Here is a 144,179-nt window from a genome sequence, read left to right on the forward strand (position 1 = left end):
AATATAATGCTAGTAAAATTAGTGATGTTTTGTTTTGTATATATATGAATATCATAGACAAAAGGAAAAGAAGGAAATAACCTTATTTTGAAATTATATAATGCATATTGCAATAGATATTCATGAAGACATCTCTTCGACTTTAAGGTTCAAAATTCACACGTAAGTATAGTTACTTTTTCAGTTTGTATATATTTTGTCAGGATCGTACAATTTACTATTAGAAGGGATTCGTGATTATTATGGACATTGTCAAATTATTGTTTTTTAAAGTGACGGAAACAACGGGTAGAGAAGGGCATGCTTATCCTTTTCACGAACACCTGGTGTTATCACTGATTTTCAGCGATCATTACATACAATTTCACCACTATTTACCTTGTACGCTCAATGAATTATTATGAATCGGAATTTAGTTCTCGCTTGCTCTAAAGATCTGAGGACGTCCGATTGCGGGTCACGTCATAAGGACGTTTCTTGCTACCAGTCAGAGCGATGCTTAACAGATCCTGAAAGTGACAGTCGGAATGTGTTTTCCAATCGTGCAACCTGGAAACGGTAAACACGGGGTATTCCGAAAAACAGTTACGGACTCTCCGAATGATTCCGTCGAAATCATCGCCTATCTCTTGCTTCAATGGGAAATTTGAAATTGAAGAGACTTTCCGAGGGAAGAATTGCCACACAATCTTGGCCGCCTGATAGACATTCCAGTATTTCGTTTTTTTAGTTTTCAAATTTTGAATTGATATTTTCCCAAGGTGGTCTGGAAAGGAAGTTGCCATAAAGCTGCCTTCTTAATGGCTGAGGGGCGGTCGGGTAGCCTAGTGGTTTAAAGCGTTCGCTCGTCACGCCGAAGACCCGGGTTCGATTCCCGACATGGGTACAATGTGTGAAGCTCATTTCTGGTGTCCCCCGCCGTGATATTGCTGGAATATTGGTAAAAGCGGCGTAAAACCATACTCACTCACTCTTAATGGCTGATGTCGACTTGTTGTTTGTCATTTTATTGGTCGGTCAAAGTTCGCGAAAGGTCGTCCTGGCGTGCCCTGTTTTTGGATGTACTCAGATTTTTGTTCGGCAGTAGCGAGAACTAAAATCTGATTTAAGTGAACTTGGGCAGATAATCGAGATTGATTATTTTCTAGTGTTGATGTCTTATATTTACATAATGCTGTCAATATACACACTTTAGGTCTTCAGCAACCGAATCTTGCTGTAAAGTGTGGCTATGCTTTTCGTAATGGAAATCTACACAGAAGGAGATCTAGAGTCACCTCTCTCTGTATCGAGCCAGTCTCTACATTCCTAAACTTCTTCTGAAACAAGTATTTGCTGATGGTGACCCGTGAAGATCCGGGGTAGAATAGGTCTTCAGCAACCCATTCTTGCCGTGAAAGGCGACTATGCTTGTCGTAAAAGGCGACTAACGGATCGGGTGGTCAGGCTCGCTGACTTGGGTGATGCATGTCATCGTATCCAAGTTGCGTGGATCGATGCTCATGATGTCAAACACTGGATTGTCTGGTCCAGACTTGATTATTTACAGACCGCCGTCATACAGCTGGAATATTGCTGAGTGCGGCGTTAAACAAACAAACAAAGCCCTCAGAACAAAGCACAGGTGTGGGCCAGATGTGCACCTAAATCAGCATAGTATGCCGCCAGTGCGATATACATGTAATTACTAAATGCTAAAACGACACATTTGGTATAATTCGAAAATACGTTCTCTATACGTCTTTCTTCCAATCGATGTCTTTCAAATGAAATCGGATTGATAATCCTTTCGAATAACGTCCTTACTAATATGCAGATATGACAAAACTACTGCGGCAATAGTAAGCAGAATTCATTCACGCTATCACTCATTACTTTTAAGCCATCACGATGTACAAATGCGACTGTTTGTAAATGATTGCATTTGATGTTAACTAATGTCACGGTGCCCGACAATTCGTGTAAAAACGTGGACACTTAAGTACGTATTTTGAGAAGTTTTCGGTGAAGATTATGTCCTGTATAATTAATAAAGAATCTCTGGAGATCCGGATTAGGATTCAGCAACAAACCATGCTTGACGTCAGGGGACATTAACGGGATCGGGAGGACAGACTCACTGATTTGATTGATGCATGTCATCGTATCCCAATTGCGTACATGATTCAATTACTGAATTGTGTGGTCAAGAATCGAGTATTACACACCGCCGTCATGTCGCTGGAATAGTGCTGAGCGCGGTGTTAATCAATCAATCATTCATTACATCAATAATAATTGATAATGAGTACATATACTTTACATTTTTAGCAATAATTCAGCAATATTCAGACGTGGGACACCAAAAATTGGTCTCACACATTCTTTCCATGTGGGGAATCGAACCAGTCTACGACGTGACGAGCACACGCTTTAACCACTAGGCTACCCCACCGCCCAAAGGACCCCATGAAGATTCAGTGGTCATTTTCGTAGAAGCCGACCATAATAAAATGCCTCATCTGGTTGATACTGTGCCAAGGTACCCCTCGTTGTATCGTTGCTCATACTATCAACCACTGGTTTGCTTGCTACAGACTCATAAAATCAAACAACTCCATCACTCACTCAGAATGATTGAGGGCGAATTCAGTGGAGGGGCAGATCATATAAAAACAAAGCCAAGTGCTCAGATAATCCCTTGTTCTCCACAAAGAATTCACAATTTAGTTTGAATTCAGAATTTATTTATTGGAAATCTACATTGAAAAAGTGCCCTTCTCACTGTATCGAGCTAGTCCCTACATTCCTAAACATCTTCTGACACAAGTGTTTGCTGATGGTAAAGTGATTGTATTCCAAGTCTATCCAATGGCATCGACCGTTTGGTCTTAACCGTCGTGTGTTTAAGTGACTGAATAAGTTACATGTTGAGTTAAACAGATGAAGTGTTGACAATGGCGATACATACAGTTGACAGACATTCTTGACACCATATCTTACTGACGCAATGTTCAGAAGCTGTATGGTAGTCAACATGTAAGTCACGTGACAAACAAGTGACCCTGAATGTTGTTAGAAATAGTAAAGAAATAGCTGTTCATAATGTTTCTAATTGTGAAAAAACAACATCGTTCTAGAAAGCAATTGGTTTGAAACATTACTTTATTGCAACATTGTGGTAAATATGACAACAATTTAAATTAAGAGAATGCATACTTTTTGCGTTATCTAGTGGTTTTATTGAACTCCGAAACTGGATACCTATTGTAATTCATGAGTTATGAAGTTGCCAGAAGCCCTGCTCATGTCTGTTGTCCGAGACTGGTGTATTCTTGAAATTAGCGACGACGACAACAGCAGCAAGCGCTTGCAACATCTACCCGAGCAGCTGCTGCACGTTTCCGTCGCCTGGATGGAGCTGTAATAATCAAATTATGTCTATGAAGTATAACTTATGGTGCTATATGTATGAGATAATATAGATAATTAAGTGGCATTCTGATTGTCCCAGCTCAAATGAACAGAAATTTAGAAAGGCGTGAGAATACAACAAAAGTAAAATAGACAAAACCACTGCTACCACTATCAGTGTCACTCTATAAACAATCCACACCAATACTTACCTCATTCGATTAACAAGTACTTTTCACTGACTTAGGCCACAGATAGTTCACATTTTAGATACTGTTTTGTAGAGGAATCGCCAGTAAATATTAATGACATATAAGGAAACAGGTGTACAACAGAGTGCCAAAACCAGCTCCCGTGTAATACCAATATAAAGAAATGAATGAATAATTCTGGTATTTGACGAGCAAATGTTTAATAAAAACGGTATGACATGGGAGCGAGTTCAGTCAAATATATATTACTTGCAACTTATAACCTTTTCAACCGTAATTTGATCGAACTATTGGAATTCCCGTCATTAACTAGGTGAAGCGTATGAATACAACAAGTCTGGCGTTGTGTGTGAAAGGAAGACATTATTGGTTGGTTGGTTGGTTTGTTGTGGTTTGTTGTATAACGCCGCACTCAGCAATATCCCAGCTTTTTGACGGCGGTCTGTAAATAGTCGAGTCTGGACAAGGCAATCCAGTGATTGACAACATGAGCATCGATCCACGCTATTGGGATACGATGACATGCATCAGCAAAGTCAGCGAGCCTGACCACCCGATCCAGTTAGTCGCCTCTTACGACAAGCATAGTCACCTTTTACGGTAATTTTGGGTTACTAATTGATTTTAACAGAATAATACAGTGAGGAATAAGTATGGTTTTACGTCGCTTTTAGCCATATTTCAACAATATCACGGAGGTATGGGTGGGTACACTGAATATGGGCTTCACACATTGAACCCATGAGGGGAATCTTGATCTTCGCCGAGCTGAGCGAATACCGACGTTGTGACGTAATCTTTGAAACGTTTTGTGCAAGCTGCACCAGCGAGATAATGTCCTAATGTCATGTCATGTCATCGAGTTTTGAGTGATCTATCACTATAGAATAAGTGATCTGATTTTGCAATTGAGGGTTTTCCATATTTTTCGTGGAACTAGTTCCGAGAATACTTCCGTGTAAGCACGCGCTTTGGTATTAAACACCAGCTTATTGTTATTAAACAGTAGTACCCTAAACGGGCGAATAATAAACGGAAATATCACTTGGACAAATGTCTTACATGAACTATGTATTTACAATTTAGAGTTTCACACAACCAATGATGTAAGGCAATACATACCTGTGAAGTCAACGGTGCCAGTGTGCACGAGACCGACGAAGTAGACGTCGTGGAAGCGGCAGAAGCAGTCGATCTCATCTCCAAGGAGGTCCTCCACAGCCCACGGCTCAATGGGGCAAACCTTCTTCACGTCGATCCATTCTTCAGCGAGCTGGCCTACGGTTGCATTGTGCTTTGGGAGTAAATGAGAGAAAATATCTTATTTCTAAACGCTTAAGTTCAGGACTAAGACAGCTGTGGAGACAAGAATCAGACAAAATGTGAAATATACTCTCCAACGAAAGTAGGGGATCACGACAAATAAATGTTATCGTCACCAGGTGTTGATGAAAAGTCGAGCGTATGTTCCCCTACCGGTGGCACCCGTCACAACCACACACAAGGGGTCCACCTGAACAAACAGGATCATCAGATACAAGTCAAAATAGGGAATTGCATCCAGTCAATAATACAATAAATTTGGAAATGTTGGGAGCGTGAATGTTTTCCAAAAAGAATAATCAAGCCCCTGATGATCCAGAATGGTTATTCTCTGGCGTTAACGTTTTGTATAAACAAAATAAACTTGCATATGCGTGGCACGGCGTTAAACCGTTCGGCTGTCACGGCTAAGACTTGAGTTCAAGTCCCCATTTTTTATGTCCCTCGCCGTGATATTGGGAACATTTTCTGAAACCGGCATAAAACCATTATCGCTCACTCATTCTTATGAATATAATAGAAAATCCTTCCTTGATTGTATTTCGAATTTTAGTTTATGATTGAGAGAAGGATTTGGTGGTACATTTGCTTGACCCAGCAAAATAGCTCTCTTTGTATTCCTTTTAGAGAAGCTCTGGAATCCGGACGCCAGACGTCAGTACATATCCTTAGTAAGTATTCTACCCTTTAAACAACATTTCCCTAATCTTTGTTAGAAATTGAAGCAAAACTTCACGTACCTGTTCGATACCTCCTATTTTCACTTTCAACTCTTCAAAGGTTTCTTTGATATGTCTGACATAGCATTCTTTGTCCGCCGAATTTCTCATGGCAACAAGTTGCTGAAATGAGAAAAAAGAAAATGAAGCTAGCATAAATGGGTGATTTTGTTCCGCTGTAGACATCGCTGCAAGCTCTATCAAGGTGGCACCTAAATAACCGGGACTGGACCAGGAAGATCGGTGACTGAAAGCGACAATCAGCACCATTTGGACATGCAGTCTGATAGGTAACAGTGTCTGTCTTACAAATCTATTTCAGTTGACCTTTCTTTATGCGTATGTTACTGGGTGCCACTTTTACCCAAGACTGACAAGGGGGCAATGGTGTTTAAAGAAAAAGGTTAGTTTGAATGTAAGCTTATTGAAATGGACGTTAAGGTTAACACAAATTTCGTCAGAAAATATTTCAACGTTTATTGTACCACTTAGAGTAGAATAAATAACACATACCCTGGAAAACACGTGGAGGTTGGTGGTTTCTCGGAAAGAGGCAGGCGCATTGTCTGGTTTGTGGGACTGCAGTTCAATGATGCCATCTCCGATTGCCACGTCCAGCAGCATTGTCGTATCCCCGTAGGTAGCGCTGATATTTCTCCACTACAGGTATAGGAATTGATTGTTGTTTAGCGCCGCAATCAGCAAAATTCCAAACACAATTAGAAAGAATTAGAGCATACAAGATAGACTGATTATTAACACGAAGAAATTTGAATTCAATGCATTAAGTATCATTCTCATATGTTTCACTTTTAAATACCAAAATGGAGATCAGATATCTATATTGTAAGAATTAACTTTAGTCTGTCTGAAGATTCTTGACAGGGTAACTGGTCAATTGCATTTAGTTCCTGTGTTTGCATTGCCATCAATAAGGAGATGTTGACCTATAAGTAATCGAGTCTGGACCAGACAATCCAGTGATTGATATTATGATCAGCGATTCACGACTTCGGAGTGCACTGACACGTTGAAACAAGTCACCGAGTCTGACCACCCGTTCCATTTAGTTTCCTTCAATGCCCATATAGGTTGTTGGGAACCAATTCTAACATCTGTGGTCTTGTGGATAGAGCGTCTGCCCAGAGAGCAGATGCGCGTCGAAATATAAGTGCAATAATCCTGAGTGCAACATTAAACCTCATATTATCTCACCTCACATCTAACCTGGAATCCCCAAGGAGGAACCACTATTAATTTATTTTACTTCTCGGACCATGTACAATGTCGGCACCCAACACAGTATGACATAAATTCATTGCACTCCCTTTCACTCATTCACTCGCTCACTCACCTCAGACGCTGCTGCAGAAGACAAAATGAGAGCAAAACTCATCAGGAGCATCGCCATTGTGGATATTTAAGACTGAAACAGGAAGTTGATGCAACATTAATACAAAATATTAAAAGGGGATCATGGTGTTGAGATGTATGAAGGAATGAGAGGAGCTAAGCTATACGATAGAAGTGTAAAGAATAAAATGGTAAACTGACCTTTGCTATTGTAGAAGCACCAATTCACCGTCTGTAACAAGTCGTTCTACTCATCGGCATTTATATCTAATCTGTTAGACACGTGAGTTGTACAGACTCGTCAATTATCCAATCACATGTAATGAGTAGAGGACCACGTGAGTTGAAGATTACGGTCACACAGCCAATCACAATCATTCAGAAGAGGAACCACTGAATCTTGAAACAGGTTGTTGTTTGGCCGTCACCTGAGCAGTGACCATAGTTAGCTCCTCACAATGTTCTCATTATACCTTCTACTCTTTTCTGTAAATAACATGACTTAATTGCATGCTCGTAATATCCTTCTTCGCCACAAGATAAAGTGCATTATTGTACAATGCATTTATTGAGAACACGTTGACGTCATTTGAAATATTGCAATGATTCGTGGGTGTACATGGATTTGTTCCTCGGGAGATGATATGAATGCTACATCACGGGGGCTGTTAATTTAAAATTCTATATTCCAGGTATATGACGGCGGTTAATTGAGATCAAATTTCATGTACCTATAATATATATATATAAACATGCAATACTTACAATGTTGGAATATCTCCTGACTCAGACAGGCTCAAAACCGCAAGACAAATGAAGATGCATGTTTTCGGATGCCAAAGTAGACAAATTATTTTCCTGTAATAGCGACGTAACTGTTGATGAGTCGGAACTCCCTTTGAGTAAATAGAATGCTATATCAGAAAACGTATGCAGATGTGTCGCAGTGTATGATAATACAACAGTCCTTCTGTTTGTGAAAAAGAAAATACCGCAATCTATTGAATACTGTTTTCTCGAGATCCAGTCTTTGGGCCACTGTGTCAGGACGTCCTCGCAGCGATGTATATATGCAGCAGTGTCCAGTACGGTAACATTAGTCGGAATACATATCATTTCAGGTGTATGCCTACATTTCTCAGACTACTTTATAATATAGTTGTCACACGAAATTCAGGGCCTTTTTTCTCATTCTCGGTCAATGATATTTTCAAACTATCCTTTTATCCTTTTATGATGCAAGCCTCCGTTCACAATCATGGTCGGCTGCACACATTCTCGGCAAAGGAAACCTATTCTGCACACTTTTAACCCTTAGACATTACATAGTTCTTGATAGACAATTGAGTATATTAAGCTGGTCTTCATGTCGTATACTACCACGAACGGACAATGAAACCATTTAGATTAAACCGATCAAGTTTATGTTTTAACACAGGGAGCGATACAGCCAGCTGACAATGGGCAGGAAGGGACATTTTCCTTGCACTGTTCACTGTACATTTTGATGTACTGCAGTGGTGATACATCAGGACTGTTTCTTGTGTATGCCATTTCACTAACATTTGACCTAAAGTGTTTTGATATTGAATAAGACACAGAGACACAAACACGCACTACACATATTAACATTTGACCTAAAGTGTTTCGATATTGAATCAGACACAGACACACAAACACACACTACACACATTAACATTTGACCTGAAGTGTTTCGACATTGCATTCTGAATCTTAAAAATGACGAATATCATCTCGATGAGCAATCAAACTATGTTACGAGACACGTGCGCGTGCGAGGATAGTGTTTCACAGTAGTCCTTGACTTGCCTTGAAGGATCGCCAACGTTTGTTGCCACAGTGTGAGGTAATTGTGACTAAATGTGTAAGTGTGCGACTTTTCGAACACATTTGTGAAAGGAATTTGTTTACCACAACATTTTATGAACTTTCCAAGTCACTCTTAGCATGTGATATGTTTATCCATGTCCGCCATATAACAGGGATCTTGCTGAGCAGAGCGTTAAACAACAAACAAACAAACTTATACATGCATGTTTGTTTGTTTGTTTGTTATTTTAAAATACATTACTTCCATGCAGTGTCATATGCCTTTTCTTGATCGAAAAAGATAGACACAATGTTCACAATTGCATTCTTAACGAATCACTCTAATCGATCTAAATTGTCAATGGTACTGCGATTTTTTTTAGAAAACCACATTGAATATTTGTTATTAAATTATTGGATTCTAAGTTCCATGTCAGTCTATTACTGACCATGCGTTCCATGGTTTTGCAAACGCAGTTAGTCAATGAAATGAGTCCATAATTTGAGGGATCGGTATGATCCCGTATCAGTTTTGGTATAGGAACAACTATGACATCACGCCATGATGAAGGAAACTTACCAGATGTCCAATTATCATCAAATAGTAACAAGAGAGTTTCTGTACAAGGTTCCGGTAAATGTTTCAGGAGTTGATAATGCGCGTTATCAGCTCCTGTAGCAGTATGTATCATGAGCTTGCCCAAGGGTTGGATGGTTGGTTTGTTGTTTTACGACGCACACAGTAATATTCCAGCTATATGACGGAGGTCTGTAAATAACCGAGACTGGAACAGACTACCCAGTGATTGATATCATGAGCATCGATCCACGCAATTTTTATCGATGACAATGCTTCAACCAAGTCAGCGAGCTTGACCACCCGATCCTGTTAGTCGCCTTTTACGACAAGCATAGTCGCCTTTTACGGCCAGAATGGGTTGCTGAAGACCTATACCACCCTGGATTTTCACGGGTAGCTTGCCCAAGGGCAGTATGGAGCTAATGAATGGAAAATATTTCATTGTAGTCTTCGCATTATCTCATTTTAAATTAATGTTTTTCTTTTCCTGCTGCTGTTGGTATTTTTTAAATTCAGGAACATAGTTAGTCGAGGAAGAATGTGTTGCTGCCAGTTAATATGCGATACTTGTTTCTGCCATATATGTTGTTTGTTTGTATGTTGTTTTACGCCGCACTCAGCAATATTCTAGCTATATGACAGCGGTCTGTAAATAATCGAGTAAGGACCAGACAATCCAGTGATTGATATCATGAACATCAATCCACGCAATTGGGATCGATGACATGCAACCCCCCAACAGCAGTTTCATGTAAACTGTCAGATTTTGGGCGATTAATTAACATAATATCATAGTATGCTAATGTGGATGTTTTGTAAACGTCCGACAAAGGACTTGTCCACACAATCTAGGATTATGTTTGTGTCGTTCGTCTTGAGAATTCATGAAGCTGAACTGTCATGAATATGACCCGACAATAGTCCCCGTTCACAGAACTGGAATCTTATTTTGGAATATGGACTTGTCTCATCATTGCCTACCGTCTCCCTCATTAAAATAGATCTACCAGAAATAGTCACACCAAAAGATAATCATGTATCATGACTGCATAGTACGTCGAAGTCAACGATTTTTCTGTATGGTATATGATTGGTCAGACATGGATACCTCATGATACGTTATGATAAGGCAATGGGATACAACCCATACTCATAAGAAGTCTCAGACAAAAGGAGTGTCATCTGCATGATTCCTACCACATCAGGAGCATGTGGCATGAACCGTTTTTGAAATAACATTAAGTATTAATGTGTCATGAATCACTATCAAACAGTGATGACAGAGGGTGCTCTCGAAAAGGCGAGCTCACCCCTCCCACTGGCCACAAATACATGCAGAAATGAAAGAACTTGTGTCAACTAGGTGTATTCATTCATAATACTTAAAGGCGTGATGCAAATATCCCTGATTTATGTTGGTGTTTGTGTTGAAGATAATATTTGAGAACCTGAACATTAAGAACAAAAATGGCCGATCTCAAAACAAAGTCCCGCCATACAATTTCAATTTTCCAATAGTCTGATGCATTACTCACATTCAAATATGCTGAGAAATGGGCCCAAATGACAATTCACTAAAGGATGCTATAATTGGGTGAAAATATGTTTTCAAGAATTGTCCGAAACAATTAATTTTTTTCGATAAAATCCCAGGTCTACCATCCGAAACGCTATAAATGCATGTATTTCGATCGTCTTTTCTATAAAATCTTTATGTTTTTCAAGAATTTTCAGGAACAATTGTTTTTTGATAAATCATAACATTTCAATTAAACAATATAAACAACCTCTGTTTGTAAATTGTAAATGACTTACTTATTTTAATTTTATTTTTACCACTTGCACTGCTGAGTGCATGCGTGTGTGTGCGATCGTGCGTGCATGTGTGCGCGTGTATGTGTGCGTGCATGTGCGTGTGTGTGTGTGTGTGTGTGTGTGTGTGCGCGTGTGTGTATGTGCATGTGTGTGCGTGTTTGTGTGTTCGCATCGTTTTCAGAACAGTGTTGAATGTAACGTTTTCCGACATAATGTCCTTTTTACTCGGTGGGGGGGGGGGGGGGGGGGGGGGGGGGGGGGGGTCATTTTTCGACTCAAGAGCTGCACGAAGACTGGTGTCCATTGCAAGAATATGACGATTCCCTTTGTATGTTAAACAAAATGTTTTGGCTAAGGCTATTAAGTTTTTTGTCAAAAGTAAACATGTACTCGCCAAGGACATGTTTGAATAGACATAGAGAATAGAAAAGAAATGGTCACAACACAATGGATATATTTAGAAAAGGGTATGTCAATCTGATCTCATGTTAACGAGCGTCTCTTCAAGTTTAAACATGACAAAGAAAACACCTCAACATCTTACAATGCACCTTTAGATTAGCGTGGGGCATCGTAAACTATGATCGTAAACAAAACTATCCAACAGGTCATTACTGACAAATACACCAAGGCAATCAATACAAGATCATGGGATGAATACGTTTTGAAAATTACAAATCTAAGACTGCCACTTGTATGAAAGAAACGACAACCTAACCTAAACAATACCTGATTTTGAGTACCTACAACGTTGTAGTTACAATATGTATTTTGGGACAGATAGTGTATGTCTAAAATATTTATTATGACACAAAGCGTGTGAAAAGCTATGCAATATATTCATGAAACAATAAAACCAATTGTGTGCAATTGCTGCCAACATAATGAAACAATAAAACCAATTGTGTGCAATTGTCGCCAACATAATGAAACAATAAAAACCAATTGTGTGCAATCGTCGTCAACATAATGAAACAATAAAACCAGTTGTGTGCAATTGTCGCCAATATAATGAAACAATAAAACCAATTGTGTGGAATTGCCGCCAATATAATGAAACATTAACACCAGTTGTGTGCAATTGTCGCCAACATAATGAAACAATAAAACCAATTGTGTGCAATTGTCGTCAACATAGTGAAACAATATTAAACCAGTTGTGTGCAGTTGTCGCCAACATAATGAAACAATAAAACCAACAGTGTGCAATTGTCGCCAACATAACGAAACAGTAAAACCAATTGTGTGCAAATGTAGCCAACATAATGAAACAATGAAACCAATTGTGTGCAATTGTCGCCAACATAATGAAACAATAAAACCAATTGTGTGCAATTGTTGCCAACATAATAAAACAATAAAACCAGTTGTGTGCAATTGTTGCCAATATAATGAAACATTACAACCAGTTGTGTGCAATTGTTGCCAACATAATGAAACAATAAAACCAATTGTGTGCAATTGTCGCCAACATAATGAAACAATAAAACCAGTTGTGTGCAATTGTCGCCAATATAATGAAACAATAAAACCAATTGTGTGCAATTGTCGCCAATATAATGAAACAATAACACCAGTTGTGTGCAATTGTCGCCAATATAATGAAACAATAAAACCAATTGTGTGCAATTGTCGTCAACATAATGAAACAATAAAACCAGTTGTGTGCAATTGTCGCCAACATAATGAAACAATAAAACCAGTTGTGTGCAATTGTAGCCAAAATAATGAAACAATAAAACCAGTTGTGTGCAATTGTTGCCAACATAATGAAACAATACAACCAGTTATGTGCAATTGTTGCCAACATAATGAAACAATAAAACCAATTGTGTGCAATATTCGCCAACATAATGAAACAATAAAACCAATTGTGTGCAATTGTCGCCAACATAATGAAACAATAAAACCAATTGTGTGCAATTGTCGTCAACATAATGAAACAATAAAACCAGTTGTGTGCAATTGTCGCCAACATAATGAAACAATAAAACCAACAGTGTGCAATTGTCGCCAATATAATGAAACAATAAGACCAGTTATGTGCAATTGCCGCCAACATCATGAAACAAAAAAAACAATTGTGTGCAATTGTCGCCAACATGACATTCAACTGCAAGTCATCAGATGTTTGAAAATGTATTTTCTAAGAAATGTTTCAAGCTGAAACTAGTTATATTTAGTTAGTATGAAATAATGTATGTCAAGCTTTCGGTACTTCTGAAATACAATCTGCGTGTGTTTGTAAATGGTAGTCCAGGGTGCAGCCATTTCAGTCTTAAAAATGTGGCCTTGAGGTAACAAATTACAGTTGATGCTTTTTTGTATCTGTTTGGCCAATTCGAACAGTTCAGACTTTTTGAGCATAGAGACTTGTTAAGCTGAAGGTTGGTTTACAAATTCCTCTACGCTAAGCTCCATAGTGATTGCTGGCTTCACACAATCTTAGACAATATAATGTTTATCCAATAATTTTGAAAAATAATTTGTGATATATTTTCGATCACGGACGAGATCCAATTTCTGTTACGTGTCGATTCCCAAATTGAAACAATATGTTAATCCAGAAATCTGTACGCAAAAGAAATTTGTGTGAAACCAACAAACAACCAACAAGTGGTATACAATCAACAAAAGTATAATTACAAAATTCATGCTTGCAGTGGTCAGTGTCAAATACAAAGATACAGTGGTGATAGCAAAAGTATATTCACCCAGCGGCGACTGTGGTCAAGCTTCCGAGATGGGATGGGCAGGGAATCAGGGATGAAGAGCGATCCTCACATGAAGGGATGAAAAAGCGTGAGAGAGAGAGAGAGACCAAATGTGTGACAGATGCGTATGGTCCAACTCGCTTCCAGAACACAGAATATTCCATACTAGTCCGTGGTATACCGGCCGTTTACACTTCACACTCGTATCTAAATATAATAACTACCTGACGACTGCTTAGATTAAATAGTACTACATTCTTTACGACTAATTCCTGCCAAAATACAATGCAAGGAGTGTCTGCCGAATCTCGACAGAAACAACCGAAACACACTGTGTTCATTTTAAAAATACAAGTAATAAAATGCACTGTCACATAACACTCTTGACAATGGACAAATTATAATTAACGCATAATATGATTGATGGATGAAAGCAATACATGTTCTTCATTTGATTTTGTTTGTTTGTTGTTTAACGCCGCCCTCAGCGGTTTGATTTATATAATTGATTTAAATAATGAATCACTCAAGCATTCAATGCATATTGAATTAACACCCCACTACACTAGAGGCAGCTGTGACTCGTGAAGATTGCGGTTAGCATAGGTCTTCAGTAACCCAAACTTACGAATAACGGGATCGGGTGGTCAGGCTCGCTGACTTGGTTGATACATGTCATCGTATCGCAGTTGCACAGAACGATGCTCATGATGTCAATCACTGGGTTGTCTGGTCAAGACTCGATTAATTACAGACCGCCGTCATATAGCTGGAATATGGCTGAAAGCGGCGTTAAACAACAAACAAAAACTGCATATTATGACAACACATGATGTTATCATTGCAACATGAATTTGCTTTCCAACAGATGTTGTATACATCACGGCTCGTTTAATATGGCATCAAACTATATATACTTATGATACATAAGCATGCATCACTTACTGATTCCGGATTCAGACAGGTAAAAAACCGCAAGGCATATGTACATGCAACTTTTTATCAATGGTTTCTCAAGTCACTAACACAGCATTGAGAAATTGCGTAAGGATGCACCTGGATGAATTCATTACTCTTAGTGAACTGATATATTTCTGAGACGTAGACTACCCACGTATCTTTCACGTGACACTCACATAACATCAGCGACATGGAAGTCACAAAGGAGTTGTTTACTTGGCGATGGGCAAGTGACTCATCTAACATGCACATGCATCTGCTATTTACATGTTTTATCGTACAGGCAAAGTTGTGTGTCTACTGCCACAAAGGAGCTGGCTTCAGTACAAAGACAACCTGTTCTAAGACTTCAAATTGTATCAATGAATTGATTATGTTCTAAATAGAAGCAACGAAACACTATCCATATTTCTAAGAAATAGACAAAGGTCGATTGTATGATTGCTACTATATCATGAGCTTGTGCCTGTGAGTCACCATTACCTTGGAATGACATCAGGTGTTCGTTGTCGCAAACAAATCCGTCTTATTATGAATAACTGTTTGCTAACCTACAATGTTGTTGTCAGTCAGTAATTGTAAAGAGAGATTCGAACCCACAATCACAGGTTTCTAGAATGCCCAAGGGACGCAACTCTGCACATAGTCAGCACATGACAACATGAATCCATGTAAGACCACTAGATCATAAAAAGATAAATAAAAATAAAAAATATGAAATTATTGATATCTGGCTCTCTCCATTTTACAGGACTTCATTATTCTATATTGTGCATTGACATAACAATGACTTATGGTCGTGTGTTCGAATCCTGTTCGCCCAGAGTATGCTTCTAGGTTTGTCAGCGCCAAACTAGGATACTGTTAAATTTGGATTTAAACCCCACTCACTCACTCTTTTTCGTCGCTCTCCAATACACGTATTTTCACTTTTCACAACCATTAGTGGTGGTTTCGTGCATCATGTGCTGTTCAAGCATGATGGGAACTTACATTGAGATTATATACTGCATTCAGACCGCCTCCGTGGTTTAGTGGTAGAGCGTCTGCCAGGAGAGAGGAAGTTCTGGAGTTCGATCCACGGCCGCGTCATACCAAAAGACGTTAAAAGTTGGTACTCGTTGTTACCCTGTCTGGCGCTCGGCCTGAAGAGGCTAAGACAAGGATTGGTCAGCCCGGAGCCAGTATACTGTGTCTGAGTGGGGTATACATTTTAAACTGTAGCATGGTTTCTCAGTGGGCTAGTAAAATAGGCAATAGTCCTGACTAGTACAAGCAGCCACACATATGCACAAACTCACACGCACACAAACACACACACATACACACACGTCATGCACTTCGATATACAGCGAAGTGTCATAGCATCATATTGGATGTGATATGCAGTTACGTTTTGATCGTTTTAAAACTGTTTTTTATTTGCGTAATAAAGTATGTTTATCAATTCTGATTTTCACCAGAAATATGAAACGGATATAGTTATGTAAAAAAAAAAATCAAAACCCTTTCTATAATCATAAGAAATATCTGCTAAAAGCAGTCGATTGTACGCGACAAACTATTTTACAAACACGTGCAGAGGAACCACAATGATGCTAAAATGTTCGCTCAGAGGTTAACTGAACGTCTTCCTTGTGAATAGCCGTCATATAGCTGGAATAGCTGGCGTTAAACAAGAAAGAAACAAACGAACAAATCCGAGTGAATGACTTGTGAAGTAGGGGATACTATTGGCAATGCAAAGCATTGTTTCCTTGATGACTGCCTCAGTGATGTAAGTGATAGAAAAAAGTTGATTGCCTTAATTTATGGGCATTTATCAATCCGTGGTAGAAACGCCTGTCATGACAAATAGATAGTGTTATGCTTTGTGACGTAATAGATTATCCCTACCTGCTTTAAAACGTGAAGGTATATAATCAATGTGCTTATGCTGTCACCAATAGTCAATGCAGATAAATACAGGTTTTCCTGTTGTGAGGGACTCAAGTTGAAACTAGATACATTGATGTATGTAAAGCGTTCGGCATACATCTGATTTTGGTTCATTTTTCTCTAGCAAACAGTTTTAATGTATTTTGTATCTCCAGACAATGAACACACTAAAGGCATTAACATATATATAGCCATATTCGTGTGATGAAAGAAATACTTTCTGTCTCTTAATTATCACGCTCCTTTTAGCTGTGTCACAACCTGATCATTTTGAAGAAAAACACTATTTGAAATTATTTACGTACAGCTATTCTTCCTTGTAATTTGTGTTTGTGCTTTGGTATAGGCACAGTGAAACTTCACCTTATATTTCAGAGGTCGTACCTGAAACTCAAGTAACATGAAAACATGGACACACAAAGGAGATGTTCACTTGACGACGGGTACATAACAAGGTAAAGAAGCACTTAAGTGTATGTATTATCATAATTATTTTGACCCGAGAAGATCCGGGGTAGAGCTCTGGTATTTTCCAAACGCAAAGTTTCAATAGGGACAATTTTTCTCAGAGCCTACAGACAACCTGTTAAGACAAGACTGAGTTTGAGAACTGATGGCATATATAATATTTTCAAGAGTGGCCTTTCGTGTGTATTATTTAACATTTAATAACATTTTCTGATCACATAAAGCGACCCTAGTGCCAATCTCTTCATAAGGCATTTTAGCTTGTTGTTAATACCATATATATATGAACAAACCAAATTATAATGTGTCACATGGCGGGTGATAGTGATAACGTTGTTTTCTTGTTTTCACTACGTATAGTCACACACAATGCATGGTAATACAATTGACATGGTCATTGTGGTGAAAAACACCATAATGTATTTACAAGTTTACTTTCAACGAATCACGCTAATGTTGGGCCTCGTCACAGGGCAGTATAAGCATGTGTTTGTCCTTGTTCACGTGTAGCTATGCAGCAAGGAAAGTTGCCAGCAACCTATACTGGCCGTCAGAGTAGACTTAATGGATCGAGTAACTTGTTTGATTGAGGTCAAGGTACCCCGATGATGTGGAGAGTTCACGAATTGAATCTCTCTGGTCGAGACTCGATTACTATTATGTCGCTGTCATATAGCAGGAATAGTGCTGAATGCGGCGTTACAAAATAACCACACACGCATTCGCTTCAGTTCCATAACTGATTGGAAGCCAATTTCCGTATAAGGGTTCATTCGCAAGACGATGACCAAGTGATTTTTCGCGAAATCAGCGATGCAGGTGTCTTGCTTAATCTTGATTTAGCGGGGGTTCATCTCCATAGCAAAGAGTAAATATTGTTGGGTTCATCAAATTTAGGTGCGTTATTACAGAGCCTTACATAAGCGTGTAGATTGATGTACATCATAGTTTATTTCATTCCTTTTTTTATTTCAATATCCAAACACACTCAAACTGGCAATGTATATATTTAGCTGGTCCATCACGGAAGATACTTTCTTAGTGAATTTATATATCGCTACCTTGTCTTTCTGTGTAATGGCAGTGTATGGGTACCTCGATCAACTGTTTGGTGAATTATTAAAATCGACAAAACCTTTTCCATATTCATTAGACCGCCACCGTGGATCGAGCATCTAGCCGTGGACTGGAAGGTAAGTGGTTCGCTATCCGTCCACGTCATACGTTTAAGATGGCACTTGTTGTTACCCTGCCTGGCTTGTGGCTAAAGCAAGGACTGTGTCTCTGTGGGATATTCATTGTAAATCCCATTTCATCTCACCTCAGCGTATTCAATTGAACGATTCCAACTTTTTCATGAGCATGTGTTTACTGCTCACTATCATAACTATTTGATAGTGAGCACTAAAAACACGGTAGCATATGATATATGTCAAAATAGGGTCTGGCATTGGGCATACATGTAATATTTGCTACCGATTCGTCAAATTTGGAAATGTCCTCCACTTGTCAGCCATAAAATCTTTGAAAGGTTTTCATTACATAAATGTTGTTGTCTGAGCAAGAGTCATATGACACTCTCTAACATCTTCGCAAAAAGAGCATGCCCGATTGTTACTCAAAAGTACTGATTATGAAATGTAGACAACAAAGGCTGGAACTGCTGGAAAGACAAAGAGGGAAAGTTGACTTGTATGGAGAACAAGTCGTCCTTTATGCAATACAGTCTTGTTCACATTGGACGTATCATTTCAAATGTACAAAGGCGTCCCTGTCAGATAGAAATCGTAATTCAATCATGAAACGCTACGTTCTGAAAGGCATATAGTATGCCATTTTGATGTGCATTCAAGTCTCTTCGTGTCCCACGCTCTGCACTGACACCAGTATTATTTGTGTTGGCAAAAGAAAGCATATCGAATTTCTTATGAATTTTCACTCTTTGAAATATATCATATTTACGACTAAAACACATGCTGATACCCTTCAAAAGATTCATAACAGCGGATACAGCTGATACCTTGCCTATTATATTTCGCATGGTTGTTTTTCCGGTTTGGGTTATATATGAATTGACCCGAAACATTCTGATGCGGCGTTCATGACACTCTAATGCATCAATCCTAGACAAAAGGATTTTTCGACTTACTTGTTATTTTGAGTTTGGAAATCTATTGGAAATATACATAGACGTAGAGCCACTTCTCACTGTATCGAGCTAGTCCCTACATTCCTAAACTTTCTTCTGACACAAGTATTCGCTGAGGGTACAGTGATTGTATTCCAACACTATCCAGTGACATCGGTCATTTGGTCTTAACCATCGTATGTTTGATTGGTTGGTTGTGTTCTTGTTTAACGCCGCACTGAGCAATATTCCAGCTATGTGCCTTCGGTCTGTAAATAAACGAGTCTGGAGCAGACAATCCAGGGATTGACATCATGAGCATCGATATAAATAGGGTCATTGTACAACATTAAATTGTCATTTAAGATCTGCAGATTCTTACTTGTTAGTACTAGACACTATTATAACTACTGTTTACTTACTTACAATTAACCCGTGAACATCCGGGTAGAATAGGTCTTCAGCAGCCCATGCTTGCTGTTAAAGCCCATGCTATGCTTGTCGTAAGATGGTGACTAAAGTGATCGGGTGGTCAGGCTCGATGACTTGGTTGATGCATGTCCTTCTATCCCAAACGCGTTGATCGATGCTCTTGATGTCAATCACTGATATTTTATGGCTTCCATTTGTCCTTTGCTAATCACTTATCAGGGCCAATTATCCATTTCCACCTTTGTTATCTCGTTACTTTTGTTGTTCTTACAGGTACATATACATGTATATGTCCTCTGCCTCATATTCACCTTTATTTACCTGATGAAGAAGTAAGTATATACTCCAAAACGTTGTTCCTAATAATAAGAAGTTGACATCCATAAATCCTCTTCTATATTTTTTTCCAAACTATAAAAAAAATTCGTTCAATGGTCAGGGTAACTTCTTCTGTTAATTTACACAAAGTGTGATGAACATTAATTTTCATTAGCAATGTTTGCAGATAAATAGCTGAACTTGTGCTCTGTCGGTGTCTTGTGATCTCCAGATTCACTTCAATAAGCTATTTAAGCTGTGGATAGGTTTATCATATACAAGTCAAACAGGTGCATATAACTACGAAATTCTCGAAAACTATGCTTAAAAGCTTACAGAAATGTGTGCAAAATTATTAGTTTGACTGTGGAAATCTGAAAGATCTCGTTCCCGTGTCAGCAGGCATCTCATTATCAGCTTTTTCAAAGAAATTGGTCTGTGTAATACATTTATAAAATATGTATGGGGATACTTAAATGCTTGTTTTTAAATTTGGTGTGATGCTATTATCAAGTGACATTATTGAAGGCTCTGTCCAGGAGGTTAAAGTACCATAAATCTATAGTACCCCTGTGTGACACGTAATCCTAATTAATGTTACTATCATCAACTAGTGTTTTTAAGCCAACTCATTGCTGAGTATTCTTAATATTGGCTAGAATTGTGCACAACCACCAGTAGCTTAAGTGATGACGTAAATCCCGCTGGGGTATCATGCAGGAAGCAGAGGTACTGTAAGTCCCCATGATCCCAAGCGAGGTGGCCTAGCTTTGGTTACTGGTGGCCCATAGCCCGTGTTTTAAAACTGTATACATGATATTGTTGTGCTCAAATATGATTCATAAATTGTTGTTAAATATAACTTTGCATAAATAACTAAATTGTGAATATATTAATCTCGTCGCTATATGGCTGAAATAATGCCGATGCCACGTTAAATTTTAACTTACTCACTCATGTAACCGAAATGTATTTTTAATTGGTTGTATTTTGTTCTTGTCTCTACATGGTTGAAACATTGTGACTTTAATGTTTAACCCGCTATGAGATATCGTTACAATGAAATTGCATCACATTGCTTTCCATCGTTCAGTTACCCGTGAAGCCAGAACCAAATGACACCACAAATCGCTCTGCCCCTGAAACTTGTAAGCTGTAGTTTGTATACTCAAGACGCTGGTTGTTACTGTTTACAAACTAACAAAGTTAGCAAAATGATTTTGTATGATAAAAGGAATCGCACCCTTATGTCTGTTGATATACGTGGTATCAGAAGACACACAAGTGAGATTCTCACTGCATGGAAGACGTTCCATCTAAGGAACATTACGTAATGTGGGGGTCAGTATAAAAAATGCATGCATGATTGTTTGTCTGTCGGTTAACACCGCACTCAGCAATGATAAAGTTGTACCATGGCGTTTTTAAACTAATCGAGTCTGGACCAGCCAATTCAGTCATTAACATCATGTGCATCCATCATTGCAATAAGGATAGGCCTGTCCACCATATCCCGTTACTCGCCTCTTACAAAAAAACATTAAATATAACACACCCTATGTATTTCGATAATGAATAACACTCCATCCAGACTTGAAATGACAAATTAAATTCACCTGTAGATTTTACCAGGTGAAATATTACAATCACAGCAAAAAAAATGCAGTTTCCGGTATCCGGATACCTGCCGGATACCAACGGACACTTACCCAAAACGCGTCCGGGTATCCGGTGGCAGATACCTTGCCGGATACCAGATCCGTGGTATCCGGCATGGACACCTCACCTGAAAGTATGCCACCTGGAATCCGGGTATCCGGCACCGGATACCTCACCGGATACCTCAATCTGGGTGTCCAAGGATCCGCACCGGATACCAAGAATCCGGCACCGGATACCTCATTCTGAGTTTCCAAAAACATGTCACAATTTGGGGGTGTATTTTGTTCAATTAAGTGTGAAACACCTAAATATATATTGGAAACTAACCATGAAAATTGAACATTGCTGAAGGTATCCGGCAGGTATCCGGCAGGTATCCGGATGCAAATTTTCGAGATGTCTTATTTCTGGTAAATAATGTTAGCCTGGGCATATCAGATAGCTGTAGTAATATTCTGTGTCATTTTAGTTGTAAATATCCCCTTAAAGTTGAGATCTATGGACATGTACTTTTGGAGAAGACAAATTTTTTCAATTTCATCTATAATTCTTTTTAGATGTTAAGCTGTTTAATGAACAAACATCAGTTCTAATACATGTATGATGATATCCTTTAATTTCATGTTCAGACTTCCAGATTATTCTGAGTGAAAGTATAAACTCATCGACTGTGTGCTCACTTGGGCCTTTGGTCCTAGTGAGATGATAATATGATTATTTGTAAAGGTACAAGTACTTGTTATGAGCATACCAGCTTCATTTAAGTTTGAAACACAATATGCCTCACTCTGAGGGTGACATATACCAGATTTCATCACACTACAGAGAGCTGTTCCTCAGTTACTGTGAACATTTTTACTGAAAGACATTGAAAGCTAATTTGACCTTCAATATCAGTTGTGACTATTTCAAAAACAATTGTAAAGTGCTTCATTCAGTGTAATATTGACAAACATATGACAATGATATACAACTATGTGTATAAGAGTTATTAAGACTTCTGCGGGAAAAGGCACATTAGAGAACAAGAGTCATCAGAAAGATGGCATATCCCCCCGGCAGCTGTCTGTAAAGTAACCACTAGTGCATTTCTGTATGTAATGGGTCAACAGTTGAATGTTCTTTAAGAAGCATACATTGTTTACCCACAAAAGATCCACCATGTTCGCATCCATATGAATGCCAAGTTTCGATCAAATACATTGAATGTTTTTCGAATTCTGCCCCAGAAATGAACCTCATCCCCAATTGAGTATAGGTCCAACTTGATTCCATTAAAAAAAAAAAAAAAAAAAAAATTAGAAAAATCCCAAAATTTGAAAGGCACCACTTCAGTATGTGCATGATAGCTTTGCCAAGTTTCGATCAAATACACTGAATGGTTTTCGAATTCTGCCCCGGAAACGAACCCCATCCCCAATTGAGTCTATGTCCAACTTCATTCCATAAAAATTAAAAAAAATAAAAATTAGAAAAATCCCAAAATATCAAAAGGCACCACTTCAGTATGTGCCTGATAAGAGTTGCCAAGTTTCGATCAAATACACTGAATGGTTTGGGAATCCTGCCCCGGAAAAGGAAATGATTACGGACGGACAGACGGACAGACAGGCTGATCACTATATCCCCTGTATTATATGCCCGGGGATAAAAAGTAAGTGTATGACCTGTTGCCAACTTCTATCCCTGCCCTAAGGAAGAGTTTGGCCATTAACAATTTTTTTGTCTGGCTGTGACATTGACCTTTGACATAGCAGATCAATGTGTTATTCCAAAGATGTCCAAGCAATGCATGGTTTTATACGATAACTGTGGCTATCAAACTGAGGCAAAATATTGGAAAATCCCCATTTACACAGCTGGCTAAAGAAACAAACAACAAACAAATTATCAATTTCTTTTATTTATATGCATATATCACACATTGAACAGTGTTCATATAATGTATGCACTTTCCTCCTATTCTTCAATACTCATAACAGAGCGGGATAACTGTTCGCTTGAAAGCATCAGCAGACCATGCTCACCAGTTCAGAGTTACTTGCCCCCAAACATCCTTTTCCTTCTATATTGCCATGGAAAAACAGGAACCAGGATGAGGGGAGGCCAGATGGGCTCTATCCCTGTTGCATTGTGTTAGTAGAATTGTGAACATTTTATTTGGTGTTTGGGTCCACATTTATAGACAAGCAGTCGCAAACATCATTCCTTTCAAGTGATTACCACATGGCCAAAGACAATAATTTCTTCAACGTCCTTGAAGGATCCCACTCCGACTTGGCATTGGTTGGTCTTCTCACATTTGCCTGACCACCCTTTGCGAGTGTGTCCCAGTGTCAATTGGCATATAACTTCTCGGTAGGCTCCCATTGAAATAACAGGACTCTCCTCATCGCTGTCTGCCAATCACTTCGGATATCTGGAAGGGTCCTTCCAGACTGTCAACCTGTCATCCGGGTATCTCAAGCTGGACTTCAGTTTCTGCAAAATTATGTATAAAGATTGTAGCAAAAGAAAAGAATTGTTGCAACATGTACTTACAGATAAAAGGCAGCAAATTCACTTAATTTATCATCTTTGAGTTTTGTTATATACCAAACATTTGAGATATATATTGTTCCATGCTGATGAGTTGAAACAATCATTAACTGACATCTCTTAAAAATGTTCCTAGCAACCTCTGCTTGCCATACAAGCCAAAGTAATAGATGAGGTAGCAAATGGGCTCATTGAAAGCTCGTAATCGTACCCAATAACATGGGATGTTGTCCATAACAGTCATCATCGGTGTGTCTGGATCGAGCTCATAACATTAATCTCTGGTTTGTCTAGTTGAGATTTGAGATTTGATTAATTTATAATCCTTGTCATTTAGCCGAACTATTGCTGGATGTGGTGTTAAATGAGTGAATTGGGTTTAACGCCTCTTTGAACAGTATTCCAGTTATATCACGGCATGTAAGCTTGATGTGGGAAGAAAGCCCGAAGTGATGCAGGTCTTACATGTTTACCACTTTGATGAAACCCACAAGCAAGTGTATGATGCTACCCTCGATTCAAACCCACGACCATCGGTTTCTGTCAAGCCCAAGAGATGCAACTATGCACAGCAAGTTGTAGTGCCTTTGATAATTAGGCCATCCATGCCAACAGGTGATAAAGAACAAGCAAACTGAAGAAATATTTGCAGAATAGCTACATGAACATGATGAACCAAACAGAATAATTTCAAATATTTACCACTCACTGCTACTCTTCTCTTGTTCCTCATTGCTTCCCTTTTTCCATTGATGCTGTGCAGATGACTGACTCATTCATTCATCCAGACATTCTGCAAACATAAGTAGCATTCACATTAGAGAAATGTCCAAACTGTACATGCTGTACATTGAATTCAATTGAAAAGGCCCCAGTTGAGTTTCCAACTTAGAACTGTCCTTATTAAAATATTTCATCCCAAACATTCAGAGATAAAACATAACCCCATATTTAACAACTGTCAAACAATTATTTGACAACAAAGCCAGGGTCATTCAACATACACTTTACATAAGGAATCACTTGTTGCAAAAAAGATCCTCGCCAAGGTCAGAGTCATTCCATGAAATATTGAATCATTAAGTTATGAAGCTTATACAAAACAAGGACATAACAGTGTAATTATAACAATATCCTAAGCGTAAAAAAAATAAAGTCTTTGGTGGCCATTATTGTAAATTATAATCTGTATTAGCATCCCACGAAAGTTAAGAGTTAATAATCGTTCCTAGATCTTGGTACTTTTCTTCATTATCTATAAAAAAGCGGATCTAATTTGGATCATCTTGTTTTGACCACAAATCGATTACGCCTCTTATGCTAACAAACAGTTGACCATAATACTAAAAAAAGGACCCTTGGCGTTTACGGTAAAGTATGTAGAGCAGGAAAATATCTACATCAATCCGTTCCATAAGATCTCTGCACAGAAATCATAAGGCCTCGAAGCCCTGCTACGTACCTGGCAATGCCAATCGCCTTTCCAAATACTGTTGACTTCCGCGTTGTGGATGGCTGAGAGGAACTTCGGCCGGCATTTCCGTGGTGGAGGTGAATGAGAACAATGTATCGATACACGAGGTAAGCTTATCGTAATCAAGAATCACAGTGTATATCGATACACGAGGTTTGTTTACATCCATGTTCTAAAATGGCGCCCTGGACCGTAGGGGAATATGGGTAAAATGGCTTGTTCCGGGTTAACACTAAGCTGGGCCCCGTCTCTAATATCACATTATTGTTTGGCGCAAGTTGACGACGCGCATAGGGAGCCGGGAACCAGGTTAACACGACATAAGCTGGTTCCCGGCTCTCTATGCGCGTCGTCAACTTGCGCCAAGTTATATTAGAGACGAGGCCCAGCTTATACACTGAACACGATCGGTCATTTCGTCAAAACTGGCCAAATATTGAGATTGCAGCTGAGGTCATGCTGGCAGCTGAAGTGACACATTAAGGTAAGGAATATGTGAATATTACAATGATCACGTATTAAAGTAATTTACCACATGTAAGCCTGTCACATGTGACACATTAACTTTTATAGCCAACATGTAAGTAAATGTATAATTATATTTTTATATGACAAGTAGCCTGTCTATCATATGTTAGTATTTGCTTATGTATATAATGTAGAAATATGTTTACTTTAACTGGATAATTTGTATGCTAATGTGACTCACTGTCTTATTTCATATACTCCCTGTACTCTGTGAGAATGATTAATAGCCTCAACATATTTTTCCTGATGTGAAGAATCAAGAACAGCTTTAATTACAGGGAAGTTTTGCATCAGAGATCATCGTGAAGTGGAAGAAAAGACATTTTAAGGGTATGAACATTTTCACTTGAACTAGTTGAACAATAACCATGATGACAACTTTATCATGGGGGAATTTTTGGTGGTGGGGTAGCCTAGCGGTTGAAGCGTTCACTCTTCGTGCTGAAGACCCAGGTTTGATTCCTGCCACATAGCTGCGATATTGCTGAGTGTGGCGTTAAACATCAAACAAAGCTAACAGCCGCATACTTACTCACGTGGGGATTCCAGGTTGAAGTTAGTCCCCATCAACATGATCAACCTATCTAGTTGTGAGAGATAACTTAATGGATCTGGTGATCAGGCTCCCTGACTTGGTTGATCCATGTCATTGTATCCCAATTGTGTGGATCGATGCTCATGATGTCAATCACTGGATAGACTGGTCCAGACTTGATTATATACAGACCGCCGTCATATAGCTGGAATATGGCTGAGTACAGAGTTAAACAACAAACACCAACATGATTCTACAACCTGCTCTTGTGGATACCATTTTGAAGATCCTACACATAACTTCTTTTCGGGTCTTAACTATTGCAATATGTTCTACTACATGTGTTTTAAACATATATTTTTTTTATAGTGAACTGGATTTGCAAACAAGCCGATGGCTTATCTAAATGATGCTGAAATACAAAATAAGTATTAATAAAATACTAATTCTATACTATTGCAAACTATCAGTTGAGCAATAATGTAATCATCTGATTATAAGTAGATAATGAAGGAGAAGTCCATATTGATTAAATCTACCAGATTCTGAGATAAATGCACGTATTGATTGATTTATTTCAATGTTTTCCTGTACATAATTTTCAACAATTCCATATAAAGCTTTCTTATATCATATCCATGCTGTATAATAATACCTATTATTTCTAATAATAGCATAATTTGGACACACAAATAAGTAATGAATGGTATTTTTATAACAGGTCCCACACATGCGGGATAGGTCATTTGACATGAATCAGTTTTATGTGAATTTAAATCACTACAAGCTGATCTGAGTCATGAAAGGATATGCCTTCGATTCTGTGAAAATGGAAATGCTAAAACATCTCCCAATATTAACCATGCTATTACAGAATCTGTTCACTTGTTTTTGTATGTAAAATATTTTTGAACGATTACATCCATCTAATGATTGTTTGTATGTGTGATATGCCAGTAGAGGTATATGTGTACAAGCATGTGCATACACATAAAAAAAATTATGTTTGTTTGGCTAGGTACCAGTATATGAATAGGTTGTTTAGTGCGACTTGTATATTAGCATCATCATAGTTTCAACAGACAGTTTATGTATATCAAATGTTAAATGACTTTGTAGGGAGAATTGCATATCAAAACTGTCATTATTTTATTACTTATGAGTAGAACTTTTTAAGTATCTGGCATGATACATTTCCTTGGTCCACAGACACATGTTACCAGTAAACTGACTTGATAAGTAGCATAACAGTCAGTGTGGTTGGAAACTAATTAAGCCGTCACTACTCAATTAAGTAATTAACAGACAATTGCAAGTGATAATACCCACCTTACACTAATTGCCCTGTTAATCCCTAATCCACCATGAGTTGACATTGAGCTCATCTTGCTAATGAGCTGTTGTGAGCGTAACGAGATGATAAACATCAAAGGTGGGGCAGGCTTTGATCAAGTGTTCTGTAGAAGAGATTATGTCACTTGTTTAATGTTTATTTAGGATTAGCTACACCCCTTGATGCAACCAAGACCATACTTGAGATTATCAGACAGTTTGTCTGGATACAGCCTGATGTCTCAACTGTACTTATTGGATTCTGCCTTGTAGCAAACTATGTGTGTGACAAGGACTTTGACCACTCTGTGCAGATGCATAACAATGCATAATGAACTTGGGGTATGATTCAATTATGTCACACAAGTCAAAGATAGGTTCCACTGTATTTAGAAACAGACGATAGATGCAATACTGTGTAACTTTATAACAATCAAATGATTTACAATTACCCTTGAAAAGTTCCAAAACCAAATAGAACTACTTAAATTATGATTACACTTGACCAATATATTTGGCAGTTTTTGCCGTTATTGTTAATCTGAATTAAAGATAGGATAAATGATAAAAATATGATAATGCATATCACACACAAGTGTGTATTATACGCAAATAAATAAGTCTTGAATACATTGATTAATTGGAAAGGGTCCTAATTGGGATTGTTCACTAGCCAATATATTAGCAAATATTCCCATGGGCGCTTATTAGAGCGAGGCGCTTATTACGTCAAATACTTTAGTTCTGTTTTTATGTATAAGAACCTATTTTATGCAATTTGCATTGCCTTGTTTACCTTTCCTTATGTTTTGATGTAATGCAAACATTTGAGAAAAATTCAGGTGAGCCTGCCTTATGGCACTACAGGAATTGTTTTCAGAAGATCAATTACAATTTTGTATTTTCTGTACAATTTACTGTTTGCTATGGCTTTTTTACATTGGTTAACATGGTTTGGTTAACAGTTGCTTGATAAATTGTCATTACCTTACTCATTGAGAAACCAAATTTTTACCCTTTGTCAATATATGTGTGTTTCTTATATTTTTAATAACAAGCTTTTAAAGATGTTATAAATTGTTTCAGGCACCTGGATTTCACAATGACACCAGATCAGACAAGTCATACAAAGGACTCTCCGGATGATGAATAATCCTCCCCAGAACAACTAACAGGTTCACCTCAGAAAGTGATGATTCTGCATGAATAATGCCACATCAGTGTGATTCTGTAGGTTGTTTTATTACGACATTAATCAAGTCTAAAGGAATCAATACCACAGCAGTGAGACTGTTTATGTGGTGTACACTGACGCTGACTATACAAATCTGAATGACTTTTGTGGTTTACTGCACAAACATAATTGACTTTAGATATTCTTCTACCTTGAAATTCTTCTGAGATTTGACTAATTTGTTTATTTAGAAAATGGCATTGAAGCATCTGTTTCTGTTTTTGAATGTTCTTGCAAACACCTCTGGTTACTGAACCAATGAAATGTCATAAAATCAATAAATATGATTTTTTATCTAAACAATTTTTTTGTTTTGCTTCTTTAAAGAAATATGATATTGATCATTCATAACATAGGTGCTAACATATATCAAATATACTAATGCCCTGAATGTTTTCCTACAATTAATACAGCTCACTGAACGAAGTTTTTAGTTCCATGTCAGTAGAAAAGTTACATTGATATTTTTATGTACCAGTACTTTATTAGGTGTTTTCTGTGGATGCCATTAGTCTTATGCACCCATTTGGGTTAATGATATTCTGTTTCGAACTTCAATGAAACTCGTCTGTCAAGATGTAACAAGTATTGATACAGTTCCAAAATAAACTTTTAATCTCACCAGGAACAAAGGCCCAAGTGAGTACATAGCCAATGACTTTCATTTTTTTGTCAGAGTGAGTATGGTGTTATGCCACTTTATGAGCAAAATTCAAACAATATCATGATGGGTGACACCAAGCAATGTACCGATGTGGTGAATCGAATGCTTCAACCACTAGGCTAAAACAAACTGGGAATATGAAGATGATATGTAAGGATACCATCATACCAGGACTGAATGCTTTTCATTTAATACGCTGAACATCTAAATTGAAATATATATGAACTTGAAAAATGTTTTCACCAAAAGTACATGCCCATAGATCTCAACTTCAAGGGGATATTTACAACTAAAATAGCACAGAATATTACTACAGCTATCTGCTATGCCCAGGCTAACATTATTTACTAGGAGAAAGACATCTCGAAAAATTGCATCCGGATACCTGCCGGATACCTGCCGGATACCTTCAGCAATGTTCAATTTTCATGGTTAGTTTCCAATATATTTTTAGGTGTTTCACACTTAATTGAACAAAATGCACCCCCCAAATTGTGACATGTTTTTGGAAACTCAGAATGAGGTATCCGGTGCCGGATCCCTGGACACCCAGATTGAGGTATCCGGTGAGGTATCCGGTGCCGGATACCCGGATTCCAGGTGACATACTTTCCGGTGAGGTGTCCATGCCGGATACCACAGATCTGGTATCCGGCAAGGTATCTGCCACCGGATACCCGGACGCGTTTTGGGTAAGTGTCCGGTGGTATCCGGCAGGTATCCGGATACCGGAAACTGCATTTTTTTTGCTGTGAATGTATATATTTCACTAATAATAATGGCCAGTACTGACATGGGTTGCATGTGTTGTAATGTCTCTCGGATGTACATGTATACGTTCTGAAAACGAAGTATTTACCTGTACGTCCCCATTAGAGTGTCACGAACGCCGCACTAAAGTGATCCACTACACTATATCATGGCAGCAACCAAAATTTGGCTTCACACATTGTTCCCTTGACGACTATACTTGTGGTAAGAGGCGATTATTTACGGACCGCCGTCATATGGCTGGACTATTGCTGAAAGCGGCGTTAAACAACAAACAAAAACTGCATATTATGATAACACATGATGTTATCATTGTAACATGAATTTGCTTTCGTACAGATGTTGTATACGCTACGACTCGTTTAATATGACATCAAGCCATGTATACCTATGATAAAGAAGCATGCATCACTTGCTGATTCCGGATTCAGACACGTAAAAAACCGCTAGGCATATGTACATGCACTTTGTATCAATAGTTTCTCAAGTCACTAACACAGCATAGAGAAAATGCGTAAGGATGCAGTGAACTGATATATTTATGAGACGTAGACTATCCACGTATCTTTCACATGACACTCATATAACATCAGCAACATGGAAGTCACAAAGGAGTTGTTTACTTGACGATGGGCAAGTGACACATCTAACATGCACATGCATCTGCTATTTACATGTTTTATAGTACAGGCAAAGTTGTGTGTCTACTGCCACAAAGGAGCTGGCTTCAGTACAAAGACAACCTGTTGCATAACGTCCATTTTGTAAGACTTCAAATTGTTTCAACGAATTGATTATGATCTAAATAGAAGCGACGAAACACTATCCATATTCCTAAGAAATAGACAAGGGTCGATTGTATGATTGCTACTATATCATGAGCATGTGCCCGTGAGCCTCCGTGGTTTAGTGGTAGAGCGTCTGCCAGGAGAGAGGAAGTTGGGTGTTCGATCCACGGCCGCGTCATACCAAAAGACGTTAAAAGATGGTACTTGTTGTTACCCTGTCTGGCGGTCGGCATTGAGGGGCTAAAACAAGGACTGGTCTGCTCGGAGTCAGTATACTTTGTCTGAGTTGGGTATTCATGTTAAACTGTAGCATGGTTTCTCAGGGGGCTAGCACAGTAAAATAGGCAATAGTCCTGACAAGTACAAGCAGCAACACATATGCACAAACACCCACACCCACACAAACACACACACATACACACACGTCCGTGCACTTCGCTATACATGTACAATAATCTTGAACGCAATATTAAAACCCATTTCATCTCACCATCCCATTACTTGCTTGCCATCTCTTAAGTTTGGTAACGGTGTAAGAATGTACACTGAAACATCACTGAGTGCAATCAAACTATTGGCAATGCAAAGCATTGCTTCTTTGATGACTGTCTCGATGATGTAAGTGATAGTGAGCTCACGTTACCCCGATGGTGTGGAGAGTTCACGATTTGAATCTCTCTGGTCCAGACTCGATTACTATCATGTCGCTATCACATTGCAGGAATAGTGCTGAATGCGGCGTTGCATAACAACCACACACGCATTCGCTTCAGTTCCATAACTGATCCGAAGCCAATTTCCGTATACGGGCTCATTCGCAAGACGATGACCAAGTGAATTTTCACTTATTCCCTACCGGAATGTCGTGCGAATTTTTCGCGAAATCAGATATGTAGATGTCTCGCTTAATCTCGACAAAAAGGGACAGTTGACTTTTGGAAAGAACCAATCGTCCCTCATGCCATACAGTCTTGTGGAAAGTTTGTTAGGCATGTGATAAAAATGAAGGGCGTTTCACATTGGACCATTTCAAATGTAATTGAAAAGACGTCACTGTCAGATAGAAACAGCTGTACACATGCTGATACCATTCAAAAGATTCATATCAGAGGCTACAACTGATACCTTAACTATCATTCGCACGTTTTCTTTCGTTTGACCAGAAACCTTTTGAATATAACGAATACTGGCTGTCCTTTGTCGAAGTGTGCATGATATTGCGTAAAAGCATACTGACATAACAAGCTAACTTTCCATATGCAGTAGTTGTAATATTATTGGTAGTGTTGTGTTTGTTGATTGTTGTTTAACGCCGCATTCAGCAGTTTTCCAGGTATATGACGGCGGTCTGTAAATAATCGGGTATGGACTAGACAACCCAGTGATTGACCTTATGACCATCGATCCATGCAATTGGTAGTGATATCAGTTGTAGCACTGGTAGTCCTAGTTCTAGACATTAGCTAGTAGCATTTGTGTTGTAAAAGTATTGGTAGTAGTAGTTGTGGTTGTGGTTGTTGATTATTAGTTTCCAGAGAAGATGTTTCGTTGTTGTAGTCGTAGTATGTTGTCGTAGTCGTTGTAGTAAAAGTAAAATAAAAGTAGCAGTACCAGTTGTGATTTAGGCACATTAGGAATCCAGAAACGGTCGATATGTCAATTTGTCACTTATTAAAATAACACAGCTCACAAGATAGCCCCCAGTTTAAACCCGTTTAACCAACATTAGTTAAGTGGATTTAATCTTCAAAGGATACTGCACTGGGACTTCATGCGAATATCTTTGGTCAACAGGTCGTCTACCAGCGAATACCCCTTTTAAAGATAAATATACTGAACAACAAAAGTTCCTGTGACACTGAATAAGATTTAATGCAAAGTTATGTTTTTTACCAAATCTGAACACGTTGTTGAAAACGAAGGCGCCGATCCATCTCATCTCACATGTGCTCAACAGGTAAGAGATCAGGGGAGCGAGTCGGCCAGGGGATGACATTCACGTTGTCTTGTTGAAGAGCATCCTGAACAAGTCGAACATTATCAGGCCGGGCGTTGTGACGTTGAAAGGTAATTCCTGGGCCATGACGACACAAAAGCGGTAGAACAACAGGGCCGATGATCTCGTCGCGGTAGCGCTGTCCATTGAGATTGTCCTCTACCACTATCAAACGGTTCCTCTGTCTTGCTTTAATCCCACCCAAACACCATAACGCTGCCGCCCCCGAACCGATCATTTTCCATGACACAATGATTGACGTAACGTTCACCTCGACGTCGGTACACTCGAATCCGTCCATCGCTGTGGCTGAGGTGAAAACGAGACTCGACAGTGAATAGAACTTGCCCCCACTGCATGGCCGTCCAGCGTAGACGCTGTCTGCACCACTGTAGACGTCTTTGGCGGTGGTTTTCTGTCAAAATGGGACGTCTGGCGGGTCTCCTGCCGACAATCCCAGCATATCCGAGGCGGCGACGTACGGTTTGTGAAGATATTCGTCGAAGGCCAGGGATGCTTCTTGCAGTCACTGTTGCTGGCTGTAATCGATTTCGTAGTGTGCTGTTCGAATCCAGTTGTCTTGTCGATTATTTTTTACGCGTGGCCTGCCACTGCGAGGATGGTCTCTGACTGCATTCGTCTGTTGCCAACGTTGTCATAAACACCAAATGTTGTTTCTGTGGACGTTAAATTGTTTTGCAACATCACGTTGACTCGATCCTGCTTCAGGCATACCAATGGCTCGCAGACTCTCATTTTCGGACAGGCATGGCATCTCGTAATGTTGAATAGTTGCGTAATTTTGTTGTTTTTCTGGGTGGTTGTTTTCAGCACGATGTTAAACAATGCATATGGAATCCCGTTAATGCACATGTTTTAATACCCATTTTTGGGTAGTGAAATGCAAGGGGCTCGCATAAAAGTCAATTTTTGCATGGAATGCATGCTTTTCTGTAGCAGTTGCGTTGTTGTGACTCGAATCCATACATATACCACAATATTGAAAACCAAACTTTACTTGTTTGAAAAATACACTAAAATATTGGTGTCACAGGAACTTTTGTTGTTGAGTATAGGTATCACTTCGCCGCCCGAAAACACGAAATTGAACCATCAACAATGTACAGTCAAATGAGAAAGGGAGATGCTAATAATGCTCGAACATAATCCTTTCTTTACTCATACTCCCGCTGCATGAAATAGTGGATCACCTATGGAAAAAGATATTGGTAGGTGCAACTATATCTTTATATACCAGATGTTATGAATTATGCTCATTATGTGAAGTATTTCAATGTATTCCTAACGGTACTGAAACATAACGGAATGTGATCAGTTTTTTACAGGTTTACAAGAAATGGAAATAAATAAGACAATGCCTCAACTGTTTCCATTGGGTTTGAAAGTTAAGCAAATAACAGTGTTGTTAACAAATATTCCAAACGTCATGAACTGGTATTAGGAATGTTTGTCTGTCATACACCATATCTCTTAGTGAGTAAGTGAGTTGATTTTAACGCCGCCTTTAACAGTATTCCAGTTATATCACGGCGTGTCTGCTTAATGTGGGAGGACAGCCCGAAGTGATGCAGGTCTCAGACGTTTACCACTTCGTTGAAACCCACGAGCACTGGTATGGTGCTGACAAACCTAGAAACATAATCAGGGCGTACCTGGATTCAAACCCACAATCATAGGTTTCTGGTGTGCCCAAGGGACGCAACTCTAGATCTGCACACCTCATTACTCTTAGAGTGCCAGAAGTTTGAAATATGTTGGACATACTTTCTAGTATTTATGATAGTTAATGTACATTGTAACCTGTTATCAAACCACAGTGCCCAAATAATTGTTCGTTTACAAGTATGTGGTACGCCATAACGTGGAGAAAGCGTATCAATAGTGAGACTGTGGGGCGACGGGGACTTTAAATGAGCACATGCCTGGATTCCTTTGTTCTGAATCAGATTCATGTTCTATTGCTGACACTGATAGACAGGGTCTAAACGAAGCACAGGAATGTCTATTCTGATCGATGTTTTCTGCAAAGGGAATTTGGTTTTTCATGTCTTACAGCATACATTGCAGGGATTGTGACCTCAAAATGTGTGTTTTAAACTAATTAATGACGTAATCCAAATAGAGTCATGGTCCAACTTTGAATTTAAGACCTACAGGAATTTAGTTCTCGCTTCCTCTAAAGATCTGAGGACGTCCGATTGCGGGTCACGTCATAAGGACGTTTCTTGCTACCAGTCAGAGCGATGCTTAACAGATCCTGAAAGTGACAGTCGGAATGTGTTTTCCAATCATGCAACCTGGAAACGGTAAACACGGGGTATTCCGAAAAACAGTTACGGACTCTCCGAATGATTCCGTCGAAATCATCGCCTATCTCTTGCTTCAATGGGAAATTTGAAATTGAAGAGACTTTCCGAGGGAAGAATTGCCACACAATCTTGGCCGCCTGATAGACATTCCAGTATTTCGTTTTTTTAGTTTTCAAATTTTGAATTGATATTTTCCCAAGGTGGTCTGGAAAGGAAGTTGCCATAAAGCTGCCTTCTTGATGGCTGAGGGGCGGTCGGGTAGCCTAGTGGTTAAAGCGTTCGCTCGTCACGCCGAAGACCCGGGTTCGATTCCCGACATGGGTACAATGTGTGAAGCTCATTTCTGGTGTCCCCCGCCGTGATATTGCTGGAATATTGGTAAAAGCGGCGTAAAACCATACTCACTCACTCACTCTTAATGGCTGATGTCGACTTGTTGTTTGTCATTTTATTGGTCGGTCAAAGTTCGCGAAAGGTCGTCCTGGCGTGCCCTGTTTTTGGATGTACTCAGATTTTTGTTCGGCAGTAGCGAGAACTAAAATCTGATTTAAGTGAACTTGGGCAGATAATCGAGATTGATTATTTTCTAGTGTTGATGTCTTATATTTACATAATGCTGTCAATGTACACACTTTAGGTCTTCAGCAACCGAATCTTGCTGTAAAGTGTGGCTATGCTTTTCGTAATGGAAATCTACACAGAAGGAGATCTAGAGTCACCTCTCTCTGTATCGAGCCAGTCTCTACATTCCTAAACTTCTTCTGACACAAGTATTTGGTGATGGTGACCCGTGAAGATCCGGGGTAGAATAGGTCTTCAGCAACCCATTCTTGCCGTGAAAGGCGACTATGCTTGTCGTAAAAGGCGACTAACGGATCGGGTGGTCAGGCTCGCTGACTTGGGTGATGCATGTCATCGTATCCAAGTTGCGTGGATCGATGCTCATGATGTCAAACACTGGATTGTCTGGTCCAGACTTGATTATTTACAGACCGCCGTCATACAGCTGGAATATTGCTGAGTGCGGCGTTAAACAAACAAACAAAGCCCTCAGAACAAAGCACAGGTGTGGACCAGATTTGCACCTAAATCAGCATAATATGCAGCCAGTGCGATTTACATGTTATTACTATATGCTAAAACGACACATTTGGTATAATTCGAAAATACGTTCTCTATACGTCTTTCTTCCAATCGATGTCTTTCAAATGAAATCGGATTGATAATCCTTTCGAATAACGTCCTTACTAATATGCAGATATGACAAAACTACTGCGGCAATAGTAAGCAGAATTCATTCACGCTATCACTCATTACTTTTAAGCCATCACGATGTACAAATGCGACTGTTTGTAAATGATTGCATTCAATGTTAACTAATGTCACGGTGCCCGACAATTCGTGTAAAAACGTGGACACTTAAGTACGTATTTTGAGAAGTTTTCGGTAGAAGATTATGTCCTGTATAATTAATAAAGAATCTCTGGAGATCCGGATTAGGATTCAGCAACAAACCATGCTTGACGTCAGGGGACATTAACGGGATCGGGAGGACAGACTCACTGATTTGATTGATGCATGTCATCGTATCCCAATTGCGTACATGATTCAATTACTGAATTGTGTGGTCAAGAATCGAATATTACACACCGCCGTCATGTCGCTGGAATAGTGCTGAGAGCGGTGTTAATCAATCAATCATTCATTACATCAATAATAATTGATAATGAGTACATATACTTTACATTTTTAGCAATAATCCAGCAATATTCAGACGTGGGACACCAAAAATTTGTCTCACACATTCTTTCCATGTGGGGAATCGAACCAGTCTACGACGTGACGAGCAAACGCTTTAACCACTAGGCTACCCCACCGCCCAAAGGACCCCATGAAGATTCAGTGGTCATTTTCGTAGAAGCCGACCATATTAAAATGCCTCATCTGGTTGATACTGTGCCAAGGTACCCCTCGTTGTATCGTTGCTCATACTATCAACCACTGGTTTGCTTGCTACAGACTCATAAAATCAAACAACTCCATCACTCACTCAGAATGATTGAGGGCGAATTCAGTGGAGGGGCAGATCATATAAAAACAAAGCCAAGTGCTCAGATAATCCCTTGTTCTCCACAAAGAATTCACAATTTAGTTTGAATTCAGAATTTATTTATTGGAAGTCTACATTGAAAAAGTGCCCTTCTCACTGTATCGAGCTAGTCCCTACATTCCTAAACATCTTCTGACACAAGTGTTTGCTGATGGTAAAGTGATTGTATTCCAAGTCTATCCAATGGCATCGACCGTTTGGTCTTAACCGTCGTGTGTTTAAGTGACTGAATAAGTTACATGTTGAGTTAAACAGATGAAGTGTTGACAATGGCGATACATACAGTTGGCAGACATTCTTGACACCATATCTTACTGACGCAATGTTCAGAAGCTGTATGGTAGTCAACATGTAAGTCACGTGACAAACAAGTGACCCTGAATGTTGTTAGAAATAGTAAAGAAATAGTTGTTCATAATGTTTCTAATTGTTAAAAACAACATCGTTCTAGAAAGCAATTGGTTTGAAACATTACTTTATTGCAACATTGTGGTAAATATGACAACAATTTAAATTAAGAGAATGCATACTTTTTGCGTTATCTAGTGGTTTTATTGAACTCCGAAACTGGATACCTATTGTAATTCATGAGTTATGAAGTTGCCAGAAGCCCTGCTCATGTCTGTTGTCCGAGACTGGTGTATTCTTGAAATTAGCGACGACGACAACAGCAGCAAGCGCTTGCAACATCTACCCGAGCAGCTGCTGCACGTTTGCGTCGCCTGGATGGAGCTGTAATAATCAAATTATGTCTATGAAGTATAACTTATGGTGCTATATGTATGAGATAATATAGATAATTAAGTGGCATTCTGATTGTCCCAGCTCAAATGAACAGAAATTGAGAAAAGGCGCGAGAATACAACAAAAGTAAAATAGACAAAACCACTGCTACCACTATCAGTGTCACTCTATAAACAATCCACACCAATACTTACCTCATTCGATTAACAAGTACTTTTCACTGACTTAGGCCACAGATAGTTCACATTTTAGATACTGTTTTGTAGAGGAATCGCCAGAAATATTAATGACATATAAGGAAACAGGTGTACAACAGAGTGCCAAAACCAGCTCCCGTGTAATACCAATATAAAGAAATGAATGAATAATTCTGGTATTTGACGAGCAAATGTTTAATAAAAACGGTATGACATGGGAGCGAGTTCAGTCAAATATATATTACTTGCAACTTATAACCTTTTCAACCGTAATTTGATCGAACTATTGGAATTCCCGTCATTAACTAGGTGAAGCGTATGAATACAACAAGTCTGGCGTTGTGTGTGAAAGGAAGACATTATTGGTTGGTTGGTTGGTTTGTTGTGGTTTGTTGTATAACGCCGCACTCAGCAATATCCCAGCTTTTTGACGGCGGTCTGCAAATAGTCGAGTCTGGACAAGACAATCCAGTGATTGACAACATGAGCATCGATCCACGCTATAGGGATACGATGACATGCATCAGCAAAGTCAGCGAGCCTGACCACCCGATCCAGTTAGTCGCCTCTTACGACAAGCATAGTCACATTTTACGGCAATTTTGGGTTACTGAAGGCCAAGACATTGACGCGAGCATAATCTAATTGATTTTAACAGAAAAATACAGTAAGGAATAAGTATGGTTTTACGTCGCTTTTAGCCATATTTCAACAATATCACGGAGGTATGGGTGGGTACACTGAATATGAGCTTCACACATTGAACCCATGAGGGGAATCTTGATCTTCGCCGTGCTGAGCGAATACCGACGTTGTGACGTAATCTTTGAAACGTTCTGTGCAAGCTGCACCAGCGAGACAATGTCCTAATGTCATGTCATGTCATCGAGTTTTGAGTGATCCATCACTATAGAATAAGTGATCTGATTTTGCAATTGAGGGTTTTCCATATTTTTCGTGGAACTAGTTCCGAGAATACTTCCATGTAAGCACGCGCTTTGGTATTAAACACCAGCTCATTATTATTAAACAGTAGTACCCTAAACGGGCGAGTAATAAACGGAAATATCACTTGGACAAATGTCTTACATGAACTATGTATTTACAATTTAGAGTTTCACACAACCAATGATGTAAGACAATACATACCTGTGAAGTCAACGGTGCCAGTGTGCACGAGACCGACGAAGTAGACGTCGTGGAAGCGGCAGAAGCAGTCGATCTCATCTCCAAGGAGGTCCTCCACAGCCCACGGCTCAATCGGGCAAACCTTCTTCACGTCGATCCATTCTTCAGCGAGCTGGCCTACGGTTGCATTGTGCTTTGGGAGTAAATGAGAGAAAATATCTTATTTCTAAACGCTTAAGTTCAGGACTAAGACAGCTGTGGAGACAAGAATCGGACAAAATGTGAAATATACTCTCCAACGAAAGTAGGGGATCACGACAAATAAATGTTATCGTCACCAGGTGTTGATGAAAAGTCGAGCGTATGTTCCCCTACCGGTGGCACCCGTCACAACCACACACAAGGGGTCCACCTGAACAAACAGGATCATCAGATACAAGTCAAAATAGGGAATTGCATCCAGTCAATAATACAATAAATTTGGAAATGTTGGGAGCGTGAATGTTTTCCAAAAAGAATAATCAAGCCCCTGATGATCCAGAATGGTTATTCTCTGGCGTTAACGTTTTGTATAAACAAAATAAACTTGCATATGCGTGGCACGGCGTTAAACCGTTCGGCTGTCACGCCTAAGACTTGAGTTCGAGTCCCCATTTTTTATGTCCCTCGCCGTGATATTGGGAACATTTTCTGAAACCGGCATAAAACCATTATCGCTCACTCATTCTTATGAATATAATAGAAAATCCTTCCTTGATTGTATTTCGAATTTTAGTTTATGATTGAGAGAAGGATTTGGTGGTACATTTGCTTGACCCAGCAAAATAGCTCTCCTTGTATTCCTTTTAGAGAAGCTCTGGAATCCGGACGCCAGACGTCAGTACATATCCTTAGTAAGTATTCTACCCTTTAAACAACATTTCCCTAATCTTTGTTAGAAATTGAAGCAAAACTTCACGTACCTGTTCGATACCTCCTATTTTCACTTTCAACTCTTCAAAGGTTTCTTTGATATGTCTGACATAGCATTCTTTGTCCACCGAATTTCTCATGGCAACAAGTTGCTGAAATGAGAAAAAAGAAAATGAAGCTAGCATAAATGGGTGATTTTGTTCCGCTGTAGACATCGCTGCAAGCTCTATCAAGGTGGCACCTAAATAACCGGGACTGGACCAGGAAGATCGGTGACTGAAAGCGACAATCAGCACCATTTGGACATGCAGTCTGATAGGTAACAGTGTCTGTCTTACAAATCTATTTCAGTTGACCTTTCTTTATGCGTATGTTACTGGGTGCCACTTTTACCCAAGACTGACAAGGGGGCAATGGTGTTTAAAGAAAACGGTTAGTTTGAATGTAAGCTTATTGAAATGGACGTTAAGGTTAACACAAATTTCGTCAGAAAATATTTCAACGTTTATTGTACCACTTAGAGTAGAATAAATAACACATACCCTGGAAAACACGTGGAGGTTGGTGGTTTCTCGGAAAGAGGCAGGCGCATTGTCTGGTTTGTGGGACTGCAGTTCAATGATGCCATCTCCGATTGCCACGTCCAGCAGCATTGTCGTATCCCCGTAGGTAGCGCTGATATTTCTCCACTACAGGTATAGGAATTGATTGTTGTTTAGCGCCGCAATCAGCAAAATTCCAAACACAATTAGAAAGAATTAAAGCATACAAGATAGACTGATTATTAACACGAAGAAATTTGAATTCAATGCATTAAGTATCATTCTCATATGTTTCACTTTTAAATACCAAAATGGAGATCAGATATCTATATTGTAAGAATTAACTTTAGTCTGTCTGAAGATTCTTGACAGGGTAACTGGTCAATTGCATTTAGTTCCTGTGTTTGCATTGCCATCAATAAGGAGATGTTGACCTATAAGTAATCGAGTCTGGACCAGACAATCCAGTGATTGATATTATGATCATCGATTCACGACTTCGGAGTGCACTGACACGTTGAAACAAGTCACCGAGTCTGACCACCCGTTCCATTTAGTTTCCTTCAATGCCCATATAGGTTGTTGGGAACCAATTCTAACATCTGTGGTCTTGTGGATAGAGCGTCTGCCCAGAGAGCAGATGCGCGTCGAAATATAAGTGCAATAATCCTGAGTGCAACATTAAACCTCATATTATCTCACCTCACATCTAACCTGGAATCCCCAAGGAGGAACCACTATTAATTTATTTTACTTCTCGGACCATGTACAATGTCGGCACCCAACACAGTATGACATAAATTCATTGCACTCCCTTTCACTCATTCACTCGCTCACTCACCTCAGACGCTGCTGCAGAAGACAAAATGAGAGCAAAACTCATCAGGAGCATCGCCATTGTGGATATTTAAGACTGAAACAGGAAGTTGATGCAACATTAATACAAAATATTAAAAGGGGATCATGGTGTTGAGATGTATGAAGGAATGAGAGGAGCTAAGCTATACGATAGAAGTGTAAAGAATAAAATGGTAAACTGACCTTTGCTATTGTAGAAGCACCAATTCTCCGTCTGTAACAAGTCGTTCTACTCATCGGCATTTATATCTAATCTGTTAGACACGTGAGTTGTACAGACTCGTCAATTATCCAATCACATGTAATCAGTAGAGGACCACGTGAGTTGAAGATTACGGTCACACAGCCAATCACAATCATTCAGAAGAGGAACCACTGAATCTTGAAACAGGTTGTTGTTTGGCCGTCACCTGAGCAGTGACCATAGTTAGCTCCTCACAATGTTCTCATTATACCTTCTACTCTTTTCTGTAAATAACATGACTTAATTGCATGCTCGTAATATCCTTCTTCGCCACAAGATAAAGTGCATTATTGTACAATGCATTTATTGAGAACACGTTGACGTCATTTGAAATATTGCAGTGATTCGTGGGTGTACATGGATTTCTTCCTCGGGAGATGCTATGCATGCTACATCACGGGGGCTGTTAATTTAAAATTCTATATTCCAGGTATATGACGGCGGTTAATTGAGATCAAATTTCATGTACCTATAATATATATATATAAACATGCAATACTTACAATGTTGGAATATCTCCTGACTCAGACAGGCTCAAAACCGCAAGACAAATGAAGATGCATGTTTTCGGATGCCAAAGTAGACAAATTATTTTCCTGTAATAGCGACGTAACTGTTGATGAGTCGGAACTCCCTTTGAGTATATAGGATGCTATATCAGAAAACGTATGCAGATGTGTCGCAATGTATGATAATACAACAGTCCCTCTGTTTGTGAAAAAGAAAATACCGCAATCTATTGAATACTGTTTTCTCGAGATCCAGTCTTTGGGCCACTGTGTCAGGACGTCCTCGCAGCGATGTATATATGCAGCAGTGTCCAGTACGGTAACATTAGTCGGAATACATATCATTTCAGGTGTATGCCTACATTTCGCAGACTACTTTATAATATAGTTGTCACACGAAATTCAGGGCCTTTTTTCTCATTCTCGGTCAATGATATTTTCAAACTATCCTTTTATCCTTTTATGATGCAAGCCTCCGTTCACAATCATGGTCGGCTGCACACATTCTCGGCAAAGGAAACCTATTCTGCACACTTTTAACCCTTAGACATTACATAGTTCTTGATAGACAATTGAGTATATTAAGCTGGTCTTCATGTCGTATAATACCACGAACGGACAATGAAACCATTTAGATTAAACCGATCAAGATTATGTTTTAACACAGGGAGCGATACAGCCAGCTGACAATGGGCAGGAAGGGACATTTTCCTTGCACTGTTCACTGTACATTTTGATGCACTGCAGTGGTGATACATCAGGACTGTTTCTTGTGTATGACATTTCACTAACATTTGACCTAAAGTGTTTTGATATTGAATAAGACACAGACACACAAACACACACTACACACATTAACATTTGACCTAAAGTGTTTCGATATTGAATCAGACACAGACACACAAACACACACTACACACATTAACATTTGACCTGAAGTGTTTCGACATTGCATTCTGAATCTTAAAAATGACGAATATCATCTCGATGAGCAATCAAACTATGTTACGAGACACGTGCGCGTGCGAGGATAGTGTTTCACAGTAGTCCTTGACTTGCCTTGAAGGATCGCCAACGTTTGTTGCCACAGTGTGAGGTAATTGTGACTAAATGTGTTAGTGTGCGACTTTTCGAACACATTTGTGAAAGGAATTTGTTTACCACAACATTTTATGAACTTTCCAAGTCACTCTTAGCATGTGATATGTTTATCCATGTCCGCAATATAGCAGGGATCTTGCTGAGCACAGCGTTAAACAACAAACAAACAAACTTATACATGCATGTTTGTTTGTTTGCATGTTTGTTTGTTATTTTAAAATACATTACTACCATGCAGTGTCATATGCCTTTTCTTGATCGAAAAAGAAAGACACAATGTTCACAATTGCATTCTTAACGAATCACTCTAATCGATCGAAATTGTCAATGGTACTGCGATTTTTTAAGAAAACCACATTGAATATTTGTTATTAAATTATTGGATTCTAAGTTCCATGTCAGTCTATTACTGACCATGCGTTCCATGGTTTTGAAAACGCAGTTAGTCAATGAAATGGGTCCATAATTTGAGGGATCGGTATGATCCCGTATCAGTTTTGGTATAGGAACAACTATGATATCACGCCATGATGAAGGAAACTTACCAGATGTCCAAATATCGTCAAATAGTAACAAGAGAGATTCTGTACAAGGTTCCGGTAAATGTTTCAGGAGTTGATAATGCGCGTTATCAGCTCCTGTAGCAGTATGTATCATGAGCTTGCCCAAGGGTTGGTTGGTTGGTTTGTTGTTTTACGACGCACACAGTAATATTCCAGCTATATGACGGAGGTCTGTAAATAACCGAGTCTGGAACAGACAACCCAGTGATTGATATCATGAGCATCGATCCACGCAATTTGTATCGATGACAATGCTTCAACCAAGTCAGCGAGCTTGACCACCCGATCCTGTTAGTCGCCTTTTACGACAAGCCAATTGCCTTTTACGGCCAGAATGGGTTGCTGAAGACATATACCACCCTGGATTTTCACGGGTAGCTTGCCCAAGGGCAGTATGGAGCTAATGAATGGAAAATATTTTATTGTAGTCTTCGCATTATCTGATTTTAAATTAATGTTTCTCTTTTCCTGCTGCTGTTGGTATTTTTTAAATTTAGGAACATAGTTAGTCGAGGAAGAATTTGTTGCTGCCAGTTAATATGCGATACTTGTTTCTGCCATGTATGTTGTTTGTTTGTATGTTGTTTTACGCCGCACTCAGCAATATTCTAGCTATATGACAGCGGTCTGTAAATAATCGAGTAAGGACCAGACAATCCAGTGATTGATATCATGAACATCAATCCACGCAATTGGGATCGATGACATGCAACCCCCCAACAGCAGTTTCATGTAAACTGTCTCATTTGGGGCGATTAATTAACATAATATCATAGTATGCTAATGTGGATGTTTTGTAAACGTCCGACAAAGGACTTGTCCATACAATCTAGGATTATGTTTGTGTCGTTCGTCTTGAGAATTCATGAAGCTGAACTGTCATGAATGTGACCCGACAATAGTCCCCGTTCACAGAACTGGAATCTTATTTTGGAATATGGACTTGTCTCATCATTGCCTACCATCTCCCTCATTAAAATAGATTTATCTTCCAGAAATAGTCACACCAAAAGATATTCATGTATCATGACTGTATAGTACGTCAAAGTCAACGATTTTTCTGTATGGTATATGATTGGTCAGACATGGATACGTCATGATACGTTATGATAAGGCAATGGGATACAACCCATACTCATAAGAAATCCCAGACAAAAGGAGAGTCAACTGCATAATTCCTACCACATCAGGAGCATGTGACATGAACCCTTTTTGAAATAACATTAAGTATTAATGTGTCATGAATCACTATCAAACAGTGATGACAGAGAGTGCTCTCGAAAAGGCGAGCTCACCCCTCCCACTGGCGTTATTCGTTTCAAGAGCTGCACAAAGACTGGTGTGAATTGCAAGAATAAGACGATTCCCTTTGTATGTTAAACAAAATGTTTTGGCTAAGGCTATTATTTTTGTCCAAAGTAAACATGTACTCGTCAAGGACATTTTTCAATAGACATTGAGAATAGAAAAGAAATGGCCGCCTTTGTGACAACCGATGATACACAATGGATATATTTAAAAAAGGGTATGTCAATCTGATCTCATGTTAACGAGCGTCTCTTCTGTGTGTATCAAGTTTAAACATGACAAAGAAAACACCTCAACATCTTACAATGCACCTTAAGATTAGAGTGGGGCATCGTAAACTATGATCGTAAACAAAACTATCCAACACCAGGGTATGAAACTCCTAAAAATTTCAGCCAGACCACAGGACTGGTTAGCTGAAATACTTGCCAGCCCTGACCAAAACCTGCCTGCCCACTATAATCATATGTTTTTCAGGACAAGCTAACGGGTTTTCTTTTTGGTTACATTTTATCATTCATCTTTACATGTGAATTAATGCTTGTCATCGGGAAATATTTAGAATATTTTCACATATGAAATATAACCCGACCGTCGGGCAGTGGAATTTGAAAATCTGGCAGCCCGAGTTGAAATCAACCCGTCTCGGACGATCGGGCAGGCAGGTATTTCGAACACTGCCAACAGGTCATTACTGACAAATACACCCAGGCAATCTATGCAAGATCATGGGATGCATACGTTTTGAAAATTACAAATCTAAGACTGCCACTTGTATGAAAGAAACGACAACCTAACCTAAACAATACCTGATTTTGAGTACCTACAATGTTGTAGTTACACTATCTGTCTCAAAATACATATTGTATGTCTAAAATATTTATTATGACACGAAGCGTGTGAAAAGCTATGCAATATATTCATGAAACAATAAAACCAATTGTGTTTAATTGTCGCCGCTATAATGAAACAATAAAACAAGTTGTGTGCATGTGTTGCTAACATAATGAAACAATATAACCAATTGCGTGCAATTGTTGCCAACATAATGAGTGAGTGAGTGAGTATGGTTTAACGCCGCTTTTAGCAATATTCCAGCAATATCACGGCGGGGGACACCAGAAATGGGCTTCACACATTGTACCCATGTCGGGAATCGAACCCGGGCCTTCGGCATGGCGAGGAAACGCTTTAACCACAAGGCTACCCGACCGCCCCGCCAACATAATGAAACAATAAGACCAACAGTGTGCAATTGTCGCCAACATAATGAAACAATAATTCCAGTTGTGTGCATGTGTTGCTAACATAATGAAACAATATAACCAATTGTGCAATTGTCGCCTACATAATGAAACAATAAAACCAATTGTGTGCAATTGTCCCCAACATAATGAAACAATAAAACCAGTTGTGTGCATTTGTCGCCAACATAATGAAACAATAATACCAATGTGTGCATGTGTCGCTAACATAATAAAACAATAAAACCAATTGTGTGCAATTGTCGCCAACATAATGAAACAATAAAACCAATTGTGTGGAATTGTCGCCAACATAATTAGACAATATAACCAATTGTGTGCAATTGTCGCCAACATAATAAAACAATAAAACCAATTGTGTGCAATTGTCGCCAACATAATGAATCAATAACACAAGTTGTGTGCAACTGTCGCCAACATAATGAAACAATAAAACCAATTGTGTGCAATTGTCGCCACCATAATGAAACAATAATACCAGTTGTGTGCATGTGTCGCTAACTTTATGAAACAATATAACCAATGGTGTGCAATTGTCGCCAACATAATGAAACAATAAAACCAGTTGCGTGCAATTGTTGCCAACATAATGCAACAATAAAACCAATAGTGTGCAATTGTCGCCAACATAATGAAACAATAAGACCAACAGTGTGCAATTGTCGCCAACATAATGAAACAATAATACCAGTTGTGTGCAATTGTCGCTAACATAATGAGACAATATAACCAATTGTGTGCAAGTGTCGCCAACATAATGAAACAATAAAACCAGTTGTGTGCAATTGTCGCCAACATAATGAAACAATAAAACCAATTGTGTGCAATTGTCGCCAACATAATGAAACAATAAAACCAATTGTGTGCAATTGTCGCCTACATAATGAAACAATAAAACCAATTGTGTGCAATTGTCCCCAACAAAATAAAACAATAAAACCAATTGTGTGCAATTGTCGCCAACATAATGAAACAATAAAACCAATTGTGTGCAATTGTCGCCAACATAATGAAACAATAAAACCAATTGTGCAATTGTCGCCTACATAATGAAACAATAATACCAGTTGTGTGAAATTGTCGCCAACATAATGAGACAATATAACCAATTTTGTGCAATTGTCCCCAACATAATAAAACAATAAAACCAATTGTGTGCAATTGTCGCCAACATAATGAAACAATAATACCAGTTGTGTGCAATTGTCGCTAACATAATGAGACAATATAACCAATTGTGTGCAAGTGTCGCCAACATAATGAAACAATAAAACCAGTTGTGTGCAATTGTCGCCAACATAATGAAACAATAATACCAATTGTGTGCATGTGTCGCTAACTTTATGAAACAATATAGCCAATTGTGTGCAATTGTCGCCAACATAATGAAACAATAAAACCAGTTGTGTGCAATTGTTGCCAACATAATGCAACAATAAAACCAGTTGTGTGCAATTATCCCCAACATAATAAAACAATAAAACCAATTGTGTGCAATTATCGCCAACATAATGAAACAATAAAACCAATTGTGTGAAATTGTCGCATACATATGGAAACAATAATACCAGTTTTGTGCAATTGTCGCTAACATAATGAGACAATATAACCAATCGTGTGCAATTGTCGCCAACATAATGAAACAATAATACCAGTTGTGTGAAATTGTCGCTAACATAATGAGACAATATAACCAATTGTGTGCAATTGTCGCCAACATAATGAAACGATAAAACCAGTTGTGTGCAATTGTCGCCAACATAATGAAACAATAAAACTAGCTGTTTCCAATTGTCGCCAACATAATTAAACAATAAAACCAATTGTGTGCAATTGTCGCAACATAATGAAACAATAAAACCAATTGTGTGCAATTGTCGCCAACATAATGAAACAATAAAACCAATTGTGTGCAATTGTCGCCAACATAATGAAACAATAAAACCTATTGTGTGCAACTGTCGCCAACATAATGCAACAATAAAACCAATTGTGTGCAATTGTCGCCAACATAATGAAACAATAAAACCAGTTGTGTGCAATTGTCGTCAACATAATGAAACAATAACCCAAGTTGTGTACAATTGTCGCCAACATAATGAAACAATAAAACCAGTTGTGTGCAATTGTCGCCAACATAATGCAACAATAAAACCAATTGTGTGCAATTGTCGCCAACAGAGTGAAACAATAAAATCAACAGTGTGCAATTGGCGCCAACATCATGAAACAAAAAACAACAATTGTGTGCAATTGTCGCCAACATAACATTCAACTGCAAGTCATCAGATGTTTGAAAATGTATTTTCTAAGAAATGTTTCAAGCTGAAACTAGTTATATTTAGTTAGAATGAAATAATGTATGTCAAGCGTTCGGTACCTCTGAAATTCAATCTGCGTGTGTTTGTAATGTTGCAGCCATTTCAGTCTTAAAAATGTGGCCTTGAGCTAACAAATTACAGTTTATGCTTTTTCGTATCTGTTTGGCCATTTCGAACAGTTCAGACTTCTTGAGCATAGAGACTTGTTCAGCTGAAGGTTGGTTTACAAATTCCTCTACACTAAACACCATAGTGATTGTTGGCTTCACACAAACTTAGACAATATAATGTTTATCCAATAATTTTGAAAAATAATTTGTGATATATTTTTGATCACGGACGAGTTCCAATTTCTGTTATGTGTCGATTCCCAAATTGAAACAATATGTTAATCCAGAAATCTGTACGCAAAAGAAATTTGTGTGAAACCAACAAACAACCAACAAGTGGTATACAATCAACAAAAGTATAATTACAAAATTCATGCTTGCAGTGGTCAATGTCAAATACAAAGATACAGTGGTGATAGCAAAAGTATATTCACCCAGCGGCGACTGTGGTCAAGTTTCCGAGATGGGTTAGGCAGGGAATCAGGGATGATGAGCGATCCTCACATGGAGGGATGAAAAAGCGTGAGAGAGAGACCAAATGTGTGAGAGATGCGTATGGTCCAACTCGCTTCCAGAACACAGAATATTCCATACTAGTCCGTGGTATACCGGCCTTTTACACATCACACTCGTATCTAAATATAATAACTTCCTGACGACTGCTTAGATTAAATAGTACTACATTCTTTACGACTAATTCCTGCCAAAATACAATGCAAGCAGTGTCTACCGAATCTCGACAGAAACAACAGAAACACACTGTGTTCATTTTTAAATACAAGTAATAAAATACACTGTCACATAACACTCTTGACAATGGACACATTATAACTAACGCATAATATGATTGATGGATGAAAGCAATACATGTACTTAATTTGATTTTGTTTGTTTGTTGTTTAACGCCGCTCTCGGCGGTTTGATTTATATAATTAAATTAAATAATGAATCACTCAAGCATTCAATGCATATTGAATTAACACCCCACTACACTAGAGGCAGCTGTGACTCGTGAAGATTGCGGTTAGAATAGGTTTTCTGTAACCCAAACTTACGAATAACGGGATCGGGTGGTCAGGCTCGCTGACTTGGTTGATACATGTCATCGTATCGCAGTTGCGCAGAACGATGCTCATGATGTCAATCACTGGGTTGTCTGGTTAAGACTCGATTAATTACAGACCGCCGTCATATAGCTGGAATATGGCTGAAAGCGGCGTTCAACAACAAACAATGCTACGGCTCGTTTAATATGAGATCAAACGGTATATACCTATGATACATAAACATGCATCGCCTACTGATTCCGGATTCAGACAGGTAAAAAACCGCTAGGCATATGTACATGCAACTTTTTATCAATGGTTTTTCTCAAGTCACTAACACAGCATAGATAAATTGCATCAGGATGCACCTGGATGAATTCATAACTCTTAGTGAACTGATATATTTATGAAACGTAGACTACCCATGTATCTTTCACGTGACACTCACATAACATCAGCGACATGGAAGTCACAAAGGAGTTGTTTACTTGGCGATGGGCAAGTGACTCATCTAAAATGCACATGCACATGCTATTTATATGCTTTATAGTACAGGCAAAGTTGTGTGTCTACTGCCACAAAGGAGCTGGCTTCAGTACAAAGACAACCTGTTCTAAGACTTCAAATTGTATCAATGTATTGATTATGTTCTAAATAGAAGCGACGAAACACTATCCATATTTCTAAGAAATAGACAAAGGTCGATTGTATGATTGCGACTATATCATGAGCATGTGCCTGTGAGTCACCATTACTTTGGGATGATATCAGGTGTTCGTTGTCGCAAACAAATCCGTCTTATTTTGAATAACTGTTTGTTAACCTACAATGTTGTTGTCAGTCAGTAATTGTAAAGAGAGATTCGAACCCACAATCACAGGTTTCTAGCATGCCCAAGGGACGTAACTCTGCACATATTCAGTACATGACACATGACAACATGAATCCATGTAAGACCACTAGATCATAAAAAGATAAATAAAAAATAAAAATATGAAATTATTGATATCTGGCTCTCTCCATTTTACAGGACTTCATTATTCTATATTGTACATTGACATAACAATGACTTATGGTCGTGTTCGAATCCTGGTCGCCCAGAGTGTGCTTCTAGGTTTGTCAGCTCCAAACTAGGATACTGTTAAATTTGGATTTAAACCCCACTCACTCACTGTTTTTCGTTGCTCTCCAATACACGTATTTTCACTTTTCACAACCATTAGTGGTGGTTTCGTGCATCACGTGCTGTTCAAGCATGATGGGAACTTACAATGAGATTATATATTGCATTCAGCCTGCCTCCGTGGTTTAGTGGTAGAGCGTCTGCCAGGAGAGAGGAAGTTCTGGGGTTCGATCCATGGCCGCGTCATACCAAAAGACGTTAAAAGTTGGTACTCGTTGTCACCCTGTCTGGCGCTCGTCATGAAGAGGCTAAGACAAGGATTGGTCAGCCCGGAGCCAGTATACTGTGTCTGAGTGGGGTATACATTTTAAACTGTAGCATGGTTTCTCAGTGGGCTAGTAAAATAGGCAATAGTCCTGACTAGTACAAGCAGCCACACACATATGCACAAGCTCACACGCACACAAACACACACACATACACACAGGTCATGCACTTCGCAATACATGTACAATAATCTTGAACGCAATGTTAAAACCCATTTAATCTCACCAACCCATCACTTGTTTGCCATCTCTTCGGTTTGGTAACGGTGTAAGATTGTACATTGAAACATCACTGAGTGCAATACACAAGAAGTTTTAAGCACAAACTTGTATGTTTATTTATATTTTTTTTATTTACGCATCATACGCTATATGGCAGTAGTTATGCCGATTTACGCATCATACGCTATATGCCAGTAATAATGCTGATGCGACATTAAATTTTAACAAGTGAGGGTTACGCATGCGTTTTGCATGTCCTCACAATAACTAATTTTAAGAAGGGAAACCCACAAACACAAGGATCGAACATACGAAAGATTTGTTTTGCGAAGTGTCATAGCATCATATATTGTACGTGATATGAAGTTACGTTTTGATCGTTTTATTTGCGTAATAAAGTATGTTTATCAATGCTGATTTTCACCAGAAATATGAAACGGATATAGTTATGTAAAAAAAATAATCAAAACCCTTTCTATAATCATAAGAAATATCTGCTAAAAGCAGTCGATTCTATGCGACAATCTATTTTACAAACACGTGCAGAGGAAACACAATGATGCTAAAATTTTCGCTCAGAGGTTAACTGAACGTCTTCCTTGTGAATAGCCGTCATATCGCTGGAATAGCTGGCGTTAAACAAGAAAGAAACAAACGAACAAATCCGAGTGAATGGCTTGTGAAGTAGGGGGTACTATTGGCAATGCAAAGCATTGTTTCCTTGATGACTGCCTCAGTGATGTAAGTGATAGAAAAAAGTTGATTGCCTTAATTTATGGGCATTTATCAATCCCTGGTAGAAACGCTTGTCGTGACAAATAGATAGGGTTATGCTTTGTGACGTATTAGATTATCCCTACCTGCTTTAAAACGTGAAGGTATATAATCAATGTGCTTATGCTGTCACTAATAGTCAATGCAGATAAATACAGGTTTTCCTGTTGTGAGGGACTCAAGTTGAAACCAGATACATTGATGTATGGAATATTGTATGTAAAGTGTTCGGCATACATCTGATTTTGGTTCATTTTTCTCTAGAAAACAGTTTTTATGTCTTTTGTATCTTCAGACAATGAACACACTAAAGGCATTAACATATATATGGCCATATTTGTGTGTTGAAAGAAATACTTTCTGTCTCTAAATTTTTCTCACGCTCCTTTTAGCTGCGTCACAACCTGATCATTTTGAAGAAAAAACACTATTTGAAATTATCTACATACAGCTATTCTTCCTTGTAATTTGTGTTTGTGCTTTGGGCTAGTCACAGTTGAACCTCAGCTTATATTTCAGAGGTCGTACCCGAAACTCAAGTTACATGAAAACATGGACACACAAAGGAGATGTTTACTTGACGACGGGTACATAACAAGGTAAAGAAGCACTTAAGTGGATGTATTATCATAATTATTTTGACCCGAGAAGATCCGGGGTAGAGCTCTTGTATTTTCCAGAGTTTCTTTCTTTGCTATATGTTTTCAGATCTTGAGTATGCACTCAGTTTTGACCTTTGATCCATATTTTTTTACAAAACACAAAGTTTCAATAGGGACAATTTTTCTCAGAACCTACAGACAACCTGTTAAGACAAGACTGAGTTTGAGAACTGATGGCATATATGATATTTTCAAGAGTGGCCTTTCGTGTGTATAATTTAACATTTAATATTATTTTCTGATCACATAAAGCGACCCTAGTGCCAATCTCTTCGTAAGGCTTTTTAGCTTGTTTTTAATACCATATATGTATGAACAAACCAAATTATAATGTGTCACACGGCAGGTGATAGTGATAACGTTGTTTTCTTGTTTTCACTACTTATATACCTATACTGGCCATCAGAGTAGACTTAATGGATCGAGTAACTTGTTTGATTGATGTCAAGGTACCCCGATGGGGTGGAGAGTTCACGATTTAAATCTCTCTGGTCCAGACTCGATTACTATCATGTCGCTGTCATATAGCAGGTAGAGTGCTGAATGCGGCATTACATAACAACCACACACGCATTTACTTCAGATCCATAACAGTTACTGATCCGAAGCCAATTTCGTATAAGGGTTCATTCGCAAGACGATGATTTTTCATTTATCTCCTAATGGAATGTCGTGTGAAATTTTCGCGAAATCAGTGATGCAGGTGTCTCGCTTAATCTGGATTAAGTGGGGTTAATCTCCAAAGCAAAGGGTTAATAATGTTGGGTTCATCAAATTTAGGTGCGTTATTACAGAGCCTTACATAAGCATGTAGATTGATGTATTTCATTTCTTTTTTTTTATTTCAATATATATTTAGCTGGCCCGTCATGGAAGAGACATTCTGAGTGAATTTATATATCGCTACCATGTCTTTCTGTATGGTGGCAGTGTATAGGTACATGTATCTCGATCAGCTGTTCGGTGAATTAATAAAATCGAAAAAACCTTTTCCATATTCATTAGACCGCCACCATGGATCGAGCATCTAGCCTTGGACCGGAAGGTAAGTGGTTCGCTATCCGTCCACCCCATACGTTTAAGATGGCACTTGTTGTTACCCTGCCTGGTGCTCGGCATTATGTGGCTAAAGCAAGGACTGTGTCTCTGTGGGATATTCATGGTAAGCCCCATTTCATCTCACCTCAGCGTATTCATTACAAACTTCTGCTAAAAGCAGTCAAAGGAACGATTCCAACTTTATCATGAGCATGAGTTTACTGCTCACTATCATAACTATTTGATAGTGAGCTGTAAAAACACGGTAGCGTATGGTATATGAATAAATTAGATCCCTCCAAGCAGGGATATCTTTTAAAATTTGACAGTTAGATCCCTATATAGCTAAGGGCGCAGCCCGCAGGGTCTAACTGTCAAATTTTAAAAGTTTGATCCCGGCTTTATAGCACCTAAAATGCTTAAAAAAATTGTTTTGTTAAAGGTATTTTGAAAAATATTCAGGAAGTCTATGCTCAACTGTGAGAACACTGTGTTAGTCGGCCCTGCGTGAAGCACGTGAAATGTGTTCCCCGAGCCTTTCGCACGTGCACCTCGCACTTTGCTGATGTGGGCTATGGAATGCATGCCCCGGGGCAATTTTACCATTCGTTTTGGACCAACTCGAGCACATTTATCAATCAAGTAAATATTACTTGCCCATGTTGATGGGCCTATTATGAGCCAATATAGCCCTGATCAAGATAATAGTAATTTCTTTTCTGTCTGTTTTTTCGTTGAACGAAAGGTTCAAAATCACAAGTACTGTACAAATACAAGAATGCATCGAGTAACATTAAATATAAAAATTGCATAATACACATTTCGCAGTTCATAGAGGGATAAGCAATTGGTACTGATGTAAGTAAATATTTAGTTGTTAATTTACATCCTTTCTCCCATGTCGCCGAGTAGTATAGGTAATGGGGGTTCTGCCGCAACTCCACTGGAGCCAGATTCATATACCTATGCTGCTACTACAGGGGGCATTTTTTATGTGTAAATGATGATGCGATTCAACGATAGTCATGAGATTAAGTTAAATTGGCTCTAGGTCACCAATACCTGGGGCCAATCATTGCTTTAGATGAGCCTAAATGGTAATAAAAATATTCTTTATTATTTTTATCAATAAAGCGATATTCAACTTTTTTATTAAGTTCTTCGTTCATTTTACTAGGAGACCAGACTATATAATTACACTCTTCTTGTAAATTGATAAGAAACAATTGATAACCGTATTTGGTTGGTTTGACATCACTGATATAATAAAAACCTTGTGGTAATTCTCTCCATTTAATGGCTTTTTCGATTGTTGTCTCCATTATTATATATATTTATGTAAGCATTTGTCTAAATGTGATCTAACGATAGTAAGCAATCTATTTTTAATCTCCAACCAGTTCTTTGGTTTGGGCACGGAATAATTGACGCGCTTGTTGCCTCACCTGTTCAATGAACTTTTTTTTCTCGTCTTCGCTAATACCATTGGTCTTTCGAGATTTTGATCGAATCTCCTGCTTCATTGCATTGTATTTGGTGAGTTCTGACAACACTAAATGAAACTCAACCTCAGATATCTTACAATCGACCATTGCTGTCGAAATATGATCCTCAATGCTGTTCAACTTTGCTTCGGCGAGTATCCAAATACTATCGTGTTTTAATGCTTTCTTTTGTAACCTACGAGAAATGAATTTTATCGCTATTCCTGCCAGTCCCGAGACTCCAGCCGCTATTTCCATGCCGAGCACGATAGGTGCGGCGATTATAGTTGATAGTAAACCAACACCTGCTACACCGAGTCCCATGCTAGCTGCTACAAGCGAGGTGTCAACTCTGTCCAGAGCATTCACGGCTCTGCGATACTTTTTATACAATCCAAGTCTCAACTCCCTATCCTTCTCTATTCGATGTTTTATGTCGCTTACTTGATGTAATCGAAATCCATCAACAGTATCCATCTTTTCAAATGCTTCATCGAGCGCTGGATATAAACTCATAGTGTATATTACGATCATATAATAGTCTTTAATTGGTCTTGCTTAAATGTTTTGAGAGTATACATCAACCTTATCAAATGTATATTATACGGCAAGCATATCTTAGTAAGCGAAATACTACCACTTTTAATAATTTGGACCCCCTCGAGGGTTGCAACGGGTGATGCTCCAATATGAATAATATTGCAACGTTAACGCTCGTGTTTCTTGAGCCATTTAATCGATAGACCTGGTAATATTTCGAAGGCATCTACCGGTACATCCCCGAACAAGACTTCAATAATAAGCGTAGAAAGATTAGGTATTGCACTCAAGTTAACTTTAATTTCATTGAATTCAGTAACCAAATTTAAACTAACGTTTTGGATTGCCGAACGACTATATAACATATGACCTGGGTTTTCTGGCAGGGGAGAAACTAACACACTTTTTCGTTTTGATGGGATATAAGCCGTGAGTACGATGCCACTATTTATTATCTTAGTTAAATGTGCCTTACCCATCATCACATACGGTGGGGTAATGACGATATTCAATAGCCACTCGATGTTTGCTTCGACCATAGTCCATTTTTTATCGTCGTTGCGAGTAAGATTGTACGAAGTGTTTTTCTTAAGGAGTCTACTAACAACCTCGACAGTGCTTAAATCTTCTAGATTACCCGTGAATGTAACTTCTTTCTGCTTGTATACATTATCGTGTAAGTGTAAAGCGTATAACTTACCATCGGTACCGGGTTTACCAAATCTTTCTGTGTCTCCGAGATCGGAAAGCGCAATTGTATTACATTGTCTGAGCGTTCCAGGGCCTGATGCATCAACCATTATTTATAATATGGAGTGTTACACTTAAGTATCCTATATGTACAGGTTGGTGTTTTACATCTAATACAGAAATTTTAAGGTCTGAAATAATACCATGCTTTAATTTTTTATATTGTAATTGTGAGAAAGATTCCGTTCTACCGCTATTATATTTTTCATTTTTCACTGGAATAGATCTGAGCAGAGTTAAAGGACTTTCGAGTTGAATATTATCCGTCGTACTTATTTGATCAAGATGGATACACAACTCTTTATAGGGAACTAAATCGGAAAATGTATTTCCATCAAATGTTGACCTGAATATTGATATAATTCCGCGTGTAAATCAAAGTGTAGCTGATAAGTTCCCTACAATCCGTACACCTTTTTCTCCAGTGTTGATTTTCACTGTCCCATTCGACTCATCTTGTGTTAGACTAATTCCATTAGGCTTAAAAATTTCATCTTTGAGTGAGTATACGCTGTAATACCAAAAATTTTTCATTTAGATTTTTTTCATCTGATATATACATCTCATTATTTCTTTTCGCATCACTTACATTGGTCCACCGAGGGTAATACGTTATGTCACAGAGAGCGACTTCGAGTTGTCCAGCCGAGTTATCGATAGTACGAAGCAGTTGAATAGACTGACCATTTGTTATTATCGGGAGTGTAACATACATTTTAAATATTCAATGATACTATATCATAACTTAAATATGAAATCGAGATACTTTACTAATCAGTCGATTATAGTAACTGCCTCTGGTGCTGAATTTATCGTTAAATTCCCTGATATCTTTGAAAAGTACAGAGTCAAGGCAACTAGCGATAAAATGGTGCACGATTGGTTTCACAATCCGATGCAATTTTGGCAGAATCAGTTAAACTTTGCCATATGGAGTGCCACAACGGGATGTGGCGTATCTCTTTATTCCCAGGATTTGAACTAAATAAGTCTGTTATATCATTTCACGTGTACTATCAGATTAGACGTATACTTAAAGAAATTAGTGCTCCATTACCGCATGATCGAGCGTGGAATTCCACAAATAATAATTATGATAGGTCTGCGTATGAGCGTATTTGTAATGAATTTAATGTTTCTACGAGTAAAGATTGGCGCATTAAAGGAGCAAACCATGGTCTAGGTGTTCCGTATAGCAGACAAAGAACTGTTAAAGAAGTCAGCGATGATTTAGTTTCAAAAACTCATCAACCATTCGATCCATTTAAATTCTTACAGATAGACAATCTTTTTGTAAGATTGCATAATCTTAATCATTGCTGGGAACTTTCGAGTAACGATTGGAGAGGTTCTCTTATGAGTTTTAAGGGTGGTTTGGCTTATATTGTTACAAAATTTATACAAATGAACGATACCGCAAACGCTTGGAATGGATTTCTTAATGATAAAACGGAAAATAATTTTACTAACCCAGGAGTTGTAAGATTTAATGAATCGATAAGAACTTATGTATGGGCAATTCTCGGTGCACAATCGCAAACACGAACGTCCATCATCGGTTCTGGGACGGCGCTCGATGCGCAAAAACAGTCTGTCGCAAACGTGGAGGACGCCATTAATTCACCAGTTGACATACCATCGTCTATAAAACGTTTTCAAGATGTAATACAGTACGCTCAATCCAAAGTAGACTACGTTTATACGCCGGGATTATACATGTCTCCGAGTAATATGGAACTTAAGATCGGTCAAGTGATCGGTTATAATAATAAAATTGTTATTGCTACCGATCAACAAAAACCAGGTGTAAATTCAGATATTAACGTCGAATTAATGACGCCAACAATCACAGGCGAAAAGGGAATAATCAAGCCACAAACACCAACTATCGCTCAACCATCTACTAACGCACAAACACATGTGTCACCGCATATTGCGGCTAAAAATCAACAACATATCAACAGCATAACAGCACTTGTATGAGGTGGAGTTGCGGTTGGTTTACTCATGATTTGGTTAAATAGTTCTTAGCGGATACGTATAACAGCCCTGCAATTGCTACGATCCGTGCCCACAAGTTTTGACTAAGCCAAGTGGTGGTCTTAGCTAATAAATTCAAGAGCCAGGAAACAACACTCCCTATTATACCGGGAAGTGCGGCCCCGGCTTTCTCAGCGAGCTTTCCCAGTGCTGAACCTAATGCTTTTAAATGCTTTTTTATCCACTCTTTTATACCATCCGACGTAGGCGGTGATCCACCACCACCTGTACCACCTGTGCCGCCGGTTAACGCGAGAGTCAAAGTCAATATAATAAATCCCAACGCAGTTAAAATACTGGCAATTGTTATTCCCTGTTCTCTGAACAATGTTTTAATTTTATCGGCCAGTGTAGTGTCATCGTTGAGGACTCGATCGATAGTTTCTCGAATATGACTGATTTGCTAACGAAGTGCCTCTCTATTAGTGGAAGCAGCCTCGAGGTGGGCCGATCTTTCGTCTTCTAAGTTACGCAATCTTTCCGCTACGCGGCGTCTACTGAACTCATCGCCCGCCTGTTCAAGTTTCGTTTTCTCGTAAACTATATGCTTATCGATTTCGGATATCTTGGCCATATTTTGGGTGAGTTCTCCCCGCATTGTTCGCATTGCCTTATCAAGACCTCGTAATTCCCTAATACTGAACTCCGAATATGGTGATACACTGACCGTGGAATTATCGTAGTAGGTACCAAAGATTTCTTCGAGTCCATCCGAGGCAACCTTCGAGGAAGCTTCCAAATTATCTGTGTTGTTAACGAGTTCAGTACGCACAGTCCTAAGAACCTTAGTAGTCTTCAAGGAAAGTCGTGAGTAGTCTACAAAACCTAATTTATCACGAACAGTGCTGATACCGTGTTTACCGGCTATCTTAGACAAGACTAGGGGCTTACGAGTACAAGAATGCATTAGGTCAATATCCGGAGCGCCACGCAGTCGCAATATTCCTTTACTATCTATCTCAAACTTTGAATAGTCACGAACAATAGGACTATCATCTTTAAAGGTATCGTAATAATCATTGACGGCTGGTTTCCAAAGTTCATCATTTACTGTTGGGTTCAAAATTTCATCGTTAAGATTCATAAAGCTGGTTTCATCAGTACCCTCTTCGATTGGATTCGGGTTATCTAAATCATCTAGATCATTTTTTTATTAAACATATGGTTATATAATTTCAATATAACAATGTCTTTGCAATACGGACGCAAGTTAAACCCACAACGTAGACTTCGAGATCCATTAGGGGTCCAAGCAACTTGTCAGTCTGTAACTATAACTAATAACCCTAGTACCATCGATCAGAATCAAACGCTTCTGGTTCGCTTTCCTAATCTCGGCGCACACGATGTGTTAGTTCCAGGAACTGTCCGACTAGCATTTACGATTATTTTGACTTCTACAGACGTTAACAGGGAGCCCGTTCAGAACATAGGTCATGCTATCGTTAAGAAAATCGCCATTAAAATTAGCGGTAATGAGGTTTTGAGTATCGACGATAGCGATGTATACTATTGCTACATGGATCTCTGGAGAAGGGATAAAGAGCGGGAAAACTTACAGTACTAAGATATTTGTAATCGGAACACATTGAGACTGCACGTGGGCGCTGAAAATGGTGATGGTACCGTCGTAAAAGATAAGGCCGTTGCCGACGCATGAGGTAACCGATTCTATATTCCCCTAGACTTTGAATTACTAGATTCCCACATGCCCTTTTATCAAGCATCCCTAGGCGATAGGTTAGAATACGAACTCACTTTTAATGACTATGGTAGAGTAATCAGATCTGGTGAAGATGATAGCTATTCCATTGACAATATCTCGCTGGAGTACGATATGATAACGGATCCCGAATTAGCCAGACAAATTCGTAACCATTATACCGGAAGTTTAGCCATTTTGTATGATCGCATGCTGCGACACGGAAAGATCACAAGGGACTAAAAAAGATACGATGTGGAAAATCAATCTAAACGTCCCCAAGAGGTTGTTGAAGAGTATTTTAATGTTGTTCGAGGACCCCTCCGATGCATTTAAAAGAAATACCGAGAAGTTCTACAATCCCAAGATTACAAAAGTAGAATTGACTATCGAGGGCGTTCCTAATCAACTATATAGCCAAGGAATGCTAGCGTATCACCAGTGGGATGAGATTAAAAAACTTCCTTCTATAAAACGAAGCCTGGAAGTTATCGCGGTCGTGAAAGATCTGTCTCTCGGGAGTGTATCGATGGGTGAATACCTCACCACGAAGTAGGCTCTATGGCTAGACATGCGAACAAAGGACGATGACCAACTACACAGCAGTGGGAGGAGAATAGATAATGCTAGCGAGGGTGTCACTATACAGATAACGAAGCTCCAGGAAACGGCTGGTAAATTAAACATATATTTGTACGTGATTATGGATACGCAACTTAATATACAGAATGGACGATTCATGCAAGCAATCTATTAATTATCTTTTACCTAAAGATCCGCACTGCGCTATCATATGCGGGCAAATGGGCTGTGGAAAAACAGCTTTTATTCTAGATATTTTACAAAGTCATTATCGGGACGTTTTCGATCATATTATTATTCTGTGCCCGACTATAAGCGTTAATAAAACATACCTATCGAGAGATTATGATATGAGTAAAAATAACACAGACGATAGCACAGTAAATACCGATCCATATTTCCGTAGCAATCAAGAAGTTATAACCGAATCCGATACTATAAACGCATCATTAGATACATCAATTCAGAGAATACAGGAAACTTTAGAACGCTGGACTAATAGAGGTTCGGTTTGGGGTGTGGATAAAATCGATAGTTTATATTTAGATATAGCAAATTATATGCCCTTCAAAGGTGGTTCATATATAGATTTACCCCCGTATTATAAAAAGAAAAAAAACATAATTAACGTAAAAAATAAATCCGATGACTGTTTAAGAATGATGATAAGATCTGCATTGTTCCCCGTAGATTCTAAAATTGCAAATAGACCTTCTAGCTATCCCCAAAACGATGGACTCAACTTCGATGGTATAGAAGAACCTACACCAATATCACAAATTGATAAGGTGGAAAAGCAAAATAATTTAGCTATAAATGTTTTCGGACATTCTAAAGGAATTGTTGTACACAGGATAAGCTCCGCTCCGGAACATATCCCCAGAATCAATTCATTTCTGATCGAAAAAGATGGAAAATATCATTATACGTGGATAAAGAGTTTAAACAGGCTATTATACGATCAAACAAAACATAAAGAAAAGAAATATTTCTGCGAAAGATGCCTACATGGGTACAGTAGACAAGATCTATTAGAAGCGCATAAAGAAGACTGTAGAGGTGTTGGACAGACCGCTATCAGGATCAATATGCCTAAATAGGGAAAACATATATTAAAATTTGAGCATTATTGTAATCAAATGCCAGTACCGTACGTAATTTAGGCCAACTTCGAAGCGCTTCTCAAACCCATAGAAAATACTGAACGCAATACTGATAGTAGTTTTACGTACAAAACTCAAGAACATATTCCTTGTGGGTTTGGATATATAGTTGTAAGGTATGATGGGAAAACAAACACGCCCGTGATTTACAGAGGTCCCGATGCAGCGGGAAAGTTCCTAGAATATCTACAAAATGAAGAGAAAATAATCAGGGAAAAATTATCGTGTAAGAAACCCATGTGTATGACGAGGGATGATTGGAGGGCCTATAAGAAGTCAACGAGTTGTCATGTTTGTAATAAACCCCTGGATGGGGATTCCGTAAGAGATCATTGTCACGTCACGGGTAATTATCGGAGAGCCGTGCACAACGAGTGTAACTTGAAACTAAAAATGAATTCTCAAACAATACCCATCCCCGTTGTGTTTCACAACCTTAGGGGATACGATTCACATCTCATTATGCAAGCTATCTCAAAGACCGACGGCGGTTTAACGTGCATTCATTATCGGGACGTTTTCGATCATATTATTATTCTGTGCCCGACTATAAGCGTTAATAAAACATACCTATCGAGAAATTGGGTAATGAATGACGACGGGGTACACAGAGTCGATCCGGGCGATCGTTTACAAGACTGTTTACGAGTATGTCACGAAAAAAATACAAAGGGGAATCAACCCTTTTCGTAATAGACGACCGCAGCGCGAGTAAAGAACTCACAAAAAAGAAAGATATGCTTTCGTATTTAGCATTCTCCAGACGGCATACTCAGCATAGCGTTTGGGTACTTACTCAAAAATACAACTCTGTCCTGAAAGATCTGAGAGAGCAAACCAAATGGGTAGCACTCTTTCATTGCAAAGATCGAGATTCATTCGAGGAATGTTTATGCGAAAATGATGTTATTTATACCAAGCTCAAACGAGATAAAGTCAGAAAACTGTTAGCGGCAACGAAGCACTGTAAACTCTTATTAAAAACCGATCAACCAGCTGCTTATGCAATTGCTTAGCAAAATGTACCAAAATTATGGCAAAATGTAGCAAAATGTAGCAAAATTACGATAAATTGAACATTAGCGGTTAATATGACATACAATGTGGCTCGAAATCATCATTCTTTTGCAACAGTTCATTATTACGGGATGTATTGGATATGCCATATTATATTATGTTAGACTTAAATATCTCCTTAGGTATTACATTATGGAATGCGACGAACTCATCAAATAAATGCTCAAAGAAGATCATGTTGATCAAAATGTAGATAAATCTTTAGATAAACATAGAGAAAGACTCGTTGCTTTGGTAGCTGGTGGAAAATGTTCCCAATATTTGGGAGAAAATTATACCATCGAAAAAAATTGATAACATGACCGACGAAGACTAGTCTAGACTGTGAGCTACCATGACTAAAACGATAGGTTCGGCTATATTACAACTATACACAGTCGTAGCTAGTACGTTTCTCCCTATCCCGGCAGAACATCGCATGTATTTATGCGAATCTCTAGAGAAAGACCCATTCATCGAACACGCTATAAGCGCAGTGAGCTGTGAGTTTTATCATAGATACGGAATGTTCTTAGCTCCGTTCACCACAGCTTTAATAACGGCTAGGTATTGTCAATTTAAACATACGTGCCCACTTAATAATAATGGAGACTCAACAGGTGACACCACAACAGATTGTGAATGAGGAAATAACTGCACCACCACAACAGATTGCGGAACAACGAGTGAATGAGGAACCACCACAAACACAGATTGCACCACATGTGAATAAGAAAATACTAAAAGCCAGAGTGCCAAAGAATCCTTTGAAAATCGCAGCTGGGAGGAAGGGAGGACTGGCGAGGAAAGCGGAATTAATAAATAATTCAAATATTATTCCGATTAAAACATGGGCACTAGTAGGAGTTGCTGGTATAGCGGCTGTATGGTTCTTTTATAAGACTTGAGAAGAGAAAACGTCACCCCCAATGCAACAACAAGTTCAATTAGAGGTTAGCCCCCATATAATGCTATAAGAAGCATAACTACTCCAGTTACAGACGGTAAAATGTTGGTAAACGCAACGTATCATTCAGCGTGGTCACCGGCTTGGCCATTGGCTATGCCCGTATAGCTAAAATGATTACTAAAGCCACACCTCCCAAGCTAGATTTTAATGGATATGATATCGGAATGATGGCTCTGGATATTGGATTATCTATGGCAACGAAGGATATACTCATCAAACAAGGGCTTATTCTGGAAGACATAATGAAGTAATTAATTAAACATTTAAATATTTTATATTCATATACTATGGCAACAATTGCGATGATGGTCGGTGGAGCTATTGTTAATGCTCTAGCTTTTTCGGGGAGTAATTTTTTATTTTCTAGTATGAGAGGTTCGGAGCAGAAAAGACATAATAAAGCTTTAGAACAACTAGAAAAAGCTCAGTCACAATAGGCCAGAAATAGGACATTAAAATTAGATTTTATTCATGAAGAAATGTGTAAGGAAGGACATTCAATTCAAACGTTTAAGGATGTCGAATCTGCCATGCACGAATACTTCCTCGTTTATGGGAAAATACTTGACCCAATACCGAGACCAACAATGAGTCATTTTTGTACACCGTCAGAGGCTCAGAAAAACCGCGAGGTCGCATTTGTGATAATGGGGTTATTTGCTGAATTGATTTTCAGCTATACCATGACCTAGTTAGCTAATCTATAAATAGCGTTGGCTGGCTGCCTAATCAATATCTCACCAGTGTAGATGTGATTTGCATTTAGACAAATGATATGATAGATGTATAAACCATGAATCATTGCAAATTTACACTCATGGGTAAAAAAACTCTATGTAACCGATGCTGTGTTGATATTTACTGCGGCATACACAATTATTACATCAGGCGCGGAAACATAAACTATACGTGTTCTGTATGCGGGATAGGGGTCGAAGGTCGTTATTGTTTATGTAAGGAACACGGTGCTGATAGGGTCAGGAACCAGATTATTTATGCTAGGAAGAGAGATTACATCAATGAGAGGAATGGGTTGGGGAGAATACGTATTTAGATATATGAAAAACAACCAATTAGACATTTGACTCATTTTGCATATACCATTCAACCACAATGTTTTTTTGTCAGAGAGTTGAAGGCTATGGCAAAGCAAAGTGGTCTACGTGGATATTCTCGAATGAGAAAAGCTGAATTGATTACCTTACTCGGTTTGGAATACAATTAAACCCAGACTGTTAGAGAACTCAAAGCTCAAGCGAGAAACAGAGAGGTTATTCTCGAATGAGAAGAGCTGAAGTGATCGCTTTACTAGATAATAATGATGTTGAACATAATAATAATAATGTTGATATTGATAATGATGTTGAGAATAAACAACAAGAATTAATATTTGTACCCACATCCGCCGGCGTTGGTAAATATCTAAGAGGTTGGAAGATGGATGTTAATTCCAACATGGATGTTAACGATATTAAGCACATCATATCGAGTAAAATTAACGAGGAGTTAGATGATTTACATAGTATAAAATACCAGCTGACGACTAAAATGTTATTGAGTAAAAATAACACAGACGATAGCACAGTAAATACCGATCCATATTTCCGTAGCAATCAAGAAGTTATAACCGAATCCGATACTATAAACGCATCATTAGATACATCAATTCAGAGAATACAGGAAACTTTAGAACGCTGGACTAATAGAGGTTCGGTTTGGGGTGTGGATAAAATCGATAGTTTATATTTAGATATAGCAAATTATATGCCCTTCAAAGGTGGTTCTTATATAGATTTACCCCCGTATTATAAAAAGAAAAAAAACATAATTAACGTAAAAAATAAATCCGATGACTGTTTAAGAATGATGATAAGATCTGCATTGTTCCCCGTAGATTCTAAAATTGCAAATAGACCTTCTAGCTATCCCCAAAACGATGGACTCAACTTCGATGGTATAGAAGAACCTACACCAATATCACAAATTGATAAGGTGGAAAAGCAAAATAATTTAGCTATAAATGTTTTCGGACATTCTAAAGGAATTGTTGTACACAGGATAAGCTCCGCTCCGGAACATATCCCCAGAATCAATTCATTTCTGATCGAAAAAGATGGAAAATATCATTATACGTGGATAAAGAGTTTAAACAGGCTATTATACGATCAAACAAAACATAAAGAAAAGAAATATTTCTGCGAAAGATGCCTACATGGGTACAGTAGACAAGATCTATTAGAAGCGCATAAAGAAGACTGTAGAGGTGTTGGACAGACCGCAATCAGGATCAATATGCCTAAAGATGGAAAACATATATTAAAATTTGAGCATTATTGTATTCAAATGCCAGTACCGTACGTAATTTAGGCCAACTTCGAAGCGCTTCTCAAACCCATAGAAAATACTGAACGCAATACTGATAGTAGTTTTACGTACAAAACTCAAGAACATATTCCTTGTGGGTTTGGATATATAGTTGTAAGGTATGATGGGAAAACAAACACGCCCGTGATTTACAGAGGTCCCGATGCAGCGGGAAAGTTCCTAGAATATCTACACAATGAAGAGAGAATAATCAGGGAAAAATTATCGTGTAAGAAACCCATGTGTATGACGAGGGATGATTGGAGGGCCTATAAGAAGTCAACGAGTTGTCATGTTTGTAATAAACCCCTGGATTGGGATTCCGTAAGAGATCATGGTCACGTCACGGGTAATTATCGGGGAGCCACGCATAACGAGTGTAACTTGAAACTAAAAATGAATTCTCAAACAATACCCATCCCCGTTGTGTTTCACAACCTTAGGGGATACGATTCACATCTCATTATGCAAGCTATCTCAAAGACCGACGGCGGTTTAACGTGCATTCCTAATAATATGGAAAAATACATATCGTTCTCGTTGACTAAACCTATACATTATAGGGACAAGGATGGGAAATCTAGAATAAAGCAAAGTAATGGGCTTAGATTCATAGACTCCGTACAGTTTCTGTTATCTTCCCTGGACAATTTAGCTAATGCGAACAATCCTGATGACTTTGCGATAACAAATCAATATACCGATAAGATAACTCGTCATTTGTTACTGAGAAAAGGTGTATATCCTTACGAATATATGGATGATTGGTCTAGATTCGAAGAAACTGAATTACCACCGCTTGAATCATTCTATAGTAACTTAACAGAATAACGTAACTAAAATAACCGATGCCGATTATGAACACGCTCTGACGGTCTGGGATGAATTAGATTGTAAGAATTTAGGCGATTATCACGATCTGTACTTAAAAACCGATGTACTATTACTCGCCGATATATTCGAGATATTTAGAAAGACATGTTTAAAACAATACGGCTTGGACCCGGCATGGTACTATTCCAGTCCCGGACTATCGTGGGATGCATTGTTGAAGAAGACCGGCGTAGAACTAAAACTACTCACAGATTACGATATGCACTTGTTTAATGAGAAAGGATTAAGAGGTGGTATATCGATGGCAGCGAAAAGGTATTCTAAGTCTAATAATAAATTTGTGGAAGGATATGATCCCAGTAAACCCAATACGCACATATTATAACAATTTGTAGGGATGGGCTATGAGTCAACCTTTACCCACGGGTGGTTTTGAATGGGTCGATGATATCCATAATATCAATGTGAATGATATCCATAATATCCATAATAATGATGTGAATAAAGGGTATATACTAGAAGTTGACTTTGAATATCCAAGTTCGTTACATAAAGATCATAACAGTTATCCGCTAGCTCCCGAAAGATTAATGGTTAATAAAGATTGGATGTCGGAATATCAACGCTCCTTGATGGGTAATTGTAGATTAGCTAACGTAGAAAAACTCGTACCAAATTTGATGGATAAAACAAAATATATAGTTCACTACAGAAACCTCCAGTTGTATCTATCGTTAGGTATGAAAATTAAGAAAATACACAGAGTTCTAAAGTTTGATCAAAGCCCTTGGATGGAGCCCTAAATAAGGTTGAACACAGATTTAAGAAAGATAGCTACCAGCGATTTCGAAAAGAATCTGTATAAGCTCATGAATAACTCAGTATTTGGGAAAACTATGGAGAATCTAAGGAAGCGTGTTGATCTAATGAGGAAGAAAGACTCAGGAAACTTATAGCCAGTCCGGCTTTTAACAGAAGCAAGAAATTCGATAACGACTTAGCCGCGTTGCATATGCAGAAGAGTAATATAAAATTCAACAGACCGTCGTACGTCGTTATGCGTATTCTCGACTTGTCAAAACACTTTATGTATGACTTTTATTACAACGAACTTAAGAAGCAATACGGCGATAGTTGCGAGGTGTTATATACCGACACAGATTCTTTGTTGATGGAAATACAAACCGAGGATGTGTATAAAGATATGGCAGAAAAAATAGATATGTACGACACGAGCGATTACCCAAAAGATAATCCACTGCACAGCGTAGTAAATAAAAAGGTGTTAGGTAAGATGAAGGATGAATGTGCTTGGACCCCTATAGTGGAGTATGTCGGATTAAGACCTAAGATGTTTTCTATAAAGAAGTCCGATAATGGAGAGATAAGAAAAGCTAAGGGCGTTAAGAAGTATGTTGTAAAAAAGCATATCAAACACGAACAGTATAAAGAATCATTATTCAACAGTTGAACGTTCAAACACGAGATGAACTCTTCAAGAAGTTACAATCATAGGATATATGGATTAAGAATGAACAAGACATCATTATCCCCCTTAGATACAAAGAGATGGATTGATAAGGATGGTGTAACTACCTATGCTTATGGTTATGGTGGTAATACCGTACCGTCGGGAACTATGAACAACTCTTCTCGTACAAATGCCCTACCCGGTCCATCTTGAAGATAATAAAGAATAGGCTCTCCTTCTTTCATAACCAATCGACTTATGTGATATGTCTTAAGGGACCATATGGGATCGGTTGCGCGACATAGGCCTCCTTCGAGTTCACCAGCCTGGTATAGTTATCTTACCCTTACTCTATCCGGAAGTTTTCGTTCTTTGCCTCTCCTCGGTGCTGAAGATTCGGAAGTCACGGATTTAATTTTAATAGCATCGGATGGTTTCTTCCCTATTAATCTTGTTACTTCATTATTCAGCGCTATTACAACGCCTGATAATCGTGTCACCCATTCGGTTGATCTCAATCGCTCGGATTTCATTTCGATCCCATACTGATAGCCAAACAAACATTCCGCTAATGTCCTGTTAAATCTTTCAACGATAGCTTGATTGCGGTGGGCCTCTCTTTCACCACGCCTGATTTCGACATCGTGCTTTGTTAACAGTTTAGTTATCGATCCCATAAACTCGCGACCAGGATCTACTTGAAATAGCTTAAGCCATTTTAGTGGTTCGCGTTTATATATGCAGCTCAGTGCATTAGCTACTTCTGTTGAATCTTTCGAGGTTAATGGCTCAGCCTCTTTGTATCGACTAGCCACATCCACTACTGTTTAAGCGTATTTATACGTTTTGCGTTTTACCTTATCGTGGGGAAGAAACAAGAGGGCCGCCTGATGAACTTCATTCGTTGTAAATATATCAAACTTCTTCCTCGGTATATAACGTGGTGCCGGTAAATATATTTGCCACATCGCTTGTTTCTTTAACCAATCCTTGGCCACATCTTTAGATACCTTAGCTGCAGTGGCTAATTTTTTTATTGCTCCTACACCTTTCCAATATCCTCGTGGGCTATAGTAAATTGTATTCATTATTAATTAATATTGATGTTTCTTTTAATACGACTCATGACTATCGTTGAATCGCATCATCATTTTCGCATAAAAAATTCCTCCTATAGTAGCGGTATAGGTATATAAATCCGACTCCAGTGGAGTTGCGGCAGAACCCCCATTACCTATACTACTCGCCGTGGCAGAAGACTACATTCGCGAGCCTTCTGTGCTTCTGTGGCGACAAACGTTTTCCATGAAATTGTTCTGTCATCAAGACAAGTGATAGGGGAAAAAAGAAGTTCCGTCATTGCCAACAGGTGTTCAACTAACAACTCAATTAGTTGGACCACGGTCAAAGACAAAGAAGCCATGGTTTAAGTCAAAATAGGGTCTTGCATTGGGAATAATTTTTGTCACCGATTCGTCAAATTTGGAAATGTCCTCCACTTGTCAGCCATAAAATCTGTGAAAGGTTTTCATTACATAAATGTTGTTGTCTGAGCAAGAGTCGTATGACGCTCTTTAACATCTTCGTAGAAAGAGCATGCCCGATTGTTACTCAAAAGTAATGATTATGAAATGTAGACACCAAAGGCTGGAGCTGCTGGAAATTTGCTCGACAAAAAGGAAAAGTTGACTTGTATGGAGAACAAGTCGTCCTTTATGCAATACAGTCTTGTGGAAAGTTTGATAGGCATGTGATAAACTGAAGGGTGTTTCACATTGGACGTACCATTTCAAATGTACAAAGGCGTCGCTGTCCGATAGAAATCGTATTTCAATCATGGAACGCTACCTTTTGAAAGGCAGAGAGTATGCCGATCTGATGTGCATTCAAGTCTCTTCGTGTCCCACGCTCTGCGCTTGCACCAGTATTATTTGTGTTGGTAAAGGAAAGCATATCGAATTTCTTGTGAATATTCACTCTTTGAAATTTATCATATTTACGACTAAAACACATGCTGATACCCTTCAAAAGATTCATAACAGCGGATACAGCTGATACCTTGCCTATTATATTTCGCATGGTTGTTTTTCCGGTTTGGGTTATATATGAATTGGCCCGAAACATTCTGATTATTAATACAACGGATACTTGATTGTCCTTTGTCGAAGTGTGTAAGATATTGCGTAAAAGCATACTGACATAACAAGCTGCAGTAGTTGTAATATTATTGGTAGTGTCTAGTTTGTTTGTTGTTTAACGCCGCATTCAACAATATTCCAGCTATATGACGGTGGTCTGTAGATAATTGAGTCTGGACGAGATATTCCAGTGATTGACATCATGAGTGAGTGAGTGAGTATGGCTTTACGCCGCTTTTAGCAATTTTCCAGCAATATCACGGCGGGGGACACCAGAAATGGGCTTCACAGATTGTACCCATGTCGGGAATCGAACCCGGGTCTTTGGCCTGACGAGTGAACGCTTTAACCACTAGGCTACCCGACCGCCCCTTGACATCATGAGCATTGGGATACGATCACATGCATCAACCAATTGCAAGCCAGCGAGACTGACCATCCGATCCCGTTGGTCGCCTCTTACCACAAGTATAGTCGTCAAGGGTACAATGAGTGAGGCCAATTTCTGGTTTCCGCCATGATATAGTTGAGTGGATCGCTATTATGCGGCGTTCGTGACACTCTAATGCATCAGTTCTAAAAAAAAGACTTTTCGACTTACTTGTTATTTTGAGTTTGGAAACCTATTGGAAATCTACATAGAAGAAGAGCCACTTCTCACTGTATCGAGCTTGTCCCTACATTCCTAAACCTTCTTCTGACACAAGTATTTGCTGAGAGTACAGTGATTGTATTCCAACACTATCCAATGACATCTGACATTTGGTCTTAACCATCTTACTTATTAGTACTAGACACTATTATGACTACTGCTTAGTTACTTACAATTAACCCGTGAAGATCCGGGGTAGAATAGGTCTTCAGCAGCCCATGCTTGCTGTTAAAGCCCATGCTATGCTTGTCGTAAGATGGCGACTAAAGTGATCGGTTGGTCAGTCTCGATGACTTGGTTGATGCATGTCCTTCTATCCCAAACGCGTTGATCGATGCTCTTGATGTCAATCACTGGATTGTCTTGTCCAGACTCGATTACCGACATACCGCCGTCATATGGCTTGAATATTGCTGAGAGCAGCGTTACACAACAAACATTGCAGGTACTAATTATCTAGCTGGCTTCCATTTGTCCATTGCTATTCTCATTCTATTACTTACCCTAGCCTATAATCCCAGGACCCCCTTTTGCCCATTGTATATTATCAATCACTGATATTTTATGGCTTCCATTTGTCCTTTGCTAATCACTTATATTTTATCAGCGCCAATTATCCGTTGGCTTGTTAAGTTTCCACCTTTGTTATCTCGTTACTTTTGCTGTTCTTACAGGTACATATACATGTATATGTCCTCTGCCTCATATTCATCTTTATTTACCTGATGAAGGAGTAAGTATATACTCCAAAACGTTGTTCCTAATAATAAGAAGTTGACATCCATAAATCCTCTTCTATATTTTTCGTCCAAACTATAAAAAAATTCGTTCAATGGTCAGGGTAATTTCTTCTGTTAATTTACACAAGGTGTGATGAACATTAATTTTCATAAGCAATGTTTGCAGATAAATAGCTGAATTTGTGCTCTGTCGGTGTCTGGTGATCTCCATATTCACTTCAATAAGCTATTTAAGCTGTGGATAGGTTTATCATAAAAAAAGTCAAACAGGTGCATATAACTACGAAATTCTCGAAAACTATGCTGAAAAGCTTACAGAAATGTGTGCAAAATTATTAAAATGTGCATAAACTGCTTGACTGTGTGGAAATCTGAAAGATCTCACTCCCGTGTCAGCGGGCATCTCATTATCAGCTATTTCAAAGAAATTTGTCTGTGTAATAAATTTATAAAATATGTATGGGGATAGTTAAATGCTTGTTTTTAAATTTGGTGTGATGCTATTATCAAGTGACCTGTGTGACACGTAATCATAATTGATTGAACTATCATCAACTAGTGTTTTTAAGCCAACTCATTTGCTGAGTATTCTTAATATTGGGTAGAATTGTGCACAACCACCAGTGGCTAAAGTGATGGCGTAAATCCCCCTGGGGTATCATGGAGGAAGCAGAGGTACTGTAAGTCTCAATGATCCCAAGCGAGGTGGCCCAGTTTTTGTTACTGGTGTCATATAGCCCGTGTTTTAAAACTGTATACATGATATTGTTATGCTCAAATATGTTTCATAAATTGTTGTTAAATATAACTTTGCATAAATAACTAAATTGTGAATATATTAATCTCATCGCTATAATTATGGCTGAAATAATGCCGATGCCATGTTAAATTTTAACTTACTCACTCATGTAACCGAAATGTATTTTTAATTGGTTGTATTTTGTTCTTGTCTCTACATGGTTGAAACATTGTGACTTTAATGTTTAACCCACTATGAGATATCGTTACAATGAAATTGCATCACATTGCTTTCCATCGTTAAGTTACCATGAAGTAAGAATCAAATGACACCACAAATCGCTCTGCCCCTGAAACTGGTAAGCTGTAGTTTTTACACTCAAGACGCTGGTTGTTACTGTTTACAAACTAACAAAGTTAGCAAAATGATTTTGTATGATAAAAGGAATCGCACCCTTATGTCTTTTGATATACGTGGTATCAGAAGACACACAAGTGAGATTCTCATTGTGAATGCATGGAAGATGTTCCATCTAAGGAACATTAAGTAATGTTGGGATCAGTAAAAAAAATGCATGCATAATTGTTTGTCTGTCGGTTAACACCGCACTCAGCAATGATAAAGTTGTACCATGGCGTTTTTAAAATAATCGTGTCTGGACCAGCCAATTCAGTCATTAACATGTGCATCCATCATTGCAACTAGGATACGCCTGTCCACCATATCCCGTTACTCGCCTCTTAGAAAAAGGATGAAATATAACACACCCTATGTATTTCGATAATGAATAACACTCCATCCAGACTTGAAATGAAAAAAATAATTCACCTGTAGATTTTACCAGGTGAAATATTACAGTCTATGTATTTCACTAATAATAACGGCCAGTACTGACATGGGTTGCATGTGTTGTAATGTCTCTCGGATGAAATTGTATACCTTCTGAAAACGAAGTATTTACCTGTACGTCCCCATTAGAGTGTCACGAACGCCGCATTAAAGTGATCCACTCAACTATATCATGGCAGAAACCATTCATTATTATCAATGGTTTCTCTCAAGTCACTAACACAGCATTGATAAATTGCGTAAGGATGCACCTGGATGAATTCATTACTCTTAGTAAACTGATATATTTCTGAAACGTAGACCTCCCACGTATCTTTCACGTGACACTCACATAACATCAACGACATGGAAGTCACAAAGGATTTGTTAACTTGGCGATGGGCAAGTGACACATCTAACATGCACATGCATCTGCTATTTATCTTTTTTGTAGTACAGGGGATGCTATCAGGTGTTCGTTGTCGCAAACAAATCCGTCTGGTTTTGAATAACTGTTTGCTTACCTACAATGTTGTTGTCTGTAAGTAATGATGCGCAGGTAATATGTGTATAGAAACATACATTGTACGTCTGCAATTGACAAGTATGAACGTAGTCAAAGCATGTCTAGCACTAACAAGAATACAGTATTCAAAATATTTAAAAGTAAATACAACAGTTGCCATCACAACATTAAATCGGAAGTCATTCGGTCCTGTGCTTTCTATGTACTTATTCAAGCTCAAACTAGTTGTATTGATGTGTGATATAACATATATAGACCGTATGACAGACACTGAATTTGATACTTTTGAAAAACAAATTGCATGTGTTTGTAAATGGTTGTCAAGGATGCAACCATTGCTGTCTTGACAGTTGTCATGAGTCTTATCTCCTATACTTTTATGAACCAACGAGGCATTGACATAAATGGCCATGTGTTTGCATGACACTTTTTGATGGAATTAAAATTTACATAAGGCTTTTCAGCTTTGTAGTTGATGTGTTTGAGCTTAGATGTATTATTGCCTCACATCTTACCTGTCTATTACCTGACATTCCAATATCACCAACAAAGGGCAGACACACAGAATATGTTTGCATGATGACAGACTGATACCAATTAAAAATGTACTATCATATTAATTTTATATCATAGGCAGGGCTGTTTGTTAACATACAAAGGGAATTGTAATATTCTTGTAGTGTACACCAATCCTCGTGTAGGTCTTGAGTCAGAAAATGTTCATCTTCCCGAGGCAAGGGAGTTAACTGACTATAAAAGTCCAATTTCCACTCTTGCCGAACAAGGCTGGTATTATGGTTTTACATTTTTGCTGGACTAACGAGTCTATGCATAGTCCAATCAAAATCGCAGGTTTTGCAATGCATGTACACCGCCAACTCGTTGTCAACAGATATTTTCCACATCTTTTCCTGTTTTTTAATAAAGGTGATCACGTGATTTGATGCACTTTGTGATGAAAGACCCGTTTTATCACACTAGAGAACTTGATTATCGATCAAATCGTCTTGACAGGGCGCTGCCATTTTGTTTTTATACAAATGCAAGTGATACGAAAGGTGGAATCAGATTGGTCCATAGGAGAGGCTTAGAAGGGACATGACTCGTAATAAGGACATCGAGCCTAGGAATTCAAGCCTAGTTCGTCAAGGGTGGAAACTGGACTTTTAAAGTCAGTTAACTCCCTTTCCTCGGGAAGATGAACATTTTCTGACTCAAGACCTGCCTTCGGAAGACGGAAAACATTATATGCAACACTGTCCGTTATGAAAACTAATCCGGGTCCTTCTGCTTGCATCGATGCTTAGACACCTGTACACATTGACATGTGAAAGTTGACGACCAAATTTTGAACCAGTTATCACGACGTAGGATTTCGCTTCCTTTGGTCGGGTTTAGACTATTCGGGACATGGCTGGGGTTGTGAAAAGGTTTTTGTTTCCAAAATTGAATACCAAAATGGTGTCCGATGCAATTCCTCATTTTGACTTGTTCCGTGTGTTCCCGTGTTTTTTGGGGTGAACAATTGGCTTGTCATTACATGTGTTTGTAGCGGGTGTCACCAGTGGGCGGGTGAGCCCACCTTTTCGAGAGAGATTCGAACCCACAATCATAGATTTCTGGCATGCCCAAGGGACGCAATTCTGCACATATTCAGTACATGACAACATGAATCCATGTAAGACCACTAGATCATAAAAAGATAAATACAAATAAGAAACATGATTTTTTTTATATCTGGCTCTCTCCATTTTACAGGACTTCATTATTCTATATTGTGCATTGACATAACAATGACTTATGGACGTGCGTCCGAATCCTGTTCGCCCTGAGAATGCTTCTAGGTTTGTCAGCGCCAAACTGGGATACTGTTAAATGTGGCTTTAAACCCCACGCACTCACTCTTTTTCGTTGCTCTCCAATACACGTATTTTCACTATTCACAACCATTAGTGGTTTCTGTATGTACGTGCATCACGTGCTGTTCAAGCATGATGGGAACCTTTATTGAGATTATATACTGCATTCAGACGCCTCCGTGGTCTAGTGGCAGAGCGTCTGCCAGGATAGAGGAAGTTCGGGTGTTCGATCCACGGCCGCGTCATACCAAATGACGCTAAAAGATGGTACTTGTTGTTACCCTGTCTGGCGGTCGGCATTAAGAGGCTAAGACACGGATTGGTCAGGCCGGAGCCAGTATACTGTGTCTGAGTGGGGTATACATTCTAAACTCTAGCATGGTTTCTCAGTGAGCTAGCACATTAAAATAGGCAATAGTCATGACAAGTACAAGCAGCCACACACATATGCACAAACTCACACGCACACAACCATACACACATACACACACGTCCGTGCACTTCGCTATACATGTACAATAATCTTGAACGCAATGTTAAAACCCATTTAATCTCACCATCCCATCACTTGTTTGCCATCTCTTCGGTTTGGTAACGGTGTAAGAATGTACATTGAAACATCACTGTTTTTTTATTTACGCATCAAACGCTATATGGCAGTAGTAATGTCGATGCGACATTATATTTTAACTATTGAGGGCTACGCATGCGTTACACATGTCCTCATAATAACTAATTTTAAGAAGGGAAACCCACAAACACAAGGATCGAACATATGAAAGATTTGTTTAGCGAAGTGTCATAGCATCATATATTGTACGTGATATGAAGTTACGTTTTGATCGTTTCATAACTGGTCTTAATTTGCATAATAAACTATTTTTATCAATTCTGATTTTTACCAGAAATATGAAACGGATATAGTTATGTAAAAAAAACCTTTCTATAATCATAAGAAATATCTCCTAAAAGCAGTCGATTGTACGCGTCCAACTTTTTTACAAACACGTGCAGAGGAATCACAATGATGCTAAAATGTTCGCTCAGAGGTTAACTGAACGTCTACCTTGTGAATGTCCGTCATATAGCTGGAATATTGCTGAGTGCGGCGTTAAACAAGAAAGAAACAATCGAACAAATCCGAGTGAATGACTTGTGAAGTAGGGGGTACTATTGGCAATGCTAAGCATTGTTTCCTTGATGACTGCCTCAGTCATGTAAGTGATAGAAAAAAGTTGATTGCCTTAATTTATGGGCATTTATCAATGGATCGAGTAACTTTTTTGATTGAGGTCAAGGTACCCCGATGTTGTGGAGAGTTTACGATTTGAATCTCTCTGGCCCAGACTCGATTACTATCATGGCGCTGTCATATAGCGGGAATAGTGCTGAATGCGGCGTTGCATAACAACCACACACGCAATCGCTTCAGTTCCATAACTGATCCGAAGCCAATTTCCGTATAAGGGTTCATTCGCCAGACGATGACCAAGTGATATTTTACTTATTCCCTACTGGAATGTCGTGCGAATTTTTCTCGAAATCAGCGATGTAGGTGTCTCGCTTAATCTGGATTAAGCGGGGGTTCATCTCCAAAGCAAAGAGTAGATAATGTTGGGTTCATCAAATTAAGATGCGTTATTACAGAGCCTTACAGAAGCGTGTAGATTGATGTACATCACAGTTTATTTCATTCCTTTTTTTATTTCAATATCCAAACACACTCAAACTGGCAAGGTATATATTTAGCTGGCCCGTCATGGAAGAGACTTTCTAAGTGAGTTTCTGTATGGTGGCAGTGTCCAGGTATCTCGATGTGCATTCTTACAGTTCAGTGAATTATATTAATAAAAGCGTCAAAGCCCTTTCCATATTCATTAGACCGCCACTGTGGATCGAGCATCTAGCTGTAGACGTTAAAAGATTATACTTGTTGTTACCCTGACTAATACTTGGCATTATGGGGCTAAAGCAAGGACTGGGCAACTCGGCGTCAGTATACTGTGTCTGTGTGGGATATTCATGTTAAACCCCATTTCACCTCACCTCACCATATTCATTACAAATTTCTGCTATAAGCAGTCAATTGAACGGTTCCAACTATATCATGAGCAAGTGTTTAATGATCTCATTCAAAATAGTGATGATAACAGGTGTTCGCGAAAAGTTGAGCGTATCCTGCCCCATCGTTGGCACACACCAGAAACACGTGCAAAGACAAGTCAATTGTTCACCTGAAAAATAACACGGGAGCATATGGTATGTCAAAATAGGGAATAACATTTGACATCATTTTTGTCTCTGATTCGTCAAATTTGAAAATGTTCTCGACCTGTCTACCATAAAATCTCGAAGCTGTTGGAAAGTACCAATCATCCCTTATGCCACACAGTCTTGTGAAAAGTTTGTTAGGCATGTGATAAAATTGAAGTGCGTTTCACATTGGACCATTTCAAATGTAATTGAAAAGACGTCACTGTCAGATAGAAATCGAATTTCAATCATGAAACGCTCCCTTTTGAAAGGCAGAGAGTATGCCGATCTGATTTGCATTCAAGTCTCTTCGTGTCTCACGCCCTGCAATGACACCAGTATTATTTGTGTTGACAAAGGAGAGAACGTTGACTTTCTTTTTAATTTTCACCCTTTGAAATGGAATATATTTACGACTTAACACATGCTGATACCCTTCAAAAGATTCATAACAACGGCTACAACTGAAACCCTAACGATTATTATTCGCAAGTTTTTTGAATATAACGACTACTGGCTGTCCTTTGTCGAAGTGTGCATGATATTGCGTAAAAGCATACTGACATAACAAGCTGACTTTCCATATGCAGTAGTTGTAATATTATTGGTAGTACACGGTTTTGTTTGTTTGTTTATTGTTGTTTAACGCCGCATTCAGCAGTTTTCTAAATAAATAATCGAGTATGGACTAGACAACCCAGTGATTGACCTTATGACCATCGATCCATGCAATTGGTAGTGATATCAGTTGTAGCACTGGTAGTCCTAGTTCTAGACATTAACTAGTAGCATTTGTGTTGTAAAAGTATTGGTAGTAGTAGTTGTGGTTGTTGATTATTTGTTTCCTGAGAAGATGATTCGTTGTTGTAGGCGTAGTATGTTGTCACTTTGTCACTTATTAATATAACACAACTCACAAGATAGCCCCCAGTTTAAACCCGTTTAACCAACAGTAGTTAAGCGCGCGGATTTAAGAATCAAAGGATACCGCACTGGGACTTCATGCGAATATCTTTGGTCAACAGGTCGTCGTCCTGCGAATACCCCTTTTAAGATAAATATACTGAACAACAAAAGTTCCTGTGATACTGAATAAGATTTAATGCAAAGTTATATTTTTTACCAAATCTGAAACAATTTCGGTTTGCAACAGAAAAAAGACTCCTTTAAGTGTTCAAATGGTTTATATCGCCATACAGAAAATTAAGAAAATGCGTGTTTTCATAAAAAAAACATGAACATGCCAAAATGTCTATTTACAAATCAATAGCGTGTGTGTCCACCTCTGGTTGCGATGCAAGCAACACATCTTCGTCTCATGGAATGGACCATACGTCGCACAAAGTCTTGTGGGATATCTGTTCATATCTGCTGGAGCATGTTTCGTAGTTCCTAGAGTGTCTGTGGAACACGTGGTTGAAAACGAAGGCGCCGATCCATCTCATCTCATATGTGCTCAAAAGGTGAGAGATCAGGGAAGGGAGTCGGCCAGGGGATGACATTGACGTTGTTTTGTTGAAGAGAATCCTGAACAAGTCGAGCAATATGAGGCCGGGCGTTGTCATGTCGAATGGTAATTCCTGGGCCATGACGACGCAAAAATGGTAGAACAACAGGGCCGTATTCTCGTCGCAGTAGCGCTGTCCATTGAGATTTCCCTCTACCACTATCAAACGGGTCCTCTGTCTTGCTGTAATACCAACCCACACCATAACGCTGCCACCCCTGAACCGATCTTCTTCCATGACACAATGATTGACGTAACGTTCACCTCGACGTCGGTACACTCGAATCCGTCCATCGCTGTAGCTGAGGTGAAAACGAGACTCGTCAGTGAATAGAACTTGTCCCCACGGCATGGCCGTCTGCACCACTGTAGACGTGCTTGACGGTGGTTTCCTGTCAAAATGTGACGTCTGGCGGGTCTTCTGGCGACAATCCCAGCATATCTGAGGCGGCGACGTACGGTTTGTGAAGATATTCGTCGAAGGCCAGAGATGCTTCTTGCAGTCACTGTTGCTGGCTGGAATCGATTTCGTAGTGTGCTGTTCGAATCCAGTTGTCTTGTCGATTATTTTTTACGCGTGGCCTGCCACTGCGAGGATGGTCTCTGACTGCATTCGTCTGTTGCCAACGTTGTCATAACACCAATTGGTGTTTCTGTGGACGTTAAATTGTCTTTCAACATCACGTTGACTCAATCCTGCTTCAGGCATACCAATGGCTCGCAGACGCTCATTTTCGGACAGGCGTGGCATTTCGTAATGTTGAATAATTGCGGTATTTTGTTGTTTTTCTGAGTGGTTGTTGTCAGCACGATGCTTAACAATGCATATGGAATCCCGTTAACGCACATGTTTTTATACCCATTTTTGGGTAGTGAAATGCATGGGGCTTGCATAAAAGTCAACTTTTGCATGGAATGCATGCTTTTCTGTAGCAGTTGGGTTTTTGTGACTTGATTCCATACATGTACTACAATATTGAAAACCAAACTTTACTTGTTTGAAAAATACACTAAAATAATGGTGTCACAGGAACTTTTGTTGTTGAGTATAGGTATCACTTCGCCACCCGAAAACACGAAATTGAACCATCAACAATGTACAGTCAAATGAGAAAGGTAGATGCTAAAAATGCTCGAACATAATCCTTTCTTTACTCATACTGCCGCTGCATGAAATAGTTGATCACCTATGGAAAAATATATTTGTAGGTGCAACTAGATCTTTATATACCAGATGTTATGAACTATGCTCATTAAATGAAGTATTTCCATGTATTCCTAACGGTACTGAAACATAACGGAATGTGAACAGTTTTAAAGAAATAGAAATAAATAAGACGATGCCTGAACTGTTTCCATTGGGTTTGAAAGTTATGCAAATAACAGTGTTGTTAACAAATATTCCAAACGTCATGAACTGGTATTAGGAATGTTTGTCTGTCACACACCATATCTCTTAGTGAGTAAGTGAGTTGATTTTAACGCCGCCTTTAACAGTATTCCAGTTATATCACGGCGTGTCTGCTTAATGTGGGAGAACAGCCCGAAGTGATGCAGGTCTCAGACGTTTACCACTTCGGTGAAACCCACGAGCACGGGTATGGTGCTGACAAACCTAGAAACATAATCGGGGCGTACCTGGATTCAAACCCACAATCATAGGTTTCTGGTGTGCCCAAGGGACGCAACTCTAGATCTGCACACCTCATTACTCTTAGAGTGCCAGAAGTTTGAAATATGTTGGACATACTTTCTAGTATTTATGATAGTAAATGTACATTGTAACCTGTTATCAAACCTCAGTGCCCAAATAATTGTTCGTTTAGCAAGTATGTGGTACGCCATAACGTGGAGAAAGCGTATCAATAGTGAGACTGTGGGGCGACTGGGACTTCAAATGAGCACATGCCTGGATTCCTTTGTTCTGAATCAGATTCATGTTCTATTACTGACACTGATAGACAGGGTCTAAACGAAGCACAGGAATGTCTATTCTGATCGATGTTTTCTGCAAAGGGAATTTGGTTTTTCATGTCTTACAGCATACATTGCAGGGATTGTGACCTCAAAATGTGTGTTTTAAACTAATTAATGACGTAATCCATATAGAGTCATTGTCCAACTTTGAATTTAAGACCTACAGATTATTTAATGTTTACTACTCGACAATAGCATTACTACTGCGTACTTACCACAATTAACCAGGTAAGATACGACTATGCTTGTCGTAAGAGGCGACTAACGGGATCGAGAGGTCAGGCTCGCTGACTTAGTTGATGCATGTCATCGTATCCCAATTGCTCTTGATATCAATCACTACATTGTCTGGTCCAGACTCGATTATTTACATACTGCCGTCATATTGCTGGAATATTGCTGAGTGCAGCGTTACACAACAAACAAACCAACCATCTTGATATCAATCACTGCATTGTCTGGTCCAGACTCGATTATTTACACAGTGCCGTCATATGGCTGGAACATTGCTGATTATGTGACAAATATCTTCATAAACTGTTTTGTTAGGCACCTAACTTCCAATTGACTTCTTTAAATTCGTCCCATATAATGGCTGCAATTACGTGAACGTATTAGAAGATACATATTCAAAACAACATAAGCTTGTATTTCGTAATATAATATTTACACTTTGTTTTGTTTGTAGTACATTACAATGTCTGGCAGTTGATTCTCATGTAACAGATCTCAAGACTGAGCAAACAACAATGGGAATATACTCTCTCCATCTACAATGTACTGGGATAAAGTATGCTCAGTTTATTTTGTACCGCAAAGGATGTCAAGATGTCCCTGTTAAAGTGTCACAAATCTTGTTTCTGTAGGAACATCCGGAAGATGTACAGCAACATGTATTTACCAAGTGTAAGAATCTACATGTGTGCTTCATAAAACATTCACGCATTGAACTTTTCCGTTGGAGTTAAAACAACTCGTACAAAATAAACTGAGGAAAAAAGCAGAACGATGATATCGCCTTCAAACAATTACTTAACATTTGTTGTGTTCATTTCGTCTATCCCCTACTACCATAAGCGCAGGTGGTTGTCATATTTTGATATGAACAGACAACATGCAATTATAAAATCAGGTACAGGCACACCAAGGGCGCTCCTCTCCCAATCCGTCTTGTCCATGTGGAGATCCCTTTTAAAGATGTTAAACATGTAATGTGCGAATGTAAATTATTTCAAATTAATAATATATAAATCACATGTCAAGACAACAACTATGTGAAGACACGTAAAATCCCTGACTTCGACCACACATTCCAAGTTAGTCGAGGATCTCGTTGTCGAATACTACTGCACTGCCGGTCCATTCTTGATCCTCTGTAATTTGAGTGTCGTATTTCCCTATCCGGGGTTTATGATTAGTTATCATTGTACATATCCAAAAGGGTGATGGGGAGTGTACAGTTGTTATGTCATGGTTGATGTCAACATATTCATGGAACATGTCAAAAGGTAAACACACGAAGTGAGTGGAATGAGTATGAGATAGTGATGAAAACATACATTGAAGCATAAAGTAGAGAATGCTTTCTTTATCAACAACCGGTGACGTCACATGGACAATAAACTGCTGTGATGGGAAATGAGAGGTCACCAAACAAAAGGTGTTGTGCAACTCTTATATTGAAAACCGCCTCCATCGGATAGTGGAAGGAGCGTTTGCTCGGAGAGCAGAGGGTCGGTGTTTCGATTCCCCTGCCTCTTCACATTGAAAGATGTTGAAGATGGAACTCACCATTAAGGGGTTAACACAAAGACTGGGAGTCCCTGTACTGTGTCTGAGAGGAGTAGACATGTTAAGCTGCGATATGGTATCTCAGTGGGCTAGCACTGTAATGCCGGTGTGACATTGAAAATGGACCCGCGTTGAAAAGTGACCCGGGAGTCAGTATTCAACGTTGAAAACATACCCGGTCTCAGTTTTCAACAGACCAGGGTCAGTTTTCAACAGTTGAAAAGTGACCCTGTGAGCTTACCAAGTCGTTAAATAGTGACCTGGGCCTCGCGTTGAAAAGTGACTCCGTTGAACTATGACTTGTGGTTTATTCTGCTTTCCAGAAGACTTTGGCAACATGTCTAAATTGGTGCAAATATTTATCAGTGTGTTCGGGATGAGGGTTGGAGGTGACACGCATTTATAGGCATTTGTTAACGTATACATAATTATACAAATTGCCATGGTTCCTGGCTTTAGAAATGGTCGTCACGATATGGCTAAAATATTGCCGATGTGACGTGAAGCATTAACTCACTCACTCGCCTCACTCACTCACTCACTCACTTTAGAAATGTCCAAAAATGTGTGTGCATGTACAGCTGTCATGTGACTGCCTGTGCGTACGTTTGCACGTGTGTTATGTTTGTTTGATTGGGTTTTACGTGGCTTTGGGTAGTATTTCAATCATAACACCACGGTGGTTACAATGGGGCACCAGTCTTCGGGCTGAACGAAAGTGGCCCGGTGGGTGCATGTGTGTTACAGCAAGTATGTGGGTGCAGGGTAGTATTATATATGTGTGTGTGTGTGTGTGTGTGTGTGTGTGTGTGTGTGTGTGTGTGAGTGTGTGTGTGTGTGTGTGTGTGTGTGTGTGTGTGTGTGTGTGTGTGTGTGTGTGTGTGTGTGTGCGTGCGTGCGTGCGTGCGTGCGTGCGTGCGTGCGTGCGTGCGTGCGTGCGTGCGCGTGCGTGCGTGCGTGCGTGCGAGAGAGAGAGAGAGAGCAAGAGAGAGAGAGAGAGAGAGAGCAAGAGAGAGAGAGAGAGAGAGAGAGAGAGAGAGAGAGAGAGAGAGAGAGAGAGCACTGTGCCCTGAATGGTTGAAGTTGATTATCCGAAGATATTATATCTACAATCTGGAAGCTAGATAGAAAGTGTGTGTGTGTGTGTGTGTGTGTGTGTGTGCGTGCGTGCGTGCGTGCGTGCGTGCGTGCGTGAGAGAGAGAGAGAGCGAGAGAGAGAGAGAGAGAGAGAGAGCACTGTGTCCTGAATGGTTGAAGTTGATTATCCGAAGATATTATATCTACAATCTGGAAGCTAGATAGAAAGAGGTACACCGAAAACGTCCCCAACCTAAAATGTCCCCACGCATAAAATGTTCATGGTGGTGTTATGAATAGCGTTTAATGATTATTTTTAGAAGAGTTAACGTGATGTCAAGTATATTTTAGTACAAGCATATATAAATGTTGTGATTTGAAGTCATTCTATTATTATATTGATGCAACTATATATTGTGTTGACACGCAAGTTGGTATATTTACATACAAACTTCAACCCCGTAATATTTCAAAATATGAAATCCCACTTCACAAATGAATAAACGATATTGTGAGAAGTTAGTATCAATAAGAAACTATATCATTAAAAGCACCATTCGCATTCGATGCGTGGGGACGTTTTCGATGGAACTCAATAGAAACCATTAGTCTAATGCATGACAAAGGTCTGAAAGGGAAGACTGCAAGTGTTACCAGCTACCAAAAGGCCGTGCCCACAACGTTGTAAGGACGTTACTTTGTTTAAGCAACGTGACGTTGTCGTAATATTGCTACAACGTTTTTAAGCAGCCAATAAGTCGAACGTTGCACAGACGTTGCATGGTTCCACAGGAACGTTTTTGTAACATTACTGAGCGTCTACAGAGTAACCAAATAGTAACCTACGTATGCAACGTTGCCTGGACCCCCTGTGTTTACTGGGTTATTAGCATCTCTGTTGGAAGGGTAGATCGCATCATCGTCATTATCGAATTAGGAATAACAACGGTTTATACAAGGCGGTTGAAGCAGATCAGAAATACATAGTTTTGTATTATAAACCCTAGAAGTTTCTGATCACATATGCTACAATGGCCACTACCATCATTTGCAACGTGAAACAAAAGTGCAGGAAAAGCGATGGACGTTACCAAACTCGCCAACAGCAAAATACCAAGTTTGTTTTCAAAAGATTAAACTTTTTTATTATACTGAACAACAAAAGTTCCTGTGACATTGAACAAGACTTAATGCAAAGTTATGTTTTTACCAAATCTGAAACAATCTCGGTTTGCAGCAGAAAAAAGACTCCTGTAAGTGATCAAATGGTTTAATTTGCCATACTGACTTCAGAAGATGCGTGATTTCATGAAAAACATGAACATGCCAAAATGTCAATTTTCAAATCAATAGCGTGTGTCTCCACCTCTGGTTGCGATACAAGCAACACATCTTCGTCTCATGGAATGGACCAGGCGTCCTGTGGGATATCTGTCCATATCTGCTGGAGCAGGTTTCGAAGTTCCTGGACTGTCTGTGGAACACGTGTTGACGTCGAATGCGCCGATCCATTTCATCCCACATGTGCTCGATTAGTGAGAGATCAGGGGAGCCAGCCGGCCAGGGGATGACATTCACGTTGTTTTGTTGAAGAGACACCTGAACCAGTCGAGCCATATGAGGCCGGGCATTGTCATGTTGAAAGGTAAAGCCCGGGCCATGACGACCCAAAAACGGTAGATCAACAGGGCCGATGAACTCGTCGCGGTAGCTACCACTATGACCCCCCCCACCCCCCCCACCTCCCCACCAACCTCCCCCCACCCCCAACCTCCCCACCCACCCCACACACCGGGAACCGATCTTCTTCCATGACACAATGATTGACGTAATGTTCACCTCGACGTCGGTACACTCGAATCCGTCCATCGCTGTGGCTGAGGTGAAAACGAGACTCGTCGGTGAATAGAACTGGTCCCCACAGCATGGCCGTCCAGCGTAGACGCTGTCTGCACCACTGTAGACGTACTTGGGTTGGTGTCCTGTCAAAATGGGACGTCTGGCGGGTCTTCAGGCGACAATCCCTGCACATCTGAGGCGACGACGTACGGTTTGTGAGGATATTCGTGGAAGGCCAGGGATGCTTCTTGCAGTCACTGTTGCTTGCTGGAATCGATTTCGTAGATGTGTTGTTCGAATCCAGTTGTCTTGTCGATTATTGGTTACGCGTGGCCTGCCACTCCGCGGACGGTCTCTGACTGCATTCGTCTGTTGCCAACACTCCCATAAACACCAAATGGTGTTTCTGTGGAGGTTAAATTGTCTTGCAACATCACGTTTACTCGATCCTGCTTCAAGCATACCAATGGCTCGCATACGCTCATTTTCGGACAGGCGTGGCATTTCGTAATGTTGAATAATTGCATAATTTTGTTGTTTTTCTGAGTGGTTGTTGTCAGCACGATGCTTAACAATGCATATGGAATCCCGTTAACGCACACGTTTCTATCCCCATTCTTGGGTAGTGAAATGCATGGGGCTTGTATAAAAGTCAACTTTTGCATGGAATGCATGCTTTTCTGTAGCAGTTGCGTTTTGTGACTTGATTCCATACATGTACTACAATAATGAAAACCAAACTTTACTTGTTTGAAAAATACCCTAAAATATTGGTGTCACAGGAACTTTTGTTGTTGAGTATAGCTTTTAAAATGTCAAACACGCAATAGATCAAAGACATATCTGCATACTATGGGTATTTCAAGATAAGAAAGCTGAAAACCTATCCAAAAGGGCAATGTTCTATTACGTCAGTGAACTGCTTCCGTATCGGTGTGGCAATGAAGGCAACTCTTCGAAAAAACACAAAATCAAAGAGATTGAGCTCGTTTAAAAAATTGACAATGATGTTACACTTTACACAATTCCTATAGAAGCCTGTTTTGATTGTGAAAAGTGGTATGCACGATTAAATGAAAAGAAACCAAACCAGCACTTTTTGAAAAACTTCAGTAAACTGTTACATCTGTGAATTTTGCCGAATTTCAAAAATGCACAATGAATTTTGGAAATGTGGACGTTATCAAATGCTTGGAGCCTAAAACACTTATTGTAAGTATATAACGACGAGCATTCTCTACCACATTAAGCGATTCTATACTATACAATGGAGAATACCCATATACTAGTACCTCTTCTAGATTATCTAACAAGACCACGCACCAGTACGCGCCAGCTGGGTTCAGATGGATGCTGTTCGAAAATGTGGGTTCGACCTGTGACCCACAGATCTAGCCCCAGTTGATTTCCACTTGTCCCCTAAATTGAAAAAGCACCAGCAATTGACGACAACAATTAACGGCTGGATTTTATATCGGGCATTAATGATTGGAAAAACAACAACAGATGAAACAAGTGTGTGAAACTGGAATGGGACTATGTTGAAAAATAATTGTAACTTTAACCAGAATTTCAACTTTAAGTTATAGAGGCTCAAAACGTTTTGATAGCCGCTCGTAAAAGAACTATGTTTATTAATTAAATCTTCACAAAAATACAGATTGAAAGGTAGCTGGATTTCTGGTTGTATAGACTTATAGATTTGGCCAGTAAATCCTGAATCTGGATTTTTCCCGTTTTAATAAAACATGAAACGCCCCCACCGTTCCCCGTACCGCACTCAAAAAGACATACATGTACGTAAAACAACTGATGCAAGCTGACAAATACGCACACAGAAACACCCGGATAAAGACACTTAAAAGATTTTATCGATTATAAAATTCGATCTTTCTATTTACACTAGAAGTCACAATTCAACGGAGTCACTTTTCAACATGAGGCCCGGGTCACTATTTAACGACTTGGTAAGCTCACAGGGTCACTTTTCAACTGTTGAAAACTGACCCTGGTCTGTTGAAAACTGAGACCGGGTATGTTTTCAACGTTGAATACTGACTCCAGGGTCACTTTTCAACGCGGGTCCATTTTCAATGTCACACCGGCATTAGCATTGTATAGTACACACACACACACACACACACACACACACACAAACACACACACACACACACACCCCTCACTCGTACACGTGGCTTTGTAAATGCAATGATCATGAATGCAGGATTAAGCCTCACCTTACATAAAACATGTACAATGGTTGAACTGCAACTAAAGGGAGGCAACTCGTGTCTCCTTACCATGTTAAAAGGAATTTTACTGTTAAATTGTACATAGAAAATATTTTCAGCTATTTGAGAACAAGTCGAAGTTAGTTTTAGTTTGGTTTTGTGTATATATATATATATATATATATATATATATATATATATATATATCGGGATGTGTTTTCCAATCATGCAAACTGGAAACGGTTAACAGGGGGTATTAAAAAAAAAAGTTACGAACTGTCCGAATGCTTCCGCCGAAATCATCGTCTATCTAGACCACTACCGCCCCCCCCCCCCCCCCCCCCCCCCCCCACCACCACCACCCCCCTAAAAAACAAACTAAAATTGAATATTCTATCATTTCATCAAACTAGGAACCATTTCTACCCATCATGTTGGATATGTGGTTCATTTAAGGATATATTCATATGGTATGTTTATATGTCTTCTTACATGGATGGTTGGTTAGTTGGTTTGTTGTTTAACGCCGCACTCAGCAATATTCCAGCTATATGACGGCGGTCTGTAAATAATCGAGTCTGGACCAGACAATCCAGTGATTAATATCATGAGCACCGATCCACGCAATTGGGATCGATGACATGCTTCAACCAAGTCAGCGAGCCAAACCACCCGATCCCATTAGTCGCCTTTTACGACAAGCATAGTCACTTTTTACGGCAAGCAAGGGTTTCTGAAGACCTATTCTACCCCGGAATCTTCACGGGTCTCTTCTTACATGGAGCTGTGCATAAATATCAAGTTGAACGAAATTCTATGCAGGGCTCTTTTGTTTGTATGGACTTAAGCCTTCATTTTAAATGTGTTAGAGTTAGTGTTAGTGTTAGTGTGTTAGTGTGTTAGTGTATGTATGTGTGTGTGTGTGTGTGTGTGTGTGTGTGTGTGTGTGTGTGTGTGTGTGTGTGTGTGTGTTGGGGTTGGAAGTTGTAACCCAGTAAGAGGGGAAGGAGGATAGAGTTAGAGAGTTGTAGTTTGGTTTCAGCGACAGATCCCTGTAGTTATCGAAGGCTACTGAATCAAATCAAAATTGGAAATAATACGTAACATAAGGAACGACTACCAATATTAAATTAATCTGTGGGCGTGAATATTTTGTAGAAAGAAACACCTTGCAACAATGTAACTTTTGTGGCATGCAACCTTTTATTCTGTTTTCAGAAGTCTGAAGCATAAGAATTTGTTGCAAGAACTTTCTGGAACAATATTTATTTCGATGAAGTCCCAGCCCCCTTCCACCTCCCGAGACTATGAAAGGGTCGGTCTCATAAAGAGATCTGGGAAAGGTTCCAAATTGCCACCAGCATACATTATCCAGTGACTCATGCTTTTCTATGTTACTACCAGTGTTCACTAACGTTTAGCACATGTGTTTCATTTCTAAATCTGTATTGTCAAAAAACACTACGTGGCATTCTTAAGAGCTTTATTGGTCATTTTAATAATGGGTGGATATTGCATTTGTGTACTGCAATAGCTTGCGCTTGCCCCTGCAGATTATTTGTTTGACAGACATTGTATTTACATAATATGTACAGTGACTAGGAATCTGTATGTGGTGATGATGATGCTAAAGGATCCTGATGCGTCCGAAGATTATGTTATGTTATGTATAATTGAGGAAGGATCCGTTAAGATCCGGGTTTAGGCTTGGTCTTCAGCAACCCATGCTTGAAGTAAGGGGTGACTAAAAGGGATCGCGTGGTGAGACTCGTTGATTTGGATGATGAATGTCACCGTATACCAGTTTCGTAGTTACTGAATCGTGTGGTCCAAACTTGTCATTACGAACCAGCCTCATGCAGCTGGAATATTGCTGGGCGCGGCATTAATTAGTCAATCCATTCATCAATTTGTATTGATAAAGGGGACATATATTTTGATGTGTTTGATTTTCTATGTTTTCTATTAGTGTGGCAAGTGTATGTTAAGGATACCATGAGCGAGTGAGTATGGTTTTACGCCGCATTTAGCAATACTTCTTCGGAAGCCTAGAAATGGGCTTTAGAAATGGTACAAATATGGGGAATCGAACTCGCGTGTTCGGCGTGACGAGCCAACGCTTTAACCACACGCGTACCAAACCGCCCCAAGAATCTCATGTATTAAGGTTCTGTGGGGCATTTACGTAGAAACCGAAGATGTTAAAATGCCTCATCCAGCTGACACTTTGTCATGGTACCCCTCGTTGATCATACTATTAACCACTGGCTTGCCTGCCCAAGTCTACAGACTGCCATAAAGTCACACAACTCTCTCCCTCACCCAGAATGGTAGAAGGTCAATTCCATGGAGGGGCAGATTCTATAAAGACAAGGCCAAGTGCTTTGATAATCCCTCAATTCTGCGAAAAGACTTCTCAACTTGCTTCTTATTGTGAATTCTTATGGAAATCTACACAGAAGAAGAGCCACCTCTCTCTGTATCGAGCAAGTCTCTACATTCCTGAACTACTTCTGATGCAAGTATTTTCTGATGGTGACCCGTGAAGATCCGGGGAGGATAGTTCTTCAGCAACCCATTCGTGCCGTGAAAAGCCAATATGCTTGTCGTAAGAGGCGACTAACAGGATTGGATGGTCAGGCTTGCTGACTTGGTTGAAGCATGTCATCAACCCTAATTGTGTGGATCGATGCTCATGATATTAATCACTGGATTGTCTGGTCCAGACTCGATTATGGACCGACTGCCGTCAAACAGGAGGAATATTGCTGATTGCGGCGTTAAAATTCAAACAAACAAAAAATGTTAGAAATAGTATAGATATAGATATTCATAATGTTTGTAATTGTGCAAAAACAACACATTTTCTCACAAAGCAATTGGTTTGAAACATTGGTTTATTGTAACATTGTGGTAAATATCTATATTTACCTTCGTATGACATCAATTGAAATTGAGAGAATGCATACTTTTTGCGTTATCGAGTGGCCTTATTGAAATCCGACACTGGATACTTATTGTAACTCATGAGTTACTGAGTGAACTTGACGTTATCCCAGTACTAATTGGTCTGTACAGTGACAACAACAGCAGCAAGCGCTTGCAACAGATACCCGAGCAGCTGCTGCACGTTTGCGTCTCCTGGATGGAGCTGTAATAATCAAATTAAGTCTATTAAGGTATAATGCTATACGTATGCGATAATAAAGATACTGTAGTGAGATTCAGATTGTCCTAGTTAAAAAACCCAGAACTTTAAAACAGCATGAAAACACAAGCAAAGTAAAGTAGACAAAATCAATGTTACTACTATCAGTGTCACGCAATAAACGTTGAACACAAATACTTACCTCATTCGATTAACAAGGATTGTTTATTGACTTACGCCACAATTAGTTCACATTTTTAGATAGGTTTTATGTGGAGTGAGTGAGTGAGTTAAAGGTTTTTTGTGGAGGAATCGCCTGTAAATATTAATGACATATAAGGAAACCAGTGTACAACATAGTGCCAAAACGAGCTCCCGTGTAATACCAATTTAAAGAAACGAATGATTAATTCTGGTATTTGACGAGCGAATGTTTAATAAAAACGGTATTACATGGGAGCGAGTTTAGTAATGTATTTATTACTTGCCGCTTATAAACGTAATTTGATCGAACTATTGGAATTCCCGTCATAAACCTGGTGAAGCGTATGAATACAAGAAGTCTAGCGTCGTGTGTAAAATGAAGACATTGTTGGTTGGTTTGTTGCTAAACGCCGCACTCAGCAATATTCCAGCTATATGACGGCGGTCTGTAAATAATCGAGTCTGGACCAGACAATTCAGTGATTGACAACATGAGCATCGATCCACGCAATTGGGATACGATGACATGCATCAACCAAGTCAGCGAGCCTGACCACCCGATCCCGTTAGTCGCCTCTTACGACAAGCTTGGTCGCCTTTTACGGCAAGCATGGGTTGCTGAAGACCAAGACATTGACGCGATCCACAGCATAATCCAATTGATTTTAACAGAAAAATACAGTAAGGGAGTAAGTATGGTTTTATGCCGCTTTTAGAAATATTTAAGCAAATTCACGGAGGTATGGGTGGGTACACCGGATATGGGCTTCACACATGGTACCCATGAGGGGAATCTTGATCTTCGATGTGTCGATTGAACACCGACGTTATAACGTAATCTTTGAAACTTTGTTGCAGGCTACACCAGCGAGACAATGTCCCAATAACAGGGTTCATGTCATCGAGTTTTGAGTGATCTATCAGTATACGCAATGTCATAGAATAAGTGATGTGATGTTGAAAGTTTTTCCATATTTTTCTTGGAATTTGTTCCGGGAGTACCTACATGAAAGCACGCGCTTTGGTATTTAACACCAGTTTATTGTTATTAAACAGTGGAATCTTAAACGGGCGAGTAATAAACGGGAACACCACTCGGACAATGTCTTACACAAAATATGTATTTACAATTTAGAGTTTCACACAACCAATGATGTAAGACAATACATACCTGTGAGGCCAACGGTGCCTGTGTGCACGAGACCGACGAAGTAGACGTCGTGGAAGCGGCAGAAGCAGTCGATCTCATCTCCAAGGAGCTCCTTCACAGCCCACGGCTCAATGGGGCAAACCTTCTTCACGTCGATCCAATCTTCAGCGAGCTGGCCTACGGTTGCATTGTGCTTTGGGAGTAAATGAGAAAACATTACTTATTTCTTAACGTTTCACTTCAGGACTAAGACAGCTGTGGAGACAAGAATCGGACAAAATGTGAAATATACTCTCCAACGAAAGTAGGGGATCACGACAAATAAATGTTATCGTCAATGTATTGATGAAAAGGTGAGCGTATGCTCCCCCACCCGTGGCACCCGCCACAACCACACACAACGGGTCCACCTGAACAAACAGGTACAAGTCAAAATAGGGAATTGCATCCAGTCAATAATACAATAAATTTGGAAATGTTGTGAGCGTGAATGTTTTCCAATAAGAATAATCAAGCCCCTGATCACCTAGAATGGTTATTCTCTGGCGTTGACGTTTTGTATAAACAAAATAAACTTGCATATGCGTGGCACGGCGTTAAACCGTTCGGCTGTCACGCCGAAGGCTTGGGTTCAATTCCCCATTTTTGATGTCCCTCGCCGTGATATTGGTAACATTTTGCTGAAAGCGGCATAAAACCATTATCGCTCACTCATTCCTATGAATATAAAGAAAACCCTTCCTTGATTGTATTTCGTATTATAGTTAATCATTGAGAGAAGTATTTGGTGGCACATTTGCTAGACCCAGCAATAAAGCTCTCTTTGTACTCCTTTGAATGAAGCTCTGGAATCCGGACGGATGTACGCCAGACGTCAGTACATATGCTTAGTTAGTATTCTACCCTTTAAACATCATCTCCTAAGATCAAGCAAAACCTTTGAGGTTTTGAGAATCTACATGATATTAATTCCACTCGTACCCAAATACTTCCTCTAAATACAATGGACAATAGGGTAGCATAGAGGTAAAAGCGTTCGCTTGTGACTCTGAATGCCCGAGATCGACCTCCTACATTGCAATTGGCACAATGTGTGAATCTCATTGCTGTTGCCCCCTGGCGTGATATTGCTGTAATATTGCTAAAAGAGGCGTAAAACCACACTCACTCACTCATTCCTGTAAATATAATCCTTCCTTGATTGTATTACAGATATACAGACTGTTAATCATTGAGAGAAGGATTTGGTGGTACATTTGCTTGACCCAGCAAAATAGCTCTCTTTGTATTCCTTTGAGAGAAGCTCTGGAATCCGGACGCCAGACGTCAGTACATATCCTTAGTAAGTATTCTACCCTTTAAACAACATTTCCTAATCTTTGTTAGAAATTGAAGCAAAACTATTGAAACGTACCTGTTCGATACCACCTATTTTCACTTTCAACTCTTCAAAGGTTTCTTTGATATGTCTGACATAGCATTCTTTGTCCACCGAATTTCTCATGGCAACAAGTTGCTGAAATGAGATAAAAGAAAATGAAGCTAGCATAAATGGGTGATTTTGTTCCGCTGTAGACATCGCTGCAAGCTCTATCAAGGTGGCCCCTAAATAACCGGGACTGGACCAGGAAGATCGGTGACTGAAAGCGACAATCAGCACCATTTGGACATGCAGTCTGATAGGTAACATGTCTGTCTTACAAATCTATTTCAGTTAACCTTTCTTTATGTTACTGGGTACCAGTGTTACCCAAGATTTACAAGGGGGCAATGGTGTTTAAAGAAAAAGGTTAGTTGGAATGTAAGCTTATTGAAATGGACGTTAAGGTTAACACAAATTTCGTCAGAAAATATTTCAACGTTTATTGTACCATTTAGAGTAGAATAAATAACACATACCCTGGAAAACACGTGGAGGTTGGTTGTTTCTCGGAAAGAGGCAGGCGCATTGTCTGGTTTGTGGGAGTGCAGTTCAATGATGCCATCTCCTATTGCCACGTCCAGCAGCATTGTCGTATCCCCCTAGGTAGCGCTGATATTTCTCCACTACAAATATTGGAATTGATTGTTGTTTAGCGCCGCAATCAGCAAAATTCCAAACACAATTAGAAAGAATTAAAGCATACAAGATAGACTGATTATTAACACGAAGAAATTTGAATTCAATTCATTAAGTATCATTCTCATATTTTTCACTTTTATATACCAAAATGGAGATCAGATATCTATATTGTAAGAATTAACTTAAGTCTGTCTGAAGATCCTTGACAGGGTAACTGGTCAATTGCATTTCGTTCCTGTGTTTGCATTGCCATCAATAAGGAGATGTTGACCTATAAGTAATCGAGTCTGGACCAGACAATCCAGTGATTGATACTAAGTCCAGCGATTCACAACTTGTGCGTAGACACCTTGAAACAAGTCACCGAGTCTGACCACCCGTTCCTTTCAATTTCCTTCAATGCCCAGTATAGGTATAACATCTGTGGTCTTGTGGATAGAGCGTCTGCCCGGAGAACAGATGCGCGTCGAAATATAAGTGCAATAATCCTGAGTGCAACATTAAACCTCATTTTACCTCACCTCACATCTAACCTGGAATCCCCACGGAGGAACCACTATTCATTTATTTAACTTCTCGGACCATGTACAATGTCGGCACCCAACACAGTATGGCATACATTCATTGTACTCCCTTTCACTCATTCACTCGCTCACTCACCTCAGACGCTGCTGCAGAAGACAAAATGAGAACAAAACCCATCAGGAACCTCGCCATTGTGGATATTTTAGACTGAAACAGGAAATTAATACAACATTAATACAAAATATTAAACGGAGATCATGGTGTTGAGATGTATGAAGGAATGAGAACAGCTCAGCTATGTGACAGAAGTGTGAAGAATAAAAAAGTAAACTGACCTTTGCTATTGTAGAAGCACCAATTCTCCGTCTGTAACAAGTCGTTCTACTCAGTGGCATTTATATCTAATCTGTTGGACACGTGAGTTGTACAGACTAGTCAATCATCCAATCACATGTAATGAGTAGAGGACCACGTGAGTTGAAGATTACGGTCACACAGCCAATCACAATCATTCAGAAGAGGAACCAATGAATCTTGAAACAGTTTGTTGTTTGGCCGTCACCTGAGCAGTGACCATAGTTAGCTCCTCACAATGTTCACATTATACCTTCTACTCTTTTCTGTAAATAACATGACTTAATTGCATGCTCGTAATATCCTTCTTCGCCACAAGATAAAGTGCATTATTGTACAATGCATTTATTGAGAACACGTTGACGTCATTTGAAACATTGCAGTGATTCGTGGGTGTACATGGATTTGTTCCTCGGAAAATGCTATGAATATTACATCACGGGGGCTGTTAATTTAAAATGATTTGTTTGTTTGTTGTTTAACGCCGCACTCAGCAATATTCCAGCTGTATGACGGCGGTTAATTGAGATCAAACTGCATGTACCTATAATATATATATATATATATATATATATATATATATATATATATATATATATATATATATATCTAAACATACAATACTTACAATGTTGGAATATCTTCTGATTCAGACAGGCACAAAACCGCTAGACAATGAAGATGCATGTTTTCCAAGTTGACGGATGCCAAAGTAGACGAATTATGTTCCTGTAATAGCGACGTAACAGTTGATGAGTCGGAACACCCTTTGAGTAAAAAGGATGCTATATCAGAAAACGTATGCAGATGTGTCGTAATGTATGATAATACAACAGTCCCTCTGTTTGTGCAAAAAAATACCGTATTCTATTGAATACTGTTTTCTCGAGATAGAGTTCCCCTGGCCTGTGTGCCAGGACGTCCTCGCAGGGATGTATATGCAACAGTTTCCAGTACGGTAACAATAGTCCGAATTGTGACACCATTCATACATTATCATTTCAGGTGTATGCCTTCATTTCGCAGACTACTTTATAATATAGTTGTAACACGAAATTCAGGGACTTTTTTCTCATTCTCGGTCAATGATATTTTATACCATCCTTTTATGATAGAAGCCTCCGTTAACAATCATGATCGGCAAAGGAAACCTATTTTTCACCCTTTAAACCCTTGGACATTACATAGTTCTTGATAGACACATGAGTATATTAAGCTGGTCTTCATGTCATATAAGAACGGACAACGAAACGATTGAGATTAAACCGATCAAGATTATGTTTTAACACAGGGAGCGATACAGCCGGCTGACAAAGGGCAGGAAGGGACATTTTCCTTGCACCGTTCACTGTACATTTTGATGCACTGCAGTGGTGATACATCAGGACTGTTTCTTGTGTATGACATTTCACTAACATTTGACCTAAAGTGTTCTGATATTGAATCAGACACAGACACACAAACACACACTACACACATTAACATTTGACCTGAAGTATTTCGACATTGCATTTTGAATCTTAAAAATGACGAATATCATCTCCATGAGCAATCAAACTATGTTACGACACACGTGCGCGTGCGAGGACAGTGTTCCACAGTAGTCCTTGACTTGCCTTGAAGGATCGCCAACGTTTGTTGCCACAGTGTGAGGTAATTGTGACTAAAGGTGTTAGTGTGCGACTTTTCGAACACATTTGTGAAAGGAATTTGTTTACCACAACATTTTATGAGCTTTCCAAGTCACTCTTAGCATGTGATATGTTTACCCATGTCCGCCATATAGCAGGGATCTTGCTGAGCACAGCGTCAAAACAGAAACAAACAATCTTATACATGTTTGTTTGTTTGTTTGTTATTTTAAAATACATTACTTCCATGCAGTGTCATATGCCTTTTCTTGATCGAAAAAGATAGACACTGCAAGTTTCTTGTTCACAATTGCATTCTTAACGAATCACTCTAATCGATCTAAATTGTCAATGGAACTGCGATTTTTTAAGAAAACCACATTGAATATTTGTTATTAGATTATTGGATTCTAAGTTCCATGTCAGTCTATTACTGACCATGCGTTCGATGGTTCTGCAAACGCAGTTAGTCAATGAAATAATTTGAGGGATCGGTATGATCCCGTCCCGGTTTTGGTATGGGAACAACTATGACATCACGCCATGATGAAGGAAACTTACCAGATGTCCAAATATCGTCAAATAGTAACAAGAGAGTTTCTATACAAGGTTCCGGTAAATGTTTCAGGAGTTGAAAATGCGCGTTATCAGCTCCTGTAGCAGTATGTATCATGAGCTTGCCAAAGGGTTGGTTGGTTGGTTGTTGTTTTACGACGCACACAGTAATATTCCAGCTTTATGACGGAGGTCTGTAAATAACCGAGTCTGGAACAGACAACCCAGTGATTGATATCATGAGCATCGATCCACGCAATTGGTATCGATGGCAATGCTTCAACCAAGTCAGCGAGCTTGACCACCCGATCCCGTAAGTCGCCTCTTAGGACAAGCATAGTCGCCTTTTACGGCCAGCATGGGTTGCTGAAGACCTATTCTACCCCGGATTTTCACGGTTAGCTTGCCCAAGGGCAGTATGGAGCTCATGAATGGAAAATATTTCATTGTAGTCTTCCGTATTATCTGATTTTAAATTAATGTTTTTCTTTTCCTGCTGCTGTTGGTATTTTTTAAATTTAGCAACATAGTTAGTCGAGGAAGAATGTGTTGCTGCCAGTTAATATGTTTGTGTGTTGTTTTACGCCGCACCCAGCAATATTCCAGCTATATGACGGCGGTCTTTAAATAATCGAGTAAGGACCAGACAATCCAGTGATTGATATCATGAACATCAATCCACGCAATTGGGATCGATAACATGCAACCCCCAACAGCAGTTTCATGTGAACTGTCACATTTTGGGCGATTAATTAACATAATATCATAGTATGCTAATGTGGATATTTTGTAAACGTCCGACAAAGGACTTTTCCATACAATCTAGGATTATGTTTGTGTCGTTCGTCTTGTGAATTCATGAAGCTGAACTGTCATGAATATGACCCCACAATAGTCCCCGTTCACAGGACAGGAATCTTATTTTGGAATATGGACTTGTTTCATCATTGCCTACCGCCTCTCTCATTAAAATAGATCTACCAGAAATAGTCACACCAAAAGATAATCATGTATCATGACTGCATAGTACGTCGAAGTCAACGATTTTTCTGTATGCTATATGATTGGTCAGACATGGATACGTCATGATACGTTATGATAAGGTCACCCATACGTTACCCATACTCATAAGAAATCCCAGACAAAAGGAGAGTCAACTGCATAATTCCTACCACATCAGGAGCATGTGACATGAACCGTTTTTGACATAACATTAAGTATTAATGTGTCATGAATCACTATCAAACAGTGATGACAGAGGGTGCTCTCGAAAAGGCGAGCTCACCCCGCCCACTGGCCACAAACACATTTAGAAATTAAAGAACTTGTGTCAACTAGGTGTATTCATTCATAATACTTAAAAGCATCATGCAAATATCCCTGATTTATGTTGGTGTTTGTGTTGAAAATAATATTTGAGAACCTGAACATTAAGAACAAAAATAGCTGATCTCAAAACAAAGTCCCGCCATACAATTTCTATTTTTCAATAGTCTGATGCATTACTCACATTCAAATATGCTGAGAAATGGGCCCAAATGACAATTCACTATAGGATGCTATAATTGGGTGAAAATATGTTTTCAAGAATTGTCGGGAACAATTAATTTTTTTTAGATAAAATCCCAGGTCTACCATCCCAAACGCTATAAATGCATGTATTTCGATCGTCTTTTCTATAAAATCTTTATGTTTTTCAAGAATTTTCGGGAACAATTGTTTTTCGATAAAATCATAACATTTCAATAAAACAATATAAACAACCTCTGTTTGTAAATTGTAAATGACTTACTTATTTTAATTTTATTTTTACCACTTGCACTGGTGAGTGCATGCGTGTGTGTGCGATCGTGCGTGCGTGTGTGCGCGTGTGCGCGTGTATGTGTGTGTGCGTGCGTGTGTGTGTGTGTGTGCGCGCGCGCGCGCGCGTGTGTGTGTGTGTGTGTGTGTGTGTGTGTGTGTGCGTGTTTGTGTGTATGTGCATGTGTGTGCGTGTGTGTGTGTTCGCATCGTTTTCAGAAGTACGAGTAATAACCAAACAATTGACAATATTGCCACAGGGCGAGGATAGTATTGATGTTTGATGAATTATTCACATATTTCTGTCGAAGCATCAATAGCCATGACAGGTCAAATTGACCGGACTAGTTTCTACCCCGGACAGTGTTGAATGTAAGTGTTCCGACATAATGTCCTATTTACTCAGGGGGGGGGGGGGGGGGGGGGGGGGGGGGGGTGGGAGTCATTTTTCGACTCAAGAGCTGCACGAAGCCTGGTGTACATTGCAAGAATACGACGATTCCCTTTGTATGTTAAACAAAATGTTTTGGCTAAGGCTATTAAGTTTTTTGTCCAAAGTAAACATGTACTCGCCAAGGACATGTTTGAATAGACATAGAGAATAGAAAAGAAATGGCCGCCTTTGTGACAACCAACGATACACAATGGATATATTTAGAAAAGGGTATGTCAATCTGATCTCATGTTAACGAGCGTCTCTTCAAGTTTAAACATGACAAAGAAAACACCTCAACATCTTACAATGCACCTTTAGTTTAGCGTGCGGCATCGCAAACTATGATCGTAAACAAAACTATCCAACAGGTCATTACTGACAAATACATCCAGGCAATCAATACAAGATCATGGGATGAATACGTTTTGAAAATTACAAATCTAAGACTGTCACTTGTATGAAAGAAACGACAACCTAACCTAAACAATACCTGATTTTGAGTACCTACAATGTTGTAGTTACAATATGTATTTTGAGACAGATAGTGTATGTCTAAAATATTTATTATGACACAAAGCGTGTGAAAAGCTATGCAATATATTCATGAAACAATAAAACCAATTGTGTGGAATTGTCGCCAACATAATGCAACAACAAAACCAATTGTGTGCAATTGTCGCCAACATAATGAAACAATAAAACTAACAGTGTGTAATTGTCGCCAATATAATGACACAATAACACCAGTTGGGTGCAATTGTCGCCAACATAATGAAACAATAAAACCAGTTGTGTGCAATTGTCGCCAACATAATGAAACAATAAAACCAGTTGTGTGCAATTGTCGCCAACATAATGAAACAATAAAACCAGTTGTGTGCAAATGTCGCCAACATAATGCAACAATAAAACCAATTGTGTGCAATTGTCGCCAACATAATGAAACAATAAAACTAACAGTGTGCAATTGTCGCCAATATAATGAAACAAAACACCAGTTGTGTGCAATTGTCGCCAACATAATGAAACAATAAAACCAATTGTGTGCAATTGTCGCCAATATAATGAAACAATAAAACCAGTTGTGTGCAATTGTTGCCAACATAATGAAACAATAAAACCAGTTGTGTGCAATTGTCGCCAACATAATGAAACAATAACACAAGTTGTGTGCAATTGTTGGCAACATAAAGAAACAATAAAACCAACAGTGTGCAATTGTTGCCAACATAATGAAACAATAAAACCAGTTGTGTGCAAATGTCGCCAACATAATGAAACAATAACACCAGTTGTGTGCAATTGTCGCCAACATAATGAAACAATAAAACCAGTTGTGTGCAATTGTTGCGAACATAATGAAACAATACAACCAGTTGTGTGCAATTGTTGCCAACATAATGCAACAATAAAACCAGTTGTGTGCAATTGTCGCCAACATCATGAAACAATAAAACCAGTTGTGTGCAATTGTTGCGAACATAATGAAACAATACAACCAGTTGTGTGCAATTGTTGCTAACATAATGCAACAATAAAACCAGTTGTGTGCAATTGTCGCCAACATCATGAAACAATAAAACGAATTGTGTGCAATTGTCGCCAACATAACATTCAACTGCAAGTCATCAGATGTTTGAAAATGTATTTTCTAAGAAATGTTTCAAGCTGAAACTAGTTATATTTAGTTAGTATGAAATAATGTATGTCAAGCGTTCGGTACTTCTGAAATACAATCTGCGTGTGTTTGTAAATGGTAGTCCAGGGTGCAGCCGTTTCAGTCTTACAAATGTGGCCTTGAGCTAACAAATTACAGTTGATGCTTTTTTGTATCTGTTTGACCAATTCGAACAGTTCAGACATTTTGAGCATAGAGACTTGTTAAGCTGAAGGTTGGTTTACAAATTCCTCTACGCTAAGCTCCATAGTAATTGTTGGCTTCACACAATATTAGACAATATAATGTTTATCCAATAATTTTGAAAAATAATTTGTGATATATATTTTCGATCACGGACGAGCTCCTAATTTCTGTTACGTGTCGATTCCCAAATTGAAACAATATGCTAATCCAGAAATCTGTACGCAAAAGAACTTTGTGTGAAACCAACAAACAAACAACAAGTGGTATGCAATCAACAAAAGTATAATTACAACATTCATGATGGCAGTGGTCAGTGTCAAATACAAAGATACAGTGGTGATAGCAAAAGTATATTCACCCAGCGGCGACTGTGGTCAAGCTTCCGAGATGGGTTAGGCAGGGAATCAGGGATGAAGAGCGATCCTCACATGGAGGGATGAAAAAGCGTGAGAGAGAGATCAAATGTGTGAGAGATGCGTATGGTCCAACTCGCTCCCAGAACACAGAATATTCGATACTAGTCCACGGTATACCGGCCGTTTACACATCACACTCGTATCTAAATATAATAACTTCCTGACGACTGCTTAGATTAAATAGTACTACATTCTTTACGACTAATTCCTGCCAAAATACAATGCAAGGAGTGTCTACCGAATCTCGACAGAAACAACCGAAACACACTGTGTATTATAAAAATTAAAGTAATCAAATACACTGTCACATAACACTCTTGACAATGGACACATTATAATTAACGCATAATATGATTGATGGATGAAAGCAATACATGTACTTTATTTGATTTTGTTTGTTTGTTGTTTAACGCCGCTCTCAGCGGTTTGATTTATATAATTGATTTGAATAATGAATCACTCAAGCATTCAATGCATATTGAATTAACACCTCACTACACTAGAGGCAGCTGTGACTCGTGAAGATTGCGGTTAGAATAGGTCTTCAGTAACCCAAACTTGTCGTTAGAGGCGATTAACGGGATCGGGTGGTCAGGCTCGCTGACTTGGTTGATACATGTTATCGTATCGCAGTTGCGTAGAACGATGCTCATGATGTCAATCACTGGGTTGTCTGGTCCAGACTCGATTATTTACAGACCCCCGTCATATAGCTGGAATATTGCTGAAAGCGGCGTTAAACAACAAACAAAAACTCTTTTAATATGACATCAAGCCATGTATACCTATGATAAAGAAGCATGCATCACTTACTGATTCCGGATTCAGACAGGTAAAAATCCGCAAGGCATATGTACATGCAACTTTGTATCAATGGTTTCCCTCAAGTCACTAACACAGCATAGAGAAATTGCGTAAGGATGCACATGGATGAATTCAGTACTCTTAGTGAACTGATATATTTCTGAGACGTAGACTACCCACGTATCTTTCACATGACACTCGCATAACATCAGCGACATGGAAGTCACAAAGGAGTTGTTTACTTGGCGATGGGCAAGTGACACATCTAACATGCACATGCACCTGCTATTTATATGTTTTATATACTAGCCACATAAAGAAACTGTGCACGGAGAAAATATATTCTGGATTGAAATACAACACAGCAAGAACAAAATGATGCAGACGCTGAAGCAGCTGAATGATCGGACCATAAGAAAATGTCAACGGGACCTGAACAACATCTGTTACGATGACGTCAGAAGATCAAAATGGAGTAGGGGGTCATACGACAAAGTCACAAAGTCAATAACGGGTATGACCACGCTGTGCGTGAATCACAGCAGTGCATCGGCGACGCATGGAGTCCACCAAATGGGCATGGAAGGCCTGGGGAATGGCCTGCCATATTCTCCTCAAATCCTGTGCCAAGTCACGGACGTTATCTGGAGGACGTGGAAGACGACGCAGACGGCGCTCCGTTTCATCCCACACATGCTCTATTGGGGAGAGATCTGGAGAAACTGCAGGCCATGGCAGTAACCTGACATTTTTATGGTGAAGAAAATCCATTGCGACCCTAGCCGTGTGAGGACGAGCGTTGTCCTGTTGAAATGTCAATCCCGGGCCATGACGTTGCAGGAAAGGAATGACCACAGGCCTCAGAATCTGATCTCTGTAGCCAACACCGGTGAGATTGCCCTGAACAACCACCAAAGGGGTTCGGTGCCGTGCTGTTATCCCAACCCAAATCATCACAGAGGCACCTCCAAAACGATTCCTCTCCACAATACAGTTGCGTGCATAACGTTCTCCCAAACGCCGGTAGACACGTTGGCGCCCGTCACTGTGGGAAATGTTGAACCTCGATTCATCTGTAAAGACAACATTTCTCCACCATATTCGAGGTTGGCGAACATGATTTCGACACCATCTTAGATGGTTGACTCGATGACGGTGTGTCAGGATGGGACGTATGGCAGGGCGTCGTGGTCGAATCCCGTACTGACGTAAACGATTCCTGACAGTGTTAGGATGGATACGGCGCAGTCCAGGAATTGTCTGGGACGTCGTAACTCGGGGACGTCCTGAACGTGGGTGGTCGGCAACGTCATTTGTGTTCTTATAACGCCTCACCAATGCCGATATCGTGTTACGATGGCATTGGAAATGTGTTGCCACCTGTTGTTGCCTCATTCCCGGTCGGATCATTCCAATGGCTTCATGACGCTGTGCAGCTGTCAATCTTGGCATGATTTGCTTGTGATATGCTTGTGTCTGCGCCTGAGAAGTTTTGAATTTTTGAATGACCACATATCATGCTTTCCAAAGTGACAGCGAATTTTGAGTTGCACATGCTGTGTACAGCTGCACAGGATGCACGCGCAGTAACACATTGCACGTCCATAGGCCCCCATCAATGACGTCATATCGCATGGCACGTCCATAAGAATGTCTCCAATAATTGCTGTGTTCAAACCTATATTTCATATATGGACGGTCTGCCCTTATATCTATATTTTCTCCGTGCACAGTTTCTTAATGTGGCTAGTATAGTACAGGCAAAGTTGTGTGTCTACTGCCACAAAGGAGCTGGCTTCAGTACAAAGACAACCTGTTGCATAACGTCCATTTTCTAAGACTTCAAATTGTATCAATGAATTGATTATGTTCTAAATAGAAGCGACGAAACACTATCCATATTCCTAAGAAATAGACAAGGGTCGATTGGGCAAGTGACACACAGAGAGAGATTCGAACCCACAATCATGGGTTTCTGGCATGCCCAGGGGACGCAACTCTGCACATATTCAGTACATGACAACATGAATCCATGTAAGACCACTAGATCATTAAAAGATGAATAAAAAAAAATATGAAATTATTGATGTCTGGCTCTCTCGATTTTACAGGACTTCAATATTCTATATTGTGCATTGACATAACAATGACTTATGGTCGTGTGTTCGAATCCTGTTCGCCCTGAGTATGCTTCTAGGTTCGTCAGCGCCAAACTTGGATACTGTTAAATTTGGATTTAAACCCCACTCACTCACTCTTTTTCGTTGCTCTCCAATACATGTATTTTCACTTTTCATAACCATTAGTGGTTTCTGTATGTACGTGCATCACGTGCTGTTCAAGCATGATGGGAACTTTCATTGAGATTATATATTGCATTCAGACCGCCTCCGTGGTTTAGTGGTAGAGCGTCTGCCAGGAGAGAGGAAGTTCGGGGGTTCGATCTACGGCCGCGTCATACCAAATGACGTTAAAAGTGGTTACTCGTTGTTACCCTGTCTGGCAGTCGGCATTAAGAGCCTAAGACACGGATTGGTCAGCCCGGAGCCAGTATACTGTGTCTGAGTGGGGTATACATTCTAAACTCTAGCATGGTTTCTCAGTGGGCTAGCACAGTAAAATAGGCAATAGTCATGACAAGTACAAGCAGCCACACACATATGCAAAACTCACACGCACACGCACACAACCATACACAAATACACACACGTCATGCACTTCGCTATACATGTACAATAATCTTGAACGCAATGTTAAAACCCATTTAATCTCACCAACCCATCACTTGTTTGCCATCTCTTCGGTTTGGTAACGGTGTAAGATTCTACATTGATTCACTGAGTGCAATAAACAAGAAGTTTTAAGCACAAACTTGTATGTTTATTTATATTTTTTTTATTTATGCATCATACGCTATGTGGCAGGAGTTATGCTGATTTACGCATCATACGCTATATGGCAGTGGTAATGCCGATGCGACATTAGATTTTAACGAGTGAGGGTTACGCATGCGTTTTGCATGTCCTCACAATAACTAATTTTAAGAAGGGAAACCCACAAACACAAGGATCGAACATACGAAAGATTTGTTTAGCGAAGTGTCATAGCATCATATTGGATGTGATATGAAGTTACGTTTTGATCGTTTTAAAACTGTTTTTTATTTGCGTAATAAAGTATGTTTATCAATTCTGATTTTCACCAGAAATATGAAACGGATATAGTTATGTAAAAGAAAAATCAAAACCCTTTCTATAATCATAAGAAATATCTCCTAAAAGCAGTCGATTGTACGCGACAATCTATTTTACAAACACGTGCAGAGGAAACACAATGATGCTAAAATGTTCGCTCAGAGGTTAACTGAACGTCTTCCTTGTGAATAGCCGTCATATCGGTGGAATAGCTGGCGTTAAACAAGAAAGAAACAAACGAACAAATCCGAGTGAATGACTTGTGAAGTAGGGGGTACTATTGGCAATGCAAAGCATTGTTTCCTTGATGATTGCCTCAGTGATGTTAGTGATAGAAAAAAGTTGATTGCCTTAATTTATGGGCATTTATCAATCCCTGGTAGAAACGCTTGTCGTGACAAATAGATAGGGTTATGCTTTGTGACGTAGTAGATTATCCCTACCTGCTTTAAAACGTGAAGGTATATAATCAATGTGCTTATGCTGTCACTAATAGTCAATGCAGATAAATACAGGTTTTCCTGTTGTGAGGGACTCAAGTTGAAACTAGATACATTGATGTATGGAATATTGTATGTAAAGCGTTCGGCATACATCTGATTTTGGTTCATTTTTCTCTAGCAAACAGTTTTAATGTCTTTTGTATCTCCAGACAATGAACACACTAAAGGCATTAACATATATATGGCCATATTCGTGTGATGAAAGAAATACTTTCTGTCTCTAAATTTTTCTCACGCTCCTTTTAGCTGTATCACAAACTGATCATTTAAAAAAAAAAACACTATTTGAAATTATCTACATACAGCTATTCTTCCTTGTAATTTGTGTTTGTGCTTTGGACTAGTCACAGTTCAACCTCAGCTTATATTTCAGAGGTCGTACCCGAAACTCAAGTAACATGAAAACATGGACACACAAAGGAGATGTTTACTTGACGACGGGTACATAACAAGGTAAAGAAGCACTTAAGTGTATGTATTATCCTCTGTTTGTAAATTGTAAATGTTATACTTATTTTAATTTTATTTTTACCACTTGCACTGGTGAGTGCAGGCGTGTGTGTGCGATCGTGCGTGCGCGTGTATGTGTGTGTGCGCGTGTGTGTGAGAGCGTGTGTGTGTGTTTGTGCGTGTGTGTGCGTTTGTGTGCGTGTGTGTGTGTGTGTGTGTGTGTGTGTGTGTGTGTGTGTGTGTGTGTGTGTGTGTGTGTGTGTGTGTGTGTGTGTGTGTGTGTGTGTGCGTGTGTGTGTGTGTGTGTGTGTTCACATCGTTTTCAGAAGTACGAGTAATAATCAAACAATTGACATTATTGCCACAGGGCGAGGACAGTATTGATGTTTGATGAATTATTCACATATTTTTGACAAAGCATCAATAGCCATGACAGGTCAACTTGACCCTGACTAGTTTCTACCCCGGACAGTGTTGCATGTAACGTTTTCCGACATAACGTCCTATTTACTCAGGGGGTGTCGTTATTCGACTCAAGAGCTGCACGAAGACTTGTGTACATTGCAAGAATAAGACGATTCCCTTTGTATGTTAAACAAAATGTACTGGCTTAGGCTATTAATTTTTTATGTCCAAAGTTAACATGTACTCGCCAAGGACATTTTTCAATAGACATGGAGAATAGAAAAGAAATGGCCGCCTTTGTGACAACCAATGATACACAATGGAATATTTAGAAAAGGGTATGTCAATCTGATCTCATGTTTACGAGCATCTCTTCTGTGTGTATCAAGTTTAAACGTGACAAAGAAAACACCTCAACATCTTACAATGCACCTTTAGATTAGCCTGGGGCATCGTAAATTGTCGTTGTTGTCACAGAATATAACAGTTACGAGGTTGTTTATAGAAAACCTTTGGCAAACTATTTTTCCTTCGGATTTCATCATCAACTGAACATTTCTTCGTCCCCGTCATTGTCAATGTCTGTCATACGGTCTATATATATTATATCATACATCAATGCAACTAGTTTAAGTACATAGAAAGCACTAGACAAAATGACATGCAATTTAATATTATGGTGGCAACAGTATTTTCTTTTAAATATTTTGAATAATGTATACTTGTTAGCGCAAGAAATGCTTTGACTCGGTTCATATTTATCAATTACAGACATATAATCTATGCTTCTATACACACGTTACCTGTGCATAAATACTGACAAGAACATTGTAGGTAAGCAAACAGTTATTCAAAACCAGGCGGATTTGTTTGCGACAACGAACACCTGATACTGGAGACTGACGGAAACAATACTATCATATTGATGATTTAGTTATACAATTATACAATCCAACAGGTCATTACTGACAAATACACCAAGGCAATCTATACAAGATCATGGGATGAATACGTTTTGAAAATTACAAATCTAAGACTGCCACTTGTATGAAGGAAACGATAATCTAACCTAAACAATACGCCTGATTTTGCGTACATACAATGTTGTAGTTCTAATATATATTTTGTGACAGATATTGTATGTCTTAAATTTGTATTATGAAACAAAGGGTGTGAAAAGCTAATAGTGTGTAATTGTCGCCAACATAATGAAACAATAAAACCAGTTGTGTGCAATTGTCGCCAACATAATGAAACAATGAAACCAGTTGTGTGCAATTGTCGCCAACATAATGAAACAATGAAACCAGTTGTGTGCAATTGTCGCCAACATAATGAAACATTAAAACCAGTTGTGTGCAATTGTCGCCAACATAATGAAAACATGAAACCAAATGTGTGCAATTGTCGCCAACATAATGAAACAATGAAACCAATTGTGTACAATTGTCGCCAACATAATGAAACAATGAAACCAGTTGTGTGCAATTGTTGCCAACATAATGAAACAATAAAACCAGTTGTGTGCAATTGTCGCCAACATAATGAAAACATGAAACCAGTTGTGTGCAATTGTCGCCAACATAATGAAACAATGAAACCAATTGTGTGCAATTGTCGCCAACATAACGAAAACATGAAACCACTTGTGTGCAATTGTCGCCAACATAATGAAACAATAAAACCAGTTGTGTGCAATTGTCGCCAACATAATGAAACAATAAAACCAGTTGTGTGCAATTGTCGCCAACATAATGAAACAATAAAACCAGTTGTGTGCAATTGTCGACAACATAATGAAAACATGAAACGAAATGTGTGCAATTGTCGCCAACATAATGAAACAATGAAACCAATTGTGTGCAATTGTCGCCAACATAATGAAACAATGAAACCAGTTGTGTGCAATTGTTGCCAACATAATGAAACAATAAAACCAGTTGTGTGCAATTGTTGCCAACATAATGAAAACATGAAACCAGTTGTGTGCAATTGTCGCCAACATAATGAAACAATGAAACCAATTGTGTGCAATTGTCGCCAACATAATGAAAACATGAAACCAGTTGTGTGCAATTGTCGCCAACATAATGAAACAATGAAACCAATTGTGTGCAATTGTCGCCAACATAATGAAACAATGAAACCAATTGTGTGCAATTGTCGCCAACATAATGAAAACATGAAACCAGTTGTGTGCAATTGTCGCCAACATAATGAAACAATAAAACCAGTTGTGTGCAATTGTCGCGAACATAATGAAAGAAGGAAACCAGTTGTGTGCAATTGTTGCCAACATAATGAAACAATAAAACCAGTTGTGTGCAATTGTTGCGAACATAACGAAAACATGAAACCAGTTGTGTGCAATTGTCGCCAACATAATGAAACAATGAAACCAATTGTGTGCAATTGTCGCCAACATAATGAAAACATGAAACCAGTTGTGTGCAATTGTCACAAACATAATGAAACAATAAAACCAATTGTGTGCAATTGTCGCCAACATAATGAAACAATAAAACCAGTTGTGTGCAATTGTCACCAACATAATGAAACAATAAAACCAATTGTGTGCAATTGTCACCAACATAATGAAACAATGAAACCAATTGTGTGCAATTGTTGCCAACATAATGAAACAATAAAACCAATTGTGTGCAATTGTCGCAAACATAATGAAAGAATGAAACCAATTGTGTGCAATTGTCGCCAACATAATGAAAAAATAAAACCAACGGTGTGCAATTGTCGCCAACATAATGAAACAATAAAACCAGTTGTGTGCAATTGTCGCCAACATAATGAAACAATAAAACCAATTGTGTGCAATTGTCACCAACATAATGAAACAATAAAACCAGTTGTGTGCAATTGTCACCAACATAATGAAACAATAAAACCGTGTGTGTGCAATTGTCGCCAACATAATGAAACAATAAAACCAGTTGTGTGCAATTGTCGCCAACATAATGAAACAATAAAACCAATTGTGTGCAATTGTCACCAACATAATGAAACAATAAAACCAGTTTTGTGCAATTGTCGCCAACATAATGAAACAATAAAACCAGTTGTGTGCAATTGTCGCCAACATAATGAAACAATAAAACCAGTTGTGTGCAATTGTCGACAACATAATGAAAACATGAAACGAAATGTGTGCAATTGTCGCCAACATAATGAAACAATGAAACCAATTGTGTGCAATTGTCGCCAACATAATGAAACAATGAAACCAGTTGTGTGCAATTGTCGCCAACATAATGAAACAATGAAACCAGTTGTGTGCAATTGTCGCCAACATAATGAAACAATGAAACCAATTGTGTGCAATTGTCGCCAACATAATGAAACAATGAAACCAGTTGTGTGCAATTGTCGCCAACATAATGAAACAATGAAACCAGTTGTGTGCAATTGTCGCCAACATAATGAAACAATGAAACCAGTTGTGTGCAATTGTTGCCAACATAATGAAACAATAAAACCAGTTGTGTGAAATTGTTGCCAACATAATGAAACAATGAAACCAGTTGTGTGCAATTGTCACAAACATAATGAAACAATAAAACCAATTGTGTGCAATTGTTGCCATCATAATGAAACAATCAAACCAGTTGTGTGCAATTGTCGCCAACATAATGAAACAATGAAACCAGTTGTGTGCAATTGTCGCCAACATAATGAAACAATGAAACCAAATGTGTGAAATTGTCGCTAACATAATGAAAACATGAAACCAGTTGTGTGCAATTGTCGCCAACATAATGAAACAATGAAACCAATTGTGTGCAATTGTCGCCAACATAATGAAACAATGAAACCAGTTGTGTGCAATTGTCGGCAACATAATGAAACAATAAAACCAGTTGTGTGCAATTGTCGCCAACATAATGAAAACATGAAACCAAATGTGTGCAATTGTCGCGAACATAATGAAACAATGAAACCAATTGTGTACAATTGTCGCCAACATAATGAAACAATGAAACCAGTTGTGTGCAATTGTTGCCAACATAATGAAACAATAAAACCAGTTGTGTGCAATTGTTGCCAACATAATGAAAACATGAAACCAGTTGTGTGCAATTGTCGCCAACATAATGAAACAATGAAACCAATTGTGTGCAATTGTCGCCAACATAACGAAAACATGAAACCAGTTGTGTGCAATTGTCGCCAACATAATGAAACAATGAAACCAATTGTGTGCAATTGTCGCCAAATTAATGAAACAATGAAACCAATTGTGTGCAATTGTCGCCAACATAATGAAAACATGAAACCAATTGTGTGCAATTGTCGCCAACATAATGAAACAATGAAACCAGTTGTGTGCAATTGTCGCCAACATAATGAAACAATAAAACCAGTTGTGTGAAATTGTTGCCAACATAATGAAACAATAAAACCAGTTGTGTGCAATTGTCGCCAACATAATGAAACAATAAAACCAGTTGTGTGCAATTGTCGCCAACATAATGAAACAATGAAACCAGTTGTGTGCAATTGTTGCCAACATAATGAAACAATAAAACCAGTTGTGTGCAATTGTTGCGAACATAACGAAAACATGAAACCAGTTGTGTGCAATTGTCGCCAACATAATGAAACAATGAAACCAATTGTGTGCAATTGTCGCCAACATAATGAAAACATGAAACCAGTTGTGTGCAATTGTCACAAACATAATGAAACAATAAAACCAATTGTGTGCAATTGTCACCAACATAATGAAACAATAAAACCAGTTGTGTGCAATTGTCACCAACATAATGAAACAATAAAACCAATTGTGTGCAATTGTCACCAACATAATGAAACAATGAAACCAATTGTGTGCAATTGTTGCCAACATAATGAAACAATCAAACCAATTGTGTGCAATTGTCGCAAACATAATGAAAGAAGGAAACCAATTGTGTGCAATTGTCGCCAACATAATGAAAAAATAAAACCAACGGTGTGCAATTGTCGCCAACATAATGAAACAATAAAACCAGTTGTGTGCAATTGTCGCCAACATAATGAAACAATAAAACCAATTGTGTGCAATTGTCACCAACATAATGAAACAATAAAACCAGTTGTGTGCAATTGTCACCAACATAATGAAACAATAAAACCGTGTGTGTGCAATTGTCGCCAACATAATGAAACAATAAAACCAGTTGTGTGCAATTGTCGCCAACATAATGAAACAATAAAACCAATTGTGTGCAATTGTCACCAACATAATGAAACAATAAAACCAGTTTTGTGCAATTGTCACCAACATAATGAAAACATGAAACCAGTTGTGTGCAATTGTCGCCAACATAATGAAACAATAAAACCAGTTGTGTGCAATTGTTGCCAACATAATGAAAACATGAAACCAGTTGTGTGCAATTGTCGCCAACATAATGAAACAATGAAACCAATTGTGTGCAGTTGTCGCCAACATAATGAAACAATGAAATCAGTTGTGTGCAGTTGTCGCCAACATAATGAAACAATGAAACCAATTGTGTGCAATTGTCGCCAACATAATGAAACAATGAAACCAGTTGTGTGCAATTGTTGCCAACATAATGAAACAATAAAACCAGTTGTGTGAAATTGTTGCCAACATAATGAAACAATGAAACCAGTTGTGTGCAATTGTCACAAACATAATGAAACAATAAAACCAATTGTGTGCAATTGTTGCCATCATAATGAAACAATCAAACCAGTTGTGTGCAATTGTCGCCAACATAATGAAACAATGAAACCAATTGTGTGCAATTGTCGCCAACATAATGAAACAATGAAACCAGTTGTGTGCAATTGTCGCCAACATAATGAAACAATGAAACCAATTGTGTGCAATTGTCGCCAACATAATGAAACAATGAAACCAGTTGTGTGCAATTGTCGCCAACATAATGAAACAATGAAACCAGTTGTGTGCAATTGTCGCCAACATAATGAAACAATAAAACCAGTTGTGTGCAATTGTCGCCAACATTATGAAACAATGAAACCAGTTGTGTGCAATTGTCGCCAACATAATGAAACAATGAAACCAAATGTGTGCAATTGTCGCTAACATAATGAAAACATGAAACCAGTTGTGTGCAATTGTCGCCAACATAATGAAACAATGAAACCAATTGTGTGCAATTGTCGCCAACATAATGAAAAAATAAAACCAACGGTGTGCAATTGTCGCCAACATAATGAAACAATAAAACCAGTTGTGTGCAATTGTCGCCAACATAATGAAACAATAAAACCAATTGTGTGCAATTGTCACCAACATAATGAAACAATAAAACCAGTTGTGTGCAATTGTCACCAACATAATGAAACAATAAAACCGTGTGTGTGCAATTGTCGCCAACATAATGAAACAATAAAACCAGTTGTGTGCAATTGTCGCCAACATAATGAAACAATAAAACCAATTGTGTGCAATTGTCACCAACATAATGAAACAATAAAACCAGTTTTGTGCAATTGTCACCAACATAATGAAAACATGAAACCAGTTGTGTGCAATTGTCGTCAACATAATGAAACAATAAAACCAGTTGTGTGCAATTGTTGCCAACATAATGAAAACATGAAACCAGTTGTGTGCAATTGTCGCCAACATAATGAAACAATGAAACCAATTGTGTGCAATAGTCGCCAACATAATGAAACAATGAAACCAGTTGTGTGCAATTGTTGCCAACATAATGAAACAATAAAACCAGTTGTGTGCAATTGTTGCCAACATAATGAAACAATGAAACCAGTTGTGTGCAATTGTCACAAACATAATGAAACAATAAAACCAATTGTGTGCAATTGTTGCCATCATAATGAAACAATAAAACCAGTTGTGTGCAATTGTCGCCAACATAATGAAACAATGAAACCAGTTGTGTGCAATTGTCGCCAACATAATGAAACAATGAAACCAATTGTGTGCAATTGTCGCCAACATAATGAAACAATGAAACCAGTTGTGTGCAATTGTTGCCAACATAATGAAACAATAAAACCAGTTGTGTGCAATTGTTGCCAACATAATGAAACAATGAAACCAGTTGTGTGCAATTGTCACAAACATAATGAAACAATAAAACCAATTGTGTGCAATTGTTGCCATCATAATGAAACAATAAAACCAGTTGTGTGCAATTGTCGCCAACATAATGAAACAATGAAACCAGTTGTGTGCAATTGTCACAAACATAATGAAACAATAAAACCAGTTGTGTGCAATTGTCGCCAACATAATGAAACAATGAAATCAGTTGTGTTCAATTTTCGCCAACATCACATTCAACTGCAAGTCATGAGATGTTTGAAAATGTATTTTCTAAGAAATTTTTCAAGCTGAAACTAGTTATATTTAGTTAGTATGAAATAATGTATGTCAAGCGTTCGGTACTTCTGAAATACAATCTGCGTCTGTTTGTGTATGGTAGTGTAGGATGCAGCCATTTCAGTCCTAAAATGTGGCCTTGAGCTAACAAATTACAGTTTATGCTTTTTCGTATCTGTTTGGCCAATTCGGACAGTTCAGACTTTTTGAGCATAGAGACTTGTTAAGCTGAAGGTTGGTTTACAAATTCCTCTACGCTAAGCTCCATAGTGATTGTTGGCTTCACACAATATTAGACAATATAATGTTTATCCAATAATTTTGAAAAATAATTTGAGATATATATTTTCGATCACGAACGAGCTCCCAATTTCTGTGACGTGTCGATTCCCAAATTGAAACAATATGTTAATCCAGAAATCTGCAGGCAAAAGATTTTTGTGTGAAACCAACAAACAAACAACAAGTGGTATGCAATCAACAAAAGTATAATTACAAAATTCATGATGGCAGTGGTCAGTGTCAAATACAAAAGTACAGTGGTGATAGCAAAAGTATATTCACCCAGCGGCGACTGTGGTTAAGCTTCAAAGATGGGTTAGGCAGGGAATCAGGGATGATGAGCGATCCTCACATGAAGGGATGAAAAAGCGTGAGAGAGAGACCAAATGTGTGAGAGATGCGTATGGTCCAACTCGCTTCCAGAACACATAATATTCGATACTAGTCCACGGTATACCGGCCGTTTACACATCACACTCGTATCTAAATATAATAACTTCCTGACGACTGCTTAGATTAAATAGTACTACATTCTTTACGACTAATTCCTGCCAAAATACAATGCAAGGAGTGTCTACCGAATCTCGACAGAAACAACCGAAACACACTGTGTATTATAAAAATTAAAGTAATCAAATACACTGTCACATAACACTCTTGACAATGGACACATTATAATTAACGCATAATATGATTGATGGATGAAAGCAATACATGTACTTAATTTGATTTTGTTTGTTTATTGTTTAACGCTGCTCTCAGCGGTTTGATCTGTAATAGGCGCCCTCTGGCGGGCTGCCCAGTGACAGGATTGTAATCGGAGAGTACTAAGTTCGAACCCTGTTCATATAATTTCGGACTTTGCGTTGTGTTCTCCTGTGATCAGTCATGAACAGTGTACTCTCTCGAGGTTCTATGGTTGGTCAGGTTCTCAACTTTGCTAAAACAAAGCTAAGACAAAATCATAATTTAAATGATTTATTAAACTTAAAAAATGCACAAATTAACAGAAATCAGAAAAATACAAAAAGAAAGCACTCACACACAGGTAAACTTTTACTTTTAACCTAAATGTCTTTATTGTTAATTGCCTAATTTACTGCCTATTTTCTCCTACACCTACTTCTCCCCCACACCACTATTCCAATAAGTATACTAAATAAATACCTTACAAAACCTACATTTTAACTTATTTCTTACTCTCCAATCTATCTAAATCCTTATCTCTACATGTTTTTCCTACAACTACTTCTCCCCCACCCGACTATCACATAAACTAAACCTACACCTAAAACTAGTCATAAGGAAAACCTTATTGCCTAGAGGGATGTTCCCCCGTATTGGGTGTTGTGGACTTACTTGTCGGGATACCCGAAACTTCAGACAACTAATCTCGGTCGTATCAGGCTTTTATACCCACGGAGCTAACCATATTCATAGGTCACGGGTCATACAATCTTCTAAGCTTCTCATTGGTCAAATGATAATTCCTAACATAGCGTGCTCGGCGCCACCTATCGAACCGGAAACACGCTACGGCAGGAAGACATGCGGACCTCGCAACCGTCACAGGGAATTCCAATGGAATTTTACTGCCAAACGTGAGTAATAAATAGATTAACTGACTACAAGATAACGACTTCCACCAGCCCTGCTGAAGCACTACAAAGCCCTATAACTTACAACCCGTACTGTACATGAAACTTAAACTTACCGCCATACTACCCGATAATTTACGATCTATTTTTAGCCCAACTACCACATACCTCCCCCCTTAAGATCAAAATTACCCAATTTTGTCCCCAAAATACTACTTTCTTAACACAATGCTTTCATTCTTACAGATAAATAACAGATCAACAAAAAAAAACAGCAAAAGGAAACATCGACAGCAACAGCTTCATTCCGAGTCCAGGTTGTTGATGGCTTCCAGCTCCTCTTCTTCTCGTTCTTCCAGCGATCTCCTTCTAGACGGCAACCGGTGTCTCCTACGCTGGGCAGCTTCTTTGAGTTCTTTCTGGCTGGCTGATAAACATGCTGATGGTTGTGATGAAGATGATCCAGAAACGGAGCTCGGTGTTCCTGTCGTCTTTCGCCGTGGCAACATCACTGAGCCAGGACCGAAGAAACCAGTATTCTGTAAACGGACTGGCTGCACTTCGCCCGAAGGATGGGTCTTCAGGTGCCGTCTACAGGAACTGGATTTGTTGAACACCCTCTTACAGACGCTACACTGGTGGCGGAGGATGTCCTCCTTGTGTCGGGCCAACCAGTGATCTAAATAGTCTCCGTACTTCTCAAAGACCCTGCTGACGCAGCCTGGCACCTTACACCGCATCCCCTCCTCTGTCGCTCGCGATCCATAAACTCTTTCCACTCCTCTGGGTTGACCTTGACTTCGAATGCGTCCATCCTAAAACAAGTGGAAGATAACTTCCAAAGAATCGATGTCGCCCTACAAACATTCTTTTTATCTCTTATGGTTAAAACCAACACCCAACTTAAAAAAAACAACAAATACAACATAAATTAAGAGATATACTTTATTTTGGAAATAACCAATCATAACGACGAAACTTATCAAAATCGGACACGATAATTGGAGATTTTACAAATCTCCTTGCACTACGGGGAAAACATTTTCCTTGGCTTTACAGCCCTCCCTACTCTAGTTCTAACTGGTGATGGAGATAGACTACACTCAACACCATCCCCCTCTTCCTGCACAATAGATTCATCTGTTGACTCTGGAGCAGATTCAGTAGACAAAGATAACTCTGTCCTTGGCCTATCAAAATGTAACCAATTCTGGGGTGTATCAGTACCCTGGAAAGGTTTAAGATGATCCACATGCACATTGACAATACGACTACTACTGCTTTTCTGAATTTGGTAGGTTAAGTCTGAAACGTAACCAACTACAAGATAAGGACCATCCCAACCTAATCCCAACTTTTGATTTGCCTTTGGTGGATACCACCGCCAGACAAACTCCCCAATTTCAAAAGACCTAGTCTTTAAGCCCTGATCATAATTTCGTTTTTGAGCTGCAGCCGCAACTGCTAACCATTCAGAGGCAAATTGGAAGACGTTCTGCATGGTTTCCTGTAACCACTTGACATAAGCAACTGAACATTGTTGAACCTGAACTCCAGGTGGATTCTCTACCATGACATCTATCGGTACCCTTATCTCACGACCTAACATCATCAGATTTGGAGAACAATGTGTGCTTTTATGTTCGCTGCAACGGTATGCCATGAGAAGATATGGAAGGTGATCATCCCAATCCAAAGGTTCTTGTTGGACATAAATGGATAGCATTTGCTTAAGCGTACGATTAAAACGTTCTATCATCCCATCAGATTGGGGTCGGTACGGTGTAGTTCTGGTCTTCTCTATTCCCAACAATGCACAGATTTCTGCAAATAGATTGGACTCAAACTCCCTTCCCTGATCGGTATGCACCTGTAAAGGGCAGCCAATACGACAAAATACTTCTGAGACCAGCTTATCAGCAACAGTAATGGCAGTATGGTTTGGGATTGCAAAGGCCTCTTTCCACTTTGTGAAATAATCCCCAACAACCATAATATATTCATTGCCCTGTCGACTGATTGGTAAAGGACCCATAATATCGATGGCAATGCATTCAACGGGAGAGCGAACTTGAAACTGTCTCAATCGAGATTTGCCCTTCCCAGGACCAGGTTTGCATCTAGCGCAAAATAGGCACGCTTTACACCACAATTTGATGTCCTTTGACATGTTTGGCCAATAAAACCCGGACTTGATAGATTGCAGTGTTTTGTCTCTACCAAAATGACCTGCTGACCTATTACTATGCAGATGTTGAAATATGTTATCCCTAACCATAGCTGGAGCAACCAACTGTACCCGGGGACCAAAGAAGTCAGATTCTATTTTGCGGTACAACAGTCCATTTTCACTAGGTTATCCCACTGACCCCAAAGACATTTAGCCTCTGCAGACATATCTACTATTTCTGCTCTGGAGGGTCTATCTGTACTCGTTTTCAGTAACTCCAAAATTGGACCTATACCCTTGTCAGCTTTCTGTCCTCCTAATAACTCATCTCTCGTCCAGATTGGTAACCAATTAGGAACACTAGCAGAGTTTTCCACAGAGGTATGTGACGGGATATGCCCACCTCCTGCGGAACGATCACTACAAGTAGCCGTTGCACTATCGCTAACGGAAAAAAGTGGAGAAATTCTGGCGGAGTCCATGACCTGAGAATGGGAACCATCATTTTTAGAAATACTGTCCACCATCCCAGTGTGTAACACCTGACTAGTTTTAACTGATGACCGATGACAGTCATTTGAAAAGCTTGCAGCACATTCCAAACATTCCTCAAACCCACACTTTCTAACTGGTTTACGTGACAAGCCATCAGCATTTTGATGTTTGGTGCCCGCTCGATACTGGATTTCAAAACTATATGTCTCAATAATGCTTAACCATCTTGCTAGAATTCCTTCAGGATCCTTGAAGTTTTTCAACCATATCAGTGGAGCATGATCTGTTCGTATCAGGAACTTTCGACCATACAAGTAGTGTCGAAATGATTTCAGAAAAGTGACTACTGCTAACAATTCTCGCTTGGTGGTGCAATAATTTCTTTGTGCCGGACCAAGAGTTTTACTAGCATAAGCTAAGACCTTTTCTTTCCCATTCTGCACTTGTGAGAGAACAGCTCCCATACCGTATGCACTAGCATCCGTATCAAGTATAAACAGACCTTCATCCTGAGGAAATGCCAGTACTGGAGCATCTAATAAACATTGTTTCAACTGACAAAAAGCACTATCACATTCCTCAGTCCAAATGAAAGGAACACCCTTTCTTGTGAGTCTATTCAAAGGAAAAGCTATCTCCGAGAACTTTGGTACAAAGTGTCGATAATAACCAACGAGTCCTAGAAAGCTACGGACCTCTGTTCGGTTTTCAGGTTTGGGCCAGGTATTGACAGAACTAGTCTTTTCAGGATTACATCTTATCCCTTCTGCTGAAACTATATGTCCCAAAAATGAAACTTCAGTTTGAAAGAGTGTACACTTCTTGGGTTTGAGTTTCAAATTTGCTAGCCGTAACTGCGTAAATACCGTCTTTAGATTTTCCAATGCACTACTAAAATCTGGGCCAAAGATGATCACATCATCCAGATAGCAAAGACATTTCTTCCACCTTAATTTTCCTAACACTCTATCCATAGGCCTTTCAAATGTAGCTGGTGCATTTGTTAACCCAAAAGGCATGACATTGAAATGGTATAATCCTACATGTGTAGCAAAAGCAGTTTTGTGTTTATCTCTAGGATCCATCTTTACCTGCCAATATCCGCTTGCTAAATCCAAAGTGCTAAACCACTTAGCACCCCCTAAAGTTTCCAATGTTTCATCAATACGAGGTAACGGATAAGCATCCCTCTTACTGACAGAATTCAGTTTCCTAAAGTCAACACAAAATCTACAGGAACCATCTTTTTTAGTCACTAAACAAACTGGCGCCGACCATGGACTGTCGCTAGCCTCTATGACACCATGAGCCATCATCTTATCAACTTCTTCTTCAATCACTTGTTTCCTACTTAAAGGTACCCTTCTAGCTGGAAGTTTGATGGGAATCGCCCCAGATGTATCTATTGTGTGGGTAACCACATTTGTTTGTCCTAAAAATCCATCTTCTCCTACAAAAACATCCTCATACTCTAACACTAACTGAGTCAATGCTAGTTTCTGCTCAGCGGTAAGCTCATTAGAACTACTGTCTACCAAAGGCTGCAAATGAGGAGGTAACTCCTTTTTGACAGAGTTCTGCTGCTGATCTTCACAACACTCAACTACCTGACTGACACTACTAACAGTACCTATTAGTGATGAACTGTTCAAAGAAACTCCCTTATTACTAAGGTTTAAGACTGACACTATGACCTTGTCATCTTTAGGCTTGACTAAACTTTTAGCCACGAAAATGCCTCTACTGCGTAACTGGTCATTTGGCTCAATCAAACCATACTCTGTAGAAAAGGGACCCATTAGCCTACATTCAATGAACTTTTCCGCACCTTCAGGTACAGTGACCTTGTCAGCAATTTGTATGCGAGAACAGTTGTAAGTTTTCTGTTTATGCAACTTCAATTTGCCTTGTGAAGTTTTAAGAATCTTACGCCTAATCGTAATGTCACAATCATAGGTCTCCAGGAAATCCAAGCCAATAACACTACTCAAATGTCCTAGGTCTGCAACAACAAACTCTTGCACAAACTGTGCACTACCAACGGTAAACTCAAATGTTGCACAACCATACACATTCACCGCACTACCAGTAGCTGTGAAAAATTCCTTATCAACCTTGCTCAAGGTAACACCTTCTAGGCCTAACCTCAGAAAATCTTGGTATGACAACAAGGAAACAGGAGAACCTGTATCTACCAATAGTTTACAAGGTACCTGCCTTAATTCAACATCTAGAAAAAGACAAGATTTCCCATTGGTATCAGCGTGTAACACTACCTGTTCTCGTACATCAGAACTACTAATGTCATGTTGTGAGGATAACACTGTCGTACTTCCTTCAGTAGGCCTAACATTTTGTTCTAACCCGGCTGAAATCTCGGCCCCGATCCCAGCCTGACTCAGTTTCCCAAGTTAGTCTTAGCCCCTTCAGATCCTTTAGATCCCGTGGATACAGAAGATCCAGGTAAACCCAACTTAGCCAAATAAGGACATTTGTCCCTTGGATGTCCAGGATCTTGACAAATGAAACAACTAAATTTCCTAGATTTCTGTGGGACTCTAGTACACTTTTCCAACCGCTGATCTATCAATTTGCTTATCGCATCTACAGTTAAACCTTCGTCAGTATTTGTCTGAGATACTACAGCAACCCTATCGGACATTTCTGGCTTTTTGCTTCTATTTCCCTCAACTGCATCGTATTCAATACCATGTGCTATTGCTTCTTCTAAAGTTTGTGGATGAGCGAAAGCAATATGCTTCTTCATAGTGAAGTTTGTCAATCCTGTCAGAAATTGATCAATCACGTGCAACTCCAGTGAGGCAAAGGTGGCTTCCGGATATGCCAGAAGTGCTAATCTGCGTAACTGATATCCAAAGTCAGTTACTGACTCGTCCCTTCCTTGCCTACGGTTTCTGAACTCAGATCTGAAAGCTACACTTCTTTCCTTTGGATTAAATCTCTGTGTAAGCACACTTTTTATGGCATTGTAATCACTCAACTGCATTAGTGTAAGGCTACTGAGCAACTTTTGTGCACTTCCTCATAGACACATGGTCAATTGCTGTGCTTTCTCACTACTAGTCCACCCATTCCATGCAGCAACTTGTTCATAATGAACTAAAAAATCCTGCCAATCACACGTTTTGCCATCAAAAACATCTGGTCTAACTTCCCGACGGATGGGTTTAGCCAAATATGGTTGAACAAACGGAGAACTAGTGTCACTTTGAAAAATTGTATCACCTGCCAAACTGGAATCTAGCAAAGAACCATTACCAGACGGGCCAAAAGCAACTCCAGCTGCAGAGGATGACCTCTGCTTGTGCCGGGAAAAATCTACTGGGACCCTTGGTTTGTCTACGTTTTGATTACGTATACCAAAATGTACTGAACGATTTTCCTGTCTACTGCCCCCATCGTAAGCAAACCCATGGTTTAATCTATAATTTGTTTCTTCTGGGTTTAGGCCTAACGTTTCAGTACCTATTGGCCAATCAAGAATTGACTGTGTAGTAACACTATGCAGTTGTTGCTGTGAATCAACATTTCCAGTAATTGGACACGGTGTTGATGTTACAACTCCTGTGTGATGTGTTTCAGACAAATCCATTAGATCAGTATCAAAACCGGATGTTTGCTCACCCTGACTTGCTGATAGGGAAAATAATGCACGAGTTTCCTCAGTCATCATATTTCACAACTTAATCCTGACAGCAGAATAAAGATTTCCCACACAAAAATAACAATATGGCCTTGTTTGTTTAGAAAAAAAAAATCAAATCTACAACAAGTTTATCTGGCAAAAAAAACAACCCTAAAAAAAACTAGACTATTTCATTTCAGCATTGTCAAGATCACATGCCAATCCGGGTCACGGCACCAAATCTGTAATAGGCGCCCTCTGGCGGGCTGCCCAGTGACAGGATTGTAATCGGAGAGTACTAAGTTCGAACCCTGTTCATATAATTTCGGACTTTGCGTTGTGTTCTCCTGTGATCAGTCGTGTACTCTCTCGAGGTTCTATGGTTGGTCAGGTTCTCAACTTTGCTAAAACAAAACTAAGACAAAATCATAATTTAAATGATTTATTAAACTTAAAAAATGCACAAATTAACAGAAATCAGAAAAATACAAAAAGAAAGCACTCACACACAGGTAAACTTTTACTTTTAACCTAAATGTCTTTATTGTTAATTGCCTAATTTACTGCCTATTTTCTCCTACACCTACTTCTCCCCCACACCACTATTCCAATAAGTATACTAAATAAATACCTTACAAAACCTACATTTTAACTTATTTCTTACTCTCCAATCTATCTAAATCCTTATTTCTACATGTTTTTCCTACAACTACTTCTCCCCCACCCGACTATCACATAAACTAAACCTACACCTAAAACTAGTCGTAAGGAAAACCTTATTGCCTAGAGGGATGTTCCCCCGTAGTGGGTGTTGTGGACTTACTTGTCGGGATACCCGAAACTTCAGACAACTAATCTCGGTCGTATCAGGCTTTTATACCCACGGAGCTAACCATATTCATAGGTCACGGGTCATACAATCTTCTAAGCTTCTCATTGGTCAAATGATAATTCCTAACATAGCGTGCTCGGCGCCACCTATCGAACCGGAAACACGCTACGGCAGGAAGACATGCGGACCTCGCAACCGTCACAGGGAATTCCAATGGAATTTTACTGCCAAACGTGAGTAATAAATAGATTAACTGACTACAAGATAACGACTTCCACCAGCCCTGCTGAAGCACTACAAAGCCCTATAACTTACAACCCGTACTGTACATGAAACTTAAACTTGCCGCCATACTACCCGATAATTTACGATCTTTTTTTAGCCCAACTACCACAATTTATATAATTGATTTAAATAATGAACCACTCAAGCATTCAATGCATATTGAATTAACTCCTCACTACACTAGAGGAAGCTGTGACTCGTGAAGATTGCGGTTAGAATAGGTCTTCAGTAACCCAAACTTGTCGTTAGAGGCGAGTAACGGGATCGGGTTGTCAGGCTCGCTGACTTGGTTGATACATGTTATCGTATCGCAGTTGCGTAGAACGATGCTCATGATGTCAATCACTGGGTTGTCTGGTCCAGACTCGATTATTTACAGACCGCCGTCATATGGCTGGAATATGGCTGAAAGCGGCGTTAAACAACAAACAAAAACTGCATGTTATGACAACACATGATGTTATCATTGTAACATGAATTTGCTTTCCAACAGATGTTGTATACGCTACGGCTCGTTTAATATGAGATCAAGCCATGTATACTTATGATAAAGAAGCATGCATCACCTACTGATTCCGGATTCAGACAAGCCAAAAACTACAAGGCATATGTACATGCAACTTATTATCAATTGTTTCTCTCAAGTCACTAACACAGCATAGAGAAATTGCGTAAGGATGCACCTGGATGAATTCATTACTCTTAGTGAACTGATATATTTCTGAAACGTAGACTACCCACGTATCTTTCACGTGACACAGCGACATTGAAGTCACAATGGAGTTGTTTACTTGGCGATGGGCAAGTAACACATCTAACATGCACATGCACCTGCTATTTACATGTTTTATAGTACAGGCAATGTTGTGTGTCAACTGCCACAAATGAGCTGGCTTCAATACAAAGACAACCTGTTGCATAATGTCCGTTTTGTAAGATTTCAAATTGTATCAACGAATTCCTAAGAACTAGACAAGGGTCGATTGCGACTATACCATAAGCATGTGCCCGTGAGTCACCATTACCTTGGGATGGTATCAGGTGTTCGTTTTCTCAAACAAATCCGTCTGGTTTTGAATAACTGTTTGCTTACCTACAATGTTGTTGTCTGTAAGTAATGATGCGCAGGTAATATGTGTATAGAAACATACATTTTACGTCTGTAATTTAGAGAGAGAGAGAGAGAGAGAGAGAGAGAGAGAGAGAGAGAGAGAGAGAGAAAAACCCACAATCATGGGTTTCAGGCATGCCTAAGGGACGCAACTCTGCACATATTCAGTACATGACAATATGAATCCATGTAAGACCACTAGGTCATAAAAAGATAAATAAAAAAATATGAAATTATTGATGTCTGGCTCTCTCCATTTTACAGGACTTCAATATTCTATATTGTGCATTGACATAACAATGACTTATGGTCGTGTGTTCGAATCCTGTTCGCCCTGAGTATGCTTCTAGGTTTGTCAGCGCCAAACTGGGATACTGTTAAATTTGGCTGTAAACCCCACTCACTCACTCATTTTCGTTGCTCTCAAATACACGTATTTTCACTTTTCATAACCATTAGTGGTTTCTGTATGTACGTGCATCATGTGCTGTTCAAGCATGATGGGGAGTTTCATTGAGATTATATATTGCATTCAGACCGCCTACGTGGTTTAGTGGTAGAGCGTCTGCCAGGAGAGAGGACGTTCGGGTGTTCGATCCACGGCCGAGTCATACCAAATGACTTAAAAAGATGGTACTTGTTGTTACCCTGTCTGGCGCTCGGCATTAAGAGGCTAAGACACGGATTGGTCAGCCAGTATACACAGTATACTGTGTCTGAGTCGTGTATACATTCTTAACTCGAGCATGGTTTCTCAGTGGGCTAGCACAGTAAAATAGGCAATAGTCCTGACTAGTACAAGCAGCCACACACATATGCACAAACACACACATACACACACGTCATGCACTTCGCTATACATGTACAATAATCTTGAACGCAATGTTAAAACCCATTCAATCTCACCATCCCTTTACTTGTTTGCCATCTCTTCAGGTTGGTAACGGTGTAAGATTCTACATTGAAACATCACTGAGTGCAATAAACCAGAAGTTGTTAAACACCAACTTGTATGTTTATTTTTAATTTTTTTCTTTACGCATCAGACGCTATATGACAGTAGTAATGCCTATGCGACATTAGATTTTAACTAGTGAGGGTTACGCATGCGTTTCGCATGCCCTCACAATGACTAATTTTAAGAAGGGAACCCCATAGACACAAGGATCGCACATATGAAAGATTTGTTTAGCGAAGTGTCATAGCATCATTTTTTATCATATGATGGGTAGGTTTCTCGGCAGGATAAAGCCAACGGATAAAAACGACACCGTTGGGGTCATATGCGGATAGAGATGCAAATATCAAAGGTGAGGTTGGGACTACTTTCAGTGTTTACAAACAAACATGGCGTCGCCCTTGTCATTCGGCAATCGAGTCAGAATTAACCATCGGGAATCTGGATAAACTAAAGGGATAATTGCTATCATTATCAAAGAACAGTCTAATATACTGGAAATAGGTGTCTAACTGTGATGTAGCTAAGGCATTTTATAACTTTTGGCAACTTTGGAGATATAAATTTCGAAACAATTTTGCGAGGGCACTAGGCCCAGCCAAGCGGGATCAGTAGCCATGTCTGTGCTTGTCGACCTCTACGGCTTGAAACCTTTTTCACAAATTAAAATAGTTGGATTTGGCCGAAATATGTTTGAATGTTACTTTGTTTCGTTTGTTGCTGTGTGTACATCTGACTGCACTAGTCTTCTTAACGTTATGACAGGACAGACCGACTGTCAACTACCTCTGAACGTCATAGACTAGGGTTAGAGTAGCTTCCCTTTGACAAAGGGCAGTTACTCTAGCGGACAGACCGATCGATTGCCGCGAAAAGGAAGTAAAAACAATTGTCGTTTTGCGTATGTTGTTATGCTTCGCCACTGTAAAAGAAACAGAGATTAGTTGAAGCAATATTACTCGCAATGTTTCGGTAATGTTTGTGAGAGAGGGAAAGCTATTTTCAAGCGCAGAATTAAAGAATGACATTATGTGATAAAGAGGGTATCACGCTTGTGTGTTTGGGGATGGTAAATATCCTGTATTAGGAGCCAAGGCTCGCTAAATACAATGTTTATTCCTAATGCAGGATATTTACCATCCCCAAACACACTCGCATGATAAATGATAACCTCTATATATGTGATATGAAGTTACGTTATGATTGTTTTGTAACTGGTCTTAAGTTGGGTAATGAAATATTTTTATCAATTCTAATTTTTACAAGAAATAGGAAACGGATATAGTTGTGTAAAAAAACAACATAAACTTTCTGTAATAAGAAATATCTGCTAAAAGCAGTCTATTGTACGCGTCCAACTATGTTACAAACACGAGCATAGGAATCACAATGATGCCACCACGAAAATGTTCGCTTAGAGGTGAACTAAACGTCTTCCTTGTGAATAGCCGTCATATAGCTGGAATTTTCTGAGTGCGGCGTTGAACAAGAAACTTACAAACGAACAAATCCAAGTGAATGACTTGTGAAGTTGGGGGTACTATTGGCAATGCAAAGCATTGCTTCCTTGACGTGATGTAAGTGATAGAAAAAGTTGATTATCCCTCCTGCTTTAAAACGTAAAGGTATATAATCAATGTATTTATGCTGTCACTAATAGTCAATGCAGATAAATACAGGTTTTCTGTTGTGATGGACTCAAGTTGAAACTAAATACATTGATGTATGAAATATGGTATGTAAAGCGTTCGGCACACATCTGATTTTGGTTCATTTCTCTCTTGCAAACAGTTTTTATGTCTTTTGCATCTCCTGACAATGAACATACTAAAGGAATTGACATATATATGGCCTTGTTTGTGTGATATATTTCTCACGCTCCTTTTAGCTGTGTCAAAACCTGATCATTTTGAAGAAAAAAACACTATTTGAAATTATTTACATACCTCTATTTTGCTTTGTAATTTGTGTTTGTAACATGAAAACATGAGACACAAAGGAGATGTTTACTTGACGACGGGTACATAACAAGGTAAAGAAGCACTTACGTGTATGTATTATCATAATGAGTTTGACCCGAGAAGATCCGGGATAGAACTCTGGTATTTTCTAGAGTTTCTTCCCTTGCTGTATGTTTTGGCCCTTGATCCATGTTATTTTACACAACGCAAAGTTTCAATAGCGACAATTTTTCTCAGAACCTACAGACAACCTGTTAAGAGACAAGACTGAGTTCGAGAACTGATGGCATACATTATATTTTCAAGAGTGGCCTTTCGTGTGTATTAATTAACATTTAATATTATTTTCTGATGACATAAAGCGACCCTAGTGCCAATCACTTCATAAAGCCTTTTAGCTTATTTTCAATACCATATATATGAACAAACCAAATTATAATGTGCGACATTACGGGTGATAGTGATAACGTTGATTTCTTGTTTTCACTACACATAGTCACACACAATGCATGGTGATACAATTGACACGGTCATTGTGATGAAAAACACCATAATGTATTGACAAGTTCACGTGTAGCTAAGCAGCAAGGAAAGTTGCCAGCAACCCATACAGGCCGTCAGAGTGGACTTAATGGATCGAGTAACTTGTTTGATTGAGGTCAAGGTACCCCAATGGCGTGGAGAGTTCACGAATTGAATCTCTCTGGCCCAGACTCAATTACTATCATGTTGCTGTCACATAGCAGGAATAGTGCTGAATGCGGCGTTCCATAACAACCACACACACATTCGCTTCAGTTCCATATCTGATCCGAAGCAATTTCCGTATAAGGGTTCGTTCGCAAGACGATGACCAAGTGATTTTCACTTATCCCCAAGCTACCGGAATGTCGTGCGATGCAGGTGTCTCTCTCATCTGGATTAAGCGGGGGTTAATCTCCAAAGCAAAGAGTAGATAATGTTGGGTTCAACACATTTAGGTGCGTTATTACAGAGCCTTACATAAGCGTGTAGATTGATGTACATCACAGTTTATTCCATTTCTTTTTATATTTCAGTATCCAAACACACTCAAACTGGCAAGGTATATATTAATCTGGCCCGTCATGGAAGAGACTTTCTGAGTGAATTTCTGTATGGTGGCAGTGTTCAGGTATCTCGATATGCATTCTTACAGTTCAGTGAATTATATTAACAAAAGCGTCAAAACCCTTTCCATATTCATTAGACCGCCACCGTGGATCGAACATCTAGCCGTAGACGTTAAAAGATGATACTTGTTGTTTCCCTGACTAATGCTCGGCATTATGGGGGCTAAAGCAAGGACTGGACGACGCGGCGTCAGTATACTGGGTCTGTGTGGGATATCCATGTTAAACCCCATTTCACCTCACCTCACCATATTCATGCAAATGTCTGCTATAAGCAGTCAATTGAAAGATTCTAACTATATTATGAGCATGTGTTTAATGATCTCATTCAAAATAGTGATGATAACAGGTGTTCGCGAAAAGTTGAGCGTATCCTGCCCCACCGTTGGCACACGCCAGAAACACATGCAAAGACAAGTCAATTGTTCACCTGAAAAATAAAACACGGGAGCATATGGTATGGTATGAGCATATGTATAGGGAATAACATTTGACATCATTTTTGTCTCCGATTCGTCAAATTTGAAAATGTTCTTCACATGTCTACCTGGAAGCTTTTGGAAAATTTCTCGACAAAAAGGGAAAGTTGACTTTTGGAAAGTACCAATCGTGCCATACAGTCTTGCTGAAAGTTTGTTAGGCATGTGATAAAATTGAAGGGCGTTTCACATTGGACCATTTCAAATGTAATTGAAAAGACGTCACTGTCAGATAGAAATCGTATTTCAATCATGAAACGCTACCTTTTGAAAGGCAGAGAGTATGCCGATCTGATTTGCATTCAAAGCTCTTCGTGTCTCACTCCTTGCAATGACAAAGGAGAGAATATCGACTCTCTTTGAAATTTTCACCCTTAGAAATGGATTATATTTCCGACTGTACACATGCTGATACCATTCAAAAGATTCATATCAGAGGCTACAACTGATACCTTAACTGTCATTCACACGTTTTCTTTCGTTTGACCAGAAACCTTTTGAATATAACGAATACTGGCTGTCCTTTGTCAAAGTGTGCATGGTATTGCGTAAAACCATACTGACATAACAAGCTAACTTTCCATATGCAGTAGTTGTACTATTATTGGTAGTGTTTTGTTTGTTTGTTGTTTGTTGTTTAACGCCGCATTCAGCAGTTTTCCAGGTATATGACGGCGGTCTGTAAATAATCGGGTATGGACCAGACAACCCAGTTATTGACATCATGAGCATCGATCCACGCAATTGCTAGTGGTATCAGTTGTAGCACTAGTAGTCCTAGTTCTAGACATTAGCTAGTAGCATTTGTGTTGTAAAAGTATTGGTAGTAGTAGTTGTGATTGTGGTTGTGGTTGTTGATTATTAGTTTCCTGAGAAGATGTTTCGTTTTTGCAGTCGTAGTATGTTGTCGTAGTCGCTGTTGTAAAAGTTAAAAAAAGTAGTAGTACCAGTTGTGATTTAGGCGCATTAGGAATCCAGAACCGGTCCATATGTCAATTTGTCACTTATTAATATAACACAGCTCACAAGTGAGTGAGTGAGTGAGTGAGTGAGTATGGTTGTACGCCGCTTTTAGCAATATTCCAGCAATATCACGGCGGGGGACACCAGAAATGGGTTTCACACATTGTACCCATGTCGGGAATCGAACCCGGGTCTTTGGCGTGACGAGCGAACGCTTTAACCACTAGGCTACCCGACCGCCCCCCAGCTCACAAGATGGCCCCCAGTTTAAACCAGTTTAACCAACAGTAGTTAAGCGTTTTAAGCATCAAAGGATACTGCACTGGGACTTCATGCGAATATCTGTGGTCAACAGCTCGTCGTCCGGCGAATACCCCTTTTTAAGATAAATATACTGAACAACAAAAGTTCCTAAGACACTGAATAAGAATTAATGCAAAGTTATGTTTTTTTTACCAAATCTGAAACAATTTCGGTTTGCAACAGATAAAAGACTCCTTTAAGTGTTCAAATGGTTTAATTCGCCATTCAGAAAATTCGGAAAAAGCGTGATTTAAAAAAAAAACCATGAACATGCCAAAATGTCATTTTACAAATCAATAGCGTGTGTGTCCACCTCTGGTCGCGATGCAAGCAACACATCTTCTTCTCATGGAATGGACCAGGCGTCGCACAAAGTCCTGTGGGATATCTGTCCATATCTGCTGGAGCATGTTTCGTAGTTCCTGGAGTGTCTGTGGAACACGTGGTTGACGTCGAAGGCGCCGATCAATCTCATCTCACATGTGCTCGATAGGTGAGAGATCAGGGGAGCGAGCTGGTCAGGGGATGACATTCACGTTGTTTTGTTGAAGTGATCCTGAACAAGTCGAGCAATATGAGGCCGGGTGTTGTCATGTTGAAAGGTAATTCCTTGGCCTGCCACTCCGAGGATGGTCTCTGACTGCATTCGTCTGTTGCCAACGTTGTCATAAACTACAAATGGTGTTTCTGTGGACGTGATATTGTCTTGCAACATCACGTTGACTCGACCCTGCTTCAGGCATACCAATGGCTCGCAGAGGCTCATTTTCGGACAGACGTGGCATTTCGTAATGTTGAATAATTGCGTAATTTTGTTGTTTTTCTGAGTGGTTGTTGTCAGCGCGATGCTAAACAATGCATATGGAATCCCGTTAACGCACATGTTTTTATACCCATTTTTGGGTAGTGAAATGCATGGGGCTTGCATAAAAGTCAATTTTTGCATGGAATACATGCTTTTTTTCTGTAGCAGTTGGGTTTTTGTGACTTGATTCCATACATGTACTACAATATTGAAAACCAAACTTTACGTGTTTGAAAAATACACAAAAAATTTGGTGTCACAGGAACTTTTGTTGTTGAGTATAGGTATCACTTCGCCGCCCGAAAACACGAAATTGAACCATCAACAATGTACAGTCAAATGAGAAAGGTAGATGCTCATAATGCTCGAACATAATCCTTTCTTTACTCATACTGCCGCTGCATGAAATAGTGGATCACCTATGGAAAAATATGTTGGTAGGTGCAACTATATCTTTATATACCAGATGTTATGAACTATGCTCATTAAATGAAGTATTTCCATGTATTCCTAACGGTACTGAAACATAACGGAATGTGATCAGTTTTTTACAGGTTTAAAATGAATAGAAATAAATAAGACAATGCCTCAACTGTTTCCATTGGGTTTGAAAGTTAAGCAAATAATAGTGTTGTTAACAAATATTTCAAACGTCATGAACTGGTATTAGGAATGTTTGTGTGTCATACACCATATCTCCTAGTGAGTGAGTGAGTTGGTTTTAACGCCGCTTTAACATTCTTCCAGTTATATCACGGCGTGTCTGCTTAATGCTGCAGGAAAGCCCGAAGTGATGCAGCTCTCAGACGTTTACCACTATGTTGAAACCCACGAGCACGGGTATGGTGCTGACAAACCTAGAAACATAATCGGGGCGATTCTGGATTCAAACCAACAATCATAGGTTTCTGGTGTGCCCAAGGGACGCAACTCTAGATCTGCACAGTAAATCGTGGCGCCTTAGACGACTGCCTGTAGTGTTTATGATAGTTAATGTACATTGTTACCTGTTATCAAACCACAGTGCCCAAACAATCGTTCATTTCGCAAGTATGCTGCTTTACACAACAAACAAACCAACTTAATATCAATCACTGCCTTGTCTGGTCCAGACTCGATTATTTACATACTGCCGTCATATAGCTCGAATATTGCTGGGTGCGGCGTTACACAACAAACAAACCAACTTGATATCAATCACTGCCTTGTCTGGTCCAGACTCGATTATTAACACACTTCTGTCATATGGCTGGAACATTGCTGAGTGCGGTGTTAAACAACAAACAAACCAACCAAGTTGATATCAATCGATTATTTACATACTGCCGTCATATGGCCGGAATATTGCTGATTATGTGACGAATATCGTCATAAAATGTTTTGTTATGGCACCTTACTTCCAATTGACTTCTTTAAATTCGTCATTAATACTGGCTGCAATTACGTTAAGGTAATAGAAGATACATATTCAAAACATTACAAGCTTGTATTTCGTAATTTAATATTTACACTTTGTTTTGTTTGTAGTAAATTACAATGTCTGGCAGTGGATTCTCATGTAACAGATCACAAGACAACAATGGGAATATAGTCTTTCCATCTACTGGGATAAAATATGCTCAGTTTATTTTGTACCGCAAATGTTGTCAAGATGTCCCTGTTAAAGTGTTACACGTAATCTTGTTTCTGTAGGAACATCCGGAAGATGTACAGCAACATGTATTTACCAAGTGTAAGAATCTACATAATATACAAAAAAAAAATGAGAAAAAGGCAGAGCGATGATATCGCCTTCAAACAATTACTTAACATTTGTTGTGTTCATTTCGTCTATCCCCAACTAAACATATTAATAATATATAAATCACATGTCAAGACAACAACTATGTGAAGACACGTAAAATCCCTGACTTCGTTCACACATTCCAATGTCAGTCGAGGATCTCGTTGTTGAATACTACTGCACTGCCGGTCCATTCTTAATCCCCTGTAATTTGAGTGTCGTATCTCCCTATCCGGGGTTTATAATTAGTTATCACTGCACGTGTCCAAAAGGGTGATGGGGAGTGTCCAGTTATTATGTCCACGTATTCATGGAACATGTCAAAGGTCAACACACGAAGTGAGTGGAATGAATATGAGAAAATGATGAAAACATGCACTGAAGCATAAAGTAGAGAATGCTTTCTTTATCAACAACTGGTGACGTTACATGGACAATAAACTGCTGTGATGGGAAATTAGAGGTCACCAAACAAAAGGTGACCTCGAGTGAAAATGGTGATGATTTATGTTGTGCAACTATAATATTAAGGACAGCTTCCATCGCCTAGTGGAAGGAGCATTACCTGGGAGAGTTGAGGGTCGGTGGTTTGATTCCCCGGCCTCTTCACACTGAAAGATGTTGAAGATGGTACTCTCCATTAAGGGGCTAAAACAAAGACTGGAAGTCCCTGTATTGAGTCTGAGTGGGGTAGACATGTTCAGCTGCGGCATGGTATCTCAGTGGGCAGGCACTGTAAAGTGAGCATTAGAATTGAATAGTTCACACACACACACACACACACACACACACACACACACACCTCACTTGTACACGTGGCTTTGTAAATGCAATGATCATGAATGCAGGATTAAGCCTCACCTTACATAAAACATGTACAATGGTTGAACTGCAACAAAGGGAGGCAACTCGTGTCTCCTTACCATGTTAAAAGGAATTTTACTGTTTAATTGTACATAGAAAATATTTTCAGCTATTTGAGAACCAGTCGAATTTAGTTTTAGTTTTGTTTTGTGTGTATATATATATATATATATATATATGAATATCATAGACAAAACGAAAAGAAGTAAATAACCTTATTTTGAAATTAATTAATGCATATTGCAATAGATATTCATGAAGACATCTCTTCGACTTTAAGGTTCAAAATTCACACGTACACCATGAAGCACAGTTACTTTTTCAGTTTGTATATACTTTGTCAGGATCGTACAATTGACGAGCAGGGATTCCTGATGATTATGGAAATTGTCAAATTATTGTTTTTTTAAAGTGACGGGTACAAACGGTAGAGAAGGGCATGTTTATCTTTTTCACGAATACCTGGTGTGATCACTGATTTTCAGCGAACATTACATACGACTTCCCCACTATTTTACCTGTTACGCTCAATGAATTATTATGAATCGGAATTTAGTTCTCGCTTCCTCTAAAGTTCCGAGGACGTCCAATTGCGGGTCACGTCATAAGGACGTTTCTTGCTACCAATCAGAGCGACGCTTAACGGATCCTGAAAGTGACAGTCGGAATGTGTTTTCCAATCATGCAAACTGGAAACGGTTAACACGGGGTACTAAAAAAAACAGTTACGGACTGTCCGAATGCTTCCGCCGAAATCATCGTCTATCTAACCCCCCCCCCCCCCCCCCCCCCCCCTAAAAAACAAACTAAAATTGAATATACTTTCATTTCATCAAACTAGCAACCATTTCTACCCGTCATGCTGGATATGTGGTTTATTTAATGATATATTCATATGGTATGTTTATATGTCTTCTTACATGGTTGGTTGGTTGGTTGGTTGGTTGGTTGTTTAGCGCCGCACTCAGCAATATTCCAGCTATATGATGGCGGTCCGTAAATAATCGAGTCTGGACCAGACAATCCAGTGATTAATATCATTAGCACCGATCCACGCAATTGGGATCGATGACATGCATCAACCAAGTCAGCCAGCCTGACCACCCGATCCCGTTAGTTGCCTTTTACGAGAAGCATAGTCACCTTTTACGGCAAGCCCCGGATCTTCACGGGTCTCTTCTTACATGGAGCTTTGCATAAATATCAAGTTGAACCAAATTCTATGCAGGGCTCTTTTGTTTGTATGGACTTAAGCCTTCATTTTAAATGTGTGTGTGTTAGTGTTAGTGTGTGTGTGTGTGTGTGTGTGTGTGTGCGCGTTATTGTGTGTGTGTGTTATTTTGTGTGTTATTGTGTGTGTGTGTGTGTCTGTGTGTTGGGGTTGGAGGTGTAACACAGTAATAGCGGAGGGAGGATGTGCAACCAAGAGTTAGAGAGTTGTAGTTTGGTTTCAGATCCCTGTAGTTATCGAAGGCTACTGAATCAAATCAAAATTGGAAATAATATGTTACATAAGGAACGACTACCAATATTAAATTAATCTGTGGGCGTGAATATTTTGTAGAAAGAAACACCTTGCAACAATGTAACTTTTGTGGCATGCAACCTTTTATTCTGTTTTTAGAAGTCTGAAGCATAAGAATTTGTTGCAAGAACTTTCTGGAACAATATTTATTTCGATGAAGTCCCAGCCCCTTAAGCTTCCACCTCCCGAGACTATGAAAGGGTCGGTCTCATAAAGAGATCTGGGAAAGGTTCCAAATTGCCACCAGCATCCATTATCCAATGACTCATGCTTTTCTATGTTATTACCAGTGTTCACTAACGTTTAGCACATGTGTTTCATATATAAATCTGTCTTGTCAAAAAACACTACGTGGCATTCTTAAGAGCTTTATTGGTCATTCTAAGAATGGCTGGATATTGCATGTGTGTACTGCTTGCGCTTGCCCCTGCAGATTATTTGTTTGACAGACATTGTATTTACATGATATGTAAAGTGACTAGGAATCTGTGGTGATGAGGATGCTGAAGGATCCTGATGCGGGAGTCGAACTAACGACGAGTTGATCAATGGAAGTCTTCAGAACACAGCACAGTTCTGGACCACCTGACCACCTGTGCCCCTAAAGCAACACATTTTGCAGTCAGTGTGAAATACAGGTAATTTTGTAATGCCAAAACGATACACCAGGTCTAATGTGCAGATATTCTTCAATTGTTGTCTTTCTCCTAATTGTTGTTGTTCAACTGAAATCGTATTGATAATTTTCCTTTTGATTTAAGATTTTGGCAACCATCACTAATTTGCAGATATGACTACAGTGTTAAGCAGAATTCATTAACTCCATCGCTCATTGTTTTATGGCAAGCACGATGTACAGATACTACCGTGTGTAAATAATTTTATTCGACGTTACAGTGCCCACAAATTTCTTGTGAAACACGTGGACACAAGGCGCTTCTTTTCTTGCTTCATTTGTGAAGTTTTCTGTCCGAAGATTATGTTATGTTATGTACAATTGAGAAAGGATCCGTTAAGATCCTGGTTTAGGCTTGGTCTTCAGCAACCCATAATTGACGTAAGGGGTGACTAAAAGGAATCGCGTGGTGAGACTCGTTGATTTGGATGATGAATGTCATCGTATCCCAGTTTCGTAGAGGATGATTCAGTTACTGAATTGGTTGGTCCAAACTCGATTATTACAAACCGGCCTCATGTAGCTGGAATATTGCTGGGCGCGGCATTAATAAGTCAATTCATTCATCAATTTGTATTGATAAACGGTCATATATTTTGATGTGTTTGATTTTCTATATTTGTATTAGTGTCGGGTACAAATATGGGGTATCGAACTCGCATCTTCGGCGTGACGAGCCAACGCTTTAACCACACGGGTACCAAACCGCCCCAAGAATCTCATGTATTAAGGTTCTGTGGGCATTTTCGTAGAAACCGAAGATGTTAAAATGCCTCATCCAGCTGACACTGTGTCATGGTACCCTTCGTTGGTCATACCATTAACCACTGGTTTGCCTGCCCAAGTCTACAGACTGCCATAAAGTCAAACAACTCTCTCCCTCACTCAGAATGGTAGAAGGTAAATTCCATGGAGGGGCAGATTCTATAAAGACAAGGCCAAGTGATTTGATAATCCCTCAATTCTGCGAAAAGACTTCTCAACTTGCTTCTTATTGTGAATTCAGAATGTATTAAATGGAAATCTACACAGAAGAAGAGTAACCTCTCTCTGTATCGAGCTAGTCTCTACATTCCTAAACTTCTTCTGACACAAATATTTGCGGATGGTGACCCGTGAAGATCCGGGGTAGAATAGGTCTTCAGCAACCCATTCTTGCCGTGAAAAGCGACTATGCTTTTCGTAAGAGGCGACTAACAGGATCGGGTGGTCAGGCTCGCTGACTTGGTTGAAGCATGTCATCGACCCCAATTGTGTGGATCGATGCTCATGATATCAATCACTGGATTGTCTGGTCCAGACTCGATTATGTACCGACCGCCGTCAAACAGCAGGAATATTGCTGAGTGCGGCGTTAAACAAACGAACAAAAAATGTTAGAATTAGCAAAGATATAGATATTCATAATGTTTCTAATTGTGCAAACAACACATTTCCCACAAAGCAATTGGTTTGAAACATTGGTTTATTTTGGAACATTGTGGTAAATATATGTAGTTACCTCCGTATGACAACATCAATTGAAATTTAGAGAATGCATACTTTTTGCGTTATCGAGTGGCCTTATTGAAATCCGACATTGGATACTTTTGTAACTCATGAATTAGTGAGTGAACTTGTCTTCATGCCAGTGCTAATTATTGTTACAGTACCTACAGCAGCAAGTGCTTGCAACAGTTAGCCAAGAAGCCGCTGCACGTTTGCGTCTCCTGGATGGAGCTGTAATAATCAAATTAAGTCTTTTAAGTATAAGGTATAGTGCTATACGTATGAGATAATAAAGATAATGTAGCGAGATTCAGATTGTCCTAGCTAAAAAAAACAGGATTTAAAACGTTCAACACACATACTTACCTCATTCGATTAACAAGGACTGTTCATTGACTTACGCCACAAATAGTTCACATTTTAGAGAAAAATTTGAGTAGAGGAATCGCCAGTAAATATTAATGACATATAAGGAAACAGGTGTACAACATAGTGCCAAAACGAGCTCCCGTGTAATACCAATTTAAAGAAACGAATGATTAATTCTGGTATTTGACGAGCGAATGTTTAATAAAAACGGTATAACATGGGAGCGAGTTGAGTAATGTATTTATTACTTGCCGCTTATAAACTTTTCAAACCTAATTTGATGGAACTAATGGAATTCCCGTCATAAACCAGGTGAAGCAATCGGGATACGATGACATGCATGAACCCAGTCAGCGAGCCTGACCACCCGATCCCGTTAGTCGCCTCTTTCGACAAACATGGTCGCCTTTTACGGCAAGCATGGGTTGATGAAGACCAAGACATTGACGCGACCCACAGCATAATCCAATTGATTTTAACAGAGTAATACAGTGATGGAATTAGATTGGTTTATTCCGCTTTTAGCAATATTTCAGCAAAATCACGGAGGTATGGGTGGGCACACCGGATATGGGCTTCACACATTGTACCCATGAGGGGAATCTTGATCTTCGCTGTTTTGAGCGAACACCGACGTTATGAGTAATCTTTGAAACTTTGTTGCAAGCTACACCAGCGAGACAATGTCCCAATAACAGGGTTCATGTCATCGAGTTTTGAGTGATCTATCAGTGTACGCAATGTCATAGAATAAGTGATGTGATGTTGAAAGTTTTTCCATATTTTTCATGGAGTTTGTTCCGGGAGTACCGACATGAAAGCACGCGCTTTGGTATTAAACACCAGCTTATTGTTATCAAACAGTGGTATCTTAAACGGGCGGGTAATAAACGGGAAATATCACTTGGACAATGTCTTACACAAAATATGTATTTACAATTTAGAGTTTCACACAACCAATGTAAGACAATACATACCTGTGAGGTCAACGGTGCCTGTGTGCACGAGACCGACGAAGTAGACGTCGTGGAAGCGGCAGAAGCAGTCGATCTCATCTCCAAGGAGCTCCTCCACAGCCCACGGCTCAATGGGGCAAACCTTCTTCACGTCAATCCAATCTTCAGCGAGCTGGCCTACGGTTGCATTGTGCTTTAGGAGTAAATGAGAAAACATTACTTATTTCTTAACGTTTCACTTCAGGACTAAGACAGCTGTGGAGACAAGAATCGGACAAAATGTGAAATATACTCTCCAACGAAAGTAGGGGATCACGACAAATAAATGTTATCGTCAATGTATTGATGAAAAGGTGAGCGTATGCTCCCCCACCCGTGGCACCCGTCACAACCACACACAACGGGTCCACCTGAACAAACAGGAACATCAGATACAAGTCAAAATAGGGAATTGCATCCTATCAATAATACAATATATTTGGAAATGTTGGGGGCGTGAATGTTTTCCAATAAGAATAATCAAGCCCCTGATGATCCAGAATGGTTATTCTCTGGCGTTGACGTTTTGTATAAACAAAATAAACTTGCATATGCGTGGCACGGCGTTAAACCGTTCGGCTGTCACGCCGAAGGCTTGAGTTCAATTCCCCATGTTTGATGTCCCTCGCCGTGATATTGGTAACATTTTGCTGAAAGCGGCATAAAACCATTATCGCTCACTCATTCCTATGAATATAATAGAAAATCCTTCCTTGATTGTATTTCGGATTATAGTAAATCATTGAGAGAAGGATTTGGTGGTACATTTGCTTGACCCAGCAATAAAGCTCTCTTTGTACTCCTTGGAATGAAGCTCTGGAATCCGGACGGATGGACGCCAGACGTCAGTACATATGCTTAGTTAGTATTCTAACCTTTAAACATCATCTCCTAAGATCAAGCAAAACCTTTGAGGTTTTGAGAATCAACATGAATTCCACTCGTACCCAAATACTTCCTCTTAATACAATGGGCAATGGGGTAGCATTGTGGTAAAAGCGTTCGCTTGTGACTCTGACTGCCCGAGATCGACCTCCTTACATTGCAATTGGCACAATGTGTGAATCCCATTGCTGTTACCCCCCGGCGTGATATTGCTGTAATTTTGCTAAAAGTGGCGTAAAACCACACTCACTCACTCATTCCTGTAAATATAATCCTTCCTTGATTGTATTACAGATATACAGATTGTTAATCATTGAGCGAAGGATTTGGTGGTACATTTGCTTGACCCAGCAAAATAGCTCTCTTTGTACTCCTTCGAATGAAGCTCTGGAATCCGGACGACAGTACATATGCTTAGTAAGTACTCTACCCTTTAAACAACATTTGCTAATCTTTAGAAACTGAAGCAAAACTCCACGTACCTGTTCAATACCTCCTATTTTCACTTTCAACTCTTCAAAGGTTTCTTTGATATGTCTGACATAGCATTCTTTGTCAACCGAATTTCTCATGGCAACAAGTTGCTGAAATGAGATTAAAGAAAATGAAGCTCGAATAAATGGGTGATTTTGTTCTGCTGAAGACATCGTTGCAAGCTCTATCAGGGTGAACTGTAAACAACCGAGACTTGACCAGGGAGACCAGTGACTGAAAACGACAATCAGCACCATTTGGACATGCAGTCTGATAGGACACAGTGTCTGTCTTACAAATCTATTTCAGTTGACCTTTCTTTATGCGTATGTTATTGGGTACCAGTTTTACTCAAGACTTCCAAGGGGGCAATGGTGTTTAAAGAAAACGGTTAGTTTGAATGTAAGCTTATTGAAATGGACGTTAAGGTTAACACGAATTTCGTCAGAAAATATTTCAACGTTTATTGTACCATTTAGAGTAGAATAAATAACACATACCCTGGAAAACACGTGGAGGTTGGTTGTTTCTCGGAAAGAGGCAGGCGCATTGTCCGGTTTGTGGGACTGCAGTTCAATGATGCCATCTCCGAATGCCACGTCCAGCAGCATTGTCGCATCCCCGTAGATAGCGCTGATATTTCTCCACTACAGGTATAGGAATTGATTGTTGCTTAGCGCCGCAATCAGCGAAATTCCAAACACAATCAGAAAGAATTAAAGCATACAAGATAGACTGATTATTAACACGAAGAAATTTGAATTCAATTCATTAAGTATCATTCTCATATTTTTTACTTTTATATACCAAAAAGGAGATCAGATATCTATATTGTAAGAATAAACTTAAGTTTGTCTGAAGATTCTTGACAGGGTAACTGGTCAATTGCATTTCTTTCCTCTGTTTGCATCGCCATCAATAAGGAGATGTTGAACTATAAGTAATCGAGTCTGGACCAGACAATCCAGTGATTGATATTATGAT

General features: G+C 39.2%; 3 protein-coding genes across 5 annotated transcripts in view; all 3 read right to left on the bottom strand.

Moving 5' to 3' along the window:
• Positions 1 to 3,126: 3,126 nt before the first annotated feature.
• Positions 3,127 to 7,361, bottom strand: LOC124119139. The gene is made up of 6 exons (XM_046481552.2): positions 7,202 to 7,361; positions 7,002 to 7,073; positions 6,161 to 6,307; positions 5,669 to 5,770; positions 4,728 to 4,899; positions 3,127 to 3,400 (listed from the first exon to the last, which is right to left on the bottom strand). Exons 2-6 carry the CDS (start codon positions 7,056 to 7,058, stop codon positions 3,321 to 3,323), a joined length of 558 nt encoding a protein of 185 aa, XP_046337508.2. The 5' UTR covers positions 7,059 to 7,073; positions 7,202 to 7,361; the 3' UTR covers positions 3,127 to 3,320.
• Positions 7,362 to 38,603: 31,242 nt separating this feature from the next.
• Positions 38,604 to 97,774, bottom strand: LOC124128706. 3 transcript variants are annotated; one of them, XM_048398215.1, is made up of 6 exons: positions 97,676 to 97,774; positions 97,476 to 97,547; positions 41,669 to 41,815; positions 41,177 to 41,278; positions 40,236 to 40,407; positions 38,604 to 38,877 (listed from the first exon to the last, which is right to left on the bottom strand). In XM_048398215.1, the coding sequence occupies exons 1-6, from the start codon at positions 97,733 to 97,735 to the stop codon at positions 38,798 to 38,800; spliced, it is 633 nt and encodes a 210-aa protein (XP_048254172.1). In that variant the 5' UTR covers positions 97,736 to 97,774; the 3' UTR covers positions 38,604 to 38,797. The 3 variants fall into 3 exon arrangements, with proteins under 3 accessions (XP_048254172.1, XP_048254174.1, XP_048254173.1); XM_048398217.1 differs by lacking the exons at positions 97,476 to 97,547; positions 97,676 to 97,774 and adding exons at positions 42,510 to 42,581; positions 43,274 to 43,357; XM_048398216.1 differs by lacking the exons at positions 97,476 to 97,547; positions 97,676 to 97,774 and adding exons at positions 42,510 to 42,581; positions 42,710 to 42,812.
• Positions 97,775 to 140,431: 42,657 nt separating this feature from the next.
• LOC124128707 overlaps positions 140,432 to 144,179 on the bottom strand; it is a 4,447-nt gene continuing 699 nt past the window's right edge. Inside the window, exons 3-6 of the mRNA XM_048398214.1 lie at positions 143,696 to 143,842; positions 143,204 to 143,305; positions 141,819 to 141,990; positions 140,432 to 140,703 (exon numbers count right to left, since the gene is read on the bottom strand). Coding sequence (XP_048254171.1) covers positions 140,618 to 140,703; positions 141,819 to 141,990; positions 143,204 to 143,305; positions 143,696 to 143,842 — 507 coding nt within the window. The 3' untranslated portion in view covers positions 140,432 to 140,617. The remainder of the gene's footprint in view (positions 140,704 to 141,818; positions 141,991 to 143,203; positions 143,306 to 143,695; positions 143,843 to 144,179) is intronic.

The sequence above is a fragment of the Haliotis rufescens genome, unplaced genomic scaffold (assembly GCF_023055435.1).
Source record: "Haliotis rufescens isolate VD_foot unplaced genomic scaffold, xgHalRufe1.0.p SCAF_18, whole genome shotgun sequence".
In the NCBI taxonomy this organism is placed as follows: Eukaryota; Metazoa; Mollusca; class Gastropoda; order Lepetellida; family Haliotidae; genus Haliotis; species Haliotis rufescens.

What these genes read in the sequence shown, in the direction of transcription:
- LOC124119139 (XM_046481552.2), bottom strand. Translation starts at nt 7,058, where the DNA reads ATGGCGATGCTCCTGATGAGTTTTGCTCTCATTTTGTCTTCTGCAGCA. An exon ending in AAATAGGAGGTATCGAACAG is followed by an intron (nt 4,900 to 5,668) that starts GTACGTGAAGTT and finishes TTACTCCCAAAG; the next exon opens with CACAATGCAACCGTAGGCCA. An exon ending in TGGCACCGTTGACTTCACAG is followed by an intron (nt 3,401 to 4,727) that starts GTATGTATTGCC and finishes TGATTATTACAG; the next exon opens with CTCCATCCAGGCGACGGAAA.
- LOC124128706 (XM_048398215.1), bottom strand. Translation starts at nt 97,735, where the DNA reads ATGCCACTGAGTAGAACGACTTGTTACAGACGGAGAATTGGTGCTTCT. An exon ending in ACCTCCACGTGTTTTCCAGG is followed by an intron (nt 41,279 to 41,668) that starts GTATGTGTTATT and finishes TTCTCATTTCAG; the next exon opens with CAACTTGTTGCCATGAGAAA. An exon ending in AAATAGGAGGTATCGAACAG is followed by an intron (nt 40,408 to 41,176) that starts GTACGTGAAGTT and finishes TTACTCCCAAAG; the next exon opens with CACAATGCAACCGTAGGCCA.